The sequence below is a fragment of the Spermophilus citellus genome, assembly GCF_964194105.1.
Source record: "Spermophilus citellus genome assembly, chromosome: 5".
Taxonomy (NCBI): domain Eukaryota; kingdom Metazoa; phylum Chordata; class Mammalia; order Rodentia; family Sciuridae; genus Spermophilus; species Spermophilus citellus.
In genome coordinates this window covers 15,711,787-15,855,965 of record NC_138186.1, presented here as the reverse complement: position 1 = coordinate 15,855,965, position 144,179 = coordinate 15,711,787, and positions in this window count along the sequence as shown.

Below are 144,179 nucleotides of genomic sequence, written 5' to 3'. Positions count from 1 at the left end.
ATGAAGAATCACTGCACTGCCAGAGTCTTAATAGTATCTTTCAATAGTCATGGCAAATGTAGAAACTTCATGAATTTTGAGAGCCTGCTATAAGACAGGATATTCAGCATGTGAATTTTATTACAATTAACTATGGATAATGTTATAAGAATTCAGGATGGATACTGAAGGGAAGAGTTGATTCAAAGCCAGCCTTAGAGAGTGAACAACATATTGATTGATGGATGGATTGATTGATTGAATGGTATTGGGGATTGAACCTAGGGCATAATGCTGGCAAAGAATGTGCATACCACTGAGCTGTACTCTCAGCCCTGTATTTATTTTTGCTTTAAGAACCGTTTCTTTTGTTCATACCAGAAAAGGGAATTCACAAATGTAGAAGCCTCATTTCAAACTAATTTAGGATTTCTCATAAATTGTAACAACAAGCATTTTTAAACATAGACTCTATTGACCATCACAGAGATTTTTAAAAACCTAATGTATCCATAAATTAAAATTGTGACTTATATTTTCACTGTATTTTGACATGTCATGTCACATGTCAAAATCATACAGTTGATATATTACGATAATCAATGTATGTATTCTTTATCAAATATTTATAAAAGTAACGATCTATTCATACTTCTTAATGAAAGACACAAATTCCTTTTTACCTGCTGATGTCTCTACCTTCTATTTTGACTTAGTAGCAACAACATGAAATTGAAAACTTTAAAATGTTTTTATGATTTATAGACTTGATTTTTTTCTGGATAGAGAAGAAAATCAAAGGACTCAAAATCAGCAAAATGATGGAGCATCTTAGACTTTGGGGAAATCTTTATTTGGATATCATTTTAACTCTGCTGCTGATAACTCTCACAGAGGGTCCATATATAACATGAGCGTATTTGCAGTTTTAGTTGTAGTGTTCCTATCACTGGTACAAAAGAAACCTCCAATCCTTACTTTAAAGGATTTTTTTTCTTTAAATTTTTGTTATGTTTTGTTTTTAAGTTTCTCATGTCAACAAAGAATGGGGACTCACAAAGCTCAAAGTTTTCATGTTAAAAGATCTATTTACAAAAATACAAAATAAATGGAAGAAAATGAATTTATGTAGAAACTGCAAATCAGCTGTTTTTGCTTCTGGGCTTAATTGGATTTACCTAGAATTGATATTTGATGTTAGCATGTGCTATATCAACAACACAAGCAATCCTTACCCAACATAAAGAAGCTATGTGGAGACATGAATCCGAGATTAAAAACCTCAACCAAAACCAAAATACTAATTCATTTGACTCAATTTTAGCATAATTGCTTTTTAGTCATGTGTGTGATAAAGTTACCATACCAGCTGGATACTATCTAGCTATATATCGTTTCTCTTCTTTACATTTGCTACAGTGGCAGTGAAGGGAACTAGAGTCCAATAACATGGCCTCAGCAACTGTTGCACATCTCTTGAGCCTGGAAGGCAGCCATAATGGCTATGCAAAGGCATATTGTCTTTGAGGTTTGAGGTTTTCATCTTCACATGAAAGATGGTACACAAGGTCAATTACCTGGCCTTTACCAATTATGTGTAAAAATGAACTTTTCCCTTTAAACTAAGCAATAGAAGCCAGGTATTGGAAGTAATTTCTCCATGTATTGATTTATGTATGTTTTATTCCATTTATTCATGAGAAGTTAATGTTAGACATCTTCAGGTGAATATCAGAAATATTTTATTAAGGAAAACTGGAAAGCAGAAAAAGATTATCTGAACTTAATGAAAAATTTTTTCAAAGGAAATTTTGATGAATAAAACATTCATCACCTGGTATTTATGGGGATTGGTTCCAGGACCCCTAGGGGTACCAAAATCCTTGGATAGTCACGTTTCATATATAGAATGATGTAGCATTTGATGTAACCTTGCATATCCTCTGTTTGCATTAAATCATCCCTAGATTATATGTAGTACTTAATACAATGTAAATGCTATGTAAATACTTGTTGTACTGTGGTGTTCAGGTTATAATGATAAGAAAAAAATTGTACATGCTCCATATAGATGCCATTTTTTCCAGATGTTTTCAATGAACCAATAGTGGCAGAACCCACAGTAGGTGAAGGAGGACCAACATATATGTATATTCTTCAAAGATATTTATCTCATATATATACATCAACATGAAATAAAAAAAATATATAAATATATACACATATATATATCCATATCACACAAAGTTGAAATGCATTCCTTTTTTTTCCTACATAACTCACCTTCTTACATTCTTCCCTAATTGCTTTATCCTGCTTGAAAAACTAACCCATCAGTAGTAGCAAGACTTCTAATCTTCCTTGGCTATGTTTCTTTGCATTTTCCCCTGTTATTATCATCTATAGTGCCAAGTAATACGCATGTTTACAATTCGTTATGATTATGCCTATTTCCCCCCTGCTCTAACATAAGCTTCATGATAGAAAGTATCTTCATTTTTTCTATGGGTACACCCCAATTGTCTACAACAGAGCACTGCACAAATATTGAAGGTGCTTATGAATGAATATATATTTTACAAACATTATATGTATGCACATATTTACTGGTGTGTATTTGTGAATATAGAGATATACTTGGAGACATGAGTATGTGTGTTTATTCATACTGTTAAATTAGAATTTCCACAGTCCATTCCCCAATTTTCCTTCTTTTGGTATGTAAGCCATTCTTCTGCTCTGTGTCATTCAAATGGTCTTAAAAATGTGTAATGCTTAGAAGCTTAATGCAACAGTTCCAGCTTAGCAGCCTAATCATCCAATTGCAGGATTCTAAGGTATATATTTTTTCAAACAATATTCTTGAGAAGAGAGTCATTTTTTTTTTCATTTTCTCAACTTTTAACTTTTCATCATGGTGCTCTGAACTTGGAAGATGAGTATTTCTTACAAATAAAATAAAATAAAGCTACTATTTATTAAATGAAACAATCTGAGTTTATTCAAATCTTCCAATGATATGGTCAGTGTAGCTCAGCAGAATCATCTGGATGGATTTGAATTAAATGCAAACATTATCACTCTGTATCACAATAGGAAATCATTCTACACAATCATGCTGTAAGCTGGCAAATCTGCCATCCTGAAGGCTCTTCCTTGAATCTTGCCATCATCAAAGACAAACCAGTTGGGCTGAAAAAAGTTATCAAGCCATGCAAGTAAATGTAATAGTATTGTGAGATGACATGAAAAAAAATTACATACTTCTACTCAAACATTCAGGTCTCTGCCCCAAATGATCTCCTTAGTGTTTAGAAGAACAGCTCGTATAAAGTGTAGGTGCTCATAGTTGTTAAACCAATGAATGAATGAGAATGAAGAATGGGTGTTTGTTACTCTCACTGGGCACTTTATTGGTCCCCCAGCCCTCTTTTCAAACCCACTTCCAGGAAGATTCTAAAGAACCCAGAACTGAGCTTTTAAACTAATAAATACCTTTTAGAAATAGCATTTTTATCTTTCCTAGGAATGTCTAAGAAGAGAAAGAAATCAGAATTCTGTTGTCATGGTTCTTACAAGTCCTGTGTTAGAGAACTCAATACCTGTGATTTCATAACAAAATGCTAAGCCCTTAGCAATGAGCCAATTTTAAAAGTTACATTGTGTTTGAAACACTAGGCTCTGTGTTCATATGAAAACCAGAAAATAAATATGTCACCTGAGAAAAGGGCTGAATGGGGAAGATTACAAAAGACACGGATCTTTGATGGAGTGCTGGGAAAATATCCAGGTGTCAACTTTAGACATAGTAAGTTCACAGTGTCTGTTAGGGATTCCAGTAGATATGGGTTCAGAATATAGTTGGATACATAAGCCTGGAGTTAGGAAGCTATCATTACATAGTCATTCATTGCCTCTAAAAGGAAGTGAATGCAGACCGAAAGAGGCACTCTTTCTGAGGCACTCCAAAATTAAACAAGGGGCAACAGAAAAACAGAGTTGGTAGCTGTGAGGTCCTGGTCCCCAAATAAAAAAGGGGATTTAATAGGTTTGGATTAAAATGCTGGAATTGAGCTTCATTGTCCCAAGTGATTTTTCATCATTAAATAAGAAGCACATGATAGAAACATTAGAAAACAGGAGAAAAATTAATTCATATTCAAACTTGGTGATACAAAACATTTATCAGGAGACCTAAATCTATTTAAATAATTATTTAAATTTGAATCCTTCCAGTCTTTTCTTTTGTATGCATACTAATAAATATTGAATTGATAATGTATAGGTATTTTTTATCAATCTTGTTCATTTTACATTAATAAATATTATTAATGTTTATTATTAAATATTATTATCGTATGACTGTTTTTAATAAATAAATCATAACCAATAAGGGTTTTTAACTTTATTTCTTAACTGCTTATTTTTCTCAAAATTTTGTCTTTGTTTCCTTATGAAGGATTTGAGTCCCAATTGTGCTAGACAGAGTATGGAGAACAGCATTTTAAAGGAAAATATATATGAATAAACAGTTTTTAAAACCACAAAATTTATAAAGTATTGGTCTTTATTATATATCAGAGATTGTTCTGGATAATTTACATGTATTATCATATTTAATCTTCACTTAAACCATCTTATGGGGCTAGGAATGCGTACAGAGCTAGTAAAATACTTGAAGAGTGTTGAGAGCCACAGCCAAAGGGGCCCCAGCAAACTTCCAGCTGCCAGCTGATTGGCTCCTCTGCGGTGATGCTCATTGGGCTGTTTCCCCTGCCCTTTCAGACCACGGAGCTGCTCATTGGGGGACTCTTTTGGCTCCGCCCACGCGACCCAGCCAATCGGCCTCAAGAGCAGGAGGAGTGAGGGGTTGAGAGGCTGGTGAGAAGCTGGTGGTGGCAGTTGGGCTCTGAGGGAATTCCTGGGGAGCTCCTGTGTTATCCAAAAGAAATCCTGAACAGGACAAGAGGTCATCTCAAGCATTTAGAAATTGGTCTCACCCTGTGAGTGAGACCAAGACCACCGCATAGGCTAGGAATGAGGTGTTGCAGTGACCGAGAGCGTTCTGTTTTTCTGTGCTTAGGGTTATTTACCAGAGGTGGAAAACTAGGCTAAAGAACAGATATTGAAATGGAACTCGGTTATTTAGAAATGTTTCCCGAGAACATTTGGTAAGCTCGGAGTTCCTATGAATGGCTTTAGTTTGATGTTGTTAACTTTAGTTTTCCCATTATTGGTATCAGCTGGCCAAGTTCCCAGTAACTGCCAGTCCCGTTTTCCTGTTATGTTTGATAAGCAGTTTGAGTATGATGTGTCTAGGCATGTGAATATTATTTTTTATTCCATTTCCAAATATCTTTCTGAGGTTTTTCTTCAAATAATAGTTGTTATTTTCATTATTATGGTTACTATTATTGCTATCATTATTACTTACATGTGAGGTCCTGGCTTTTTGCCATTTCATACATGAAAATGAGGTTATTTCTTTCCACATGCATTAATAAATGCAGATTTCCTTTTAGGAAATGTGGTTTTGCTCATTGCCAACTAGCTGCAATACAACTTGAAAGTGTTTGTTAATCCTTTTCTTTTTAACATTTGCAGAGTTCATGATTAATTGTGAAGTTGCAGTTTCTATCTGGTATCATTCTCCTTCTGCCTGAGCAATATTACCGGATATTCAACTCAGCTAACCTGAATCTCTTAGCTCTTGTTTGCATTGGAAAAAATAATCCTTATTTGGCTCTAATTTTTGAAAGATATTTTCACTGGGCATGGAATTTATTGATAGATCTCTTCTTTCCTTCCCTCATTTTTTCCTCCCTCCCTCCCTTCCTTCCTCTCTTCTTCTTAGTCTTAAAATTACCACTCATTCTATGTCCGGACATGCATTACTTCTAGGAAACATCTAATATTTTTTCCTTTTTTTTTCTTTTTGGTACTGAGAATTGAACCCAGAGGCCCTTAATCACTGAGCCACATCCCCAGACCTTTTGTTTGTTTGTTTGTTTTGGGGGTACCAAGGATTGAACTCAGGGACACTCAACCACTGAGCCACATACCCAGCCCTGTTTTGTATTTTATTTAGAGACAGGGTCTCACTGAGTTGCTTAGCAGTTTGTTTTGCTGAGACTGTCTTTGAATTCTGGATCCTCCTGCTTCAGCCTTCCAAGCCACTGGGATTACAAGCATGTGCCACCATATCTGGCTAGCATCTGATTTTTAATGTTTGTCTTTGTTCCCTTATGAAGGATTTCTTTCTATCTGGCTGCCTTCAACCTTTTCTCTTCTTTTATTTTCATAGTTTGGATATTATCTGCCCAGATGTGTTCTTGTTTTGTTTTGTTTTTATTCTGTTTGAGGTCTTTGAATCTCTTAGATGCATGACTTGATATTTTAATTATTCTTGTAAATTCTCAATATTTCTTCCAACATTTTTTTCTGTTCCCTTATCTTTGTCTTGTGGACTCACAATTTTAAGTACCTTCTTCCATTTGGTGTTGTACAGCAGATCTCAGATGCTGCTTCTTTTAATACTTATTTGACTTCTATATTTCAGTCTGAATGGTTTCTAGTGACCTCACTTCACATTTGAGTCTTTCCTCATCTGTGTCCATTTTACTCCTGAGCCTGTTGAAGATTCACCATTTTACTCTTGTTTTGATTGTGTTCTTTTAATTGATAGCATTTCCATTTTACTCTTTCTGGGGGCTGAATTTTTCCATGTGTTCATTCATGGTGTCCGACTTTTCTGCTAGATTCTTTCTTATTTGCTCATCATTGCCTGGTTACTTTTCTAATAGCTGTGGCTCCTCTTTTCTTGTTATGTTCGCCTTCTCTATTTGAAAATGGATTGCTTCTTCTTGACTTTTTGTGTCACTTTGTTTCTATTGAATGTTAGATATTATGGATAGAGAACAAAAGAAACAGAGGAGTGCTACCATGGTGGGGGAGTGCTACCCTGGATACGTGGTGGTGCTTGACCCACCGTGGGCTGGAGGGAATTCTTTGTTACCCTGGCACCACCTCCACCTTAGCTAGGATCTATGTGTCTGGGGCTTCAGGGGTTGTACATCTCTAGTGTTTCTTCCTCTCTTCCTCCATGGCAGCAAACTCTATTATTCATGTGGCTGGTGATTTTTTTTTTTTTTTGGAGAATTTCTCCATTGGTGACTGATGTTGCTGTACATCTTACCAGTGGAACAACTGATGGACTCTTTTTAAAATTTTTTTTTCTCAAATATACTTCTATAGTAAACAACTTTGTAAAATGAAGATCATGTCTACTCCAGAACAAATGTATTTGCTCCCCAGTGTAATAAAGTTAAATTCTTCTGGGAAAAGAGTCCAGTAGATGTGTTTGCAATCCATTAGAAAAGGTTGGATTATCCTCCATTGGGTTCCTCTTCTGTAATGCTATCCCCTGAGTGTACAGACATCTTCTGTCCCTCACTGTGTGACCCTGTGGGCCTTAGGATTCAAGAAACTGGTGAAAGAAAGTGATGATATTCTGACCACACTGACCGTGCTGTTGCTATGAGTACTAAACTGTCTTTTGTCTCTGTTCCTGAATCTCATGTCATTTTTCCAGCATTTGAGAATTTATGTCAAGCTAATTGTTAGCTTCTCAGTAGGGAAAAATCAGATCCTTCATAGTTATTGACAACCTTTAGTTGGGAGCCCTTACCCTGCACTAGTACAACCAGCCTCCATTTGGATCAGGGGAGGATCCTGAGTCTCTTTATGTCTCTTTTCCCAAGATTAAAGGGTTCAAAACTTTCCCAGTAGCAATGGAGGTTTGCTTCTGTCTGAAGAGTCACATTCTACTCCCTCAGACTCTGACTGGCTTTCTTCCTGTTCTTCCTCAATGGGCTAAAAACAAAGGTCTTACCAAATGGGGAGTTCTTACGCTTTTACTCCCCTGAAACACCTCCTTCTCCTGTATTTCTGGGAAGGGATTTCTCTGGTCTCCTCCTTAATCTGTCTTTCTCCCGAGCACCTGGTGGAGAACTATGGATAAACTGTTACTGAGTTCAAAATTTCCTTGTACTTAGGGCCCTGAGCTATTTCAAATTAATACCAGAGCCCACTCTCGACCTTTAGTAGTTCATTAACATTGTGCTCACTTGGTGTGATGGTCACTGCCAACTAAGCTGACCCACTCTCTCTTCCTAAATGTGATGATTATTCCTGGTTGCCTTGAGGAATTAACTCTCTAATGAGTTCAAGAAAAGATGATCTTGCAGATAATGTGTATGGCCTAAATTCATATGTTGATACCTAATCTATAATGTGATGGTGCTGGAGGATGAGGCCTTTGACAGATGACTAGGCCTTAGGGGCAGTGCTGTCTTTAATGGTATTAGTGCCCTTTTAAATCCCAAAGTGTTCACCCTCTCCTGCTTCCACATCCTTTCCACCATGTGAGGACACAGGAGAAGCAGGCCAGAAAGGCCCTCACCAGAAACCAGCCCCGTGGGCAGGTCTTGGTCTTCCAGTATCCATTACTGTGAATGGTGAAATCTCTGTTGCTTGGAGGACACCCCATTTTGTGTATTTTATTACAGGAGCCTGAAGAGCCTAAGAGAGTAATGGAATATTTTCTCCTCATTGGGTTTGGAGTGACGTTCTTTGCTGCTTTCCACTCATCTAGGAGACAAAAAGGGAATACTATCTAATTCACTATTCAAAAGGCATAAGAAATACCATCTAATTCATTGACATGGACTTCCCAGGAGCCACTAAAGAGAAAGCTGGTGCACTAAGCCATGGGGTGAGTGCCCCAAAGTTGTCCAAACCATGGCAGAGTGCTGTTCTTACCATCAAGGCATCCGGATGGAAAGATGCCTGCTTGCTTATCGTATTTGAATTCCAGCTTCCTGCACTCCAACCTTTATTCAAGCTTCAAGTAGAACTCTTAAGTCTAGAAAGCACTGTTCCTTCCTTGTCTATGTCAGATGAAAAACCAAAATCAAATTGTGACTTTGCCCATTGAAGGCACTCAAGGATTGCTTCTTGTTCTTGATTTCCTCCCTTAGCAGGTCAGAGGGCCTGATTCAAACTAGGATTGAATCCCTGAAGCGTATCTGTCTCCTGAAAGTAGTAGAGATTCTTCCAAGGACAATACCTCCCAGCCTTTCAAAATGAATGAATGAATGAATGAATGAATATTTTTGACATGTTTAGCTCCTTCAATGTTTAAAATGAGATTGTAGAATTAAGGAGGCTTCAGAATTCTAAACCGATGACAATCTATGATTGTATTTATTTAGTCTTCAATACAGAAGAAGACTGACCTGATTGAGAGTTGGGAAGAAACTTCAACAAAGCTCTCCACTGGTTGTGAACATGGGTAGAATGAGACTAAAGAAAGTTCAATGAATTGTCTAAGGCTACACAGATGTAAAATGAATAAAATAAAAAGGTAAGACATGGTGTCTTGGTCACAGGAAGGCTCAGGAGAGCAGATAACTGCATATCTTAGTTGGACCATGTTCCCATCCTATGTCTATTTCTGACTCATCTGGAAGATCAAGCAAATTTACTCAACCTTCCCCATCTCAGTCTTACCCTTTCGGGACATAGGGATGAGAGTGACAATATCTGTTTCCAAGAACTTGGGGAGGCTTTATTGTCAAATGAGCTCTCAATAAACATGCAAGTTTCTTCAAACAGTGCAGTTCCTGGTGTCATGTGTGGACTTTAAATAAGGAGCAGTGGGAGAAGCTGACCTATCAGCGTTGCTTCTGCTGTGTCTTGAGTGGCAGTAAGTTACATTGTCTCACAGGTCTCACCAACAGACAAGAAATCCAAGTGTGGGTAATGCTGTTACTTAAAATGAACAATTAAAACAGGTTTGATTAGCCACCTAACCCTGTGCGCAAGTATGTGGGAGGCGCCCTTGTTCCATCCACCTTGGGACATTTGGGATGAAAGCATAGGTGTGGATGCAGATGCATAGGTGTGGATGGAGAAGCAGATTTGGATCAAAGCTGGAGACAAACGCTTGTCACAGAACTCCTTTTGCCCTCCAAGAAATAGCTGTGGTAGCGAACAGTTCCAGATTGGAGTTTCTAGTGTTCATTTTCTAGCCAACGCTATAATTTTTATTTCTGTTTATTGACCAAGAACTGCTTCATTTACTGAACTAACCACCACGTTGTGCAGCAGTCAAGGGGGCCCTGTGGTTGTGCGCGCGGGGCCTGGCCTGCAGTACCCGCTGCTGTCCCATAGATGGCGGCATTTCCCAAACAACGCCTCCACCTTGACTCCAGGGGAAACCGCTCCACAATCTGTTGACAGGATTAGGGACCCCTGTTGTTTTACAGGAAGTAAATAAATCCTGATGGTATTCTGGAAACCTCAGAAGTGTATGAGAGTGGTAAGAAATTGTTTATTCTATGGTAAAGGTATCAAATGAATATTTACAGCATTTAAAACAATTACCTCAGATTGAAGTTGGATTTAGGTTAAAATGCAGCCTGTTTGCATTACCCAGTTTAGAGTATCTGCTAAACTCTTGCACAGTAGGTTTACTTTCTGGGTACAGAATTTCTTGCCAGTATGAGATGACAGTGAATGCTAATGCTGAGAAACGGTGACATTTTTCTCTTTCTGAATCCAGATGAGGTCTGTAGACATTAAACATCATCTACTGTGTGTGCACAAAAATACAAGCCACATGATTCTGTACACTGTAGGAACATAATAAATGATAGAATAAAAGACATAAAAATAGAGGACCCATGGTCATAGAGCAGATATGTTTAGGCAAAAGAATATCTTCAACTTTAAAGCTCATTGAAATTCTCCATTTTACATAATACTTTTCAGAGTGAATATTTAAAAAAAAGCATTTTTGTCATAAATCTAGAACATGGGTGTTCTTGGACAGGATTAAGGACCATTGTCTGGTCTTCATTAAGATTCTTTTTTTATTGGTACATATTAATTATATGTAATTCATTAGTATTCCTAAATATGTTCCTGAGATATTTAAAACAAGGGTGATAATCTGTCAGTGGGATTTATCGAGGGGTCAATTAAATGATTTCATTCTATAGACTTTCCACTGCTTTAGGCTATGCTATATATTTCTCTCTCCCTATTTTTTTCAACTTCCTTTCCCCTATGTTTCAACAAGCTGATTATGTTTTAAAACTACATTTGATTTGTGATCAGGTTGCAGAACTAACTAGACTAGTGATTCTTTGTTTTGAGTTATATTTTCACTAATTTAGGGTCAAGAGTTCCAATTTAAAAAAAATGTCTTGTGAGTGGCAATCTCTAGCAAACTGTCTGACCTTTAGTAGCGCAACTAGTCCATAGAAACTTAATCAGACAGTTGACTATTAATCTACAACATAAGGTCCTATACCATTCTTATTTAATTTTTCCGAAGAATTATTGGATAAATTGATTTTAGTAGCAAAGAAAACTTGTACTCAAGTACTGATACAGTATTAACTCAATTGGGCTTCTCAATCATCTAGGTTACAGTTTACATATTGGTAAAAGGTCAATTATAATTATTTTATATAAGACTGTTAGTTTACTAAATAGTATTAAATATTACTGTTTGTGTAAATTGAATACTGAATGTTTGTTGGAATCATGACTTAGGAAAGGCCTTAGAAACTGGATATAAGTGGCAGATCCTCTTGCCCACAGCCTCCTCTATTATGTCACATGATTGTGTGAATTTGCAGTGCAGTTGATACTACTGGCAATCCATCCATCACATGACCCAGTCCAGATGTTGCCCACCAAGAGTTGAGCTTCAGAGGACTCACCAGGGGCAGTGAGACCACCACACACTTGCTAAGCATGGGTAACATAATCCAATAACATGCAATGACAGCAACAGAAAGGTGGTGAAAGTCTAACCAGAAACTGTTTCTTATTTGTTTGTCTGTTTCTTTAGTTGAAGATAATTACTTCTGATACTCAAAGTGCTGCATAAAGGAATTATTAAAAAGAATCCAATCCCATCTAAAGCCAAAACTGCCACAATGCAAGTTTGAAAATCATAGTAAGCACACACAAGGTCTACCCTCTTGAAAAGTTTGTACTTATAATTATAAGCACAATGTTATATTGCAGATCCCTGGAAACTTTTCATCTTGCTTAACTGAAACTTCATACTCATTTCTGTGGGATGCATTTGGAGTCCCTGCAAAGACTCATCTGTTAACAACTTGGTCCCTAGTCCCTATAGCACTGGTGGGAGGTGGTGGAACCTTTAGGAGATGAGGTCTAGTGGGAAGTTTTAGGTCACTGAAGACATGCCATTGAAGGAGACTGAGGGACAACACTGGTGTCTTTCTTTCTCTCTTCGTTCTGCCCAGAAAGTGAGGGCTTCCTTTACCATACATTCCCACCATGACGTGCTCCCTCACCGCAGGCCCAAAAGCAAGAGGCCAAATGATTATAGACTGAAACCTCCAAACTGTAAACCAAAATAAACCTTTCTGCTTTATAAGTTGATTGTTTCAGATATTTTGTTGCAGAAATGGAAAGCTGACTAATATCTCCATTGAACAACAATTCCCCATGTGCTTCTCATCTTAAGCCTTGGCAAGCCATCATTCTATTTGATGCTTCTATGAATGTGACTATATTTGATACTTTATATAAATGGGATCATACATTAAAATGTCACATTTTGCTCATCATTCAACCACCTATGGATATTTAGATTGTTTCTACATCTTTGCTCCTATGGATAGTGTTCCAATGAAATGAGAATGCAGGTTTCTCTTTGAGATAAATCCTTTAGAACAAGTGCTCTGAAGTGGGATTGGATCATATAATAGTTGTATTTTTGATCTTTAATGGAAGCTCTATGCAGTTTCTAGAGTACTTGACAGTCTTCCTTTCCCTCCAATAATACCCAAGTGTCCCAAGTCTCCAAAATTGCATCAACACTTTCTTTTTTCTTTTTTAATCATGGCCAAACCTACAGATGTGAGGTGACAATCCATTGTGGTTTGGGTTTGTATTTCCCCGATGATCACTGAGGTTGAACATATTTTCACATTCCTGTTAGCTACATGTTATGTCTCCTATGAAGAAAAAAATCTATTCAGGTTCTTTGGACATTTTCTAATTCAGTTGTTCGATTTTATACTATTCAATTGTAGGACAACCCTTTTGAGACTTCAGGTTTGTGTACCTTCCTATTTTCCTTTGTTTGCCTGTATATTTGGTGTCATGTTCAAGAAATCATTGTCAAGACCAATGCTTGGAACTTTCCTCTCAAGTTTTCCAAAGTCAGATCTGTCATTTAACTTTTTAATCCATATGAGTTGATTTTTAAGTCACCATTTTGTTTTAAACTCTCTAATCAATCTTATATATCCAACAAATCCTTATATACCCTTCTAAAAATTACCTGTCAGCTTAAAATGTGATTAAAACATTGTCCTAATAACCACAAATGATCCTGGTTGCTTTTAAAACAGCTCCATCAGCCTTTAGAGTTGCCTTTTTGAAATCACGTGATTTAAAAAAATATATAATATGCCTCAGTAGTTTTGAATGATTTAGTATATTTTCACAAAGTAAGGGGGAAAAAACTCAAGAGATTTACCCTAAGTAAGAATTCCACAGACACATAGTTTCAATATATCATGTAATCTCTAGAAAAGCCAAAAAAAAGCACTATAGTAAAATATGACAATACACACAATTAGCAAATCTTTACCTAAATGTGATTTAATTTTATGCCTTTGTATGAGTATTCAAATGTATTAAAAATCAGAAGAAAGAAAAACCTGTCCCTTTTTGAATTCTGGAAATAAGGCCACAAGCTGACTGACTGTGTGTCCTGTGACTCTTGTCTCCATTAGTTAGATTCCGGGGTCGGCTTTCACGCCTGACATGGGCTTGCTACTCTCTGCTCTAGCGTGCTTCTAGGTCTGCCTGTTGGCTTGGAAACATTTCTGATCCTGTCCTCATTTCTGGCATAAATTAGGCACTTATTATTTCAGGAGGCACTTATTATTTCAGGTACCTAGGTAGATCCCCTCTTTAGTAGCAAACAGAATTTGACATCTAATTTTTTTTCCTATTTAACATCTCTGGCATCTACCCCTCCCTTTCAGTTTCCAGTGTCCCCAAATCATCATCTCACATTAGGATATACTTCATAACTAATGGGGCTCTGTTCCTGGTGTCACTGCGTTTTAATGTCACCAGAAAATTTCCCACCCCACCCCCCAAAAAAGTGTTCATCTACGAGGCATCCATTGCTTATCCTATCAACCCCTGTGCCTGATTTTTAGGGCTGTAATTTAGGCACATCTTGTCTGTCCTGTTGGGTTCTCCATGGCTTCTCTGTGGATTGTGCCACATGCCCCTTTGTAGAAAATGGCATGTGATTCTTGATTCAGTGCCTCTGTTCCTTTTCTCCACACCTTGCCCATTTCTGCTACCTTGGTCCAAATCAGCAGGGTCCACTCTGATTCATTTTCTGTGCTATTCCGGGAACATGGTACCCACCCAGTGACTAGCCCTTCAGAGGCTCAGCAAACCCATAGGCCATTCCACCTGTTACATTTCTCTGATTACTCCAGTCATGGTGGCTCCCGTTTTTTCTGAATTTTTTTTTTCATGCATGTAGCTTGAAATACACTTCTACTTACCTTTTTACATTCATCAGCAGATTGAACAACCAGAATTACTTTTATAGAATTTTAGGCTATGCATCATTTCATAAAACCCGTGATTACTGATAACCTGCCTATCCATGCTTAATTATCTCTATATTAAAGAGTGTGTGTTTAGTACTGTGGAGTTACACACAGAGCAGAAGCACAATTGAGTCAAGTACACCCATAGTTAAATTCAGATCACTGCTGGTGTGATCCCTTTTAATTTAATTTTACATGTCAACTTGACTGGATTAACGGATGCCCAGATCACTGGTGAATTACCTTTGTTGTGTGTGTTTGTGAGGGTATTTCTGGGAAAGACTAGCATTTGAATCAGGAGACTGGAGAAAGAAGGGTCCCCCTCACTACTGTGGGTGGATATCATCCAATCCACCAAGGGTTCCAATAGGACAAAATGCAGAGTAGTGGACTTAGTACCCTGACTGACCTGCAAACTCTGTCTTCTCCTTTCCCCAAGTGGAGGCACTACAAATTCTCAGGCCTGAGGACTGAGTCATGCCACATGAGTTCTATTTCTCTGGAGAAGCTTGATTAATATGGTGAGTTTGTGTTCTTTCTCTACCAACAACAAGTTCTGTGACCTTAACTTTTCTAAGTAAGATATTCATTTATGATTTGGAAAAAAATGTTTTATGTAGTTAGTGTAAAGATTAAATAAAGAATATTAAAGAAGGGAGTAGAATACTATTTGCCACATGGCAAGCAATGGAACATGGCATCATTGATGATGTTATTACTAGTATTTCATTGAAATTCTGCTTGAGCTCTCTGGATGTACTACAGACTGTCAACTGCGTGAGCTTCAGAAAACCTCATGCATTTTGAAACATGCCTCAATCATGCGAGAACAGAAATAGGAAATAGGATATTCAAAATAATTAAGCTTTTCTGTCTTTGAGGAAAGTGTTAGCTTTTTTCTTGGTTTTAGTCTCATCACTCACCAAATGAAAATCAAAGTGCATACATTAGAGGAATAATGTAGAAATTTAATTAGTTTTGACTGATTTTTTAAATAGTGTTTGGACAACACAAAGTATCATAATCAAATACTAAATATTTTAATAAAGGCTTAACTTGAAAAAAGAGTTCACAGTAGTCAGTGGTGTGGCATTCTTTAAAAATGGAGACTTATGGGTTTCTAACTGAGCCTGTACCAAGCTCTAGAATCAGACGGGCTCATGTTTGCATCCAGGGTCTGCTCTGTGACTCTGTGTGACTTCCCTACTGTGGTCTGCATCTGTAAATTGGAGCAGTAACTCCATCCTGCAGAGTATTCTAAAGACTGTATGAATGCATGTCTGTACCCATTAATACTCAGTAAATAACAATGATGCACAATATGTTACTTTGTTCTTGAGTCAATGGTGACATATTTCCCACATGGACTTTGCCATGGATAGAAGCATAGGGAAGGAATCTGAAAGTCATTTAATAAACACTTATTGAATATGGTGTGTGATAGTTCTGTTACTGTAACAAATGCCTGAGATTACCAAACTACAATGAAAAAAGACTTATTTTGGCTCATAGTTTCAGAGGGGGTGGCCCATGGTCCATTGACTCTGTTGCTTCTGATCCTATGGAGAGACAGAATATCATGGGGGAGGAGAAAGAATCAAGCTGGTCACCTATAGGAAGAAACCAGCAAATCACCATCCCCCTTGAGGGGAATCACACCCCAAATGGCCAGGGACCTTGTAGGTCCCACCTCTTGTCCACCACCTCCTAGTAGTGCCAAGCTTGATACCAAGCCACATGAGCTTCTGGGAGACCATCAAGATCCGAACCTCAGTATTACGCATTTAGTACCTGCCAGGCATTCTTTTAGGTACCCCAATAGAGCAAGTAAACTATAACCTCTTCCTCAGAGTGCTTGCATTCCACTAGTTGCAAAAAACGTAAAAGAAATGCATGAAAGATATTATAATTTACATCATGTCAATTCACAAAAAAACTCAAAACCTTAAAAAAAGATAACAAAGAGCAGAAAAAGTTAAATAAAGGTCTAAGGCAGCAATTGCAAATCCATCCTGAAAAGGTGGATGCTGAATTGGCCAGCGAATGTTATAAACATGTGTCCAAGAAGTTTTAAGGCAGAGACATCACTTTCTAGATGTTATATAAACAACAAACATGTTTAGGAAAGTTTTCTCCAAATGAACTTCACTCTGAATTCAATCTGCATGTGGAATGAACGTGGACTGGGTTAAATCAATTGTGCACAAAAAGAGTGGCTGTTTGGATCCCAATATCAGTAGTGCGTCTTTTTTTTTTTTTTTTAGATCCCTAACATGCATCAATGATTTGCACTGCTTTATCCTGCTAGCTAAGTTATAAAAAGAGACCAGTTTCTAAGACTCGACAAAGTGCAACTTTCAGACGTTCAAATCAAGCTGATGTTCCGTAATGTAAAACAAAACCTTTGGCTTTTCCATTTGCTTTTATATATAGGACTTTGATCAGATATTTCACAACCGAGCGCGCGCACGGAGTCCAAGATAGCTTTGTCAGCCTCCGCAGACAGGGTGTCTTCTTGTCACTAAGTGAAAGCTTATGATCAGGGAGGATGAATTTTTTTTCCTAGGTGTCTTTGTGGAGCTCCCTATCTTCGCTTTTCATCTATAATGAAACAGCATTTAAAAGAAGGTGGCATGTGAGATGCGATCATAGGTTCTTTATTTCACCTGCACGGAGAGCTGCCTTGTTCCATTTCACTTTTGCTTTTTATTTTGTTTTGACACAAGTGTCAAAACATTTAACTCTTTCTTTCCTGGAATTTGTCATTTTGGGGTGGGGGTGGGAAAGAGAGCAGTGACCAGGAAAGGAATTCGACTGCCATGATTAAACCCAGATTTGATTATGCAAACTCAGTATTATTTTTGAGATAAGAAACCTTTGCAGAAATAAACAACCTGGGCATTGGACTTCCTTTTTAACAGCGTATTTTAGACACAAACCACACGAGTTGGGCCTCTCGAGTTAGAAATATGAAACATGACAAACCATTAAAAAAAAAACTTGAAACCGAAGAAATTACATACTTCCTGAAGAATTACACAGTTGAGGTCTTCGGGGTAACTTCTGCGTCTTCACAACCCATTTTATGGCTTTAAGGGTTGTAAAAAAAAGAGCTTGGTAAGTGTTTCTTGAGTTAAGGTGTGCAATTCAAAGGAAGCAGAACTGAAACTCACTTGCTTGTATAACATTGTGAGGCGACATAAGGGAAAGGGTTTGGGGGAAGCATCTGTGAGCAATAGCACCCAGGTGATGCCTGGAACAGGATAGAAGAGTCGGCCTGTTGGAAATTGAGTGACAGGGGCCCATGCAATCACCCTGCTGTCTTTCAAATGTAAGGATGCAAGAGAAAGAAATGCTAGTGAATGGTTTGGGGGAGAGGAAATCACAAAGAATATGAGTGCAAATGCCTTTCCTCTGAGCCTAGGTGAGTTCAATAAATCGGATTCCTCTAGTGGAAAATCAGGGAGGGAAGAAAAACAGAAATGCTTTGTCCCCAAGCATTTTGAGCTCATATTTATTATGCAGCCTTGGCTTCTGATTTTGAGAAGAATGACATGAGGGAACACAGATAGAGAAAGCAGTGTTCATTTTGGAGAAAGAGTGAGGGCTGGGCAAATATGTCTGACGATTATGTCCTGCCAATGAGAACTCTGAAGACCAGAGCTACTTGGGAAGTGACGTCAGGTGGCTGTAACAAGAGCAACCTGCTCCCACGTATTCTGGGTCTTTTCATTTTCCCAATTATTTTCACTTGCCACACCCTTAGTGTCTTTGCTATCCACACAGTTAACTGTTTTCTGCTTACTGATGATTCCTTTGTCTCTTCTCACATTCCAAATGCTTTGGTGCATGAGTTCTCAATCTTTGCACTACTGACATCTTGGGTCAGAAAATTCTTTATTGTGTCAGCCTTTCTCATGAGTTTTAGGATGTTCATTCCTCTAATCAAATGATGCCAATAGCATCTCCCACCTGGTGGCCTTATGCACAAAAAAATGTCAAGCAGAAGTTGAGAATTTTCTAGATCATTTTGCAGATTCAAGATCCATCATTGCATGAAAAGTTGGTTATGCATGCTTTTACCTTTTTCTAATGGTGATACTTTGACAAGTAACTTCTGAGACTTTGCTTACTTCCTTTGTAAAAATGATGCAAAGATTTTCCGAAGGGCATTTTTCCACACCTTTTTAATCAGATGGTATATTATTTCCCATCTCGTTTTCATTGCAGTGTGCACAAATGCAAACAGGTTCTTGATTGATATCTGTGAAATATCTTGAAAATTCTTAATATTGATTTACATCCTCCCTTGAAGAAATAATTAATATTGATTAATGTGAGGCACTTAGCTTGATAATAATTGAACCCAACTTACAACAAAATCAACTTGATTGTGGTGCTCAGAATTTTTAATAGTGATTGCCTTTTTAAAAAATTGATGTCTAGAGGAGAGTTGACCTTAGATAAAATGCATTTGACAAGTTCAAATTGGACAAAGTCAAAATATTGAGATGGGTGAGTAGGTTTGAAAAGTGATTGAAACTTCTGGAAGAAGTGGCATAATTGGGGAAATCATTAAGTAGGAAACATTCTTCAAAAATTTGAAAATGGTGTTTCATTTTGTGGTTTGAGTAATAGTGTAAATTATGTTGAAGGATGAAATACTGTGATTTGTACAAATCTAACATGTAAATATCTGAATAAGTCAAAGAAAGGTAAAATTTCTCTTCGTTTAAAGAAAATATTCATCCCATACTCTCCTTGAGTATCAACAAAGGTGTTTCTTTTATGGAAAGGAAGTGTACCTACCATGTCTAGCTCCCTTCTCACATATTCCACTTAGGAAACACACCTTCATAAGTGTCCAGCATACACAAAATGCCAAGCAAGAATGAAGATATTTGTTGTATTTTTATACTGCATGGTAATTCACTTCTGGATGAGGAAAAGAAAATCAATACAGATCTTAACTTATTTACAGTGTACAGAATTTAGAAACCACCTGTTAATAATAGATATTATTAACCAACTTTAACATGAATACAGTTTTAAAGATTTGGTTCCAAGTTCAAGAGGATAGAAAATGGCAGCTCTTATGAAGGGTAGTCTCCTCTTTTTTTCTATGAAAGGGATATATATATATATATATATATATATATATATTTTTTAATACCAGGGATTGAACTCATGGGCACTTAATCACTGAGCCACATCCCCAGCCCTTTTTATTAAGACAGGGTCTCACTAAGTTGCTCAGGGTCTTGCTAAGTTGCTGAGGCTGGCTTTGAACTTGTGATCCTTCTGCCTCAGCCTCCCAAATTGCTGGGATTACAGATATGCACCAAAGCAGCCAATAAGCGGCAAATACTCTTAACACAAATGGATTCTTACCATGAAAACAATAACAATTTAGGCAAGTCAGACACTGATGAGGTTATTTGTAGATGGCACCTAAATACCATGAGTAATCTTAAAGGAAAAATGATTAAGGCATTTCTCCAATGCAAATGGTTTCCTTTGACAACATCCTCTCTTATTCTCCTGTATCCACTTTTAATTAATTCATGTAGTACATTTTCCATACTTTTGAAATGGTTTTGTAGATATTATTTAGTCTTTCATACTTTTGAAATGGTTTTGTCGATATTAGAGTTCAAATCCTAAAATAATTACCTGGAGTTTTTGGGGAAATTAATTTACTTGTATTATTTTATTCTAGAAGGAACAAATCCATTTCAACTGAGGCCTTGTAGACAATAAACAATAATAGGAATTATTAGAGCACTTTCTAGATTATAAAACTAGATGGAAATTTTGAAACAACAGAACATGGGGAAGAAAATTTTGAACACATCAATTTAATTTCACAAAGAGAATATAAAGTAGATGGAGAACTCCAAATAAAATTTTCAATGTATTTGTTTACATGCAAGGTAACAGACTTCCAAGTATAATAAGTACATGAATCAAATTATGAGATAACCAAAGTTGGAGAAAGTATTTCCAAGCCAGAAAACTCATAGGGTAAGTGCAAAATAATTGTGGACTAAATCTATTCAAAGTGTGCAAAGAACACACACAATTCATGAAGTAAAACAAACAAAAGGAAATCAACATGGAAAATCCAACACTAGTAATAAAATGTTTGCAAATCTGTGTAAACAGGATTTTTTTTAACCCACCAGGAAATAAACACTTGTAAAACATGGGAGTAACCACTGCTGAGATTCAACAAAAACACAAATTTATGTACACTGACCTTTCTGGAAGGAATTTTTACTGAAAGTTTAATTTACATAATTTGATATAATAGTTGCAATTCTAGACTATAAGTCAAATATATACTAAAACATAGACAAAATTTCAGTAAATTCTCATTTATAAAGTACAGCAATTAGAAACAGTTTGAAGACCCAATCACAGAACACAATTGAATGAAGTACTACATATTAAATAGGTAGTAGGAAAATGTTCATTACAAAACGTTAAATTAAAAAAAAAACATCTTTTTATAAGTTCACTTCTTAAAAATTGCAACACTTTAAAATTATACTTTCACAGTGTAAAAATGTGTGATCTTTAATTTCATTTTTACACTATTTGATGACTTTCCATTCCTCAAAATATGTACCTATGAATTCAATCATTATTAATAATGGATGTTATTTCAAAAGACAGATCTACAAAGTAGTTATTGCAACCAAGGTTTAGTGTCTAGAAGTTTGGATTCATGGTATGATTTCAGGCCTGCTTAATATCACACGTTTCTCACATCTGCAAATCAACACTGTCAGAGCAACTGCATATTTGCTACAGTCATAAAGACATTGAAGTTGATAAGGCAGCTGCGTAGATGTGAGACTGTAATGATCCGAGTAGCTGAAGTTGATCTTATCGGCTGACTACATGTAAAGGAGTCTCTCAGCAATGTCCTCACGCACATGATATATTGCACATAATCCACTGTTGTGTTGCTATGGCACCAGGGAGATCCTCATAGTTGTAGGTTCCACACTCCGGCTCGTTTGGGCATGTGTCAGGCATCCACAGACAAAAGAATGGAGAGTTTCTGTGCTCACCCATGAAGTTTCCTGGAATCCGTCTTCCAGCTGAACAGATAGTAAAGAAACTGGCAAGCCAACCCCACTTAAACATAGTCATGGGTTATGTTGCATAGACACCACAATCCAATTTGCACAGGATAGAAGTTTAGTAATTCTGGACAACAAAGAAGAACACATTTAAAAATGAAAGAAAAAGAAAGAAAGTGTAAAGAAATTAAACTATCATCCCTAGATGCTGTATTCCTGTTGACTCCCAACAGTAGAAGAGTTACCTTGTCATTTGGCCTCCATTAGTACTGGTGGTCACAGAATCTAGACACCCTTAAGGCAATCAATGATGAGTGCAGAGAGAGGGGCAGGATTTCACTAAAGAACTGCACAAAAGACTAGTTTCAGAATTCAAAGGATGTAATTCTATTCTTGTTAGTGATGAACTGAGTCTTGTGGGGCTATTCTGTCTTAGGGAAAAGCCATTTATTTTCCTATACTTTCCCCCCCTTTATCAGAGAAAGGGAGCTAAAATATTTTTCATCTATCAACCATGCAAAACTGTCTCAAAAAACCTATTAAGTTTATATCTATTTTGTACAAATAAGCAAACTTCTCATTGGTCTTCTCTAGATTTGCCAGTTTCTTCTTGAAAAATGTTTTTCATCATCAGACCAATGGATTACAAAATAACCAGTGTTACATATTTGGTGGGATGTTTCACATAGATTCCATCATATGAGAAATACTGTGAAAGGTTATCAAATTTACAGAAGTATGATACTGATTTTTCTTTGCTTCTTATTAATTCCCCTTTTCTCTCTCTTTCTCCCTCTCCCTCATTTTCTCTCCTCCTTTTCTTTCTCTTTTTCTCCCTCTTTCTCTTTTGCACTAATACCTATGTGGATGGATTAGGATGAGGTTTTTTTTTTTCTTAAATGATAATTATAAGGTTATTTGAAAATTCTTGTGGATGACAGACTCAAAATTCTCTGAATTTTTTTGTCTTTTCCTTTTTAAAACATAATTTTCTTCATCATGGGCACATAGTAGATGTACATATTTGGGGAGTATAGTATGACATTTCAATACATGTATATCAATACATGTAATGATCATATCGGGATAGTTAGAATTTTTGTCACTCAAATGTGTGTGTGTGTGTGTGTCTGTGTGTGTATAAATACATATATTCTTAGTGTGAGGTATACTCAAAATCTTCACTACTATCTTGAAATACACAATTAATGCTTAAGCATACTTATTCTAATGAATCATAGAACATTAGAAGTGATCATTCCTATCCAACTGCGCTGCTGTACCTGTTAACAACCCCTCTCCATCCTTCCCTCTCCAACATCCTTCCCAAGCTCAGTAACCACGATTCAATTCTATTCTCTAATATTCTATTCTATTTTGAAAATGCTCTAGTCTTTCTTGATTATCTAATTTCCTACTTTTAGAGTTCTTTATAGACACAATTTTAACAACTTTAGCAGAAACCCTAGGCCTCTATCCCCTAGTGAAAAAGTTTCCATTAGAAAGGGAAGATGGTGGGTGCATGCAACAGTATAGGCAGCAAGAACTCCCTAAAGGTGAGGGATGGAGGAGAGGTCAGGGGCCCATGGGGACCCTAAGGAATGAGAAAGAATATGATTGCGTGATTTCCGTCAAATGGCTTTCATCTTCTCATTCAAATAGGAGACCACGTCTGGAATGAATAAGGTAGAATAGGTCTTGGTGAAGCAAGCCACCATTTGATGAGTTCCATTAGGAAATATTGAGAGGTGAATAACTGAACGGACAAAAGAGCCCCAAGGAATGCCTAAATCTAGGGAACTTGAAATGGGGAAACCAATCAACCAAATACCAGTTTTCTTATTGATTGACAGTTTGTCTGACTGAGCCCCAAAATCTTCAGACCACTCCCAACTTTAGCATGCCATAGGTAGGCAACTAATCAAAACAATAATGTTTTGCCACATTCCAACTGAACCCCAGCCTCTATCAAAAACTCACTCCTCAGTTCAGTCTTCAAACCCAGATTTAATTTCCATACCTAGTATTTACAAATCCTTCCAAATTTTCAGCTGTTGACCATTAACTTCCTCCTTCTTTCCCCAGGCAAATTTAAAGAAAGTAAGAGGATAATGAGAATATTGACATGATTGATTAGAACATCCCAATTAGATAAGAGAAAAGCCCAGTTACCTATAAACCAGGTTAGGAGGGGAATTGAGAGACTTGAAAGTAATTAGAGAAAACTTCAGCAAAGTTGAGAAATGGTAGTTCTTGGTCAGAGATAGAAAGCTCACTCATTGCATTGGTAGAGTGGAAATACTTTCACACAATGATCAAAATAACTGTGGGCTGTTGGATATTTTAAAAAGCTAAAGTTGTTAAAATTGTGTCTATAAAGAACTCTAAAAGTAGGAAATTAGATAATCAAGAAAGACTAGAGCATTTTCAAAATAGAATAGAATATTAGAGAATAGAATCGAATCGTGGTTACTGAGCTTGGGAAGGATGTTGGAGAGGGAAGGATGGAGAGGGGGTTGTTAACAGGTACAGCAGCGCAGTTGGATAGGAATGATCACTTCTAATGTTCTATGATTCATTAGAATAAGTATGCTTAAGCATTAATTGTGTATTTCAAGATAGTAGTGAAGATTTTGAGTATACCTCACACTAAGAATATATGTATTTATACACACACAGACACACACACACACACACACACACACATTTGAGTGACAAAAATTCTAACTATCCCGATATGATCATTACATGTATTGATATACATGTATTGAAATGTCATACTATACTCCCCAAATATGTACATCTACTATGTGCCCATGATGAAGAAAATTATGTTTTAAAAAGGAAAAGACAAAAAAATTCAGAGAATTTTGAGTCTGTCATCCACAAGAATTTTCTGAATTTAAATACTGATGCCACATTTTATTGTTTCAACCTTGGTTTATTTGCCCATCTCTTTTCCTTCAACATGAACTTTAAAACGAGATTCTTCACATTGCCTTCCTTTTCCTCTTCCTCTCTTTTGCATCCTGGTTGGGAAGTGAGTAACTTTTCTCCCTCCCTCACTTCCACCATGACAGGCTCTTGCCCTGCCAAAGGCTCCAAAGCAACAAACCAAGGACTGACAATTCTACACCTAAGAGCCACCATAAGCCCTTTTCTGTTTAGAAGTTGATCATCCTATTATTGTATTGCAATACCAGAAAGCCCACTGACACAACTGTACATTTGTGTTAATAAATGTAGAATTGCAAATTCAAATAAGCACTGAGAGGACAGGACCTGATATTTTCATAGTGTATAGAAGAAGGACCTAGCTAGCATCACCCAGAGCCAAACATCTCAACTTCAGCATCATTTGATATTTGGGGCTGTGTAGTTCTTTGCTGAGGGGGCTGTTCAGTTCCATCCCTGGCTTCAGTCCATGCCGGTTAATGCCAGGCATATGCTCACACTCTCTGAGAGCCCCTCCCACAGCCATCACTGATGTTTCCAGGAGAGAAGTCCACCTGTGTTTCAGAATGATTGACTAAGAAAATCAGAGAAGTGTCTGTAAAGGAAGCAATATTTGAACTGAAATTTGATTACTTTTAATAAATAAAACAAGAGAAAAGGCAGGACCTTCCCACCCAGAGGTATCCCATCTAGTTTTGTTGTAGAAACACATATTGGAAGAGTTTTGAAACTAGCAGAGGTGTTTGAAATTCACTCCCAACAGTTCCTGGCTGTATGTTGTTTAACTAGTTCCTGAGTCTTTCTGTACTTCATATTCATCTTCAATGAAGTAGGGGTAATAATATCATGATAGGATAATTATTTTTTCTGTTATTTAAATTCTCTCCTCCCCCAGTCCGAAGCCCAGTGAAATTAAAAGGCCCCAATTCATACAGAGGAAAGTGATTTTGATAGAACTGGGGAATAAAAGAGTCTAATTTTTTTAAAAAAATTTAATTCATAAAGATTTTCTGTCAGTCAGCTTTCTATCACTATAGTGAAGTACCTGAGATTATCAACTCATAAATAAACAAAAAAGGTTTATTGTGTGCTGCAGTCCGGCTGCAGCAAAATAACTGGGGGGTGACGAACAACTTGTGTACATGGATACAGCAGGAGTGGGAGCCGTAATTGTCGGACAACAGAGGTATTTATACATTCCACACAGCTTATCTTAATTAGCATAAACTAGATACAGCAGTCAACCAATAAGAAATCTCCACACTTAATGGCTCACTGGCGCCACTTCACAAACCACTCCCCCTGGCAAAATACCAGGTGCTATCCTGACTTGTTTACAGACCTTAACATTAACCACTCCCTCTTGCCAGGCACCATCCACACTTATTTACAGACTCTAACATTTCCCCCTTTTGTTTAATTTAAATAACCATAGTGGTTTTTACACATACACCACAAACAATTTGCTACAAGCAGAAGGGGAGGATACAAAATGTCACAATACCAAGCCAATTGATGGCTCCATGCAAGAAGCCCTTGGAAAAATTATACCAGCAATGACACCATTAGCAAAGATACCAAGTTACAATTTATTGTAGATTACAGTTTGTTGTCTCAGTCCAGGTAAAGCAGTGTCTCAATAGATTAACTCACAGTCCAGGTAAATCACAGTCCAGGTAAGTTCTGCAGGCAGCTAGCTTAAATCACAGTCCAGGTAAGTTCTGCAGGAAGCTAGCTTGATCCGAAGTCTCCTACGGTTCTTAGCCAAAGTTTCGTCTGGTCTTTAGCAACACGGGAAATTCTTCCATCCTTGTCCTCACCAGCACTGGGACGAAGGCAGGAACTCCAGCAATGATATTAAAGAAAATCCTGTAGTATTCCAGCAGGCGCTAAGAAAACAACCTTCTGAACAATTTAGTACATTATCTCAAGGTTTTTTACATTTGAAATAAGCCTTAATAGTGCTCATTACTCATCAGCCTCCAGGTGTGGGAGAACCATTGTAGCTTAGTTATGGGCATTCAAAATGACCAAACATCAGGGACACCGGCTATAGCGTCCCAGGCAGCCCGAGATGGCCCTGGGGAGAGTCCCGGACTCAAACTGCTTCTGGGCACAGGGAGCAAGAGCCTGTGAGACTGTGCCTCGGGTCAGGTTTGGATTTGGGCTCTTGCAGTGGAGCCGGCTGCCGCAGCTTGGAAATTTCTTGCTGCACCATGACCAGCTCGCTCACATGGTGGCCACCGCCAATTCACGCACCCTCTGGTAACGAAAAGTATTCAGTAATAGCCTTTTGCTGCAACTTTTTTCCTGATAATCCTTCCTCCTCTGAACTTCCTTTTTCTTTCTGACTAGAGTTCCTGGGCTTCCATCAACACATGCCCTATCTATTCTTGGTTCCACTGGCGTGCCTCCTTCCCTTAGTCATTTACTTCTCACCCCTTCCATATTCTCATCACAAAGACAATACAATAAATACACTGAGACAAAACAAGACACAAACATACTGTATCAATCTTCTCCATTTTCTCAAAATGGCCATTTTTCCTCTTGCCCTATCTGCCTAGGGATGAGCAGATTTGCTCCTGTCCTATCTAGGGACGGGCAGCTTTTTCTTTTGTCACTTACCCCCCGAGTGTCCCGGGGCTCCCCATAGCGGGCCACCATCTGCCGCAGTCCGGCTGCAGCAAAATAAGGGGGGGGGGTGACGCAACTTGTGTAGATTGATACAGCAGGAGTGGGAGCCGTTTATTGTAGGACAGGAGGGGTATATACACATTCCACACAGCTTATCTTAATTAGCATAAACTAGATACAGCAGTCAACCAATAAGGAATCTCCACACTTAATGGCTCGCTGGCAAACCACTCCCTCTGGCAAAATGCCAGGCACCATCCAGACTTGTTTACAGACCCTAACATTTGCCAGGGGCCATCCTGACTTTTTTACAGACTCTAACAATTGTGGCTCACAGTTTTGGAGGTTCCTGTCCTCTATAGTTTAGCCCATTGCTTTGAGCCTGTGGTGAGGCTCATGGTGTGAGTGAGTCACATCTCATGACTGGGAAGCAAAAAGAACCTCTCCAAGTTTCCACTTCCTCCCAATAATGTCATGCTGGGAACCAAGCCTTTAACACATGAGCCACTGGGGGACATTCAGCACCAAACTATTGCAGTCACTATCCAGATATAAGATGGAAAACTTGTTAAGAGAACTCAAGGAGGTGAATCTGGATCTTTTCTCACCTCCCTAAGTTACAAAAAGTACCTTTGTGGAAAGGGAGTGAGGGTCACTGTTTTTGAAGAGGGAAGTCAATGTAGGGTCCTCATTTACCTTCCAGTATTAGGGATAAGTCTGAGATGATGTCAAATGCTCGGTAATGAGTTTTGTGTTCTTTTGTTTGCTTGCTTCTTTATCTATACTGAACACTTAGTCATTGTAAAGCTCTCAAGATGTGCAGGTGAGCAGGAGAAGGCTGCGCCTCTGACCTTAGAGATCTTACATCATAGTGAAGCCCTAAGAGGATCTGCACATCACTCCCTGGTTTGTCCCCTGGAGATTCAGCCAGCTTTGCTGAAAGGGGCGGTCACTTGGGCCTCCTTAGGGCAGCAAGTCAGACTCAGCAGTGTGCTATGTAGAGAACCAAAATTCAAGGACAGGTACTCCTGAGTTTTTTGCTGCTGCAGAGTGGTGTGGACGTTATCATGGGTTCCAGGCACTGGAATTTTCTCTGTGGGCAAGCCAACACAGCTTCCCACAGCCTGTGTCCAAAGACATATATCCAAACTTCTTTGAAAATCATGGGATAAATGTGACACTGGTTGGATTATTATTAAAGGGAGAAACTGAGAACTGAGTTGCCTACATCTTTTATTTACAGTACTTTTTCAAAGGTACATCAAGCAGGGTATAGTGTGTGGTGTCTGAGCTGAGGTCCATCCACTGAGGGAATCAACCAAAACAGGAGCCTGCATAGACCCCAAGTGCTCTGCAACAGTCAGTGCGTAGACCTCAGCGGAATGGCTTTTTATGGAATCTGGGTAAGCTTCTTTCTCTCTCTCTTGGTTCACCCCAAACCCAAACCAACTTTGCATGAAAGTTCATCAACCCTCTTAAGACAAGGGACAAACAGTTCTTGGTGCTAGATCAAGGTTAAGTTTTGTGCCTTTTAAATCTGCCATGGGAGACATAATAAGACATAAAGATAATACACACGTACCCTTCACTTAACTTTTATTTGTATCCAAAAACCCTGTCACCAAGTGCAAGCCAATAAATAAAAACAAAATTTTCCCCTTAATTCACTATGTTAATATGATAAATTATGACACAATCCATCTTACTTTGGACCCCCAAAAAATGTACACAAATAAGAAACTATGTAACTGGAGTAATCAAAATACATTGTGTAGGCAATGAAATAATTTGCAAATAAATAATTTTTTGCATATAACAATGTAGTGAAGTTTCATAATACTTATTTTTTCTTCTTGCAACATTGCTTTATCAATTTTTTTCATCATTTGGTGGCTTGTGATTATTTTACACTAAAACTGTACTTTGAAAGAAAAAAATATAAAAAGAACACCTTTAGGGCAAAATAAAAGATAAACAAGGGAACACTTTGAAATTCATGAAATTGTGCATGCACACAACATACTCTAGTGTCACAGAACAAGCAAAAGCTCCCCTACTCTCTCCCAGGGTATTTGCAAGCAAAAATTTTAGGTTTGTCCAAACATAATGGGCAATTCAAATTTGTTCCATATAATTTTTCATTCTCTGGCTAGAAGCTTTGTGTACGGTAAATGAGTAAGTATGTTTTTGCCTGAAACTGAATGTCAAAAATACTGCTTATCACGAACATTTATTTAGTAGGTGAAACTGTCATTATTCCAACCACCACCACCACCACAAAAAAAATGTCTGAAAATTGCTATAACTTTTTTGTTAAGATGAAAATGTTAATTGAAAAGTCTGCATTTGACATAAGTCAGTATATCATATGCCTGATATATAGTAGGCATTTGATAAATGGTATTTCTTATTTCTGTTTTCTTTCTTCTGTTATTGAGAGTCCCTGATTCTTTCCTTCCTAATCTACTCTTCCTATTAATGAGACTGCAATAATGTTTATGACCTAATTGATTTGCTTGATTTTGATGACTCTGGAATTCCATTATCTTAATGCCTGGTGCTTCAAATTAACAGTAGCTCCGTGATTTTATTATGTTTCATTGCATCAAAATTGCCCTTGTTCCTATCTACGATATGAAAATCGAAGGCATCAAAAATATTTCATCCAGAAAACAAGGTTATTTATCTTGGAAATATCTTCTGCCTCTTTCCTTTCACATCCCCTGGCCAATTGGGTTATTTAACTTCTCTACACCTTCATTTCATATTTTGAAAACCAGGAATAAATAGTACCTGTCTTATAGGTCATAAGGATTAATGAGCTCATGCATTAAAAAACAGACTGGGGGTTTGGTTCAGTGGTGTAGCTCGGTGGTCGAGTCCTTGCCGAGCATGTGGGAAGCCCCAGGTTTGATCCCAAACAAAGTAACAAAAAATAAACAAACTTAAACTTTAGCAGAGTGTGCAGAAAAGTATGAATCAATAACCATCACTGAGACATTAACGATGTCTCAGATATTCCTCTCCTTTCCATCCTTATTGATGAAACAGAATTTAAAAAGTGAATTCTTCGATAGAATCTATTCTCAATCTACCTTTCAAACATTGAAGGACGACAAAGCCTTCCCACTGAGCCTCTCTCTTTGCCAAAATGGACATCTTTTGGTGTCTGCCTTTTTCTACTTTATTATTGTTTGTTTATATTCCCTTAAAATACCTTACTCTTTCAAAACCTTAGTCAGTTGTTAAGGACAGATTAAATGCCACCTTTGCCAGGGAATTTCTTTGATACTGTAGTAAGAATTAATTATTCTGTCATCAGCACTAAAAGTAAGCTTTGGTATTGCTCTTTGTTCTTTCTTTCTTTCTTTCTTTCTTTCTTTCTTTCTTTCTTTCTTTTTTGATTAGTCTCTGTCACAAAATGCTTCTTTATATTAGTTGAATAAATGTGCTTTACATATTAATTTTTTTTGTACCAGGGAGTGAACCCAAGGGCACTTAACCACTGAGCCACATACCCAGCACTTTTTATATTTTTATTTTGAGACAGGGTCTTGCTAAGTTACTTAGCCTTGGGCTGGCTTTGAACTTTCAATCTTCCTGCCTCAGCCTCCTGAGCTGCTGGGATTACAGGCATGTGCCACCATTCCTGGCTACCTACTAAATTTAAGTTGCTTACAGGAACATTCGATTTTAATCATGTTGTTTTCCTCATAGTATCTATTGTACCAGTATCTTTCTTTGATAAAAGATTTCATTGATATATATTAATGTATATCATAATTATGTTTAATGAATTTATCCATAAGACAAACATTCTAAACTTTTCATTTTCATTATTAAAGTAATATATAAGGATTCTAGAATACTTGCATAGGTATGGAAATTATAAAAATAAAAAAATTGATAATAATAATAATAATAAAGTATCATCATTGTTTCACTACTTGAATAGATAAGGTGCCTCAAAAGGTACAGTTTTAATATTTTCAAATTTATTAATGGTTTGATGGAATCAAAGAATTTTTAATGCATGACTAAAATTTAGATTTCTTTTACAATTATTACTTTGATGAATACAACATCAATTTTAAATATATTGTTCAGCTTTCTTAACTGAACAGGGCTGACATTAATTGATGCAAAAAAAAATTAAGACTCAAAGTATGTTGTCCCTCATAATATTAATGAGCTCACCCAGTATCCAGAAACTGGCTTTTTAATACCATTCTTCAATTTAAAAACGATAAGAATCAATGTAGAAATTGCAGATTCTGAGCTAAGGGATAAGGATTATAAAGATAAAATTGGTGCATCCTGTCCTACAAGAAGATAAGCAATTGTTCAAATAAACCTCAGGGATGGTGTTGGGCCAGCGGGATCTCAAGAGGACATCAGGGCTGACTGAGAGAGCTTCCAAAGCCCGAAGATGGGAAATTCCAACCAACAAAATGAATAGCACAGCATCCGGTTATAACCTAAAGTCAAAAATATCTGTGAGTCCCTACTGAGACTAAATGATTGAATAAATAAATAGAAGAGACAAACCTATCAGGAAAAAGAATTTCAAATCATCTATGTAAATATTCACTCCTTGAGAAAGAGCAGGGAATCCCATAAGTACGAGTTATCACTTTTTCCAAAGGGAGAAGAAGTATGGGAAGATGGGGTTGAGAGGACAAGTGTAATCTTGCCATGGAGAAACCCAGGTTACCTGAGCCAGGAGATCAAGGTCAACATGTCAGTGATCATTCATGTTGATAACATGAGCCTCTCATGCAACGTGGTGAGAATGAAAGTATGGTTTTTCTTCTTTCTAAACCAATAACCTCGTCCAATCATGAGAAAGACGTCAAATACACCCCAATCGAATGGTCTGATCAGGTCCCAAAACAGTCAAGGTCACCCCAAAACAACAAGAGTTTGAGCAACTGTCACACAAGAAGACTCTAAGAAAATGTCATGACTAAGTGTAATGCAGTATTTTGGATGGGGATCTGGAACAAAAACAGGATACAAGGTTATTTAAAAAATCTAAATAAAGTATGGGAACTAGCTAATAATAATATACCAGTATTTCATCAGTTGTAATAAATATGCCCTAAAGATAGAAGATATTTATGGTAAGGGACACAAGGCATAGAATATATTGGAATTCTCTTTACTGTTTTTGTAATTTTTCTGTCAGTATGAAAGTATTCTAAAATTATTTTTTTAAATAAAGGCTATAATAAAATTTTATACAAAAAATTATAATTTTGATTAAATTGACAATTCCTAGAAAACACACTGTTTGCCTCACTAAAACAACAGATGTAATATTCAAAATTCACAAAACTAAATAAAAGTAAATTTCAACAATCATTCAATACTATTATTAAGTCCAATAGCACCAAATGCTTCTGAAATTATTAAAGCTCAGTGAGACATTTTAGACAATTTATATTACTATGCTTACATGCAACATATTAATAATGTAAAAATAGCATCAAATAAGTATGGGCACAATAACTATAAAAATAAATTTATTGGATAGAAATAACAATTCTACTGTTTATTCCTTTAATATTATCTCATAAACTATATATGGTTAGATATCTTCACAATGTAATTTGAAAGCGATTAAAAGATATTTCTAGATGCTTTTGTCCATTATTAAATGTTAGTATTGCCCATTTTAAAATAATTTAAATAAATTAATAATAAATGTAATTTCCCATCAATCATTGCTTATTACAGTAGTGAAACTATAGTCTATGGTCTGTAAAATTTCAAATTTATGTGCCTATTGCCAGTTTGCTTCCTCAGGTTGTCCCAGTCTATTGTCCCATGGATGGAGCAAGACTATGCTATCTCTAGACTCTGCAAATGTTACCTTAAATGGAAAAATGGTTTATACAGAGGTGCTAATTCAGTGACCTTGAGATAGAATGATTAACTTGCATTATCCTCCTGGATCCTAAAAGGAATCACAATATCCTTAGAAGAGGGAGAAGTTGGAAGATTTGACTCCACAAAGCAAAGGAGACAGCAATGTGACCAGGATGCAGAGATGGAGCGAAGTAGCCACAAGCTAACAAAGCCACCAGCCAGCAGGGGGTTAAGGGGACAAAGAGCGATTCTCCCCCCAGAAGATCCAGAGGGATTGTGGTCCTGCCAACATCTTGATTTTAGCCATTTTTACTCTATTAGATTACTAGGATTTTATTTGTATTTACTTTTGATATATTGAGACTATTAACACAGCATTAGGTTTTCTTCCCTCAAAATTCCTGAATTTGAATTTTACTTGTTGTAGTTTTAACTATTTGGAAATTTAACCTAACCATTTTGGGGTCCCATCTCTCTCTTCTTCATTGTGAATTTTCCCCTTCATTTGCTTATGCTCCCCCTTTAAGCTCCTTTTGACATGGTTTATATTTTTACAATTATTTCTTCATTCCACATTTACATTATATTAGTGTGGGATATGAATTGAGGGTAGAATTTTATTTTTCCAAAGACAGTACCAATTATCTCAGAACTCTTATCTTACTTCTTCTTTTTTCTTTATTTTTGAAACCTGTTTTATTAATACTTACTTATGTATATTAATACTCCATTAACAGCTGAGCACTGTGGTGCATGTCTGTAATCCCAGCGGCTCAAGAGGCTGAGGCAGGAGGATCATGAGTTCAAAACCAACCTCTGCAATTTAGCGAGGTCCTAAGCAACTCAGTGAGACCCTGTCTCAAAATAAAATACAAAATTGGGCTGGGGAATGTGGCTCAGTGATTAAGCACCCCTGGATTCAATCCCCAGTACTAAAAAAAAAAAAAAAAAGACTCGATTGACTATTCTGTTCTCTTACATTACTCTGTCCCTCTTCAGTAACTTTTTGAATTGTAACTTTTTGTAATATGTTCATACTTATGAAAATAAGTCTCTTCTCATTACTCTTCCCCCCCCCAAAGGTCTAGAATCTTCTTAACTGTTTATATTTCCAAATCTACTCATATTCTCAGATTCTCAACAAAAATACCATTTTAAAGGCAAATTTCCTGGAATGACATTGAATTACTCATAAATATGCTAAGACTTGACATCTCAGTATTTACTCTTTGCTACCAAGGAATATAATATGTACCAATTTACTCAAATATCCTTTCTTCTGTATCTAGTGATGATATAGATGTGCAGATGTCCAAGGACTAGAGACAGCGAAAAATGAAGAAGAAATAGAACTAAGCAAGTTTGCGACTTTCTGATTTGGATCGGATACTAAGGACAGATGACTACACAATTTCATTTAAAGACTTAATTGACATTTCATAATTAGTTACTTTCTTCCTTCCTGGTTTCTTATCATGTCTGTCCTTCAGTGTCCCATGGGACTTGGTTCCAGGATCCCCTGTGCACATCTGTTTTCATGGATTCCCAGGTTCCTTATGTAATTTGCACATAACTATGCACATCCTGCTGGGGACTTTAAATTATCTCTAGGTATCTTACAAGACAATGCAATGCAAATGCTATCTAGATAGTTGTTTTGTTATTTAAGGGAAAATAACAAGAAAAAAGTCTGTGCATGTTCACCATTTTGGTTTTTTTTTGCTAGAGTTTTCATCCATGGGTTTACTGAATCCACAGATGCAGAAACTAAGGAAAATGGGCTGACTATGTCAGGAAATGCCTGGTTCTGCAGAGGTTATCCAGAGCATTTATTAAGAGAAATAGGCATGGGGCTGGGGATGTGGCTCAAGCGGTAGCGCGCTCGCCTGGCATGCGTGCGGCCCGGGTTCGATCCTCAGCACCACATACCAACAAAGATGTTGTGTCCGCCGAGAACTAAAAAATAATAAATATTAAAAATTCTCTCACTCTCTCTCCTCTCTCACTCTCTCTTTAAAAAAAAAAAAGAGAAATAGGCAAAGACAAACTCTACTCGTTCAGGTAGAAATATTGGGACAAAGGGGGAAAAGCAAAAAGAATGGCTGAATGTCTTCTCACATCCAACTGTGTGGGCACCTAAACGTATCAGAATTACAAGAGGGTGTCTAATGTTTAGTTTTGGGATCCAGGATTAGAGGGAGTTTTGCTCTTAATAGTTGGTGCCGTGGTGAAGGAAAATCATAATTATGACCATGAACTAACTACATGGTGTATCTGGGCGCCTGTTTGAAGGGAGAGAAAAGGGCTGCTCAGCAGACAAAGAGATGAATGTGAGTAGAATGTAGTAAATCGAATCGGGGAGCATTTTGCAAGCTAGAAGGGTTCAGATCAAAATGAGTGCAGTAATGCTTGCACAATTACTCAAAAAAAAAAAAACCAGCTAAAACACCATGTTCTTTTCTGCAACAGGAAGTATAAACACAAGGATCTGGAAATAGGTAATTATAGTAAATTCACCTCGATGATGAAGGGTTAGACCTTATTTTTCTTAAACTCCAAAAGGGAAATGGGGTGGTTGGTACTCAGTTAAAATGGACAGAGCCCTGGCCCTTTGTGGGCCATTCACTGTCATCACCCAGCTTACATTGCTCTGATCTGATGACACTTCCCAAGCTGTGCCCAAGAGTGCAATGCTTATACTTTCTTGCAGCCTAATTATGGAGGTGCCTGGCCCATGCAGTGAAGTAACATAATGGATAATAAAACTCCCCAAGAGTCCCAATACAGTACAGTGCAACAAGTCACATGAGCTAATGAAAACCTGGGGGGCCTCATGAACAGAGACCTCAAAAGCTGATATCTAAGGTAATGAGGAGGCATGTGATGTGGTGCATGGACTCCAAGCAGTGATTCTCAAGGATGAAGTAACTCGGGACGGACTTTCTATGCGACACGACCACTGAATTATTTGCACTGTGTGATTATGCCAGGAAGTGACTTAAGACATCAAAGAATATGCTCTTTGTGGCCATTTTACGTGTTCAGGTAGAAGTATTTGCACATGCAGACACACAGAAAATTGTTCAGTCCCCCCCCCCCAGAAACCAGAAATAGTGGATGAATCTCTCTAATTTATAACTGGAATGTGTATCAGACTTTGGAGATCAAAAGCCGAAGCAAGGCAGGAAGTTTTATTCATCACAACACAAAAAGGACTTCTGTTGTGACACTTGCTAACTGCTACCCAGAGACTAGACGGGAAACTTCCTCACTCTGTAATGCTACTAAGACTGATATAAATCTTCCACTCCAAAGCCCATGCCCAGCATCCCTCAAGGAATTCATGTGGCTTCCTCTGCTCTTTGGATATTGAGTGTAAGTGCTCTATGTAGTACAGCTATTCAGACCTGGGACAAAGCTTTACTGATATTCAAATATCCATCAAAAATACTCTCATTATATTTATCTATTTGTCATCTTACTCTAGCTCTTGCTCTCTCCTTTCTTTCTGTTACACACACTTATTCTCTCACACACACACATGCATACACAGCCCTGTGTGAACATATTCTTGATTTGTAGTAATTATGACTGAATTGCTGAAGGTATATTAGCAAATGATCACAGAGAATTCTACAAGAAACAAGTTAAAAGTATGTGTTAGACAATCATGTTCTCTGATCCACTGTCCTCGTTCATTCTGATGCTGAGGTTCCTATCTTATCCCTTCTCCCACTCGAATCCCAGTCCCCACTAACATTTTGACTCATTCCCCATCTTTATTCTTCTATAGCTATGGGTTGTTCTTGATGGATTTCTATAGCTATGGATTCTTCTTGTCTTATGACCCAAATATACAACCAAAGCATCAGGTACTCAGCAGACTATCCGTCTTTCCATTTAGGATTCACACTTTAATTTGTTTGTTATAAATATCGGTCTCTATGTGCCAGTCACTCTTCCAAATACAGGGGAAATAGATCAAGAGGTCATCTGTTTGCAATAATCTTAGGGAATGCATTGCAAAGAAATAAACCAAACAATTATAACACCATGAGTAATTTTTATAAGATGTGGGTGACCTTGGGGAAAATAACCCAATATACCCCAGTGAGTTATAGAAAGTATTGCACATGAGGAGACATCCAAACCTAGATTTGGCATGAGTAGCGATTTTGCAGGTGGCCCAGAAGGAGGACAGCTTCCAGCAAAGACGTTGAGAAAAGAATATGGTGATAGTCAGAGTGGAATGTGGGGGATGAGGAGGCTGGAAGACAGAGAGAAATTTGAGTTGTATTCTGGAGGACCTACCAGAAGTTTGGAAAACATTGATTTTGGAGGGTATATGATCAGATATGCATCTTGCAGACATTGCTATGAAGGTCACATGGAGGGAAGATTGTAGTAGGTTTGGAAAGACAAAGGATGGATATAGAAATTCTGGGTCAAAATAATATTTTTATTCCAGTTATTAAATCCAGAAGAAAATGCAGAATTAAGGAAGAGAGAATTGAGATGAGACTGGAGGATACATGGAATACTTGTATGAGTCAATTTTAAACCAGAAGGTAAGAGGGAAAACCTAGGAAACTCCTCACATTCCTAACTTGAGTAGCAGTATTGAATGAGAGTGATCCTAGCTGTTACTTTAGGAAATTAAAGGGCAGGATTAGGTCTCAGGTGCTGGATAGAAAATAATTGTGGATTTAAAAATTTGAGTTTGCAGTGTCTGTGCAGAGGATCAGAAGGTAACTGACATTTGTTTCTACCTAAAATTTCAGGATTTAATTCATTCAGGTTTACATCATCAGTTAATGTAGGGACTCAAATCCTGCTCTACCTTTCCCCTAAGTTTGTGATTGGTGCACTATTCCTGAGTCACATGCATATGACTTCTAACAAGTTAAGTGCCCTCTATCAGACTGATAGGGTGCAGTGCCAGTCACATTTATTGTATCCAGTTGCCCTCTGATTTCTGAGAAATGGTTGGCTAAATTGTGTGTTCAGAACATTGTCAACTAAGGAAGGATGACCTAACTGACCCCCAAGGAGAGTGAACCCATGACCTTGGCTTCAAAACTCCATTTCTAACCAGCTGAACACAGAGACCACTGACAGATGTCATATATCATGTGGAAAGACTCATTCAAAGGAAGAAACTGAGACCTGCGTTGTGCATTTCAAGCTATTTTTTTTTTTTTTTTTTTTTACAGATGAAGATAACAGGCGGCAAGCTCCTATCTCAAAAGCACGGAGTATTCCAAAGAAGACTAAAGCAATTTATACCATCTCCAATCAGAAAAGGTGTTTATTAATATAAACCTTAGTATTATTTGCATGTGTGCATGATGAATTTTCTGTAAGAATATAACTAATGTCCAAGAGAATTGATCATGGAGTCTGGGGGAAAGACCACATATTCCTGAATGTTACCAGAAGTTTCTTAATTTATTGCAAAAACTAGATTTGGAATATGTGGAATTCGATCTGGGAGATTTATATTAGTTCTCAGAGCACAGGTAAAAATGACTGAATTGAGCAAACTTATAACAAAATGACTTGGAGCTGCATTCTGGTCCTCTCCCAGCTCTCCCCATGCCTGACTCATTTCTTTAGCTGCTCCTTGGAGAACAAAGCCAGAGTTGGATTCAGCATTTCAACGTGGTCACTTCCCTGTCTCTCATGTGTAAGTAACTCACAAACTCATTCACTTCCCTTATCCTCCTCCTGAGATAGAATTTTGTATTTGGACAAAGGACATTATCTTATGTACTTCTCTTTTCTTTTCATTTATAGTGTCTTTTTATAAGTCTTCTGATGGACTCTAAATCTATGAGTTTGCTTTTATAATAATTTTCTTTCCAAATATCACTCTGCTTCCCCCTTTAGAATGAAAGTTCTATGAAACCAAAAAAAAAAAAAAAAGAGTTTAATTCATCCTGAAAGATACTGTAGCCATCAACAGATTGGGTGGTTGGGATGGTTAATCTGGATTGCCAACTTGATTGGATTGGAGATGTCCTGCATTAAGAGTCTTCTGGGATGGTCTATGAGCGTGTTTCCAGATATGATTGGCATGAGGGACAGCACACAGTGGGGGAAAATACCAGCCCTGACCCTGGACAGCACTACCCACTAGGCTGGGGGCCCAGATGGAACAAAGGCAGAAGGAAGGGGAAGCAGTGGTGGACACAAGCTCCATTCTTCTTGAGCAGATGTGAGGATTGCTGCTGCCATACGTGAGAACATCAGACTCCAGCTCCTTAAGTGGTTTCTCACCAGCAATGCTCTAGGGGATGTCCAGAACTTCAGCCTCAGACTGTGGCTGCATCATGTGTCCATGAGGCTTGGACTGAGTAGCTACTGGTTTCTCTGGCTCTCCAACAGGGAGATGGCCAATGTGGGACTCTCCTGCATCTGACCATGTAAGCCAGTCTAATAAATCCTCTTTTATACTCATACATCTATGCATCCTGGTGGCTATATTCCTTCGAGAACCCTGACTAATTCAGTGGTGATGGTGGTTTTTGTTTTTGCATTTCTTTGGATCGAACCCAAGCCCTCCTGCATGCTAGTCAAATGCTCTACCACTGAGTTGCACCCCAGTACCAGCTTAATGTTTTCTCTGTAATAAATAATTGTATCTGTTCATTTAAAGAACATTGCAATCCCCTCTGAAGTAGGGGAAAGGGCAATGAGATAATCCATTTAACTTTTCTTATCTCATCTGCAAAATAGAAAACAATCCCCATTTATACAAAGCTGTATGAGAAAGACAGGTGAATATACGTGAAGGAGGACCACACACATCTATTATCTAAGCATAGGGCCTTGAAAGCATTATCATCATATAGAAAATAAATGCTGCACTTTGAGTCTTAAATATCCTCAAAGGCCCACGTGTTCAAGGCTTGGAACTCAGGATGGTGCTACTGGGAGGCCGAGGAAACTTTAACGAGGTGGGGCTCAAGAGGGGTCTTCCAGTCATTAGGGATGTACCCTCCAAGAGGATAGTGGGATACCAGTCTTTTTCTTTTTCACATGCTGGTCAGCAGATGAGCCGGCTTTGCTATGGCATGTGCTCCTGCTCTTCCCCTACCAGAGGCCTAAAAGCAATGGGTCCACCTGATCACAGACTTTAATCCTCTAAAACAATGAGCCAAAAAACCTTCTCTCTTCATAAGCTAATTGCAGCTATTTGTTATAGTTATGGAAAGCTGGCTAACACAATGAACAACAAAAGAAACTTCACTTCTTTCTTTACTTCTGACTGAACTTATTTTTACAAATCTTTAAAACCTCCTGTGGTCAGGTATAGTGGTGCACTCCTGTAATCCCAGTGACTTGGGAGGCTGAGGAAAGAGGATCACAAGTTTAAAGCCAGCCTCAGCAACTTAGGGAGGCCCTCAGCAACTTAGCAAAACTCTGACTCAAGATGAAAAAAAAAAAAAAAAAAGATTGGCAATGTGGCTAAGTGTTTAATTGCCCATGGGTTCAATCCCTGGTATGAAACAACAACAACAATAAAAATCCACTCAAGTGATTTCCAAAATATGCTTTAAAAATAATGTGAATTCAGTTGATAAAATAATAGGATCAGAAGATTATTACTTGGTCAACTATTTAAGAACATTTAATCTAATAAATTTTGCTATGTCCTATAGAAACATTCCATAAATGAATCATACACACACACACACACACACACACACACACATACACGCACATATATATACATGCACATATATATATAAGATAATGAACTAATTAAAATAACAAAAGTAATAATAGAAGGGATATCAGTTAAAATGTACCAAGTGGACCAGGGATGGAGGAGAGAAAGGGAAGGTACTGGTTAAGGGGGCTAAGCAAATTTTATTGTGTTCATGTACAAATGTTGTGTAATAAATTAAACTATTATGCAGAATTATAATACACTAATAAAAATAAAAAGATATAATATTTTAATGACTTATAATTTGTAAAATATGGACAATATTCATTCCTAGCATGCACAATGTCTAAAAAATTAAGCACTGGACTTCCACATATGATAGGAAACAGAACTGTATGTGATTTTATCTGGTTAAACTTCAGTTGGACCAGTGTTTCCCTGTATAATCTTTGGTGGTCTCGACATCCTTTCTCTCTTGTCCTTCCAATCCTCTTTGAGGCTTGTAGAATTATTTTCACATTATCTAGCAAAAAGATACCCTAGGTCTTTAGAGTCCTTTCTACACTTCAGTCATTATAAATAGAAAATTTTTAAGGACATTAACAAAATATTTTATAATAGAGTATATCTTGCTATATTGACACATAAAGAAACATATGTGGAACAAATATTTTCTGTCACCTGAGCAATATTTTATTATGTTACCATCATCTTTAAAATGATATAATTATATCATATAAATAATCAATTTTTACTAAATAAGTTAGATGGAGAACAAAGTACTGAAGTTGAATGCCAATTTTTGTTAATAACATACTTTGGAGAGGTTGAGGTGGAAAGCTATTTCAAAGACCTGGGATAAGAAATATTATCACCTAGTCACTCCTGACCTGTTTATATATCATTCTCAAGTCTTTAAGCAAACTGCATAGCTGAAAGGATGCCCATCAGATATACACATTTTATTTGTTTTCCCTATCTTTGATCACAATATTTCCAAAATAGATGACACAGACATTTGATGGACCACTCCTTCTGGTACACAGGCTGTGCTTGGTTATAGGATACAATGTTCACTAACATGGCAATTTGCCCTCTAGTGCATTTATATCTCCTTACAAGGCTATTTTATGTTTTTTTTTTTGTTTTTTGTTTTTTTTTTTTGAGGCCTAGGTCCATATTTAAAGAGCGTCAGTTAAATCAAGTACCAACGTGACTGGTCCTGGCAGTGAGCACCACCTTTGAGAAATACAGCATCCTTGCCTCAGCCCTAAAGGACCCAGTTGTCAGTCCCTTGTTATGGTTTAGATGTGAGGTGCCCCCCAAAATCTCATGTATGAGACAATGCAAGATGTTCAGAAATGAGTTGTGGGAGTCGTAACCTAATTAGTGCATTAATCCCTCTATAGGGATTAACTGGGTGGAAACTGTAGGCTGGCAAGGTGTGGCTGGAGGAGGCAGGTCCCTGGAGCATGCCTTTGGAGAATGTCTCTCGTCCTTGTGGAACAGAGCTCTCTCTGTGTCCTGGTGGCTGCTTCTTTCCCCCACACTCATCTGCCATGATGTTCTGACTCACCTCTGGCCCCAAACTATGGAGTCAGCCGTCTATGGACTAAGACCTCTGAAACTGTGAGTCCCCCAAATAACCTTTTCCTCCTCTAAAATTGTTCTTGCCAGGGATTTTGGTCACGGCAGTGGAAAAGGTGATTAAAACACCCCTCATAAGCATGCAAGATGTCTGGTTTTCCTCAAAAACATTTGAAGTAGTAAGGTATTTTTTTTTTTTTTCAATTGCAAGTGATTGAGATTTGAACTAGACCAAATAAAAAGGAAAAAAGTGGTTTTCAATACCCGGGGAACCTCAAGCTAGCTCCTCAAGAGAGGCGATTCCATGGTTCTAGCACACTCGTTAAGTCACGGTTGGCTCCATTCCACATGCAACAGAACCTCCACCCACAGGCTCACACCCTCCTCTATCTGCAACTCTAGTGGGAAGTGCAGCTTGCTCCCAACATCAATGGATCAAGCCCAGAAATTTACCCCTACGTGGATTACTTTCCTATCAATGAAATCACCTTTGCCATTGGGTCTACCCCATGCTCCATAGGAGGATGGAAAACATCTGAGCATCCAACAACCTTGTGGAGTTGTAGAAGGATTTTTGAAAAGAGTAAGAAAAAAAAATGATTTCAAAATCATTCTGGGCAGCACAACTTCCAAACTTGCCTTATTCGTTGGTAGATAAAAATCCCAGGATAGAACACTTGGTTTACTCAATTGACAGATCATACTTCTTTATATATTTTTATATCTTGTCTACAAAACTCTTAACCAAATTTGTAACAGAACCCCTGTAAAGAGGCCCATGTCATTTGGAGCCATATAAGTCTCCCTTGTACCCACCTCTCTGCATCTCTGGGAATGTCTTGCCCCATACTTCAGACTGTGGGTTCAATCCTCCCACACATAATGGGTTTCTACCAACACTTTCCTCATTCTGATTTCCATTGTCTGGTTGTGTCCTAATGGTGTTCGGATGGTGTCCTAATCTGAACAACACTAGGGAAAATGATTTTCAAAACCACATGATTTTCTTGGAGTAAAACTTTAGCATGGCTTCACTTTGTTGGACTCAGTGGAAATGGATTATAATCCCCATCTCTCATGGTGGGGACACATTGAAGTTTGGCCCTGAGTTGCCCGACCCTACTTTTGCATTTACTTTCTTCTTTGGATACAGTTCTTCTTTTGATCCCAGCATAATCTACAAACAGTGCCTTATGTGAGAAGGTCATTGGGACAGCTTCTACCCATCTCATCATTGGAAAAATTGGGACTCGGGGTCTCCAAAGCACTTGGAGACAGAGCAGCCAGAGATTGCTAGTGTCATCACTAAGAAGTGGACGGGTCCAGGAAAGATGAGTTAGGTGTTGCACACATGGAGTTTTTTGGTCCCTTGAGACATCTGAGCCATACACGGGGCCGAAAATAATTACAAATAAGAATGACTGGCTTTTGTACTTTGTATATGGCTCTTCTTCACAGTTTCAAACTTCACAGCGGCTTATTCAGTAACCCTGCCTGGCAGACACCCCAGAGATTGTTGCCAGAATGTGTCCGTGGATTCCCCATGGGAGGTTTAAAAGCATCTCTTAATTAACTGCACATCAATAGCCCCAAAGAAAGACAGCAACAGTAGGATAATATCAACAGATACAGGCGGAGATAAGGCACTCTGCTGGCTGTAATTACTGCTTTTCTCTAGGTTAAGACAATTATGGCAGCTTCTCAAAGGACAAACATTTCTGGACTTATTTGTCTCCTTTCTTAGGGCATAGCTTAGCCATTTTATATCCCAAAGTCCTGGAGATTTTGAAGGCTTATGTTTTATTTAGAAAAAAAATGTTTTAAGTAAATCCTGTGTGGACGGTCTTACTGAAAATTCTGAACACTATTTTTTTTCCCATGGATATAATTTTCCTTCGTGTAATTACTTTTAACCTTTACAGTGTTAGTATGCGGACAAAAATCCAGCTTACGTATGTGACAATTGTTTGTATAGATGTCACTTTTGCAAGATATTTTTAAAGGGTATTGATTGTTAGATGACAAGTTTGAGTAATTTAAAGATGTCTCTCCCTCGTCTTCAGGCTTGGGGAGTCTACTCTTATTCATAGCTCTTTTCCTCTATGCAATGTGTCCTCTCTGGTTGACCACAAGATTTCCTCTTCATCTTGAATTCTCAGCAATTTGCCTAGGAGGTAAATCTACCCGTGTTTTGCTGTGCATTCAGCCTGTGTTTCTGTAGGTGTCTTGCTTCTATGACATTCTCCTTCATGCTCAGTTAAGTCTCTTTTTAAAAAAAGTTTTAAATATTGCCTTCAGATTTATAATATGCATTATCACGTAATCAAAGCCCACCTTTCAATAACACCATTCTGTTTTGCATATGGTTTAAGTATCTTATGACAGTATTTTTATTTCTATCCTCTGGTCTCTCGTGACATTGCTGTCACTCATTGTACTCAAAGTGTGCAATAATCACCTAATACTTTATTATTTCTTGTTATGGTTTAGATCTTAAATGTTTCCCCATGAATGCTCATGTGTGGAAGTCTTGGTTCTTAGCTTGGTGCTATTGGGAGGTCTTGGAATCTTTAAGAGGTAGAGCTTATTGGTAGATCCACTTGGGTTGGGGCCTGGAAGGAATATTGGGACTTTCCTGTCTTTCTTTGCCTCTTGGCCACCATTAGGTGAAGAGCTTTTTCTCCACCATGTGCTCCTAGCTATGACGCGCTGCCTCATCACAGGCCTCAAAACAAGGGAGCCAACCAACTATGGACGGAAACCTTCAGAACTGTGAGCCAAAACAAACCTTTCCTTTTTAAATATATTATGTCAGATCGTTTGTCACAGTGGCATGCCGCTAATTTCTACTCCTTTACATAATTATTTATCTGTCAAGAACAAGAAAAGTAATTAAAAATCTATATTTCATTTTCATTTCATCTCTCTCTGACCTTGTTCCTTTCTTGGGCTCCTCCAAGTTTATGACCTGTAACATTTTCCTTCTTCCTGAACGACTTAAAATTTCTTTTTTTTTTATTGGTTGTTCAAAACATTACAAAGCTCATGATATATCATCTTTCATAGATTTGCTGCAATTCTTCTGTAGTGTCTCACCCGTGCTTGTTCATGCACATACCTAAGAACTCATCCAGTCTTCTAGTTAGGATAGTTAATTATAGGACTCAAAGACAGCCTCATGGTGGGCAGGGGTGGTTCTCAGTTTTCTGAGTCCATCCTCAGTCACAGGTGAGCTTTTGGAGGCTCAAGATGGACACTCTTCCAGCACTCCTGCCCCTGTTGGTGTCTCTGCATCAAACACTGGTTTCCTGTTCTTAACCTCTAGGCTGAGAGTCTTTTCCAGTTGTCACTGTTCAAGAGCTGACTTGCAGTCAATGTGTGAGTTCATGGGGCGGGAAGGACATTCTCCCTTGGCTTTCTGAGAGTTCTACTGCCATAAACAAATCGAAGCAACCGGCTTTCAACTTACTGCCAAATGTAGAGTTCTGGAAATGCTCGGTTTTAAGAGAGAATGGCATGGGATATGAAGAAAATAGAAACAGACAATTAAAATCTTTCCCAAATGGCTAACCAATTGACTCAATGAGTTAAAACATGCAAATTCACTTTGACTACGTGACGTTGAGTCTGGCCATGTAAGACATCATGTTTCAACTTCACTCCCCTCATTGTCTTAGAATCACTTTCTAAACTTGATTCAAAATTCCCTTACTCTTGAATGTACTGGGTTTCTATAGGAACGGTAAATACATATGTGTTGTTCTAATAAAGCTCATCTCGTACTCAAAAACTTGACAGGATGCTAGACCCCAAACAAGGGTGTTTTATCAGGAGTGAGACTCTGGGTTCCTGTTTGTGACAGTTTATTTTGCTTAGATTTCATCATTTTATAAACGCTGTCTTCTAAACCAGCCTTGAACTATCCATATGACCTCTTCTGTCCACATGCACCATTTTACAATGTTATTGAAGTTACTGTTTTACTGGGAATTATTTTTTGGAAGGACTGAATGACGTCTTACAAGTCGCGAATGTTCTCCTACATTTTCAGTTTTTCATTATTCGCATGTGCTAATTTCCTGCACAATTCTAAACTTTTGCTGGTGTGTTTCTCTTGGTTCTGTTACTTCTTTCTCCCTTTTGGTCACTAAGTTATATTTGGCCCACCAGACAATCATTTGAGACAGAGAAAAATGAGTAAATATGCATTGTTAATTCTTTCCAAGCAGTTCTCAGTACATTGCCTTGAGAAGAACTTTTTGAATTAAAGTTCTATTTATTTCATGGAAAATATTGAAGCAAATGTCAAGTATTTTTACACTTTTCTATGGATTCTTTTCAAAGACCATAATCTCTCATATTTTGTTATGAATGTAGACAATTGATAGTTGGTAGAAGACATACAATATAAGATCATACTTTATTTAGTGGACTTGGTAAGCAGGGTCATATCTTATTAGTTCTGCAGCATGATACAGAGAGAATGACTCTGAAGTTGAGGTCAGAACATCTCATTTCTCTCTTCTGCCACTTTTTGTAAGTCACTGAAAAATTCCTTTTGGTGTGGTGCTTGTTTTTTGTTTGAAAAAAAAATTTATTAATCGTCTCTGTACACCTAAGATAAACAAATGAATTAATGTGTTTGTAACCAATGAAATTAAACTGTAATGTTCTTTATTAAGTGACATAAGACAAGCAAGAAAAGATAAATACTATACATTTTCACTCATATGTGGAAGCTAAATGAACTGATCTCAGAGGAATGGAAAATAGAACAGTGTTTACCACCGGTACACAGGAGAGGAGAGGGGAGATAGACGTTGATTTTTGGATACAAAAAAGGAGAAAAAAACACAAGTGTTCTATAGCACCATGTGGTGGCTATAGTTAGCTATTTCAAAATACCTAGAGAAAATGATTTTGACTGTTCCCAACATAAACAAGAATGATGTTTAAGGTGATGGATATGTAATAAACCCTAAACCCGATTTGATTACTATGCATTGTATATATGTATTGCAATATAACACTGTGCCCCATAAATATGTACCAGTATTATGTGTTAATTAAAAATTTAAAAACTAATGTCCTTATGGCTGGCATAGGTTGCCATTATACATTTAAAGACACTGACATGCAAGAGCACAAAGGATTTAAAGAGAAGCACATTACGGACTGAATAGAACTTCATGGTAGATTTCCCCTCACAGATTGGCCCTCACTCATTACTAACACATGTTTTCTCTATTTAAAAGTTTCTTTTCAATATTTCAATAAATATCAATTGTTATTCTGCTTGCAGTTGGAAAAAAAGAGGTAATTGTTCTTTTTATTATATCGTATAGGCAATAAATATCTTCACTCTGCTTGTGTTGGCTTATGGATGCGAAAATAAAGGAACTTCTCTAAGAAACCGAGACATAAAATTTTGATTCGCCAGTCTTCTGCCTTTAAAATTGTTTAATCCAGACAATAATTTCCATGAGACTGTAGACTCTTCCAATTATAATATTGTCCCCCACTAGCTGTTTTATGTATCAGCTCATTCCTTTAATGGACCACACAGGAACTCCATTCTTTAAAAAAAAAAATTACACAGAAGTTTATATCATTAGGAGGACTAGGAAGACTAATTTTGATCAAAATAAAAATTTCTCATATGCATCTGCTCATAAGTCAAAATAACTTTGAAGACATTTGATGGTCACCCCCACCACAATTCTTGTATTTATTCTTAACAATAGTGCTGTCAAAAGAAATCTTCATGACAACCCTGCATTTAAACTCAGAATATGACATTCAATGGTCTATTAAAAGAGTCTTCCCCAAATTTGATGGGAAATATGTCCTTGAGGATTCGGTAAACATGACAATTGGGATCATCACTTCTGCCTAATTTGGAGTTGTTTGCTTTGAAATTATACTGATATTCCAAGAAAGAACCACAGATTCTGGTCTTCAAGTCTCGGTTTTTGTCTGGTGTTTATTTCAAATATGATAGATATGAATTTCCCTGGGAGATATAGTTTCCTGACGTGAATAATGGCCCATGTTTAATATGATTGGGAGGGGTGCATTGTCTCTTGTGTCTGTGTGAGTTCTGTCATTCTCTGCAGATAGGATACACAGGGTGATGGAGAGAACCTGGACTCCACTGTGGATATCCAAACCCTTTCACTGAGGAGACCCACCCTAGCACTTCCTTGTGGCAGTAGAGCCCCGCAATCCAGGCCTCTCTCCTGAATAAAATCAACCCAGCACAGGAAGTCCTTTAAAAAGTTAAATGTGGTTTCAGAGGCAAAGAGAAGAAGAACAACTACAATTTCTCCTCTGCCATCTCATTTTATCCTACTCTGATATTGTCCACTAGAATAAAACCAAGGAAACATTGTTTCCTATCTTATAGACAGTAGAAAATACTCTGTATAAAATACTTGCATATTTTCTACCTTTTAAAATAATTTTAGTGTACCAACCAGCAGCTCCCAAATGGCTTTTATGCTCTAGATTTTTAGAACTGGGAAGGAAAGAGAATTTGGGAAGAATTTTTTAAATTAAAATTCTATCTACTTTATGAAAAATATTGAAGCAAATGTCAAGTATTTTTACACTTCGATATGAAGCCATCATAGGTGATCCCTACCTAGTCTTAATTTTTGCCTCAGAGCTTCAGAATGGCTGGTTTTATGATTTCCTTCTGGGGTACGTGATCTTTTTTACCAAAATATATCAAACTGGCCAATCCCAATTCTTTTACGTATTGCAAAATTTCTTAGTTAAAACATTACTAAAGATAAATTGAATTCAGCTTCTGTGGCCAACTACAATTTAGTATAGTATTGTCATTAGGACCATGATCTTGCCACATCATGTACAACAGTAAAAATGGGTTCCTAATTAGAATAAGTTATACTCCACACACGTACAATATGTCAAAACACACTCTGCTATCTACTGCCATGTAGACTGAAAAGAACAAACATATAAGTAAAACATAGCCTTGGAGTGATATGAGTTCAAAACCCAACAATTATCAGAGAGTTACTTAGCTATTATGAGCTATTTTTAAAATGTGGTATACAAACCATTACAGATAACATATAGGTAGGCTTTTGTACTGTATGATATAGGAGAAATGATTATACATGAGTGTAGTAAGTGCAGGGAGAGTACATGCACACACACGTGTGTGTGCGTAACCTGGAAATGGTGCCAAGTCTGCAGAAGTGCCCCTTGTGTGTTCTATAATTATTTCTATAAGAAATAATATTTGGGTAATGGTCAACAGACTTTTGATGGAGAGTTGATGGAGAAGCAACATAAAGCATTTTGTTGCTCTTTTGAATATGTCTCCTACTCTGACCCATTTGAAGATCCTCAGAATATATCCCCCACCCTTTATTTGCTGTTTTCTTTGTTTGGTTAATGGAAAATATATATAGTTGACTATGTCTTCATAAAAAATTAATTTAAATGTATGTCCCTGAAAAACAAAAAAATAATAATTCCAATCTCACTCTGTCAACTAAATAGTTTTTAAACTATTATAGCGCAGGTAATGAAAAGAAATGAGCTGTAGATAAAATAGATTCACTTCTTTATGCAGAGATGAAAAAAATTAAATGACATTTGAGAACACATATTTTTTCTTTAAAAAAAAACTGTCATTTGTCCTATCTCTTTGAATGATGTCAAATAAAACCATATTGTTTCCTGAACAGACTTTATATTTCCTTTTTAATTTTTCATGATCACAGACATAGGAAATTTTGTTGAAGACAGAATGATAAACAGTTAAGTGATAGATGTGACAAATTGGATGTATATTAAATTTTGTTACATATTTGATTCTAAAGATGATATCAATTACATGTGTACTCATTGAAGATACAAATTAAATGGTTATATGAAGACAGTTACAGAAATTTTAAGGAACAGTTTACATGGAAAAATCTCCCAGCCCACTCAACCTACTCCCATGGAATTCTTTCATTAATTCATCCATTCAATGAAGGCCATGGAATGCCCATTATATGTTATACCTTAGGCAAACTAAGAAAGTAAAAATAAATCCAGCTTTTGTGGATTTTTACAGGCCATGACTGCAAAAATGAGTCTGGAATAAATGCAGCCATAGCAATATTGTAAATATTATTGAGATAGGAATTAACGGCTTTTGTCAGAAAAGAGACCATTAAGTCAAGTTTTAAGTCTGTCCCGTTAGTAATTTAACACATGGTAGTAGAAGCGACCATCATGTAGAAAATTGGTGAGTCATTTTGGCCTGTCTCTTCTCTCCAGATGTCTCTCACCCTGAGACGGACCATATCAATCCCCAACAATATTTCAGCCCAATTGTTTACAAACAGGCAGTGGGGAAAATGTCCATCCCTCCAATAAAGTGTCCATCTGAAATCTAAAGTACTCCTTTATTTCCACTGTATTAATATGGCACCATGACAAGCAATAACATCCAGCAGGTCATAACTCAGTACCAGTGTGAGAATTGATAGCATCTAGTAGGTACTAGCTGGCTTAGGGTGGTGCCGACTCTTTTCTGACTTTCACTCTCTCCAGGGATCTAGAGCCAAAGAAGATGCCAGGTTCAATATCCACATCATTAGCCATAAATCTCGTGCTCCCAGAAGGAATATCTCCCAGTCACCAGACTTGGAGTTGGCCAACTTCCCTAGCAACAAGCCAGAATTAACATGGAAAAGCAATTTCATCCATCCCTTCACCAAATGTTGCCTCCAGCTCCTGTTGGAACCTACCCTTCTCCCTGCTGGGGTGCGAGTGCCCGAGGGTGAAGAAAATGTTCCAGAAAAGTGTTGAGACTTGGATCCTCTAGTTCCTTGGGGGGCTATGCTGGACCTTTCTGGCTACTAAAGCCACCTCCATCAGGGATCTAGGTAGAGAGTAAGGGCCTTTTCCACCTGGATTCCACTTTTGACTCCCTCACCGAGGAGAGTCATTCTTCCCTCTCTGCCCTGAATGATGACAGCTTAACTGTCTTCCCGGGTCCCCAATGCCATGGCCCCACTTCTGCAAGTACTAAGTCTGACACTTGCTAATGGGTTCCGGTCATCTGAATATGCAATACCACCTCTTCCCATGGCTGCCATCTGGAACATGCGACAGGAGCTCTTTTTCTTGCTATCTTCTTGCATCAATTCTATGTCCATGTAGATAATCCTGCTAAAGGTCATTGGCTTCAGTTGCCTCTACATCAGCCACATGCTGCCATGGGCCACTGTGGCATGAGCGAACTACTTTGGTTTCACTGCGGAAAGTCATTGCAGCTAACATCCCACTCTGACTACATCCATGTACACTCTAAACTTTGAACTTCATAATGATTTTGCTCATTCCTTGACAGGGTCTCTTAATTTCTCCTCTGCCAAGTGTATTCTAGACTTCTTTTGGGTGTCTTCAGCTCAGATGGCACTGTCTACCATTTTTACAACTTGCTTTACCTGTGACCCTGATGAGCTGCTTGCTCCATCCTCTATCAAACACCAGACCTGGGGTGCTAAACAGTTTGCTCTCTTTCTACAAAAACAAAACAAAACAAAACAAAACAAAAAAAAAAACAACTGAGTGACAGAAGAGTCTGAAGAAAAATTTACACTAAACAAATAAACAAACCAAAACTAAAAGGCTAGTGGATGTGAAGTAACAGAGAAAGACCCTACAACTGACATTATATCCAAAAGGGAAGATTTCTTTGCTTTCCAGGACAAAAGTGGCATGCCTCCTCTTATCTAAGATAATATGTTTCTAGGGGATCCAGATAATTCCTTTTCTTTTTGACCTTGTTTCCTCCCTACATTAGTTTTCTATGATTACAAATCACTACCAAATCAAGCATGTTAAAACCAGTTGCATATCATCTAACAGCTTCTGAGGGGTGGGAATTCAGAAGTAGCTTTTTTGGTCGGTGCTGGCTCTGGGTCTCTTGTGAAGTTGTGTGGTCTGCCAAGGGTGAACTGAGGGAGGATCTACTTTGAGTTCACTTGCAAGGTTCTTGGCCAGCCTCACCTCAGAGGCTTCCTGCACGGGTCTCTGCACAGGGTTCAGAAACTTCCTCATGCATGGGAGCTGGCTTTCCCCAGGGGACGAGAAAACAACACAGTGTCTTATAACCTCAGAAATAAGGTAGCATAACTTTTGTCATATTCTATTTATCATGGAAACCAATCCTAGGAAAACAGAGGCAATGACATGAAGGTGTGAGTTCTAGGAGGTAAAGATCTTGCAAACTATCTTGTAGAATGATCATGAACCTAAAGGACTTCAGGTTACTGATTTTACGCCTTCTCTTTTATATTTTTAAATAAAATCAAAAAGTCTTTTGTCAGCACCTAATATCTGAACATGTTCAATTTGACTCCATGAAGAAACGATGTATGCCTTTCCATTGCTGCCCAACTTTGGTCACATAGTTCCAATGAAATGTGATTGCCATGGTTCTTGGGGCACCCAGATGCTTGGGCCTTACAAGGGCAGTGCTCAGTCTCTAGATCTTACTTAATGACTGAGACACATTTCAATTGGGAACTAATTCTTACTGTTTGAAAACCTTCTCATAACCTCTATTATTCTGCATCATCTCGGATTTTTATGATATCTTTTCTCATTCTCTCTGGCTGCAGTTCTTAAAGTTTCACAAAAATTGGTGCTTAACATATTATATTCCCTTATTACATTATGGTCTATTCTTGGGAGATTCCATTTATCTTCATGATGTCCACACAGTGATAATGTTACAGGAATATCAAATCCATGATCATAACTGTTAACAGCCCTTAAGCCCGCTTTTCTATGGACAAACTTTAGAAAGTTCAGTATAAACTTTCTGGCTTACAAGACACGTTACTGGATAGTCATCTTAACTCTGATCCCCATTGAAAGGCATCTTTATATCTTCAAATGAAATTGGGATAAAATTTGATCCAGGTGAGATGATACTGTTATTTATAAGTTTCTGCTTTAATTGCTCATTTGAACTTTATAGTGTATATTTATTATTTGTTTGACTACCCCTGTTTGAGGACAGAAGCTGCTCAGAGGAGCACAATCATGTCTAGACTGGAAAACAAAACAAACAAAAAATGTCATCAGCATCCTCTGTGGATTCATAGGGGCTGAGTACACTGTCACCAAGAGCTTGCAAACTTAACAAGCTGAGCCTCAGCCATAGGACCACATGAGAACATCCTGAATTCAGGGGCAATTATAGGTCATTAAATTTTCCAAAGATGACTGGACCCAACATGAGCACAATAAGCCATGCTAGGATTTCTACACAGGTGGGAGAAGAGGTGCCCACTAATGCCTGTCATTGGATTGCTAGATAATGTCATTAATCTGTAGCTGTGAGGCATAGCCTATAATAAATTGCCATATCTTAGCTATTAAGGAACTGTATAATAAGGCAGGGTTTTTTTGTATTTGTTTATTGTTTGTTCTTCTGGAAATTAGTTATTTTGTTTTCTTGTAGAAAGTGAGTGTCAAATAAGGAAATTGGTTTATGCCAGTTGGCATCCATAAGCTGATTAACTCTTTCCCATCTTTGGAGTGCCATTTGGTACAAGACAAAAACTTAGTACTCTTTGATTGTTTAAATTACTGTGTAGAACAATAAATAATCTCCTTTGGGCCCAGAAGAATGTGTATGCATTTCCTAATGTGCTCAGCTTATATTCAGGGAATATCTTACTTAAGAAGAGAATCCTGGCCAGGATGATTTCATGCTCACAGGAAAGGCAGCCTATGCTTGATGTCTATGTTTGTATCCATCTTACAAATACATAGACAAATTTTAGCGAATGTTATGACAAAATTATAGTCAGGGATTGAACAATGGAAAACAAACCAAAACCACATTTGATAACCTAAATCACATTTTATATTGACATACAGCCAGCATATGGAACCAAAGGATCGGATTAGATTTGGATATCAACTGTGTCAAGATCTTCAGTCTTTAGTTTAAAATCATAGTGTAATATGCTGATTAAAGTGATGGGCTAGTAGAGGCTCCATTGATATCTCCTCCCATCAAAATTAGCATTTAGTTAGTTAAGCAAAAAAAATTACTTAAGGTAGGAAACCACAGAAAACAAACACACATACAAATAACCTAATGTAATATTTTGGCAATTTTTTAAAAATAAGATCTTTCTGTGAATATCAGCCGGTTAATTGAAGTGTCCTCTATTTTCTTGAGGCATTTTGAATGCAAATCACATCCATCCTGCCTCTTTCATGATTTCTAGTTTTTTTGTTTTTTTTTTTTTCCCTTCTCTGGTTGGATCAACAAAAAGCATGATGACACTTGTATAGCAAGTTGAGTGCAAAATGTTTCTTGGGTTTTATCCTTTTTCTTCTAAGTTTTTAACAATGCTTTGCCTAAACTTATGGTGGCACAGGAACTTTCAACTGTTGAGTTTTTAGAAGTATCTAACTTTGCTTTATAAAATAAAATCCCAAACTTCTTTTGACACTCATGTTTCGTCATATCATATAACATGTAATTTAATTACACAATCATAACACTGATACAACTTTCAACTTTTGCAGCAAACATAACCCACACTTGATAAGTAAAAACCATACTGGGGTAGCAGAAGAGGTCAGCTATAAGAGTTATGGGTCCCCTGCAAATGTCTACCAGCATGAGTTGCAGAAAATATGGCAAGACTAGATGAATTCTTTACCAGAAGCTTATCAAGATATTCTGCAGAGTTGACCTATTAGTTGGAATCATGACTTTTGAGTTCTAATTCCACCTGGTCTTGCTGCTCTGATTTTGTTGATTCTGATCTTCACTTGTCATGTGGCTTTGCTCTTCATGACCGTAAAACAGCTGCTATCCCTCCACTATCCCAAATAGGTGGAGAAAAGTAAGTTCCAAAGAGAAAATTTCAGTACTTACATTGGGGAAAAAAGTAACCTTTTCTAAGAAATCACTCAGGGTTCTGATGATAACTCTGTGTCATATAGGTTCTGCTACTTGCAACAAAGCCTGGAAATCAGTTATCCTGCTGAGCACATTGAACAGGAAAATAATGGAGAGACTGTAGACAAGAGAGAAGGGGAGCTCAGATGTTGTATAGAACATTAGCAGGGCCTCTCAGCTGAAATAGCTCAGTGGCCACAGGGGAGACTTCCTGACTTCCCTCCCTCGGTGGTTCCCTAGTACATTCTAACAGACTCAGATATGTTTTCTGCAAGTGATTTTGCCTTTGGTATTTGTATTAGTTTGGTTCCTATTTTCTCCTCTACATAAGTTGGATGGAGAAGCCTTCCTTCTATTTTGCTCACTAATTTGTGCTTAGCACTGGATAGATCGCCTGGTACACAACAACCCCTGGTTATGTTTAATGAAAGAACAAATGAGTAAGTGCTTACTGTTGCATTTCAACCATCTCCAAGAAAGCAAATCCTTTAGTGGTGCTCCGGAGTTTTTTCTATTGCTAAATACCCTAAGAGAATTTTTTTTTGTCTTGAAAATGATTGTTTATCTTACTCTATGAGACCCATGTTTATTCTTCCTTTTTTTAAGTAAATGAGAATATTTGGCCCATATCTTGGTCAGATCAATTTTTCTCTTTCTTTGAATTCCTGAATTGTGCAATTATATTTTATTTCACAAGAAAAATAGCAATATTCTCTTTCTTTAGATATGCTGATTTCAGCACTGCTGCTTTTATAATCCTAGACAAATAACATCAGAATACAAAGGGTCCTGGATTTTTCTTTTCCCAATGTCCTTCCTGTGGAGGTGGAGGAATGAGACCCAGAGAGCTTTACTCAGTTTCTCAAAAGACATGTAACAAATTATTGGCAGAGAAAAAAAAAATAGAGGCCTGATTTTCCAATGCATTTCTGTTTTGTGCTGCAGTCTTTTATGTGACATTTCTTTACAGAAATAAATAAGATACAAAAATGAAAAAAGGCCTCATCACCACATGCAGTCAAAATTATTGTACATTGTCCTTGATTGTTCCATCTACATTGGAATTTGCAAAAGCTGGGTTTGCTCTCATGTTTATAAGCAGAAAATAAGTGTTTGAAGATTGATTCATTAGGGCCCTTTATATATTTAAAAGTATTAAATAATTTCTCTGTTTCATTTATCATTGCTGAATTTTATTATAACTCTTGCCAGTTGGTTGCTAAGAGTTTACATGTTTTTGAATTTCGTAAAAGTGGGCATAAAATACTGTATTAGTTTTCTAGGGCTGTCATAATAAAATACCACAGGCTGGGTGGCCTGATCTTCAGCAATGTAGTTTTACACGGTGCTGAAATCTAGAAGTTCAAGGTCAAGGGTGTCAGCAGGGTGGGTTCCTTTCTGGAACTCATAGGATATGGCCAACTTCTCCCTGAGTCCTTAGGTGGACTTCCCTCTCTGCCTGCATGCCCCTGGTCTTCTCTCTAATCCCTTTTTATAAGAAGATCAGTTAGTTTTGATTAGGACCCACTCCAGTCACCCCATTTTAACTAGGTTACCACTAGAAACCCTGTCTCCAAATACAGTTATATTCTGAGGTAGAAGGTATGAACTTGGGAAGGAGAAAATTCAGCCCCTAACAAATATCCATCATGCAGTTCCTACAAGGGGTCTAAAGAAAGATCCACGTTCTTAAGATAATGTATTTTTGTTCATTATTAAAGAAATGTTGTTGACCTTAGTTTGTAGTATGTTTGTAATGGTTCCAGTTTATAACTCCAATTTCAAGTTAATGCTATTTTAAGCTAACATTGTTAAAGAAAATCCAAACCATCTATTGTAGATTGAGATCCAACTATTGATCCACTATGACTCCCCAACTCTCTAAAGATACATTCTACCCAACAACATGCAATCCAACTATCCCTAAGAACCAAGTATTATGGTTTCAATCTGGAAAGTCCCCCAAGAGCGTACGTCCTCAGTGCAACAACGTGCAGAAGTGAGGCTTCAATGAAGTCATTGGATCATGAAGGCTCCAACCCCATTAGTAGATTTGATCCATTTGATAGATTAGTAATTTGAATTTACTATTGGGATGAGGTAAAAAACTGGAGACAGGTGGGGCCTAGGTAAAATAATACATCACTAGGGTGTAACCATAGAAACTATATCTTGTCCCTGGACATTTACTTTTTCTCCCTCCCTCTCTCTCCTTCCTAGTCGCCATAAGCTGAGCAGATTTCTTCCCTCACACTCCTTCAACCTGAAGTTCTTCCTCAGGCACGAAGCAATGATGCTCGCCAACAATGGACTGATTCTATGAGCTATGATTTTAAAACCAGAAGCCAAAATAAAATCTTTGTTCCTTTAAATTGCTCTTTTTAGTTATTTTCATATTTCTCTATGTACACACACAGAGAGAGATACCTATATCCAAATATGTATAATTTTATCTTACACACACAAAGATTATACATAGAGAAACACCTAGATCCAAACACTGGTCCTTTCAGTTTAGGGGACCTTGCGAAGTTTCGTAAGGTCTCTGAGAATCCTTCTTTATAAAATAGAGATGATGTCTGCCTCAAGAAGTGCTAGGTGGTGACTTCAAGTAAGTGACAGTTGTATAATGAGAGACAAAGAATAAAAGGGTTCCATTATTACTTTAATACCACTTGTCATGTCTAATTTTGTCTATACATTAGTATATTAGACTTTTATTGACAAAAATTCTTATCCCGGGAAGTTTTGAAATTTGAATGTTTTATTTTTATAACCCTAATTTTAATTCTAACTTAATACATTATGTATTATAGCCAGTGATATTCCAGAAGGTAAGTAGCCAAATCAGATATGATAGATGAATTTTATACTCAGTTGAAAGAACAAAGTTAAACTGTAATTGTTTCATGTGAGACTGGACAGTGGAATAGAAGTTCTCTGTTCCTGATCCTATCAAAAGGTTTCTCTGCTGATCATGGCATTATCCCAGCTCCCTTGGAAATGGCTAAGGGATTGAAAAATTGTCAATGTGTTGCTTAATTACCTGCACCTGTCTACATAAGAACATCTTATATGGTAATTATGGATCTGGTGCAAACCATCGTACATGGGGTTTTATTGTGCTTCAATTTCCCTTCATATCTCAATCCAGTCCCAGGGCTACCTTTTGGCTTATGAGCACCCCCATTCAATGCAAAATAAATTGGTTCCACTCAAGAAGATTAGAAATGGTGGGAAATATAATTCCCCCTTATTCTTGGCAACAATGTGCATTATTCTTAACTAGCAGAAAATACAGAGGAGAAAGGAAAATAGACTTTTTTTTCCCCATTCAATAATGTGGAAATTCCTCAGCCAACTGGCCCAACCTTGACTTCAATAACCACCCTGACAGTCCTCCCTGAGTCTGTGATCCTGGGCCTACGAGGCCAGGGTGTAGGGCATCCAGAGGAAAACTATCAACCCCCCTCTTGGCAGTGAAGTCTGTACTTCCAATTGCAGGAAAGAACAAGCAAGCTCAGAATCTCCTGGGCTGTGTGACAGAGGAGGAAAGGGATGGCTCCAAGTGGGTTACAGCCCCGCTTCCTAGCTTCCTCCTGTAGCTCCATCTGCCTCTTTAGAGAGCTCCCGTCTCCCACTGTGTGCAGCTGAGTTGCAAGCACTCCTGGTGGCCCTGGGATGGAGACAAAGATATTTCCTCTGGTTGTCAATCGAGCCGCTCTCCTGAAACGCTCCCAGGAACATTGCCCAAGTGTATCTGCTTCCCATCCCCGGTCCTTGGGAATAAGAGGGAGAGCTTCCTCACACTGCTCACTGATGATCATCTTCGTCTCAAGGCCATGTGGATCTCAACTTGAAATAATGCTGTTGCTATTTTAAAATGTCAGGTCCTTGGAAGATTTTGTCTATTGGAGCATATAACTATCCTTGTAGCCAGAAGAGGAGATCACTACCCAGAGGAAGAGCCAGACTGCTGCGTCTAGATACTTAAAAAGACATTTGGAGGAAGAGAGCATCTGCACATGTTGATGGAAATGGGTTTGGAACTCCTCCTCTGATCAGGAAATAGGTGGACCATAAAGCGTCTGATGTATGACGCTCCCTGCAGCCAACCCACGTTCTGAGACCCCATCATCTTATTACTCCAGAAGGCGCCAACAGGAAAAGGAAGAAGGCGTAAAAGACCCAACACTTTCTAATCACCATAGTTGGGTGAACCCAAAGTAGTCCCTAATTCTACTTTTGCAAAATGACTGGTCATTTATATTTCATATCTCCAACTGGAAACTTTTTGTCCAGTGTTCAAAAGTACACAACACTGTGAAGATAAAAAAGGTTGACTGGGGAGATGTGGTTCAGAGGTTGAGTGTGTGTTTTGCATGCATAAGGCCCTGGTTTCACTCCACAGAGTCAGTACCTAACTAAATAAGCAAATAAATAAATAAATAAGTAAATAAATAAATAAATGTGTTCATGACATTTTGCTTTCTAGAGTTGTTTGTAGGTTCTAAAAGGCAGGGGCAATATGTCGTGCTTCTTGGTATATAAGGTATTTTCTTTCTCATGAAAGACGTCAAAATCTTTTTATTTGATTTTGACGGTGTGGATACATCATGGACAGTAGAAGCTAAAAGCTGGAAGGGATATTTTGATGTTTTATAGTAACCTTATTTTAAAATGATCAACCTTAAATTCTACAGATTATAAATAGGAGATTTTAAATCGTTATTTTCTTTTTTTTTTTTAAAGAGAGAGTGAGAGAGAGAGAGGGAGAGATAGAGAATTTTAATATTTATTTTCTAGTTCTCGGCGAACACAACATCTTTGTTGGTATGTGGTGCTGAGGATCGAACCCGGGCCGCACGCATGCCAGGCGAGCGCGCTACCGCTTGAGCCACATCCCCAGCCCCTTAAATGGTTATTTTCTAGATCTCAGAGGGGTTCTCCAGATTCTTCTATGAAAACAGAATGATAATAAGAACAGAAGGCTGCTATAAAGCCACATAGCTTCATGGACGCAGCCACTGGCTGAATCCACGTGGCTTGGTGGACAGGCACTGGCCTGGAGTCAGGTCCTCAACACTGTGGTCACATCTCAGTCATGTGTAGACCTGAGAAGCACAGGGACCCTCCAGGGAGTCAGCCGACTGGGTGTGGGGAGCACACAGGACCGAAGTGAATCCTTGCAGTTTCATCACCACCAGGAAGACTTGAGGAAGTATGCATGATGCTCCAGTCTAACCCCAACTGATTAAAATGTGGGGTTTTCCCTTTTGCATTTACAAGGTAGAGAATACAACTGTGGGCATGCTCACATTATCTGTTGAATATGTGTACATATTTATACACATGGACCTGTCTATGTGAATATATATGAAATTAATATAACTTAAAAGAACAAGAACATTAATTCAAATAAAATTGAAAGTATAGCTGAAGAATGCAAAATAATAAAAATGAAAGAGTAATAATTTGGGCTGGATTATGTGAAGGGAATCCTGAAAGCCCCTCTGTGTGACCATTTGCATCTTCAAAACAGTGAAGTCTTCCCAGGTTCTGTCGAATCCAACTGAGTGTGCACTGTCCCCAGATTTCCACAATGGCTCAAGGGCTTGAGCAGCCAGACACACCACTTACTTTGAATTACTCTGCTTTTCTGTCTACCTCACTGTGTAAGATCATCTAACACGACTTGTCTCAATGTTTCCTCACAGGTCAATTTCAAATTTCCGGGAAAGGATCCTTGGGTTTTATTCAGGGGTAAATGTCAATCATAATACCCCTCAATTAAAAAGGACATAAGACATGAAAATAATGCACTCTAGTTCTCTAATTTGTAGAATCACACTAGTAATACATCATCATATTTACATTAATTGTTGATTTCTCTTTTGCTCTTGATGTGTAGGAAAGTGTTGTTTTTAAATGTATGTGGTTGGTGGCCATCTGTTAATATTTATTTAGTTTCTGTCACTCACAGAAATATAATAATGCAGAAGCTAGTTTGTTATGTGCCATAGTCTCTTAAAGAGGTAGAGGAAATAAATACATTACTGAGCTCAGGCATGTTAGCAGAGACCCATCCAACATTTCATTATCTTAAAAAATAGAGCCGTACATCATTGTGTGGTGATACAGATAAGTGTGACTGTTTAAAAGAATAATTCTGAAGAAATATTACAGTACAAATGCAACCAGAGTGAGAAAGCTGAGGTTGCTCAGTATGTATCATAATATTAGATTATAGCTCTGCATTCAGAGTAATAAGATTCAGTTTCCAGGAAGGGGATGAAAAATTATATACCATTTTATTTGTTTATTATTCAAACAAGTTAGTGATTGATATCATTTTCAGGGAAGTAGGAGTAAGCAAAAAAAAAATCTTTCTAAGGATAGAAAACATAAGATATGGGACTTGAAACATGAAAACATCCGAAATAACATATTGGTCCAAAAGATGGAGATGGACCAGAGTTGGTCTCACCTATAGGAACAGAAGGTGAGAATTAGGTCTCAAGTGTGTTTGTTAGAGTTGGCTTTCTGGAAAGAGCAGACAGCCAGGGCAAGGAAAGAGAAGAGTGAGATTTTGAGCTTTTGAAAGAATAGTAGGGTAACTCTGGGGAGAGGCACAGTAGTCATCAGCCATAGACGCAGCATGGCCCCATAGGTAAAGGCACTTTGCCTCTGGTGGAGGCGTACCTGAAGGGGCCTGCAGTGGGACCACACGTCCTCCCTTGAAGGGGAACCAGGCAGCAGTCAATCCCCAAGCCCACCACGCCCACCATGCCCACCAGCTTTTGCTCCCCTCCTCATCTGTCTACCAAAAGCAGCCATTGCTTTAAGTACCCTAATCCCCAGTACGAGGTCTGTGCTGAAGAACGCCATCCTAGTGAACGTATCAGAACCAGAGCTGGGTCAAGTTGTGTGCATCCCTCATCCTGTTTGGACTGGAAAAAAATTCATTTTGGAGAATGACATTATCTTTCTTTAAAATATGCCTTAGCAACTCTCCTAGGGTATGTGGTTATAATCTATAGTATTAGTTGCTAATCTGAAAAGAGAAACCAACATATAGCCACTTAATTTGAATCTTTAGCTGAATATTAATATTTATGCAAATATTTGTGAATGAAATCAGTGCTAGGCTAGAGTTTTTTTAGTATATGTTTTTTTTCCTTATAGCAACTATTGATAAAACCATCAGTTATTTAAAATGTATACAGTTATGTTTTTCTCTATCACATACCTCTCAAAATTTGAAAAAAATAATTAGTCTTATAACGCTTTGGCATTATTAAACTATAATTTCACAGATATGGAAAATTAAAATTTTTAATGTAGACCTTTATAGTCCTTTGGATGATAATGACTAAAATATTAGACTTTTTTGTTTTGGTTTGTTTTGTTTTTGGTACTGTGTATTGAACCCAGGGGAATTTTACCAATTTACTACATCCCCAATCCTTTTTATTTTATGACAGGGATTGGTAAATTTGTTTAGGGCCTCCCTAAATTGCTGAGACTGGCCTAGAATTTGCAACCCTCCTGCCTCAGCCTCCCAAATTGCTGAACTTTTGGGTGTGTGCCACTGCATCCAGCTGATATTTTGCTTTTATAGAGAAATTATATGTGCTTCTAGAATGTTTTCTTGTAAGTAATCATTTAAAATGTTTGAATTTAGTCCCTTTTCTGATATTCCTTTTCTCATAATTAGGTCTTGACATGACCCTCTCTAAGTTGTTCTTTTATGGGAGTAGAAACAAAGAATGGAAAGTGAAAAAAAAAAAGTGAAATGAAAGCCAGACAACTTTTCGCATCTAATCCAAACAAGGTCCCTGAATTAAGAATTCTCCACATAAATGACCATTATGGTTTTGCTCTCAAAACCATAAACACTTATAAGACTTCACCTAAGTGAAGCTTAGCTTTCCCTAAGGAAAGCTCTTTGGAGGAAACTTATTTGTTTTAGGTTAGTTGAAACCAATTATGTCACAGATATAAAAGCCAAATGGCAGGTTCGATTTTTGCACCATGTTGTTATTTGCATCCAAACCCACACACTGGCCCTGGGGAAAGGGTATGTGCCTGTTTCTTGGCTATTTGACACGACTCTCCTTTGAGAGCTAAGATTAAGCAGGTGTCGAACATTATGCCTGATGATGTCATTCATGCCTATGTCACACTCCATACTCTAAGGTGAGAAAGGGAGTCCTGTTTTATTCATTTGTGCGACTTACTGAGAATCATTGTTCCTTTGTAACACTTTAATATTTCCACATAAGAGAGGTAAATTTTTAGGATTCATGTTTTCCTTGACATGAGAAACTTTCTACCAGGCAATCTTTGAAATGCACATGGGCATAAACCTTAAGAAGATAATCAGTGAATTAGATTAAGGAGAATGGAGGGAAGAGAGGGGGATAGGAAAAGGAAAGACAGTGGAATGTATCTGACATAATTTTCCAATGTCCATATATGAATACAGCACAGTGAACTTCACCATTGTGTACATTCATAAGAATGGGGTCTTACTTAGAATAAGATATATTCCATGCTTGTCTGATTATATTGAACTGCAATCTACTGTCATATATTATCAATTATGAAATTTAAAAAAAATTTAAAAAGAGAATTTGGGCTTTCAACTTATTTCCATAATAATAAGAGGAGGCCACTTCATAATACACATGTCATTAAATAAATTTATATAAAAAAATACAGCAACAGATTTCTCTTTATGTACAATCCCAAGGATTTTGCACTAATTGTGTGTCCTAACCATGGAATCATTAAAAGTAATTAAAAAGTGAAGTAGTATACTTTAAATTGGCATCTTTACCTATTTTTTACTATTAAAGAGGAAGGAAAACTTTTGATTATCTAGATATAGCTGCATAAAGTGTTTTTCTTGATCTTTGAAAAAAGAATGATAAAATCATTAACCATTACATAATTTCTCTGTAGTGTTCATTCATCCTCTTGACAGGTATTTGTGGACACTTAGTACAATGTGGGTACTATTCTCAGGGCTGGTGGTGCATTAATGAGTAGACAGGTGCAGTCTGTCTGCAAGAGGCTTGTACTCTACGGTGGGACACAAAGAAAGAGGCCAATAAGCACACAAAATTCACATGAACAAGTTCATATAAAATATAATTTAAGTCATGATAAATGCTGTATTAATTTTGTAGGCAAAGAGACACCAAAAGTATGTCATCTAAAACAAACCACAGGGCTGGGGATGTGGCTCAAGCGGTAGCGCGCTTGCCTGGCATGCGTGCGGCCCGGGTTCGATCCTCAGCACCACATACCAACAAAGATGTTGTGTCCGCCAAGAACTAAAAAATAAATATTAAAAAAAATTCTCTCTCTCTCTCTCTCTCTCTCTCTCTCTCTCTCCCCCCCCCTTCACTCTCTCTAAAAAAAAAATAAAATAAAAAAAAATAAAATAAATAAATAAAACAAACCACAGTAATTGCGTATTTCAAGAATTTAGCAAGCACAATGCATTCCAAAGGAAAGGGCCTTGAAACGATGTCAGACATTACACGGGCATGAGCATTGTCAGCATAACAAGACAGATACCAGTGGAGAAGGAATCATAATGTCATGAGTAATTATTTTCTTTATGTTGATAGTATGACTTCTGAAATGAACTCCTTCCTTTTGAAATGACTGAAGACAGAAACATCCTCCTCAGAAATGTATTTGAGTATGATAGTCACCCAAAGAAAGATCATATAAGTCACTGTATCTCACAATTAAATTTCATTATTGAGGAATGGCCAGACTGCTGCAGTGAGTTTCATTTAACTAGAGCCTCACTGGCTCATTTGCCCAGAAACAGCCCTGGTATGTAATAGTGTGCCAAGGGAATTAATAACTGATGGATGATCAGACCTGCTCAAAGTGCTGGTAATCATTTGCTACTTAAACCGCCACATTTTGGCATATAAACAGCCCTTGCTGGTGCCAAATCTGTAATTACTTTACTTAACAGTGATGACACGTGTGTCTGTTCTGCAAGATCCTGTACTGATGCTTCTGTTGTTGGCAAAAAACCACCCAGTACTTGAGATAATAACCTCATTTCTGCATCTGTCTCTCTGCAGGATGGCTCTTTTAATTCCCTTGTTCTTTTTTATTTTGTTTTGTTCTTTGAAAGTTAAAAGAAATTTGAACATTACTCTTTGGAGAGGGGTAGGTTCTTTGAACAACCTTATAATCAAATGCAACTTTCAAACATTGTTTATGTCAGGCTGGGGGTGTTGGTCAGTGGAAGAGCATGTGGGTAGTATGCATGAGACCCTGATTTTGATCTCCAACACTACCAGAGTGAGAGAAAGAGATAGAAAGGGAGAGAAATTGTTCATATCTTCATATGTGTATTTCTGTGACCAGGTGTTATGTGGACAGAAACCAGGACAGGTTCTCCTAGTAACTCTATCTCTTGGGAATATTAGTAAGCACCAATGGCAGGTGACTACAATAAAGCAACCAGCAAAAGGTGGAGCTCTCATGTACTGATAAAAAAAATCTCCCACTAGGATGAAAATGCCTAAATTACAACTAGGGAGTTACACAGGCTGTTGAGAGAATAAGTCTAAATGTATAGAATCTGAAATGGAAGTTTTCCGTCAAAGAGGACAGACATTTACATAAATTTGCCTAAAAACTGTGAGAAAATATTTTCCCAACTGGTGGAACGGTTTCATTCTAAAGTGTTTTTTTTCTAAGTCATCCTTGGAATGGAGTAAAAATACTTTCATGGAAATTAACATGACCACTCTAATACCTATTTACTATTGATGATATGACATAAATGTTTTTTTCTCAATAATTGATTTTAAAACTGTCTGTGTCTCTATATTTGAAGTGAATTGCTTTTACTATTTTAAATAGTTTTCTTAGAGTTGTGAACTTTTATCTCTGCCAAAGTTAATCTCTGACTTTTAGAAGAGATGTTTAGGCCATTTATATTTAATTTTTAAAAATCAATGGAAATGGATTTTAGATGTAACATTAAGTATTTTTAAAAATGGTCCTATCATTCTTTGTTCCCTGTTTCATTTTTTAGTGCCTTATTTTTAAATAATCATCTTATGAATCATTTTTCTATTATTGTATAAATACCACATACCTGTTATGTCTGGGTGCTTGCTCCAGGGTTTCAACATGCATCTTTAATTTATTACAATCTGTTTTCAAATCATTTTTGCCATGTTATATATTGTGCAAAAATGAATAATAGCATGCATTACTTTTGTTTCCTTCTTAATCTTATGCCATTGTTTTCTTGAGTGACACATATACATGTGTAATATCACTTAATACAGTTTTTGTCTTTGCTTCAAGTAATCGCTAATTTTTAAAGAGAATAAACATGAGAAGTATAATTAGAATTACCCAAATATTTGTCATTTTCTGAATTCTTCATTCCTTTAATTAGATACAAGTTACAAATTGGATCATTTTTCCTCTCTTGGTAGAAATCTCCTTAACATTTATTTTAGTACGGATCTACTGCTGATTAATTTTCTTCATTATTTGTGTGTGTGTTGACAATTCTTTACTTCAGTCATATTTTTTGAAAGAAATATTCTCTCTGTATAGACTTTTTGGTAAACAATTGTTTTGAGGTTTGTTTTATAACTGTATCATTACTTAGAGAGGCCTTTCATTGTTTTAAGATTTTAATTTGATGAGAAGTCTGCTGTTCATGTAACCTTTGTTACTCTATTGTAGTAGATATTTTTTTCTTTATCATTGGTTTTCAGAATTTGACATCTCTTGGTGAGATTTTTCTTTAGGTTTGTCTTTTTGGAGTTCTTTCTGGTTATATTGATTTGCAGTTTCCATAAAATCTGGAAAATTTTATTTCTTTAATTTTTTAAAATATATCCTCTCTACTTCATCCTTCTTACTAGGAGGTCCAAAACATGAATGTTAGACTGCTATCTCACAATCCAATGATGTCTTGTTTATTTTTATTTTTAAAATTTACTCTCTCTCTTCTTCACTTTTGATAGTTTCTTTGATCTTTGAGGTTTTTTTTGCAATGTACAATCTGTTGTTAGCCCTTTCTAGTATATTTTTAATTGCAAATAGTATATTTTCAATGCTTTGTGAAAACTTAAAAAATGTCTTATACTTATGTCTTCATGATGGTCGTATCTTTCTGTATTAATTCTTGAGTATATAGTGCATATTTAGGATTGCTATATCATTGCTCTTTTCTTCACATTTTAACACATCTATTATTTTTCTAGTTCTGTTTTATTGGTTGATTTTCCTCCTGTTTATTTGAAAGCCAGTTAGTTTTATGTTAAGTGCCAAAAATTATATAAATCTGTTCTTGCATAAAGAGGAATTACTTGGAATCTGTCAGATTTTTCTAATAATTTTCTGTCAAGATTTGTTATTGTGCTTCAGTATAATTTTTAATGTATGACTAAGTTTTAATACTAAGGTGAAAAATCTATAGGAAAAAACTGAGGTTGCCTCTTATATTTAATTATGCCTCTATTTTGGCCAGTAGAAACATTAAAAACTTCCAGTCCTTTCTTGAGTGTCATTTTCTAATGGTTCTTTTTACATCCTTGGTAGTTTTGCATAGAATCTCCTTATTCAAGCTTCATGCTCACTATGCAGTAAGAGTTAAGAGAATCCCTCTGAGAGGTACCTTCAGAAATCTGTGTGCAGAATCATTTTTTCCAGTATTTTATCATACAAATGTTATTTAACCCTGTTTCCCTAAATTCTCATCTCTCTCTCTCAATTTGCTGACCTCTGTTTCTGTCCTCTCTTCTTGCATTGAAAACTGTAACCTGTACCACATCAGTATACTTGGACAATTGTAGGTTTCACCTGTGATTCTTTCCTTAAGGATGATCATTCTGTGATACCTACAGTCTGATTTTTGAAAATAGTTGTTTTATTTATTGAATTCCTATTTGTGGGAAAAAGATGAAACTCATCTTATTTCTTTATAATTGCTCTAAAAGATAGTGTACTGCAATTAAGTGAGGTTCATTCCAGGGAAGGAAGTTTGGTTCAACATAAACGTAATTCATCATATCAATAAGTTGAAAGACAAGAATCATACGACCATCTCAATAGATGCAGAAAACGCATTTGACAAAATATAACACCCTTTCATATTCAAAACACTAGAACACCTAGGGATAGTAGGAATATCCCTCAACATTCTAAAAGCTATCTGTGCTAAACTTAAGACCAACATCATTCCAAATGGAGAAAAATTAAAAACATTTTCTCTAAAAATTGGAGCAAGAAAAGGATGTTCTCTTTTACCACTTTTATTCTACATTGTCTTGGAAACTCTAGTTAGAGCAATTGGATGAAAGAAATCAAAAGGATATTAATAACAAAAGAAGAACTCAAATTATTACTATTTGCCAATGACATGATTCTATATTTAGAAGATCCAAAAATTCCACCTGAAAACTTCTAAAACAAATAAATGATTTCAACAAAGTATCAGGATATAAAATCAAGACCCATAAATCAAAGACATTCCTATACATCAGTGTGAATCCACTGAAAGAAAAATTAGGAAAACTATCCCATTCATAATTGCTTCAAAAAAATAGGAATCAACCTAACAAAAGAGGTGACAGATCTCTACAATGAAAACTACAGAACACTAAATAAAAAAATGAAAAAGACCTTAGAAGATGGAGAGATCTCCCAGATCTCCCATGCTCTTGGATAGGCAGAATTAATATCATCAATATGGCCATACTACCAAAAGTATTATAAAATTTAATGCAATTCCTATTAAAATCCCAGTGACATTCTTTATACAGATAGAAAAAGCAATCATTAAATTCATTTTAAAAAAATAAGAGACCAAGAATAGCCAAAGCAACCCTTAGCAAGAAAAGTAAAATAGGAGGCATCATAATATCAGACCTTAAACTCCACTACAGAGCCATAGTAACAAAAATGGCATGGTATTGGTACCAAAACAGACATGTAGACTAATGGTACAGAATAGAAGACACAGAGACAACCCCACATAAATACAGTTATCTCGTACTGGACAAAGGCACCAAAAACTTTCACTGGAGAAAAGATAGCCTTTTCAAGAACTGGTACTGGGAAAATTGGAAATTTATATGGCACAAATGAAATCAAACCACTACCTCTTACCTTGCACAAAATTCAACTCAAAGTGGATCAAAGACTAAGGCACTAGAATACAGACCCTCCACATAACAGAAGAAAAAGTAGGACCAATTTTCACCATGTAGGCTTATGAACTGGCTTCCTTAACAAGACTCCTAAAGTACAAGAAGTAAAATCAACAATCAGTAAATGGGATGGATTCAAACTAAAAAGTTTCTCAGAAAAGGAAACAATAAATAATGTGAAGAGAGAGCCTACAGAGTGGGAGATAATCTTTTCCATCTGCAACTCAGTTGAGTATTAATTTCTAGGATATATAAAAAACTCGACACAAAAAAACACCTCAAATAACCCAATCAATAAACAGAATTCACAGAAGAAGAAATACAATTAATCAACAAATATATAAATAAAAACCTCTAGCAATTAGAGAAATGCAAGTCAAAATTACTCTCAGATTTCATCTTACTCCAGTCAGAATGGCAATTATCAAAAATGTATGAGACAATAAATGTTGATAGGATGTGGAGAGGAAAGATACTCTCATACATTGCTGGTGGGACTGAAAATTGATATTACCATTATGGAAAGCAGTATGGAGATTCCTAAGAAATTTTGGAATGGAACCACTATTTGACCAAACTATCCCACTCCTCAGTTTATACCCAAATGACCTAAAATCTGCATACTACAGTGACATAGCAACATCAATGTTTACAGTAGGTCAACTCACAAGACCTAAGCTATGGAATAAACCTCGATGCCCTGCAACAGATGAATGGATAAAGAAAATGTGGTACATGTTCATAATGAAATGCTACTCAGCCTCAAAGAAGAATGAAATTATGGAATTTGCAGGTAAGTGGATGGAGCTAGAGAATATCATGCTAAGCAAAATAAGACAATCCCCCCAAACCAAAGGCTGAATGTTTTCTCTGATATGCAGATGCTAACTCACAATGGTGGGGGGCTAGGGGAAAATAGAGGTGCTTTGGATTAGGCAAAGGGGAGTTAAGGGAGGGGTGAGGGTATAGGAGTAGGAAGAAGAATAAAATGTATTGGACATGATTACCCTATGTAAACATATGATTACCTGACTGGTGTGATTCTACATCATGCACAACCAGAAGAATGAGACGTTATACTACATTTATGTATGATGTGTCAAAATATATTTTACTTTGATGTATAAATAATTAGAACAAATAAAAATAAATAAAAATGGAATTTAAAAAACATTTGACATCCTTTTTCTCAATGAAATCACTGTTATTCCTATACTTACAAGGGCTTTACAAAGGGAACCACATCAGTAAAATTAGAGATGTAAAAGGAGATATCACCACAGATCCTTCTGAAATCCAGAGGATCATTAGAAAACTTAAACTTCAACAAGCTAGAAAACCTAGAAGATACTGACGATTTTTAAAATATGTATGATCTACCCAAATTAAACCATGAGGATATAGAAAACCAATACACACCAATATCAAGCAATGAGATTGAAGCAACAATTAAAAGCCTTCCAACAAAGAAAAGCCCAGGACCAGATGAATTCTCAGCTGAGTTCTATCAGATCTTTGAAGAAGAACTAATGTCAATCCTCATCATATTGCTCCATAAAATGTAAAGGAAAAGAACATTGCCAGATTCATTCTATACAGCCAGTATCACTCCAATAAAAATTCAAATAAAGATACATAAAGGAAAGAAAAACTCAGATCAATATTCCCGATGTACAAAGATTAAAAAATCCTTAAAAAACATTGGCAAACAATATTCACAAACATATTTAGAAGATAGTATGACATGGTCAGGTGGATTTCATCCCAGGGATGCAACATTAGTTCAGCACACAGAAATCAATAAATGTAATTCATCATATAAAGTTAAGGACAATAGATGAAGAAAAAAAAATTTATAAAATTCAACATTCATTTATGTTAGAAAAATTGGGAGAAATTAGGGATAGAAGGAATGTACCTCAATATTGTAAAGGCTATATACAATAAACCCAAGTCCAACATCATATTAGTCAAAGAGAAACTGAAACCATTCTCCCTAAATCAGGAACAAGACAAAGATGTTCACTCTCACTGTTCTGATTGACCATAGTCCTTGAAACCCTAGCAAGAGCAATCAAACAAGGAAAGGAAATTAGAGGGATAAAAGTAGTAAAAGCAGAAATCTATGTGTTTGCTGATGGCATGATTCTATATCTAGAAGATCTAAAAAACTCCACCAGAACTTTCCAGAGCTCATAAACAAATCCAGCAAAGTAGCAGGATACAAGGTCAGCATATATAAATCTATAACTTTCCTATACTCCAATAATGCATCCGCTATGAAGGGAAGGAAATCTACCCCTTTACTACATTAACCTGAAAAATACACCTTGGGAATAAATCTAACCAAGGAGGTGAAAGACTTTTACAATGAAAACTACAGAACAGTGGAAAAGGACGTTGAAGATGACCTTAGAAGATGGAAAGAGCCCGTCTATTTGGATAGGGAGAACTGACATTATCAAAATGGCCATATTACAAAATTCAATAACAGCTTCAATGTAATCCCCATCAAAATACCAAAGACGGTCTTCAGAGAAATAGAAAAAACAACAGTCCATAGTCCTCAAATTCTTTTGGAGAATAAAAACTCAAAATAGCCTAAGAAATCCCGAGCAAGATGCTGGAGGCATCATAATATTTGATCTCAAAAGTTCATATATATATGTGTGTGTGTGTGTGTGTGTGTGTGTGTGTGTGTATTTTTCTTTTTTAAGAAAATGTGGTATATGTACATTTTGGAGTATTTAGCTATAGAGAAGACTGACATTATGACATTTGCTGCTAAATGGATGGAACTGGAGACTATCATGCTAAGTGAAATAAGCCAGTCCCCAAAAGTCAAAGGTGGAATTTTTTTTTCTCTGATATGTGAAAACTAATCCAAAATAAAGGAAGGGATGCAAAAAACAGAAGAAAAATCATCAGAAACAGATAAAGGGGATTGAAGGGGAGGGAGGAAAATTGGGATAAAGTAAGAAAAAAGTGGAATGAATCTGACCTAACTTTCCTGTCTACATATATGAATTTACCACAGTGAATTTCACCATTGTGTACATCCACAAGACACTACTTAAAAACAAACAAAACCAGACTAACTAAATGGCAGAAAGATTAGTAAAGTAGAAGAGAGCGAGGGAAAAGGGAAGTATTATGGACTGAATTGGAGCAAATTATATTTCATGCTTTTATAATTATGTCAAAATGAATCCTAATGTTATGTATGTATAACTAAAAAGAACCAATAAAAGGGCATGGATGGTGAAGACACATGATCCAATTGGATGCAATACAGGCAATATGCAGAAATTTGAAAGAGGAATGTATATTTTTAAAAACAGAAATAGCTAGATTTTTTTAGGAGTAGTTGTGTTGAATCTGGAGTAGAATGATAACCAGCCATTTCCTTATTCTTTATTCTAAATCCATCTTTCAAAACGCACAATTTGACATTGCTTATATAAACCAAACTGAATTGTTTCCTAGTGGTTTCATGAATGAAAGTAACTATGATCCCAACCAGGTTTAGTTTCTTAATGACAGAGTTTGCGTGATGTCTGACAAGTTTCCTTTTCACCCCATACTGAGTTTAGCAGAGTGAAAAACTGATCACAGTTTCTGAAAATAGTCAATATGTTATCAGAGTCCCAGGCTTGAAGCCTGATTCTGGAGAGTCCACAAATCAGGTCAGGCTGTGACCCCAAAAGACAAACAGAAAAAGTAACAGTGAGATGCAGGAAAGGAACTTTAGTTAGTGTCACTACACCTGGAAGACAAGGGAACCCCTCTCCCTGGTTCTGTCTTGAAGGGCCTGACCATGACTTGGAGGTTTTATAAAAAGAGGGATGAGAGCAATGATAGGCATCCCCATAGCCTGAGGGACCATACAGCTGCCAAAGTGGGTGATCTAAGTCCAGTGTGTCCTGTGTATCCATATCTCCGGGTGGGCCAGTCAAGGCCCTGTCCCAGTAAGAAAGTTGCTATTGCCTGGGGTGGGGGGTGGAGGTGACTTCCAGTGCTCATCTGATGTTAATCGGATCAGACCTTGTTCCTGGAATCCAAGGTAACTCAGAGCAAAGGGGGCACATGCTATATGGAGGCAGAGGTGCCAAATCTTTAATTCTATGATTAGCCACCCATTGGACATTTGCAGGAAATAGTAAAGAGTTTTAAATCCTTAATACAAATAGATTGTTGATAAAAGCTTCTGGAGAGATTGTGGACCAGACTGTGTCCTATTATTGTTTTAATTTTACTTTTATTGTTTGTTTTGAGATACCTCTGGGATAAAACTTAGTTCAATTTTAAAAAGGACATTTTGCTGGGAGTTTCAGAGTTTAGACAAGGACAAATAAGCTTCCTTCACCCTAAAATTGCGGGACAGCTTTCCTTTGATTCCTGTTTGTTTTATTGAAGGCAGTAAGTACGATCATGCTCTCTGAGATAGAGAAGAAATACTGATGATCTTTCATGACACCTTTATCTTTGATACTTTTCTTTCTAGTGTGACACCGTGCACTAAACAAAGATGAAATATTGCAGGCATAGATACTAGAACATACAAAATATCTGAAAAGCTCTTCAGGCATGTGTGTTATGGTAAGTTCCTTTAAGATTTTCTTCAATACATTCTTTTCATTTATTTCTCTGATCTTATTAAATCTAATTCATGAATTCAACATGTTCCAAAGCCTGGTTTATAATTGAGGCAAATAAATGATTCCTACATTTGACATGTTTATGGGAATCCAGTGATTTTTTTGCTATGTCTGCCTTAGTTTATTTGGTTTTGTCTTATAGCTTCAAGGCTAAAGTCTCAGGAATTTCTTCTTTATAGTTAAATATGTTCTTTTTTATATTGTAAAGTAAAATTGCTTTTGGACTCAACTTGACTTGGAATTCAGAATGAGTATTGGCAGAGGTTTTACCCATGCTGGGAAACTCGGTAGGGAAAGACAAAATGGAATGATGTGTCCCTGTTATCCCTGTAAATTTTGGAAATGATTAAATTCACTAGCAAGGTAGTACCTAATTGCACTTCTTCCTTTGTCTGAATACACTCCCTGCCAGGTCAGGTCATCTGTTTTCGGCTGCCAATTTTCTGTGTTTTTCAGGGAGTCGTGGGAAACTCTCCACCCTCTTCTTGGAAAGAGCTCTGAGCTACTTAGAACAAAGGAACAAGGTAACTACCCTTGATGTTTTCATTCTCCTGTGTGCACATGCTAAACCTCCACTTTAAATGCGTTTATACTCCTTCCTGGAAAAGTGAGTCACCAGTGTCTGCAACTTCCACATGTAGGTTATTTATTTCCCTAACCGTGTTCTCCCACCTGACTTACACTGCAATGGAAAGATCATGTCTAAGCGGCTTAGCTAGAAATTTCATCCAGTTCCAAGTCTGTATTTCTTTTCTTAGGTGTAACTCCTACTTCTGTGTTTTTCTTGTTTATCTTGCCTGGGATCTGACCAGGGCGTAGAAGGCAGACGCTTCCATGAGAGGCTGCATTCTGTCTTGGATTTGGGATTGCTATATGCCTTGGTACAAAAATCAAATGATCCCATAGGCCAAGGCCTCTTTTATAGAGAAGAAAACATTTTATTATGTATTTGTAGATTCTTAATAAAAGATAACTTGCTAAAATATTTAGGAGACAGTAACTGCAAAATGTTAGACAAAGTCCTTAACAAAATAACCCCCAAGAATAAAGTGATCCTTTATAGCTGTTTTTTTTTTTTGCAGGAAATAACTCTGATTCAGAACTTTTGCTTTAGTTTTGGCTCTTTACATCCTATTCAAAAAAAATATGTTTTTGAATTAAGATAGTTGTCAATTTTTTTTTTTTTTTTAATGAAGCCACTTAAAATGGAGTCTAGTTAAAATCAGTCATCACATTCAGAAATTTCAGCTGAACCCTCACGCTGGGCTGCAGATATACTTAGCCACCCCCTACCCCTTGAAATATTATTAACTTATTCTGACCTTCTGTTCAAGAGATGCCTTCCTCCAAACTGTGCAGACTGAGATCCCACCCAATCCCTTCCTTACAAGACATCTTAACTACTGCCACTCAAATTCCTAAGAGGGAGGCCACTTCCAATGCCCTTGCAGTTTAAAACAACAAACCCAGCCTCCATTTTGTAAAACCTGAGAGCCCCTTTTCAAGACTGCTTGAATCTGTGTTTTCCTGCACTTCGATTTTAATTAGCACCAAATAATTTGCTTTATTCTCAACTAGGTCAACTTTATTCTAGGTAAACATAATCCAAATTAGTATTGTTTAATTTTGATTTTGCTAGATTTGGTGACCATTTTGATGGTGTGACAGAACTGGATTGAGTTTGAGGAAGGAATAAATTTTAGTTTAAGAAAAATGCTACCATGTGAGTCTATCAACAAACTAGAATTCATAATAAATGGATACAAAAGTACCTAGAAATGAACTTAAAATTAAAAAATCATTAGTTAATTGATTTATTTTTTTTCAAACTGCTATTTACTAGTCAGTCTGAAAGATTTTGAAGCTGTAGAGTTAAACATAAAACATTTCATGCCTTTATAAGGTTAATGTTCTAGTTAAAGAAGTGAAATACGAAGACAAATCTGTTCAATTCATTTATCCATATATATGAGATGAAAGGTAGTGACAGGGACAATGAGAAATAAATCAGGGTGCAGGGACACAGGGTACAAGAGAAGATACAGAGGCTATTTCAGGAGGAGTGAGAGGCCAGTCAATGCAGTGAGGAAGACACCCATGTTAATATCTAAGGGAAGAACTCCCCAGGCAGAGGCCTGAGGAGTGTGGTTCACTAACTGGACGATGTTCCCAGGATTTTCTGAGATACAGCAAGGGGGCCTTTGGGGTTGGAGCCCTGTGAGCATGGAGCCCTTTGGTAAGAGAGGCAGGAGGAGTGGAAATCAGGGGTCCTAGTCCATTTTCTGTTGCTATAACAAAAATAGCAGAAACTAGGTTATCAACAAACAATATAAGTTTATTTGTCTAATGGTCCTGGAGGCCTGTGATGAGGACCTTCATGCTGTGTCATAAAATGACAGAAGAGCAGACAGGCAGGCAGGGGACAAAGAGACAGTAGGTGGAACTCATTCTCTTTATCGGGAACCCACTCCCTGAATATGGCATGAAATCCATTCACCTAATCATCTCTTAAAGGTTCCATGTGCCACTTCACAGTGTCAACTGAGTTCCATCTTGAGTTTCATAGGGGACATTCAACCATAGCAGCAGTGACCTCAAGGAGAGCTGTGTCATGCACTGACCTTCTATAAACTCACTGTGGGTGGAGACTTGGGAGCAGAAGAGTGAGGAGACTTACTTGTTTTAAAAGAATCAAGGAGACTGTGAGTTAGAAAACAGACGTACACATGGGGACAGGAGCAGATAGATGCAGGAAGCCATACTAGGAAGCTACTGCTCTTGATCAGGACAAGATGTAGAAGATGCTGCTAATAAAATAACCTCAGATTGCTACAGTGTGTGTTTTACTAAGATTCAGAGTCTGGGGTCATAACTCACAATAAAACATGTTAAATTGACCACAGTAAAATATACATGGATATTTGCATTCAATGGGATAAATAAGGGACATAAATAGCGTCATGTCAGTTGGGGTTGATTTATCATCAAATGAGTGACAGTACTTTGGAATTACAAAGGTTTTTAGGCTTTATAATTTCAGATCTGGCATCAAGAACCTTGATAATAACTGTAACATCTATTTATATACAGTCCTTGTAAATACGGTACATAAATTACTAACACCAGAAGAACAGTTTTTCATCAGAAAAGATTGTCTTAATGTGTATTCAACGATTAATCAAAAGATTAATCTAGTTTTTTTTTTAATTGGTAGTTTCTTATTGCATAGTAGAAGGGACAACCCATCTCACCTGTGGAAGGTGTGTCTGGCTAGGAGCTCTCGGAGGAAAGCCAGGAGGGTTAATACCCACCTGTGCTGCCTGAGGAGCTGGGTATGTCCTGGGGCTGAGAAGCTGGAGAAACTCCTTTTGTTTATAAATTGCGCTTGTGCTCCTCCCAGAATGAAAGAGAGAGGTTTTTGGATGTTGGCTTCTGATGGCAGAGTTGGGAGGTGGAATGAGTAGTCTGTTTATACAAAAATAAGCCCACTACCCACTCAATTTCATTACTCAAGTTCCACCCAGCCAAAGTAAACCAGCAAACCAAACAAAACCTCTGCTCTGAACACACAGAATGTAAATACAGTTCTGTGTTTGGATTTTTAAACTGTCATTTGGTGGCATCAGAATTCTGCATCCAGAAGCCGCTTAGAACCCTCTTTCCCCCCATTCTGTGATTTCATTCCGTGACTTAAAAGTTCAAACTCAATCCAGTGATTGAAGCTCATTAGTGATGCTCATTTTTGGATGCGTCTGAGCACTGTGTGTTTTATATTTCACTCACACTCCACAGCTGAAAATACATTGAAGTTCACTTATATATGGTTACTTGTAAAAGCAGCCTTCAGGAATCTACCCTTTCAAAATGATTTTATAAACACCCTCTTTGGGTCCAGAATAAATCCTGGCTAATGCTATGGAACTGTTTCTATGTATGTGTAGGTGCGTTTCACACGTTAGTCTGACTTTCTAAAACAGAACTTTTCTAAACATCTTTTTAAAATTTGTTTTAATCACAAAAATTTTAATAAGGCATCTAAAATATTTCAAGTTGGTTTCTCTCTGTATGTGTGTAAAAACATGTTAATTGCATGTATATATAATACAATGTAATATAATATAATATATATGACATGCTATTGGCATGGAAAATAATTTATTGCCTATACAATTATCATCCAAAATAAACATATTTGTACCTTAATTCTATATTTCACTGTCCTCTCTGTTTTGTCTATGGACAAAAATTGTAATAGGGCTGTTACTTTTTCAGAATCACTACCGTAAATTTAAGCTGGAGCCAAACTTCATAGAGATTAGGGTGTAAAAAAAAAATCAAATTCTCTTTGAAGAAAGCAGAGAACACTAAAAGAGGACATACACAATGTTCAATTATCAATAGAAAAGGATAATTTGGATGGAGTTATGAAGTTATTTGGCATTTTATTTTCCATGTCAGACAACAATGGACTTCAGAAAGAGAAAAAACAAAGCAGTAAGAGAAGAAAACTGTTACCCAGGTTATAATGCTGCTTTTATTTTCTGTCTTTAAATCGCTGTGAGGGAAGACTTTAAGATTGTGGAATTTTGTGTTTTCACAATAGTTACTGAAGATTTATCCAAGGGATTTCTGCAGCCCTATTGTGGTTTGAATCAGGAATGTTCCCCTAAGGCTCATGTACTGACGGCTTGGTCTCCAGTGCCACCGTGTTCAGAGGTGGGGTTTCGATCTCATCAGGGGATTGATCCACTGATAGCTGATGACTACTGGGAGGTGGTAGAACCTTTTGGCAGGTGGATCATGGTGGGAGGAAGTATGTCACCAGGGGCAAGACCTTGGTGCCTATTTCTTGTCCCTGGTGCCTCTCCTTCTCAGCTTCTAGGCTGGCATGAACTGAGCAACTTCTCCACCATGTCCTTCCACCGTGATATTCTATCTTGCCTCAAGCCCAGAGCAGTGCAGCTGGGCTGACCACGGACTCCTCTTAAATCATGAGCCCTAATAAATCTTTCTTCTTCTAAGTTCTTCTTGTCAGGGATCTGAGGCATAGGAATAGATAGCTGACTGACCCAAACCCAAACCCAACCCTTTCTTTGGAACTATTATATCAACTAGTATAGAAGAAATTTCATTGTCTGGGTGTGCATACCACACTACCTTGAAAAACAGTTTTCTATAGACAATCTTGACCCTATGAGTGTGGCAGTCAGATTTTTGTGGCTGAGTCATTTCACCTGGGTGGACTAAATAACAGAAATTTATTTCTGCACAGTTTGGAAGCTGAGTATCTGAGACCAAGGTGACACAGGGTTGGTTTCTCCTGAGGCTCCTTGGATATAGATGGTTGTCTTCTCTGCGTGTTCTCACACAGTCTTCCTTCTGTGTGTGTCTGTGTCTTCATCTCTTCTTGTAAGAACACTATTGGGTTAAGACCCACCTCAGTGATCTCATTTTAACTTAAGTATCATGTGTGCACACATGCACGCATTCCTGGGGATTGAACCCAGGGCCTTATGCAGGCTAGAAAATTGATTTACAACTGAGCTCTATCTCTTGCCCCTTAATCACCTCTTTAAAGACCTTACGTCTTAAGATCACATTCTGAGGTATTAGGAGCTAACTATGTGGCTTTTGTTAGTACACATTTCTATCAATAACACTGGTTACAACAAAATGTGCTTGAAAACTTTGTGAATTGTCATTCCAATTTTTTAAACATACTGTCATGAGTTTCTATGAGAATGGAATCCGTGTGTGTGTGTGTGTGTGTGTGTGTGTGTGTGTGTGTCCTATCGGCCTGAGGTAGTGTGCTTTGTAAGAATGGGTACAGGAATGATTATATGTGGGCTGTTGACACTCTTAAAAGCCTTAGAAGAAGCTGAAGAGTGAACTGTTGAGCACAATCTAACATTTTCAAAGCTGAGACCCCTTTGCAGTAGAAATTCTGTGAAGAGAGTATGAGCAGGTGGTACTTGAAGGGGTAGGACTCTTCTCTGTCTATCCCCTTCTCAGAGGGATTGTCACAGAACAAGAATCAATGGTATGCACATAGTTCTTCCTCTTTTTTTCTTTTTTTTTTAAGTTGATGACTGATCAGTCAAATCAAATTCATCATTTGCAAGAAAAAAAAATTGAGGTCCAGAGAAGATAGCAGTTGTGCTACTCTACATCCCAGGAAACAGAAACCAGAGGCTGAGTTCCAAGACTCCAGTGTGTCTCTTCCCTCCACCTGCTGCTCTCTGTGTTCTTCATGCCTTTGATGTTCTGAGGGTGTGGTCATCAAACTCCTTATGCAGTGGACATCTGCTGCTGTTTTCCTACCTGCCATCCCCATCCCTTCTGCTGACATTAGACCTTTCTTTGCACGGAGGCTTTCACCCTCTACATCCAGGGGCCTTGAGATGCTCACCAAAGAGATGGACACACTATCAAAGAGTCACCCTCAGAGGACTCTGGGGCAAATTAACACTGATGCCAGGAAAGAGAAGTGTCCCCTTTTGGAGATCATGGCTTGGAGGATTGTGTGAAAGCAGAGACATCCTGATTGTGGAAGAAGGAGCAATAAGAACTGGGGAAGAGAAGAAAGGAGGGAAAGGAACAAGAGAAGGAGGGAAAGGACAGGAGATCAACATGCCATGGTGCTATTTGAGCCTGGATCCAGCAGGACCTGAAGGACATACCGTTCCTTCTGTAACTTTCAGTTAATGAAACAGTGCATTTCCTTAAAATGGCCACACACACTTCTATTTTTTTTTATAGTTTACTGCCATTTGCAAAAGAAGTATCACTACTGTGAAAATTCTTCTCTGAATAAAGTCAATCTCAGACACATTCTGTAAGGTCAGGCACATACTTCATAAGTATAGCAAATGCCTTCTGAGTCTGAATCCCAGTTCTTGAATAAACAGCTGGTCCGGAACGGAACAGTTGATAGCTTCCAGTTCACATGGAGCCAAAGGGATGATGGGCCAGCACATACGCAGTAGAGTGCTTCTTGAAATACCTGGTTAGAAAAATTGCATTTGATAAGTTGCTTGATTTCTTTGGGGATTATTATTGGACGTCGACTTTTATTAGCATTATTATAAAAATGCAACATCAATCAACACTGAACAATTTCTCAGGTTAGAAAAGGGCTTACTTGGCTTACTTTAATAACAGATTGCAGTTTTAAAACATTTAGGATGACTATAGCCTTTTGACTCTATTTCCTCAGTGATATTTTTGGAGGGGTAGAACAGAAAAACATGTCTGGTTAGCTCAGATTCAAATCTGATCTAGCCACCCTGTCTTCTCCACACCCCACTCCACTCATGATTTTAGAGTTAGGAGGGTGGAATAAGAATTATTATAGGTTCTATAGGCTCCTATTGATATGGATCTCACATTTATTCTCATGCTCTATTAAACATAGGGGAAGCCAAGGTGGTAATTGGCTGTACTGCAGAGGACGGGGGAAGAATTCCATGCCCAACGTTTGTTTGCACAGTGAAAGGCACCCATCACACAGTCTAAAGGAAACCATGTAGCTTCTGCAGGGCAAGATCCCATAGCCAGCATTTTCTATGGTGAGAAAATCTGCCACTGGTGAAGTTGTATGTAACCAGAGTCACAGTTTATGTTCTTCTCTGTTTAGGGAAAACATACATATAGTTTCATTGACAAGCAATGAATTGGTTCTTGATGAATTTATGACTTATCGATTCAGGATGCCTTCATCCAACATCCATCATGTCACTCACAGTGAGGCTGATGTATCTTCCACAGTTCCCCTAGACTCTGTGTACCGAAACTCCATTTTTATGGAAGTGCATTTAGGAGCTCCTCTGATCCAAGAGACTCTATGAGAAGCATACAAAAAATAAAATGTGGAATCTAAATCTATATTCACTTACCTAAAGCAGGTGCTTGTTTTGGTTTTAGTACGTTGTGCTTGATTTTCTTTTTGAAAGATAGTCATATTTTTGATCACATAAAGTACGCTAGTGATGGTATTTTTCTCTCTTTTGATTTTTCAGCATTCAAAGCAAAGTGTTCATTTTCCCATTGAGAGATAGCCCCTATGCTTGGTGGGAAGCTACTCGAAGAGGGAAATAATTCAAGGTCAATGAAGAAAAAAGTCAAAAAAATACAGAATACTTACAGTGTCAAAATGATGTATTTACTGACATAGGAAACAGTCACCTCTTGAAGAGAAGACTATTATTAGATAAAAGACTCTCTAGAACTGAAGCACTGAGAATGGAAATAGGTTGGTTAACTTCTTTCTTTAGGTGAGACAAATAATATTCCTATGTCACATTGTTTACAATTTAACCCCTATAAAATCTGAAAAGTTATATGGTTTACTCTAAATACTGTACCCCTTTTAAAATGTTCTTAGTGATTATTAAACAACTATGAGACTTCAGGGTTTTTTTTTTTTTGTATTTAGAGGATAAGCTGCATTTCAGTGCATTTGCTTAATAAAACATCATACAATCAACAGGATGATTTTTATTCCTTAACATTTATCCCTAGGGAAGGCACTTACCCTAAGAACTATTTTGCCTGATGACAAGTAGCAATCGCACTTACTTTGATAGTGTCCATTGCATTGCTTTGCCTAATTTGCATCTCTCTACTAAATGGTTTAATTAATTTTGCATTGTGCTTACTGACTAGTTTTAATGAGCAGTTAAATCAGTTCAGTTAAGGAAAAAAATGAAGGTGTTTACATGAATGCAAATCACAATGAGTTCTCAGGGCACAATTCAAAAACGAGTTGCATGCTATTGACAATGAATTTCTTCAGGCTTGGGTACAAAGAAAAAAAGAAGTGTTCCTATACTCTATAGCTATACTTCTTCCCTCAAAATATGAACATCTATGAGTCACTAACTGGTCTTATCCCTGGACTCCCTCCCATGAGATGTGTAAGAAGGAAAGTTGTGTGCCTAGCCCAGAAGGAAAGCCCTCCAGGAACTCAAAGAAGTGTCTTCTGTCCTTCACTTGAGTAACTGCTTAAGAGGGTTCTGGTTGCTCTCTGGTATCCTCAGCAAGCTGACTTGGGCAACTGCAATGCAGAAGTGTTGAGAATTTACCCAGGATGTTTAGATGATGACCCGACAACAAACACCACCCTGATGTGACCCCTTGGTGAGTTTAATGTTTAAGGAAAATAAATGAGATGATTCCAGTTTTCAATCCTTGCTTCATTTCTAATATCTAAATTCTTTCTCCATTGATTTGGCTTCCATATAAGATTCAGCTACAAATGATTACACTTTTCTTTATCTAGATGTCACCAACCGGTTATTTATAATCAGTTATTTTTAATTGTTAAACAATAATATTACAATGAATAGGCCCTTTGACTCAATTGGAAGGTGGTTTCCTAAATACACACACACACACACACACACACACACACACACAAACACACAAAACATATCTGGAGGAAAAAAAAATTTGAAGAAGAAAAGTATGTTTTCTTTTCTTTTTTGTTTTTCTTAAAATTCAAAATGTCTACAATTTCAGGAAAACCAGGTCAGCAGGCTCCGATAGCTATATAGTGTATATATAAAAGAAAAGGTAAACAAATTCGGTATAATGTCAGCTTAAAGAATGTATAATAAAAATATAAATGATTCAGTAAAATCCTAAAATATACCCTTTTCTTAAAGGTAAACTAGAGCCTTCATTGTTTGGATGATGACTTTAGTTCTTTGAAACTTTTATGTGTGTTGACAAATCACTTGTTGGAGTGTTTAAGAGGGCTTTTTCGTGGCATCTCCAACTACAAACTTGCTGTGGTCTTTCTGTCACTGTGAAACTAGGTAGTTGGACTCTCTTGCCAGTCTTTAAGAATCCCATGATAGAAGAGAGATCATTGGAGGAGACAGAAGTAGATTGCGGGGCAGGGAGGAAGGACAGAAAAAGAGGGGAACTGTGGAATGAAACTGACCAAACTGTACTGTGTACATATATGAATATACCACAGTGAATTTCACCTTCGGGTATGTCTATAATGCCCCTTTGAAAAAAAGTAAATAAATAGAAGGAGAATCAGTAGAATAGAGGAAAGGGAAGAGAGGTGTTGGGGTTGCCACTGAGAAAGAGAAAGTACTGGAGACTGAATTGGAGAAAGTAAATTATGCTCCATGCTTGTACAATTATGTCAAAGTGAATTCCAATAATATGTATAATTATAAGGCACTAATTAAAAAAAAGAAAAGAAAAGGAGTTTGAGGCCAAAAAAAAAAAGATACCCATATAAGGAGAAAATAGTACCTAAATCTCTTATTTATTTGAAAAAAAGAGAGCATTTTTTATAATATACTCATAAAAATATTTTGCAATATGAGCTGAGAAATTCAGCATCACACATCACAATTGAGTTACTCAACTATTACTAGAGAACAACCACAGAGCAAGTATTAAATCTCAGGGGCAAGGTCAAGGCTGGGATTAATTGTGTTATGAAAAAAGTAGGACCTGAAACCAGAGTAGGAACAAATTCCACTAATGGTCCTATTGATGGATACACCTGGATTTGGTTGTGGATCCAGGAAACCTTACAAACCAGTTTCATATGCATCAACCAGACAGAAAGTGAAATATTTGGGGTAGAAAATAATACATCAATACACACGGTAACGCATAGAAAACTCCTTGGGTACTGTATTAAAATGATATCATGCTATTCAATATCATGCCACTGGACTCTGTTTAATTCCACTTTCTTCCTTTTAATTGAACAAATTTCCCCTATTATGTTCCAAGAGATACTTTGATCTTCATTTATTATTACAATTATTCATTTTATTTTTCACAAGGCACCAAAATATTTTGCAAAAGATATCTGAAAAGTTGTATTAGTCTATATATAGCATACTCATTTTTGGAATATTACAGAGAGGTACTACTGTATTTTGCAAACCAATTCTGTTTATGTAGTTTCAAAGAAGATTTTGATAATTTGTGAGATTTTCAATGAGATATTTCAATAACCTTTAAAAGCAGTGATAGTAATTTCAATGATGTTGAATAATGAAAAGTATTTCCAGCTGAATCCTATATCTACCTGGACAAAACAAAAACTGTACATTTCAGTTACTATTATGCATAGTTCACAAATGTATTTACTAAATATATTGGTAGCTTCTGGAAGATATTTTAAATGGCTATAGAATTCTCGTTTAATGATTCTTTTGTTTCAGCAGTTGGATAAAATGTTCTGTTATTCCACGGTCCATATATGTCTCTGAGAGTCTGTTAAATTATTTTTCCCAACTTTTTTTCTCTTTGTTGTTCAAATTGGGAAATTCCTATTGATCTATCTTTAAATTATCTCATGCTTTCCTTCATACTTTTCATTCTTTTGTTGGGTCAATCTAAATTTTTATTTTGGTTATTGTATTTTTTAGTTTTAAAATGTCCATTTGATTCTTCCTGTGTCTTCTATTTCTTTGCTGAGTATATATTTTTTTCATTTGTTCATGCATGTTCATAATTGCTCTCAGAAGCAATTTTTGGTTAGCTGCTTTAAAGCCCTGGCTAGGTAATCCCAACATCTTTGTCATCTTAGAATTGGCCTCTGTTAATTGTCTTTCTTCATTCAGTTTCAGATCATTCTGCCTCTTACTATGATGGGTGATTTTCAACTGCAACCACTGTGCTGCTCTGTATATGCTAAGGTCTCTAGGTGTTTGGTTTCCTTCCTCTATCTTGCAGTTTCTATGCCTGCTTGTTTTATATATAAAAACCTATATTTCTAGTTATATTTGGAGTGTCTTTTCAGTTAGCATTGCTATGCCTACTTATATTATCAATTTTATTATTTTGCCATGTTTGCTTTCATCTCTAAGTTTTGCTCTATTTGATAGAAATAGAAGCACCACAGACTTTCCATTCTTACTCTTTGTATGGTGTAGCTTCTCATTTTTCATTTTTTTTGTCTTTCAACAAATCTGTGTGTTTGAATTTAACATCATCATTTACAGCAGAATAAAGTGTAAGAAAGAGATTGCTTTTTGCTCCTATTTGACATGCTCTGCTTTTTAACAGGAATCCCTCTTTCCTTTACATTTGTTAATGTAGATATGGTTGAATTTAATAACATCATTTTGCTATTTGGTTTGACATAGTCCTTTTATGTTTCATTTTTGATTTATTTATTGTTAATCAAATGATTTTATCATTCTTTTTAGTTCCTCTATTAACTTTTCTTAATTTTTAAACTAATTATTCTAGATATATAATACTCATTCTTCATTTTGCAGTCTCAGCAGAATTTCTCTTTAAGGTTTTTTTTTCCCCAAATATCTCACGTCTATCCCAAGAAACTACATCGACTGATTGACCTGGGCCATCTAGGTTTGTGTAAGTATACTCAATGTTGTTTGCATAATGACAAAATTGTTTAATGATGCATTTCTCAGAATGTGCCCCCATCATTAAGCAGAGCATGCTTGTAGAGTGAAAGTTTAAAGATAAAAAGAGGAGAAGGGGGCCAGGGGAGCTGTGGGTATGCATCCCTCCCTCAGGAGCCTCTGTGTATCAACTGGTGACAGCACCTCCATTTTGTTCCATGCTTCTCTCATGTTTTCTGCCCCAGATGATGTTTTTTAGTAGAAAGGTATTTGCAGTTCTTGACATTTTGCAGACATGCCAGAAAGATTAATTGCAATAATTTCTCCCACAGCTGGTATTACCCATATATAAAATATTTCTAGATCAGCATATGTATCCCAGCTAACGCCACTTGAACTGCTATATGAAGAGCCAATTCATTAGATGACCACAAATAATGAAGGGCATACGGAGGGGTGTGAATTTGCATCTCTAACAGAGAGTGGATGAGAATTCTATCTTTAGTAACAAAGAAGATGAATGAGTAAAAGTGTGATAGATACAAATAGCAGGGTTCATTACACAATAAGAGGATATTATCAGACATATGATGAAGATAAATTCTCCTGCATGTCGGGGGCTTCCTATTATTACCTCTAATCTATCATCTTGTTAATGTTATTTCTATGGAAACATTAAAAGAAATTAAGCTACTAAAACCTGAGAACAGATCTGACAGCTTCATGTAACAAAAGAAAAAAATATCGTATTTTGCTGAAATATTTGCCATATTGTCACAAGTCATCTCAGTGACTGGTAGCTAGTGTTTAATCCAGCAATGCAGAGGAAGGCAGATGAGTGAACAAATCCCTATGTATAAAGAATTTATCTTTGTTGTTATTCAATAAAGCATTTGATATATTAATTCGTGGGAATTCAATTGATTTATTAATTCATGGCTTATATACAATTTGGGTTTCTCTTGTTCTGGCAGGTACACCTCATTGAGTGTAAAGAGACTCTTCAGGATTTTACTAATTTGCCTATGAATGTTAGTATCAATTGCTTATGTTTAAGCAGGCTTTAATAATTTGAATGGCCTCTACACACTGATGCTGCCTGCTTGGAAGAAGAATAGTTGGATGTGGTTATGTAAAGCCTGTTTGATCTTCTCTTCACTCCTGTCTTAGGATTTCCAGTGACATCTCCTTAGATGTCTGTGTGTGTGCATGGGCATGGGAGCCAGAGAGAGAGTGACAATGATGATCTCAAAATGCTCCTTACTTATACTTACTTAAAAGAAAAAAAGTACAATGATGGAGGAAAGCAGGGGTTTTACTGCCTTCCTCTTTTCTTTATCGTTTTGAAATTATTGAGAATTTGAAACTAATTACCTTTGAAGTCATAATCATGAGATAAAGGAAATGAGAATCAAAATGTAACCTTATCAGCCCTGCTGTGAGTGGATCATGGGCTGGGAGGGACCAAAGTTCTCTTTATCTCTACTCTACTGTGATGGATGGGGTGAGGTTCTGCTCCTCTTCCAACAGGACTGGGATAACTTTTACTCTTTGGACATTTGCAACAAACTTTGTGATGTTCAATGAAAGATGTTGAGACGTGTGACAAGAACTGATATTAGCTTTGTATTCCTGGAGGGAAAGCCGTTGAGTTTTCTAATATAAAGAAGAAATCATGACAAGAACTTTACAAAATGGCTAGATTTTTTTTCTTTTTTGGAATAAGAATTTCACTTGAAGCAACAGATTTCAACCAAATCAATTATTTGGAGACTGAGCTGCTGTGGACAGTTATTCAATGGGACAAAAGAGCCTCTTAAACTGATAACTGGTGGAATTTTTAATGGGATTGATGCTATTTCCATGTGTACCAAACATTCCTTGTCAAACTCCAGATGAAGAAATGAAAAAAAAAATGTGTTAATCTTACCCATGAATACATGTTCTAAATCTATAAATTATTTTAGATTTAGAAATTAAGGGGGACAGAATGGAAAAGACAGTGTAAAAATTCTGACATAACTTTGCTGTGTACATGTATGAATATACCACGGTGAATCTCACCATCATGTACATCCACAAGACTGTGGTCCTAAAATTAGAATAAGATATATTCCATGTTTGCACAAATATGACACTATAGATTCTAGTGTCATGTATAACTAAAAAAAGAACAAAAAAACCATTAAAAAATAAATGATCTGTCCAAGGCTATTCAGTAATATATCCTGAAAACCTTAATGATTTCTAAATAGGTTATAATCACAACTATAGAACAAAAATGGCAACAGAGTCCATGTTTTCTGAAAAATTTTAAAAAGCAATCTAACAATGCAGTGAGTTAACAAATCTCTCTCTATATATTTTATCATTATTCCTGTGCATTAGCAGTTATGCTAACAGTTTGAATTTGGAATCTTAAAGTTCCATGTGTGCAAGGCTTGGTGCATCATGGAAGGCACCTTTAAAGATGGCAGAATCTTCCAAAGGCAGGGCCTACTTAGAGGGACTAGGTCTCTGCTTATGTGCTCCCCTCCTCTCTCTCCCCACCTCCATCCTCTACTTCTTTGACACTATGATGTGAACAGCTTTATTCTAGCACATGCTCCTGCCATGGTGTCCTGCCTCACCACAGGCCCAGAATCTATGCAGCCAAGTGACCATGGACTCAAATTGCTGAACTTTTATGTTTAACATTGTTTATCTCAGTAACTTTGTCACAGCAACAAAGAACTGGGCCACTGTAAAATCTAAATATCTCAGCAATTTTCTTATCTCCCACTATCCACTATTCTATGTAGATAGATTTTTGATGTCTTTGACTTAAAGTCTGATAGTATTTTATGAACTCTTACCTTCTCCTTGGACTTTGAAACAGTTCACAAGGGCATCATTATCCAAAGTACATGTATGAAGACTCAAATTGAATATCCACATACTTTTATATAAACAGAGATATAAAAATTGTGGTATATATGTGTAATAAGAATTGTAATGCAAAAAAACCCCAAAGTACACATATAAAGGCATTAATTGGTATAAACATACTCTATATACAAAGATGAAAAGTTGTACTCTATATGTGTAATAAGAATTGGAATGCATTCTGCTGTCATGTATTAAAAAATAAAATCAATAAAACTGAAAAAAGAAAAAAAACAGAGATTATCATATTATGCTCAGAAAAGTTATTCAATCAATGGTCACTTTACTCATGGCTTATGAACAGTGGTCACAGATTGCAATGGTGGACACTGGATTACATTAGGAATGTGGAAAGGATGAGGATATTTGTGGTATTTATTGAGTATATTTATAGGTACTAGTCACTGACATGTTTATTTTTTTAAAAAATATATAATAATGAGAAAAGAATTTAGTTTACAATTTGGCCTTTAATATTAAAAAGCCATGTAGTTGGATAGATATCATGTCTCTGAGCTTTTGATTTTTATATAAAAATGAAGACTGCTTCAGTTTATCTTAAGGCTATTTCCAAACTTCATATTTCCATTGAAGGCAACATTTCTCTCAATTCTACAATTATTCTTTCATGGTCATATAGAACTGTGACCGTCCATGTGCTTCTGTGTCAACTACCAGTAAGAGCATTGTCTACAGAAAGCACACAGCTCTGTAAGCAGCTGGAGATACTGTTCTCTGCCACAGTTTGGAAAAGATTCCCCCAAAGGCCCATGCCTTAGAGATTTAGTTCACAGCCTGTGGCACTATTAGGAGGTAGTGTAATTTAGAGATGGGGCCTAGTGGGAGGTCTTCAAGTTATTGAGGGCATGTCCTTGAAGGGGATAGTGGGAACTTGGTCTCTCTTGTTTTTGATTCCTAGCCACCACACAGACAGAAGCTTTCTCCACCATGCAGTCCACTCTATAATGTGTCACTCTACCACATATGCTACAGGAATGGGGCCAACTGATCATGAACTGGAACCTCCAAAAATGTGAGCTAATATAAACCTTTTCTCTTCCTAAGTTGGTTATATCAGGTATTATGTTACAATAATGGAAAACTGACTTACACATTCTCTGAAAAAGATTTGAAGCAACACTCCATCACCTAACACTACTACCCCACAACCACTCTTTCCTTAGGCCTTTCCGTATGATCCAAGTTATCAGTTGTGTCATTTAATAGTTTAATGTAATCTCACATGCATAAAATCATCATGGAAGAAACTTTGGCCTTTGATTCTTGGAAAACTGAAATACAATTACATTGAATTCATAAAATTATTGTCATCTTTAATGAAGTAACCAATGCTCTTTTTACTGAGTTATGGCATTTAGGTAACAGATTCCTTTGAAGGTGTCACTGTGAAGAGGCATAGTAGTTTGTTGGGAGCCAGGACTTTAGTATTAGGCACATTTTTGAAACCATGAAAAACTATTTTAAGCTCTTTTTCTCAAACTTCAAAACGAGATAACCATATTATCTCAACTTGCTATGAAACCAAGTTACACATGTAAAATTCATGGGAGGCTAGCTATAAATAGCTAATTTATAAGTAGCATACATTAAGGTTTGTTGTTTTAACTATTACGTTCATTAATAAGAATATTAGCCTCACTCAATATCACTTTTTATAATAACCTAGATGGTATAACAATAATAAAAGTACTTTCCAACGAAAAGAGGGAACAAACAGAAGAACCCCACATCTGGGGGAAACACCCCACTTAACACAGGGAAACGGCCATTCATATAATTAGTTGTAGCTTCTTCTTTGGAGCTCTTTCCATATTGGATTTAGCTTTTCAACCAACCAATTCTCAAAGCAATTTCTCATGAAGTAGTCATCTGGCACGAGCCTGCAGGAGGTAGTCTAATAGAGATCTTGGGGCATGGCCTCTGCAGAGAGCCCTGGCCTCCCTCCAGTTGAGCATCAGGAATACCCTGGAGGCTGCTGTCCCACAGATGCGCCCCCTAGTGGAAGCTCGCTTAAGATCACTTTCCAGGAGCACCTTCCAGTTAGACTCTACAGAAAGTGAACGTGCCCTCTGATGTCACAATGTGCCAAAAAAACCTACGTTGTGCAAACGAGATCTGGGATCCACACCACAGAGGTGCGTGACCTAAAGTCACATTCCTAGCTTGTGGCCAGGGCCTGGGCTACATCACATGAGGCGCTGCCCACTGTCCCCCCCCCACCACCCCACCCCCACCCCCCACCCCCCACCCCCACCCCCCCCCCCCAGTGGTCTAGGAAGTTGGAAAGAAAGACACCAACCCCTCCTCTGGACAACAGGGCTTCAATAGGCTAGCCTTTCATGAAGCAAATTCCTAAATGTTGACCAAATTCTTTGAGACGGAGACTGCTAATGGCCCAACAGGCATGTGATGCACTTGCTGTTACAGGAACACTGATAGAAAGATCCCCAGGCGGCTGTTCCCAGAGCCTTCACAGGCAGGCGCTGGGGGCGGGGCCGAAACTTGTCTTCAGTGGTTTCTTTCATGTCCCAAGAAGGATGGTCATGTGTTTTAGTTTAGCTGATACATTCCAATAAAATGATTTTCAAAGAGAAAAGACAAATAATAGGCGCTCTACATATGGTGGCTGTGGATGTCACATGGAGCTGATTTTCTCATACACAATCTATTTGTTATTCCGCAAGCTGGTTATAATTCATTTAAGGTCCCTTTTTTATTCAATTTTACCTAATAAACTAATGAAATGGCCCAGTGAAGTCTTTATGGTCAGTATGATTTGGGAGAGTGATTTAAACCTACATTTCCTTTAGGATATCAATGATATACCATTACCCTACCACCAGCATTTTTCTTCTCAAAGAGCTCATGGAATAGAACCTGAAGTCTGGCTAACATCATTTTATAGGCTACATAAATACATACACATATATATATATATATATATATATATATGTGTGTGTGTGTGTGTGTGTGTGTGTGTGTATCATTCTATATATTTATATTATAAATATATATGTATTTACATATATATTTAAATCATTCTTAATATTAAGATTCTCATGGAAAGAAATCAGCTTTAATTTATTTTCTTTGGTATAAATATATTTAGTAGCAAATGGGTTTTTTTATTCCTCAATATGCCAATGGCAATTATCTGCTCCCTTCTTTTTCCCACTTGAAAAATGCTTGAAGAATATTAATTGCAAGCCAGATGCAGTAGCACATGCCTGTGATCCTAGCAACTCAGGAGGCTGAGGCAGGAGGATTACAAGTTCATGTCCAGCCTCAGCAACTTAGGGAGGCCCTCTTTCAAAACAAATAAGTAAATAGGACTTATGATGTAAAATACACCTGGATTTGATCCCCAGTACCTATTAAGTGTATTTTAAATCTTTTAAAATAAGATTCTTCTTTATTTATTACAACTGCATTTTATCTTAGATTAATGGCAGGGATGAATAGGAAGCCTTCTTTGTTGAAGAATATGCATTGGATCGAGGCATCTCTACTGAACAGAGTGAGCAGGAGCTTCAAGAGTGACACACCTGTAAGAGTAGGATGTGAAGAGACCCCACCTGTTATGCAGAAATTGTGTGCAAAAGAACAAAATAGCTTGCGACTTCTGTTTTCTCATTGCTGGTGGGACAAGGTCTCAATGTGGTTTTGATAGCCACTTTACTCACATCACCTGTACTCTGTCTCCCCAAAGAGAGGTGACTTGGCATTCCTCCCCATCAATGATGTGACCAACATCCAAATGAAGAAACCAAGGATTTATCCTGACACATGGAAGTACATTTGAGAAACCTAATGCAGTTCTCAACCAGAACAGGTTCAGCATGAAGATAACTCAGGAATTTTAGCAAGCTGTGATATCTTTAATCTCACACATGTACAGCAAAAGTCAACAGAGAAGAGTGAAACAGGAGATACTTATACTGACAGCCAAAGGGAGACACTTCCACTGTCACGTGAGCGAGGGACCTGATACAAATTTCTACTTGATACCAAATGCACTCCAGATAATCCAGCGTGGTGGTCTTACAATGCTTGCCAAAAATTTACATTAAATGATAGGGTCTCTCTGTTTTATTGACAATATTTATGGAAATGACTGCTTTTTATCTGGGATTAATGGCAGTGTTGCATGTGAAATGTGTTAACATAATTTTACTGAGGAGTCTTTCCCACTTTTGCTGCTCTCTTTCCGAACTGTCATTCTCTAACAGTAACTAGGAGAACAATTTAATTTATGAATTCAGAATTCTAGATGAAGGCTAAAACTATCTGAAGAATGGATTTAAAATATCAGTCCTTGCTGAGGGCCATTGCCAAATAGGAATGACGCATCGATATTTCCTTGCCAGCGTACCCCATGTTAAATGGACTTGCCTTGGAAATTTGCTGTGACCTTGCATGCGTGTTTGAGAAAGGTGACCCTGCTCAATGACCAGGGTGGATCCAGGATTAGGGTGTGTCCTGCAGTTTGAGGAAGTATCCCGCTCCTTGGGTTAAGGGCGTTCCCAGTTTAAGACCTTGGGTTTTAGGGAAGTTCGATGTTGAGGATTATTGCTGCTGGAAATAGGGCGTTCCTGCTACCTGAGCTCCCTTTGAGTTCTCGTGAGATTCAGAGAGCATTTTTGGGAAAGAGAGCCTCGTGGAGTAGGTGAATTGGGTGGTAGCAGAACTGGGATTGCCCCAGAGCGTGTGTGGAGGCCGGTGTGAGTTCGGGAATAAAGATTGCTGTTTGAATCTACAAAGCTGTGTGGTGGCTCGTGATTCTGTGCCAAGCCGAGACATTGGCAAGTCCTATTCATCATGAGCCAAAATCGTGGTATACAAAGAGCAGTAAAATTGGCCTTTTTAAGTTCATTTGGGCAGATTTTTTTTTTTTTTTTTTAGTAACACAAGCAAGATGGTCCTGTCTCTACAAGACTGGAGGCTGAAGTGAAAGTATTATCAGGCATAGTATGTGACCTCAACCTTGGTGAACACCTTTCAAATGCGCACATACCACAACTGAATAAAGTAATCACTTTAGAGGAGTTGGAAGATCCAAACTCTGTTATTGACTCTTCCATGAACTTCCATATAATCTATAATAAATCAGTTAAAAAATATTTGTTTATTGATTAACAGAATGAAAACCAAATGGGAATATGTATATGAAGCTACTTTGAAAAATCAGAACCTGTGATACAAATAAAAGGCTTTGTATGGGAATATAAATCAACAGACCTCAGGGCGATGAAATTTTGCTGAAATGGCTACTTATTAAATAAGAGAAAACATTTTATTTCTAAGAGGACTCTATTTTTCTTATCTTCAGTTTCCTTGGATCATTAAAGACAGAGTTGATAGAGGAGTTTTTATATAGTTACTTGTGTAAGATTATTTTCATCGTATTTATTAACTCTTTTTGGAATCGTGGGTGGGTCTGGAGTCTTCCTGTTTAAATCTGGTCCAAACCTTCATCAGTAAAATGGAAATAATACTGAGATTCACTGGCTTCACTGGCTTCCTTTCTGTACCTACCCCTTGATACAGAAATTTTTTTTTTAAGAAAAAAAGGGTCAGATTGATAAAGGCATTTTTGTTCATTTTGTCGCCAGGAGTCTGCTACTTCGTTTTTGTTATCTGGTGCAATGAATTTTTCAAAATTTAGTCTTTGACACACGTTGTTGCTTATGTTAGGCATCTTGTTTGCAATACTGAAATTGGTTAGCGGTTTTTTTTTTTTTTTTTACATTTTTTTTTCTTCCTTAATCTCTGGGGAGCCTTCTTTCTTAGCAAAAACAATTCTGGGGCAAAACAATTATTTTGTTTTCTGGCAAAACTAGGGGGGAAAAATCTAGGTTTGGTAGTATTGTGAAACTGTGAAAGATTCTGTGGTTAGACTTTGAAGTTTAAGTAAGACTTTGTGAAGAAGTGAGGCAGTTTTCATGGCTAAAAATGATCATCTCCTGTCTGAGTAAGGAGATGTTCTTTTGTGTAGACTTATTTTGAGGGATAAAAGAGAGGCTTGTTTTGCCAAATTCATGAAAAGACACAACTCCTGATGAAGATTTAAAAATAAATAGGCCACAGCTGTGAGGAAATACAGGGTACTTAAGTTTCCTGGGGTAGAACTGTGTGTTACTAAATGTCCCGTGTTAAGTGAGGAAGAAGTCTAAGAAGTTCGACTTTGCTCTGTCACTAACTAGTGAACCACGTCTTTCAATGAGACTCCTACTAAAGAGATTATTCATTTCTGGGAAGCTACATGAATTCATTCAGGCCAAATAGTGTGTCCAGTTGTAAGTTTCTTTGGAATTTTGTCTTTGGTATTAATCAGTATCTTAATCAATATCCAATAAGTCAATATGTAATAAGTATTTGATTCCTGGAAATGTGCTAATTGACCTGCCACTGGCTTCAGCAAGTTCAAATCTGGCTTGAATCCTCCACTGACTTTTGAGTGGGTCTCACTTTGAACATGGAGTGGGTCTAACTTCACAAGCTCATCCATGGGGTCTCTGTCTCCATCACATTCTCAATGTCAGCCTCGCTTAACATGCAGACAGGATCCTAGAGGTGGAAATGTGGTCCCTCATCCTTACCCCAGAAACCCTTGAGAGCTTTAATGGCTACAATATAACCAGATCACTGCAGACAACTCTGAATTTTTAGGAACATTTTTACTCTTAGACATCAAGGTATTCTGAGAATGAATGGGTCCAATTCTCCCTTTCTAGAGTGAGTGGCCTGTCATCCTTCATCCAGCAGATCCGGCTGGGCTTTGAGAAATAAGGCACTTTAGTATTGAGAGCATTTTCACTTTAGCTTATGTTTTCTTGGGAAATTGCTTAACTTCTTTTAGCCCCAAAGTTACCTATAACATGCTTTGCAGACTAAATTAAGAAAAATATCAAAATATTACTTTAATGATTTTAACATGATCTACTTGATCTTAGCTAAAAGGCCAAGAAATGATAACATTTAGAATGTAGCTGTTATGATCATAAACACTCTTCAAACATGTGTTACTGATAATGTTATGTATAGAAAGCCCTGAATGGGAAGTCATCCTAGGTTGAGAAGACTTTTTTGGGGGGGAGGGACAGGTGGTTATTGGGGATTCAACTTAGGGGCACTAGACCACTGAACCATATCCCCAACCCTTTTTGTATTTTATTTAGAGATAGGATCTCACTGAACTGCTTAGGGCCTTGCCAAGTTGCTGAGGCTGGCTTTGAACTCATGATCTTCTAGCCTCAGCCTCCCAAGCCACTGGGATTACAGGTGTGCGCCACCATGTCCAATGAGAAGAGTTTCATTTTAAGGGGATATTTAGCTGAAACTGGCCAAAATTTTTCTAAAAATACTCTAAATAGAAAAGACTAAAAGGAGTTCTTACATATTTTGATAAAAATTTAATATGAAAAAATAATACAGTATGAAAGTAGTGTCTTATTCTATCCCATTTAACTGAGATTAATATCTAAACATACGTAAGAATTCATCTTTTTTTTTCTAATTTCTCAAAGTTCTTTAAAGTATTCTAGGTGTTTTATGCAAACATGGGCAACCTTTGTGAAACAAATCAATCAGGCCCCAAACTCCCTTTATGGACTAGAATTATCCAGTTTAGCTCTGTGAATACATCAGATTGGTGAAAAATTCAACTTTTTCTTTCCACTTTGCCCTAAGCAATCACAGTCTCCCCAAAGTTTTTTTTTTCCTGGCCTCTTTACAACATACTTCTATAAATAGACTCATTTCTCCTTCCTCAAAACAATTACCCTTTCAGTTAAATCAGTATCAAAATCTTCACCTTAACTGAGTTGAATACACACATAGCATGTCAACCTATCTCTTAAAATTGATCTACAATTCTCTTAAAGTATTTTGTTTCTCACACATATCCTCTCTCTAGAGAATATTGTACAAATCTTAATTTTCCCTTTTTTTTCCTTTCACAAACAAGACATTTAAATGGTTCACATTTGAATATAACAACTCCTCTGGTGAAATAGTTATCTTTTACAAGAGGAAAGCAAAGTAGAACTGTGCATAGGTTGGTAATTTCATCTGAATATTTTTTTTTATGCTTGTGGGGGATAGGACCCTTTGGTTGACCAGAAGATAATATTAAAATATGAACTCCACCTCAGCTCAAATGATTGCTTTATAAATCATTGCCATGTTTGCACTGCAACTGGGGGAAATTTAAACTTCCAACACGTGTTTGGGAAAATTCAAAGGACTAGGCACATCTCTGTCTGTTCCTAGTCTGGTTGACAAAATGTTTGTGTGCTACAGAGGGTTGAGGTTTTCCATTCTCTGTATTCCTGATCCGTAGACCCAGGGCACAGCGAGGAAAGAATGCTGTTAGAATATTAGAGGTGTGCAAAAACTTGAAGCACTGTGTACTCACATCTGAGTTTTGCCTCTCACAGAAAGGCCCATCATTTCTGGATTTACTACAGAATCTCACAGTGTATAAAAGGCCCCCTATAGAAAGAAGGTTATCTTGCCAGGATGTTATAAGGCTATAAAGAAATGTGCCAACCTATTTGTGCCAAGCTACCTAACGGGAGCTCACCTCCTACTGACTCCAGCGTAGAACCCTCACAGATTTCAGGATGAACTAGCACTGGCTCACTTATCTCCTAAGCTATTCTTCCAAAAATCACTGAAATGTGCCATCAGGTACACGTGAGTTACAATCACAGCTAACTTGCCAGGTAAGATTTTTGCCCCTGAAGGGGATATTAAGCATCTTGTGAATTTATAACTCCAAGGCACAATCAGTCCCAAATTAAGGGGATAGTGGATCTTCTCTGAATTCCTCTGGCCATCTCCCTGGGATCATTTTGTTTTCCTCCCCCTTCAGAACCTTTCTCCTCTTAGGTACTTAATAAAATTGGCTCCCTAGACAGCTTCAGTTACCTGGACATTCTGGGAAGGATAGCACATTGGGAGTTTATCAAACCCAACAGCCAATATATTGAAGCCTCAGAGACAGGATTGCAGAAGGGGTGAAGTCAGAAGACTCCACTTGAAGGGGTAAAGCAATAACAAGTCAATAAGTGCAATGTCAGCCCCATCCTCTCAGACTGTCCCCCCCCCGGCCCAAGATGCCCATTCAGTTACCAACTGTGAAGTCAATTAGCTTGTTCTGTATTCCATGTGAACATCTCAAAACATCACTTAAGAAGAGTAATTTCTGGAGTATAATCAAATATCAGCATTACATTGCACCGTTGTTTTTATCTCTATGGAAGTTTGGAGTCTCTAAGGAATTATTCAGAATCCCTCCAAGCCTCAGTATGTTCATAGATGCAGTACATTTAGGGAAAAAAAAAAAAAACTTTGATTAATATTTTAGTGGCTTGAAATAAAATTTGAGAAAAACATGCAATACAAATAAACCCCTTACAGCATAAGAATTTCATTCCTTTATAAATATTTGTGAACACAAATATTTTTGAAAAATTATCTTGCAGAATAAAAAAAACTATTTTTAATTTTATTCTTAATGTCCTAGTGATTTGTTCAAAGAAAAATATGCACGCGAAAAATATATACTTTATATAGAGTCCTGCTTATCACTTCTATTTCCATTTTTCTCCCCAAAGGTAACCACTATTACTGATTTGGCATACAGCTATTCCTTAGAATCCACAGGGGATTCCTTCTGGAATTTCTGCAGATACCAAAATCTGTGGATGCTCACTCACATCCCTTATATAAAAAGGCATGATATTTGCATATAAACTACACACATCCCTGGAATACTTTAAATCATCTCCAGATTACTCATAACACGAATATAATGCAAATTCCACACCAATAGTTGTTATAGTGTATTGTTCATGGAATAAGGACAAGAATAATAAAGTCTGCTGTGTTCAATATAGACACAATTTTATTTTCAAATATTTTCCATCTGTGAATGGTTGAGTCTACAGATGGAGAACTCATGGATATAGAGGATTGACCATCTCTCATATTTTTGAGTACATGTTACAACAAGTAAGGTTAACAATTGTCATTCGGTTTTTCTCTTAGAACATGGGATTAGTTCAGGACATTCGACATAAATCCTTAACTAAGTATTTGGTATTTTCAAACATAAAACTTGTCTTCTTCAAATGAAGTGAGGATGTCTTTGTTTTTTTTTTTTTTTTTTTTCAAATCATAAACCTAAAGAAAGTAGAGAAGTGAAGGACCGGAAGGGTCAAGGCCAGTTATTAGTTGGAGCAATTTACATTTTTAATAACTTCCAAGGGTCAGGCAGTGCCATCTTTTAACTGCATATCTATCAACTCCTCAGTGTCTGTTTCTTACTCTATTTGCATAAGCAATTGACAGCTCATTAAGAGCTCATTAGGAAAAGACCCTGTGATGGGGGGGAATAGAAAAAAAAATTGGAAGAGTTCTTAGAAGGAATTTCATTTGTAAGCGTCCTCAGCGTCTCAACAAGAATACAAAACACATCTATGATATCTTCTAATGAAGGTGATAAGCGATATAGACTTCAAAAATATAAACAGATAGCAATACAACCCTTTATTGTATCTGAGCCTGTTTGGCTTGATAGCAAAGGATGATATGGTGATAGAACCCATAACTCCATATTTTATCATAAAAGAAAAAGCTGAAAAACTCCACATTCTCAAACTGAGTTTTTCTTTCTTATACATACATGCATACACATAGATATAATACAAATGTGTAACATAATAATATAATACATATATATATATATATATATATATAAAATTATATATTCTCTAAAGTTTTGGGTGGCTGTAAATTGGAGAAGCCAGATAATCTGATTGTTGAGGAATAATCTATAGGCAAAAAGAAATTGACTACCTTCTTCCTGGTAAACTGTGTCCAGCATACAAAATTAGTTCTTTTTTTTACTTGCTAATACTCTCTTGACCCAAACAAAACAGAAAAAAATCAGATCTCCTCTGTATAATGTTTGCCTGATACTTCTAAATCTCTAGCTACCAAAAAAAACCTATTGTCAAGCAAAAGGCAAATGCACACAGCCCTGCTGGCTATTCTCTGCCTTTTGTACTGCATTAAAAAAAAAAAAAAAAAAAAAAAAAAAAAAAAAAAAACCATGAATGAAAAGCGCTTTTAAACACTCAGGAGTCAATACAAAGGAAGCAGTGGGAACACACTTATCCCTGTTTTATTCATTTTCAGGCGGGGCTGTACTTTTCCTTGACCAGATGTTGTAGAGTTTCAAAGTCAGATCGGTTCCTCCCCTCGCTGTCAGATGAAAAATGCAGAATTTGTCAGCTCGAGGAACGACAGCTACTCCTCTCTTTCTTTTGCATGTTTGCATTGTATGAGCCAGATCTATGAGAGAGAGAAAGCAAAGAATCATTTCTATGAGGACCATCTTCTCCATCCATGTTGTTTTATTGCCTTTTAGGAGGGGGTGTAAAAAAAAAAAGTAGCAGTCGAAGTCTGTATTTGGGCCATTTGTACATTCTTTATTGGGATAGGTTTAAATGCCCAATTTGATCCCAATGGCACATCCTTTGTAACATAAAATAAAACATGATGCTCAAGAAAAGAAACGACATGGACATCCAGTGCCTTTCAGAGCAGTTGATGAAGCTTCCAGCTCTGCCGCTCTGTGTGGCAGTTTCCCTTCCCTTTCTTTCTTTCACTGTGACAAGCAGCCATTGTCCCCTTGGTGAGATCTGCAATATTACTTTGACCCCAGCCCATCAATCTGCCTCAATTGGATAATGATCTGTAATCACTTTCTTTCAGGGGAGTCTATAAATTTGCCAAGGCCCCATTCTTCTCTGAAGGACTCCTTATGTTCACCCCCATTTGTGCAAATGCGCTCTCTTTTACAGGGCTAAATAGCCATGCACATGGCCCACTCTGGGAGGAGGCACCCGGTGGTTTTCGGCTGATTTTCCATGCTCCAGTCTCTTAAAGGAGACTAAGTCTCACACGCAGGCACGCAGTGGGGGGTGGCCCAATCCAGGCCACATCACAGGCAGCCGCTTTTCTCATTAAGACTGACCCATCATTAGGTCACTTGGTGCCACCCTTGAAATCAATGAGCTTAATGTTTAGTGCAAAGAAAGAGAAAAGAAAAGAAAAGAAAAGAAAAGAAAAGGAAAGAAAGAAAGAAAGAAAGAAAGAAAGAAAGAAAGAAAGAAAGAAAGAAAGAAAGAAAGAAAGAAAGAAAAAGATTTATAAGGAAAGGAGTGGGGAGGTGGAAGAGGAATGGGAAATGATTGGACGTACAGAAAAAAATCAACACTCATGAGCCAGCAAAGGAGTGAAAACCTCAAATATCCTATGTTTGATTTCTCTTGAACAAGCTCACTCAGCCATGTTTGTTTTCCATCAACATAAAAATTCTTAGACCTGATTTTCCCCCGTGGTTTCCTGGGTTCTCATTAAATAGGATGGGAAGCTTAAGTGGGGATAAAGCTCACCAGGTGGTCAAAGTCCAGGAGTACCTGGTGACAATGAAACCTTATAACCATTGGTTTAATATTATACGGACCCCAAAGAGCTTCCTAACCACAGCCAAATGGAAATAAACAGAAATTCTGAGAAATAACACGCACAGAGAATGTAATTGGAAGTTTCCATATTAAAGTGGCCACAGAAGGGTTCTGGTTATCACATCTGCCATACAGAGAGAGCCATCTTTGCACTGGGTAAGGTGTTAAAATGAATGCATGTGAATAAAAATAAGCGCTGGAGAGCAGAGAAGCTGGATTAGCAGAAAGATTCTGTCCTTTGTACAATATACATTAGTAACCACAATTTTCTGGGCAATGAATGTCACTGCCAATCTCTGTCAGATTAGTTTTTTTGTTTTATAGCACAGGATAGATGCCTTTGTTATTAGGCTTAGGCAGGACAGAGCAAGCCCACAATAAATAGGGTCACAGACTGTCAAGGGGACGGCAAAGAAGAAAGCAAATGACTAAGAAAATTCATTTTTAGAATTACCTATCATCCCGTAGGGGGAAAAATATATGACTTAATTCTTACCTTCCTGTACTGTTCATTATGACTTTTTAACCACTTAAAAACTGATTTATAACACATGTAAATTGTTATATGCAATTAAGTTGATTTGTTAAATTAAATCGTCAGTAGATTAATTCAATCATTACTTGGTTTATTGACTTTATATATGTGGGTGTATGTATACACACATACAAAGAAAGTACCTAAAGTGCAAATAGGAATTCCTAGGTTTTAGGGAATAATTATGAAATAAGCACTCCTTAACCACACTCGTTAAGAAACTGACATTTGTGACTAAAGTATTGAAGTCTGGGTTAAAAAAAAAACAAAAAACAGTGAACTCTTTTTTGGCAGTAGGATCCTGTCATGAGTTATGATTTATTTGGGGCCTAATGAAATCCTTTTTGGTTACACAGCAAACATGACAATTTCTAAAAAGAAGCATCTCGGGACCGGGTTGTGACTCAGTGGCAGAGCACTTGCCTAGCACGTGTGAGGCACTGGTTTCGATCCTCAGCACCACATAAAAATAAGTAAATAAAATAAATTAAAAAGGTATTGGGTCCATCTACAACTAAAAAAAAAAATTAAAAAGGAAGCATCTAATGATGAAGTGGTTCAGTGACTTATTTAGGGTATCGTACTAGTAGGCATAAATTAAGACCTCATCCCAGGACACCTATTTTGGTGAGGTTTATTCCATCTTCCCAAGGGTCTCCAGTGAGGAATAGAATGCTTCTGTAATGCAAAAACATTGCATTCTTATAAATAATTCTCTGTTCCTATATTTTCCCACTTTACACTAAAGGAAAACTAACTCCTTCAATATTTCAATTGAATTCATTAGGTTCATATACACTGGAATATTAATTATTTTAAGTATGGAGAAAATATTTTGATTGGCTTATAAAATAGTCCTGTATAACAAAAATTCAGACAATTTCAAGTATGGAAGCCAGAGACATACATAGGAAATTTTGCAGTTATGTGTCACATCACTCTTCATATTATAAAATGTGTCATGAATGTGTAATTTTAAGTCAGTTTTTTCAAAAGTGATTCTCTAGCTAGAGGTGATTATGAAATCTCAAGAATACATTTTGTAGGTCTTTTACTAAAAATGTAAACTATTTCCTAGTGAGTATCATGCATTCATTAGGAAAGTATAAGATCAGTATAAGTTAAAAAAAAAGCTTCTAAGAATTTATTGATAAAGAACTGTTCATCATGACTTACAATGTTGATTTTTAAATTTTCTTTCTTGCTTACTTTGTTTGAAAAGATGATTGCTAATTTCATCATAGCTTCTGCATAACCATCACAAAATATTGTATAGAATGTCCCCAGAACAAAGGCTATTGCTTGTACTGACAGGGCAGTTGGGAATTTATATGTTGTTAGAGAAATGGGTAAACTGAGTCAGAGTGACATTCTTTGGAAGTATCTCTCTAGGATGATTTTTAAGTAGGGATCAAATTATTCTGACTCAGGTAGAGCATAGCACAGGTTTGCTCACTCACATGATCCTGGTTACCCTTTTACATCAGTTATCACATCTTGGTATTTGCTTAATATTTTCAAAACTTTCAGGTATGATACTTTATAGTTTGTGATCAAAGCTAATTTTACTTCTTTTCAATTATATATTATCACAGGTGTATTAGTCCATTTTCTGTTATAGTAATGATATAAATGAGTTTGGTTGCTTAGAAAAGAGATTTATTAAGTTCTTTTTCTCGTTGGAATGCAAGCAATGTAGTGAAGCTACACTAGATACAGTGCATATTTTGCTTATTCTTTTCATGAAAAGAATTGCCTTTGGTTGTTTTCCTATGTAAGATTCTGACTTTAGGACCACTGTCCGTATGTTGTATAATAGTAAAGAAATTGCTGCCAATTCCTAATTTGTTCAGTGTTTTGATCAGGAGAAGTCACTGAATTTCTTTTGATAGCTGAAGAATATTATACGATTTTTTTCTCATAAACTGATTAAAATGATGAATTACATTAATGGATTTCCTAATAAAAAAATTATCTCTTCATTCCTGAGATATATGTTGTGTTATTTAATGCATTGTTAGACTTCTTAGTAACGTTTTATTCATTTTTTGTATCAACATTCATTAAGTAAGATTGCTTTTTATTTTCCTTCTTATATGTTTACTGGATTGAGTTAGCAATCATATAATAACTCTGCTTAAAACCAAGTTTCCTTCCTTTTATATGTACTAGAGGATTATTTGGTGTTTGAGTATTTGAGGCCAGGGGCTATTTTTGTGGAGTAGTTCTTTGAAAAAGTTTTGCTTTGCCCATGTACAAATGGATGTATTTATGCATTGTATTTCTGAAAGGGCCAATTTTGATAAATTAATTTTTTCTTAGAAATCATCTATTTTTTTCAAATTTATTCATTTATACTGTTAATTATAACTGTTTTCAAATTTTTTTTCTTCAATATCTATTTTCCATTTATAATGTCTTCTTTTATGTATTTGTTGTTCTTTTTTATTGGTTTTGGTTTGGCAGATGATTTGTCATTTAAAAAGTTAAAAAAATCAAGCATTTTAACTGATTTATTTGCTCTGTTTTATACTTTGTTAAATCTGCCTGTGTCTGTATAATTTCCCCAGGACTGTCTGCATTTTATAGCATGATCCTTTTTGTGAAGCTTTTTTCATTGGGGAATCTATATTACTTACTTTTATTGTCTAATTTTTCAGTTTAAGTAATTTTAATTTTTTCTCTGATCACTACTTTATTTTCTATAGGTCCGTACGTGCCATTTACATCATGGATAATTTGAAGAATTCTGTTATGTTGGTTTGTTTTAACAACTTTCTTTCAAGATTTATTGAATAGAGACATGTTTTATGTTGCTATTCGATTTGGCTTTTAAAATTATTAGGTAGAAGACTATTTTTTTGGTTGTTTTTATAAAAGTTTTTTTAACTTAAGCGTAGATAATGTTTGAATTATTCATAAAATTTAAGATTTTTCTTTGTGTCATAATAAGTAGTAAACTTTGAATGTCCTGTGTGCAAAGGAAAATAAATCATATTTTTTATTATTGGGGTATCACATTTTAGTTAGGGTCACTAAATGGTTTTTATCTTCAGTTATTTGCTTTTTTTAGGTTAATCTAAATTGGAAACCAGTATGCTGAACATGCTAAGAATTTCTCTTTGATTTTCCTTAGTTTCTGCTTTAGGAATGTGTCATTTCATGCATATATATTTATATTTTTACATCCTCGTATAAATTAATGAATCAATTACATTAAAGTAAGAATTTCAGTTCAAAAGCATACCATCTGCAAAGGCAACAGAAAAGAGTTTTCTTTCTTTTTTTTTTTAAGGGCAGTTTCAAAATTAACAAAGAACACATAAATTGTACAAAGGATTCCTATAAATCAACAAGAAAAATGAAGGAAAGGTTAATGGGAAATGGGCAAAATATATGAACAGGAAGAAAAAGAAACAGGGAACCAATAAGCACCTTAAGATACATGCAAAAAGCCAGCCATTAGACTTAGGCTTATTAAAACAGTGAGAGCACCTGGGCCTATAGAGATGGCAGCAACTACCGGGCAGGAGAATGATAGTGTTGGAAGGATGTGAGGGTAACAAAACCCTCACACATACAGGTGTGAACAAGATTGTGAGCTGCAGGTTTTCTTCTCTCTTTTGCTTCCTGGTAGCTAAACAGCTTGCTCTACCATATGATTTCTGCCATGGAATGCTATCTTGCCATAAGCCAAAAAGCAGCAGGACCAATTCACCATTAACCAAAACTTCTGAAAGTGTGCACCAACATAAACCTTTCTACTTTATAAGTTGCTTATGTCAGGTATTCTGTCAAAGTGATGGAAAGCTAATAAAGGCTCCTATTTAGGGCATTTACAAAATATTTCTGTCTATAAAAGTGAAATATTTTCAGAAACATTAAAATTACATGTAAAATTATTCAGAAATGAATTTTTCTTTACTTATATAACTGCAACATGTCATATGAACCCCTGATGCAGCAATTTGAATCTGCTAAAGCTGGGATTTGGCTCCTTACTGAAAAAAATATGTTTGGTAGATAAAATGAATAACTCTTCCTTAGATAATCAGGGATCTGGCGAGATTTCTGACTTATCACCAAAGGGTTGTATTATTGAGGTTGCAAGGTGTTTCAGAATTTTACATGTTTTAATGTTTGTGATCCACATACATTAGCAGTAGCTGATTGTGAACTTGTTTTGGTGAAGTTCTTATTGCAGGACTTGGCTGGAAGCCAACCTCAGCTCTTAGAAGCCACCTCCATTCTTGATATGTGGGTCTCCTAACATGGTCATTTACTTCTTCAAATCCAGCAAGGGAGAAAATTCTCAAAGCACATATTTTAGCAAGATGGGGGCTTACATATTGTAATGTGATCATGGAAGTGACATACCATAACCTTTGCCATATTCCCTTGGTATAAGCAAGTCACAGCTTCTGTCCACACACAAGAAAGGGAGATACAACAAGGTATGAATACCAGACAACAAGAATCATGAGAGTCAGTCTGTGTGCCATGACTCTGAATTCTGTAATAAGAATTAGAAATAGTATATATCTTATCACTCATCCAAATTAATTTTCATGAGTGGGTAATATGTGAAGATTCAAGTTTTACTGAAATGGGTTTTATAAGGATAATTTGTAAAAGATGAACTAGGTTATGTAATTTTTAAATTATTTTGTAAAATTTAAGTCCATTTAGAAAGTACTAGTGGTTTTTAAAAGAACATTTTGACATTTAAGCATAATGCCTATAGAAAAAAAGTATGCAAATCACAGGCTCAAGTTTTACAGATTTTCACAAACTGAATACAGCCATATCATCATTACCCTGATCGAGATTTTTTTGCCCATATTTCTACAATGTGTCTTTTTCTTATTGACTTATAGAAGTTATTTATATATTCTGGATATTAACTTCTCACACTTCACAAGTAAAAGTTGGAAAATGCCTGGAAGGCAAAGTTGTAAGCAAAGGAGATTAGATCATCTAACTGCTGGTAAAAGAAATCATTATAAATTAGCTCATGAAATATTGAAGGATTCATTTTACAAATACAACCAGGTATCAGAAAGTGTAGGAACTAGAAGTAATAGTGGCAAACATTTATTGATCTTCATACTATCATAATGTCATTCATTTGACCCAGCTTCCATCCATCAGTATCAACTCATCTCACATAAATACTGTAAGAAAGACCAATCTGGGTCCAATTTCGGTAAAGTGTTGTTCAACTAATTTTTTCCAATAACCTATATCTAAGGGGTAGAATAAATACATGGATATTGCTGCTGCAGGCTACTTTTTATAAAACAGAGGTGCTTCTCAGTATGGATAGTTCTTAGCCTAGTTAGACTCACTAAAATATGTCCACTTTGCAATGTGTGGTAGCAGAATTTTCTCATTGGAGAAAAGGGAAATGAACATTTGCAGACAAAGAAACCTGTGTTTGAGCCTCAGCTTCACATGCACTTGCTTTAGAACTTTTATTCAAGTGACTAAAATTCCACACAGAAGATTTCTCATCTTTGAATCCCAATCTCACACAATTGTCCTATGGGTAAAATGAGATAAAAAATAAAATATTATAAAGGAAAACCTAATTATACTCTAAATGTCCACCAAACTATCAGAAAACCTTATAACTTTGGACCGTGGTTTAGGAAACAAAGAGAAAATGTTTATAGTAGTTTTAACTCTTTAGAATATATAGATGTTACTGCTTTTGTTTAGAGCCCAAGGCATAATCCTTTATGAATAACCCAAGTACTTTGAACATAATTGCATTAAGAAACTTGCATACCATAAAGTAGTATGAATATTGTCCACCACTGGGACAGGAAGCAGCCAAATCCTTTTAACACATTCCTGTCATTCCCTTCATTTAATCATCCTCAGTCTCCTTGGATCAGGAAGAGAGTCTCCCTGCGGAGGCAGTACTAGAAATGCAATATGTTCTTAGGCCATTCTAGCATCTGTCACACTCCTTGGTACTGCAAATGAAGACGACTCTCTTCCCACTCCTCCTCCATCTGCTGAGTCTCATATGACCTCAGTAATCCCAAGCAACTCCTACACCAGGATTCTTTCAAGCTTGGACACCAGAAAAACCACAACAGAGACTTGGAAGCTAGATAAAATAGTTTCATAGGCAAACTTTCATGAATTATGATTTAAGAATAGATAATAATGAATGCTGGTGAGCAGGTGAAAAAAAGGAACACTTATACACTGTTGGTAAGAATGTAAAACAGTATAGACTCTATGAAAAAACTGTATGGTGATTCCTCAAAAAAAATAAATAAAAAATCCAAGTATACCATTCCTGTTTGTGTACCCAACAGAATCAAATCAGTACACTATAGAAATATCTGCATGCCCATGTTTATCATGGTATTACATACAACAGCCAAGTTGTGGAATCAGCCTAGGTGTCCATCAACAGATGAATGGATAATGAACATGCATTCACAATGGAGTAGAATTATATATATATATATATTCATACTACTTTATTTTGAACCAAGGACATCATGAACAGTTTTATACCAATATATTATGAATTTAGAAGAAATTTAAAGATTCCCAGGAGAGAAGCATGTCTCCAAAAGAAAAAATAAATAATCTGAAAAATAATAATTGAAAAATTTTACAAGTAATCGAAGCTGGGATTAAAGACCTTCCCTTCTCACAGAGCAAAATCCAACAGTTGATTCTAAAAATAATCAAAAGTGTCACTTCTCAAAGCATTAAATGAGACCAGTATAATATTGATATAAAAACCCAACAGATTATAATAAAGAAAAATCACAAGTCAATCACTCTGATGATCTTATATAAGGAATCTTAAAAAAAATAATAAAAAAGAAAAAGATACATTAAAATAACAGTACATGATTGCCGATTTTAGGCTATTTTTTTTCTAGAAAGATGTTTGGCCCAACATTTGAAAATCATTGTAATTTATAGCATTAATAGAAAAAAAGGAAAAATTCATACAGTTATTATAATAGAGGCAGGAAATTTTGTTGAATGGACTATTATTCGTGGTCCCAACATTTGGAAACTAGAGATACAAATTTTTCTCTTTTGATGAATGTGTAAAGAATAAACTTGCATGAAAAATACTGTGCAATAGTGAAATACTGAAATTTTTCTGGAGATCAGAAACATGTCAAAGACATACTTAGTATTAAAAAAAAGCAAGGAAAATGAAAGGGAAAGGAATAGAAAGGAAGAAATAAAGATCATCCGATGGTACCTGTGCAATCTACAAATAAACTGGCATATTTTAACAGTAGATTTAGCAAGATCAGATAATGAAAGCTCAAGGTAGACAATCAGTAATATTTCTACCTACCAACATAAATGGAAAACAAAAATTTAAAAGTACAATTACTGACAATGTGGAAAAACATTAAGTATTTATGATAAAAGGAATAAATATTTGAAGAACTTTATCCTGGAATACTTCAAAAAATATTAAAAGCATCAAAGAAGACCTCAATAAATGAAGGATGGCTAGGCTTTTGGTGTTAGCGGACAGGTGGGAATAAGTTAAAATGTTTGTTCTAAAATCACAAAGAAATGAAAAGAGTAAAGAATAACTAGGGCCATCTTTAATCTCTGGAGGCATGAGAAATACAAACTTGTCTTAAATTAATGGAAACAGAGGAGCATTGCTGGAAAGTTAGACAAATAGACCATGGAACACAACAGAAGGCTCAGAAACAGACAGACACACCCGTGTGTCCCTAGGTTCAGTGAAGCTGCAGAGTGGGATGGAAATTATCTTGGCTCTAAACACTGTTGAATCAATTATACATCTTATGGAAAATGAGGAATTTTCAGCATTCCTCTCACACCAAGCACAAGAACAACTTCCATGTAACTTCTAGATTTAGGTTTGTTAGAAATGCAAGCTAAAGGCAAACTATAGAGAGGGAGAATTTTTTTCTTTTTTTTTTTTACATTTTTTATAGGTGCATTATAGTTGTACATAATGGTGGGATTTGTTGGTATATATTCTTACTTGCACACAATTTAACAATAAATTTTGGCCAATATCAATTCTAACATAGCACTTCCCCTCCCTCTCAATCTCTGTCAACTTGGTCCCTTTCTTCTACTGATCTGAGGGAGAATATATTTTAAATGCTTATGCTCAATAAAAGATTTATTCTGACCATATTAAAAACTCCTACAAGCCAATAGGGGAAAGACACTCAACCCAACAGAACAATAAGCAAAATATTTGGTGAGGTACTTTACATTAAAATATTTTCAAAAACTGCCTATAAATATAATTTAAGTCTTAAATTTTATTAGCAAGGAGATATGAACTCAAAATTCAATGTAATTCTACCACACACACATCAGAAGGCGAAGAAGAGAAATGAAATATTATCAATATTGGTGAGTTTGTGAAGCAACAGAGATTCTCATGAATTGAAAAGAGAAGGATAGAATGGTTCCCCAAGTGGTGATAAAACCCAACAGTGGAACTGGATGTGTGTGTTTATGTGTGCGCACGTACACTACTGTTACCACAACTCCTTCCAAATAACGCCAGCTTTACTGTTGCCCATAATGGATAACTCCAAGGCCAACAACATTACAAAAGTCATCATGAAGCATTTTCCTGACCTTGAGGTTAATAGCATTGTGTAGGCATGGTGCATAGTGTGTGTGCATGCAGTGTATTGTGGTATGTAGTGCATGGGTATGGTGTGTGTCTGGGTGTGTTATGTGTAGTGCAGTGTGTGTGTGTGTGTGTGTGTGTGTGTGTGTGTCTGTGGTGAGTGCATACGTAGTGTGTTGGAGATAAGCAAGGTTATAGAACCAAGGGAAATAGAAAGAAATTTGTTAGAGTACCATTTTGCCTGATGGTGAATCTTAATTCTAAGTGAACAAAAAAGAATATGAATTTAATAATCTAAATTTCCCGTATGAATTGAGGGTATATGATCCAAAACTATGCAAGTAATAAAATTGGATCTTGAAGTGTTAAAAAAAAGCAAGAATGGTTGAAGTCAGCTAATACATTTTATATTTACCTTTAATTATGGTTCTTTGCTCCTTGTTTTATAAAACCATTGGTATTTTGTGACATTTTAAACAATATGCATAGGAAAGAACCAAAGTATCTTTAAATCCCAGATTCCCTCCACATTTCTGTTGTGATAAGAGCAAGTTATGTAGTCTTCTTTTTGATGAAAAAAGTGAGTCCTAGAAAAATTTAGCCTTAGGTTTGTGAAGAAAGAACAGAGTAAATTCAATTTCTAATTCTTATTTTGCTACACTTTGGATTTATATAATTATAGAGGGTATTTAATTTTCAAAAATTAGAGTCATAAGCTTGGGATAAGTGATGAGTATAATAGCAGGGATGTATTTTCAAAATAGTTTCATAGATCAGTTGAAATGGCATTTTGGTTTTGAAATGTATAGTAATACCTTTTCTTATGTTGGAAAACTTCGAAGAATAAAAAAAAATTAGAATACAGAATAGTACAAAACCGCATAAGTTCAGTCTGGCTTGGTCAAAGATGCCTAGGAAAAGAACTCACCACTTGCAATATCTAGGCAATGCAGTGGGTTACTTTTCAAACCATGACTTACCTCCATTTAAGTAAGTTACATTAAACTTCATAACACAAATAGCTCTTTCAAATGCTGTGTCCCTAACAAACGGTTTTTATTGTTCAAATTACTTTATCAGAAAACTAAGAAAAGAAGTGCTAAATCTGAGTTTTGACTGTAAATGCTCACATCTATGGCAAGGCTCGGGGGCAGTTTTTTCCAATGTACTCAGCTGTTTCTTGCTCCATAATTTCAGTTTCACATCACAAATCTCTACATTTGTCTGGAAGCTGTCAATCTTTGACCCAAAGTAACATTAGGATGTTTTCTTTTTACTACCTAATTATTACTATGTTAGACAATGAATTTACTGCATAGTGGTTTGGTGTAATTGATTAGGTTGCCCCATGTCGGCAAAAGCACAGATTAGGGACAGTGTAGTCGCGGCTGAGACAAAGGCCTGTCTCCAGTCTCTGGGAGGCCAGGGTCTGCCAGTGCTTCTGTGTGGGCAAGACAGACCCTCTTGTGGTGGGTGGTCCATTGGGAGGTAATTGGAGATCTGCAATATGTCCACTACAATCAACAAAAGGGTACAATAGTTGCTCTGTAGGGAATCCGGGAAGAAGAATTTGTTTAAATAAGATTGCAATGTTGTCAGAGTGGGAAAGCCATTCTTAAGTGTTCTGTGCATTGTCTAAGGACATGCAAATTGGGAATCATTTAGTCTCAGGCCAAAGCACTGGTAAAATAAAGTTTCACTTAAACAGTGGAATATAAAATGAAATCACATACTTTGGTACTGTTAGCACATTAGTGGCAGTTAGCAAACTATTCCATGAGGTACATCAACATGTAAGTACTTACAAATGTGAAGTTTTGTTCTCATGCAATAAACTCAACACAAAAGACAGACGATAAAACTGGTATTAAGTACTTATTTTGTATTTCAATGTCAGGTCTGAGTCATAAGTGTAAAAGCCATCCATGAGATGGAGCAGATAGAGAATAAAATTGTTAGTGGTAATTTCTAAAGTTTTATTATAAAGCAAGCATTGTGCGTGCATCTCTGTTGGTTAGTCCTGGATATGTTTTAACAACAACATGGCGCTATAGATGTGAAAATTATTGGAGGCCACTGGGCTCCAACCTCAAAAGAAATTAATTCAGGGTTGAACTAAATTATGTCTGGAAGAAGTAACTAGGTAAATGGTGGCCCAGGGCAAAGCACTCTAAGTCATTAGATCAGCGGCCCTCCCTGTTGCCCAGTGACTCTGCACTTGGATGTTAGGAAGACCATAAAGGGCACTAGAAGACATGATGGGCAGGAACAAAAGTTAGTTCTTTTCTAACACAGTAAGCCAATACCTCAACCTAAACTCCTTTCATTTTATATTCTTTTCTTTCCAGTTCTAGAGTCTGCAGAGTGTGTACAGTTTCATGAGGGAGCTGGACCATTTCCCATGGTGTTTGTTACTTAAGCCTGCAATGAAAAATGGAACTATAAGAACAAATTCGGACAGAGCAAAAGGAATGTTTCAATATTCCCTCTGATTTCTGTGGATATTCCAAGGCTTGTTTTGAAAAATATACCTAGAGAAAAACATTCTCTCTTTCATATCGAAGTAAGGCAGTGAAAATAAGGAAGTGTAAACTCATGCCAGCCTATTGGGTCCTGGACTATTTTTCTGGATGCAATTACATGATCAAGTTGCTTTCCCTAAGCCAACACGTTGACCCCCACCCAAAATAAAATAACGAGGAGAAACAAATAGCTGTTCAAATATATATGTAAAAAAGCTTGCTGGGCGTGTTGGCACACGCTTGTAATCCCAGCAGTTTGGGATTGAGACAGGAGGATAGCGGGTTCAAAGGCAGCCTCAGCAAAAGCCAGGTGCTAAGCAACTCAGTGACATCCTGTCTCTAAATAAAATACAAATTAGGATTGGAGATGGTGCTCAGTGGTAGAGTGCCCTTGAGTTCAATCTCTGGTGGCCCCCCCCCAAAAAAAAAAGCTTATTATGGAAAAGTTCACAGATAAGAAAAGCAGCTGTCATTCAAGTACTCAGTAGAAAATTTGTTTAGAATAACTTTGTCTATCCACCTTTTGTTTCAGAGAAAGAACAAGTGAGGCAGGAAGATCTACGTAGCCCTCACCCATGACCCGCCTCGGCATCCTTCTTCCAGGACAGAGTGTCCCCTAAGAAGAACAGAGCAGCTGCCCTAAATGGTGAACCAATACCCACTGTTCCTGGAAACTGGGAGTTTCTGGGCAACTTGACTTGCCATTTAAGGTTTGAAGGGACGATTCTCCTCACACGTGATTGGATTGAAAATTGATTTTTTTAGATTTGTTGCAAAAACTTTTCTATTGGGGACCAGGAGATGCATTCTGTTAAAAGTGAATAAAAGGAAAATCTCTCTAAATACAACCTTTCATGTTGAGCTCAATTGCCTTTACATATCCCCAGCCCTTTTTGGTATTTCATTTTATAATAAGTGTTACATGTGATCTATTATTACTAGGAAACAACAGATAAGGCTACCTATTTAGGTAAGCCAATGACGGTGTTTTTTTTCTGATAGGAAACCACTGAGATATTAATGAATATGGAAGATGAAAGAAAATATGATAGAGTATTTAGACTTGAAATAGATTTGGTTCTCCGTACTGGTAAGTGAACCCAGGGCCTCATGCAGGCTAGGTAAGCACTCTACCAATGAGCCACCGCCCCAGTTTCTTTGACTTTTTTATGCTGATGAAGGGTCTCATTAAGTTGCCAAGGCTGGCCTTGAACTTGCAATCCTCTTGCCTCTGCTTCCCAAGTAACTGGGATTATAAGCATATGCCACGGCACCTGGCTTCAAATAGAATTTTAAGTTCAAGTTATTCAAATTCCACATCACAAATGAAGTAATAAAAAGAATAACTGTAAGATTATGGTTAAATTCAAACATTCCACTTAGCTTCCATTTGATAAAAATGACATTGACAACAGGATATTTGAAATATACTGTGTCTCTAAATCCCTATACATATTTGTTATAAAATGATACTAATTATAGGTTTAGTTCATGGAATAGGAATAACATTCATGTCACAATTTATTAGCCTCTATTCCATGTTTTTTTCCCCCTACTTTCTCTCTGTGCTGGGTATTGAACCCAGGGCCTTGCTCATGCAAGGCAAGCACTAGATCATTGAGCTCCATCCTCAGAAACTCTATTCCATTTATGTTCTTTGTGAAAAATAACCCTACTGAGTCTTCTGTCTGCAGTTTGGGGATGCTAGATTTAATTTCATTCTGTAACTCTGTACAGTAATTTCCCTGCAATGCGCTTTAGAGTTCGTGTGATAAGCAGTTGTTGTGTGATGCATGTGAATGATTTGCTACCCTTAAAAAGAGAGCACTTCCTACAGAGGCCCATGTGCCTTGGGAAGATAACGTTTTCCAGGGACAGACTTTCAAAATGCAAAGCTCTAGGCAAAGTTGCCTTGGAGTCCCCTTGAGATCTTGGGGAGGGAGATAACTCACATGAGGGAAGGATGCCCCTTCCACCAGGCAAGATGCCAAGCATGGACAAGAGGGGAACACAGCCTCTCCCGTGGTCTGACACAGAGCTGTTGGAGCAGGGGGCTCCAGACAGCCATCAGTGTCCTGGGTCCAAATCTATCAAGGTCCCTGATCTTTCGGTAAATATGATTATGCTGTTCTGACTCTGTGGCTTGGAGACATGCATCTCTGCAAGAGCCAAGTGGCTTGAGAACAAGAACTTAAAAGCAGAGACAGTCTATGTTGCATCTTTCACTCTGTCTAAGGATGTCTGTGGGACAATAGGGAGCAGGAAGTCAAGCACCGGAGTCGCATTTGATGTGGCCTTCTGCTGCTGATTACTGCTGTGGGAGCACTGCTCTCCCATTGTGACTCACCAGTGCCCTTTGATTAAACACAGACAGGGATTTAGTTACCACAACATGCACTGGCCTTGCTGCACTTCCTCCCAGTCTCACTTCCTGCTTGGGAAATGAATTCCCACACTCCATCTTCATTGTATCAGGCCCATGAGAAGACAGAGGTGGGCTCTTGTACTTCAGATACACTTGGGAAGATCAGAAATGGAACTGGTAGCTCTTTAGCCTAAGACTGCAGTCTTTTCAGCGCTTAGATTTGACCCACATAACCCACCAGAGACACTGGAAAGAGACACAGAAACACAGCAGGCCTACAGAGATCACAACTTCACCTCATGAATGACTTAACTTCCATTCTTTTTTTTTTTCTTCCTCTTCTTCTTCTTTTAGGTACTGGGAATTGAACCCAGGAGCACTTACCCACTGAGCCACATCCCAGTCCTTTTTAATTTTTTTTTTTGGAATTTATTTAGAGACAGAGTCTTGCTGAGTTGCTTAGGGCCTTGCTAAGTTGCTGAGGCTGGCTTTGAACTCATGATCCTCCTGCCTCAGCCTCCCTGAGCCACTGGGTTTACAGGTGTGCACCAGCATTGTGTCTGACTCTACCAGATTCATTGTATTCAGGTATAGCTGGCTATTCAGTGTGGTTCACGGGGATGGAGCCACAGGTGCCTTTCTCAAACAGATAAGGTGCTCAATGAATCTGGATTACAGGATTGAATGAATTCTTATGGAACTGTGTCTCACCAATTTTTTTTAGAAGGATGAGGCTTCATTGTATTTATTAAAAATGTGATTACAAATGTTAGTTCAAGAATATTTGCTTTAGGCATGCCTTCTCCCACAGAATCACAGAATTGAGAACAGTGTATACCTGTTCAATTTCCTGCCAAATTACAACATCTCTTCTGGAATAGATGATATTCAGCAATGTCTCTTAATGGTTACAAAGTTCCTTATTTTATGGAACTTAAGTCTATTTCCTTAGGATTTCTACTCATTGCTCCTGGTTCTGTTTCCTGATGAAGTACCAACTACACACAGAAAAATAATAGCAAATAAGGTCTAACTCTTCAGCAGATTAGAGAAGGTTGTAAAGGAGAGAGAGAGAAAAAAATCTCCTTTACAACCTCTTAGTTCTTTTGTGGGCTCCTAGGTGCTGGATCTAGGTTCTGAATTAACAAGACAGGTTGTTAACTGGAGAAAAGCATAAGAATTGTATTAATTTAACATGTACATGAGAAGCTTCACATGACAGTGAATTCACAAGGAGTACTAAAGCATGATGTTTTTTTAGTCCTTTTTTAAACAAGGAACACTACATTGTGAAAGAATGACAAAATAAATATATCTCAGGACTAGGATAGTAAATTCTAGGAAGAGGGATTTATAATAACTAGTGGAAAATAAGGGTTGTTTCAAAAGATTATTCAGGTTCATGGAAGCCCCAGTTACCAGTCTCTAGTGACCAAAACTCCAGCCTTGGTATGTGAAGGACATCCTCCCCAAATGAATCATTCTGGCTTGCTGTGTGTAGAAAAAGGGAAATGGCCCTTTCTGAAGTTACACTTCCTCAAGTGGTTTCAGCTTAAAGTACAGACCTGCCAACATGGCGTATTCTGAGATGGCATGTCCCACCAGGGACTCAAGCAGGATCATTCCTCTGGCAGGTGAGTATTTTCTCCTTGAGACACACAGGATGCCATAGTCATTCCACAACCCTGGCCTCACCCCTACCAGGACACCAGGTAGAGAGGAGGTGCTCAGATTCTGTGCCACTCGCTAACCATTGACCTCCAGCTACAGAACTGATACTATTTCACAAACCACAGCCCCTTAAGAGATTTTGGGAATTTGTAGATAAAATATTAAGATGTCTATGGCTTTTTATTCAGCTTTTGCAATTTTTTTCCTATTATTGTGACAAACAGAATATTGACTTCTTCAGCCAACTCTTGTCTTTCCCATTTTTCCTTTGGTATATGCTGTGCTCAAGCCCTGATTTTTCCATTCAGTTATATAAACACAAAGCAAGGTCATCCGGCTCTCGGAAACGTGGGGGGTCTTTATCTGTTAAGTGGAAAACTGTCTAATTGATAGCATTCATGAAAGAATTTTGTAAGGTCAAATAACAAACAGTACTAACTACCACATCTACCTAGCATCTTGTGATATTCATTCAAATCGTTCCTATTCTAGTAGAGCTGAAATGTTCCCACTGTGGGTAGTTGCTGATGAGCAGAAGTGCATCCGGTATTATATTTATATACATCTCTGTTGAATTGAACTCAATGCAATCAAAAATCTATTGAACACTACTATGTGTCAGGAACACAGAGCACAATAAGAACTCCACTTTACTAAGTTCTTTCTCTGCTTCAAGCCCTCTGCTCAGTTTCATCACTGTATATACTTTGATTCTCACTACTATGGGCAGATCTAGGTATTATCCAAGACATCTAATGAGTAGCATGGTCCTGTAATTTTAAAGAAGTGGAAATTAAGGGTGTGAGGTATTTAACAAACTTGTCTTACCTAGCAAGCTACAAATCTTCCAGGGCTGGTTCACAAGACTGATTTATGTGCTATTCCTTTTAATCGAGACCGGTCTTTTTTAAATACTTATTTCTTATATATAGATGGACACAATATCTTTATTTTATTTTTATGTGGTTCTGAGGATCGATCCCAGTGCCACATGCCTGGTAGGTAAGTGATCTATCTGCACTTGAGCCACAAACCCAGGGCACTGGAGACAGGTCTTTTCTATTTCTATGGTTTTAAGCTCTTATTCTCTGACTGGGTCTGCTCTAGAGCATAGAAACATAGTTTTCACAAGTTAGTGCACCCAGAAAACTTTGAGTCAAGTGGCCCAAACCACCAGATTCCTGATTAGACATCTTTAGTGCTTCTTTTTATTGCCATGAAAGGTTAAGACATGTGATGTCTTCTGAAATCTGTTATTGGCACGAGCCCAGCAGTTCCACAAAGAAGCCTCCTACACCAGCAATGCAGTCATCTTTCTACAGAGGATCTGCCAAAGACCTCAAGAATGTTCCTAGGATTCTACGAATTCTTCCTTTGCGCAGATGATCTGAAAGGGGTTTTTCCCAGGTCAAATTGGGCTTTACAAGAAGATCCAGGGTATGACTTTATTTCCATGTCTTAAATCCACCACCATGTGTTGAGAATATAGGCACATTGGTCAGTCTATTGCAAATCCAGGGGTGCCCAAAATACATTCGTGAACAATAAATCTACTTCATATTGTCTCACATTCACATTCGCATCTCAAGTATTAGGCTGACATTGTTCACTGCAAATGAAAAAGGCTTATTTATATAGGGAGGAAAATGGGAGTAGAAGGGAAGATTTTAGGGGGTTGGAAATCATTTTAAAACAAGAGCTGAAAAATGTTTAATTTGGATGATATATGCTATAGGCACAGGTATAATTTGGTCATTGAGAATCGGGCATTGGTCTGTGCTTAAGAAATGCGGAGAGGGTGGAGGAGGTATCTCAGAAGTAGAGTGCATGACTAGCAAGGACAAGGCCCTGGGTTGAATTCCAAACACTGGAAAAAAGACAAGGGAGAGAAGAGAGAAAAGAGGGAGGAAGGGAAGGAAGGGGCAAAGAGAAAAAGGGTAATATGAATGCCTACTCATCCAAACTCTGATCCGTATAACATTGTATGTACATCCGAATGCAATAGGAGTCTGTCTGTCTCAGGTTTCTACCAATGCCTGGGCTCCATTATCTGGTTACCTTTTGTACTCTATCATACCTAGTCTAGTAGGGAAACAGCCTGCCGCCTGCTCAAATGATACCAACCTGAATAGTCCATCCCCCTTGAAATGTAATGGGACCCTCACAGCTGTTCCATGTTTCCGAAGCCAATATAAGGATGAAAACATATCTAAGGGTTAAGATATTGCAAGTATCATTCAACATCTTCCAAAGCCAGAAAACAAGGGTTTATGGGATAAGATGAAGCAATCCACAAATCACCATTTTTATTTCAATATCAAGCCAGCTTTCTCTGTATATTTTTTCCTAGATGCTTCCTTAGGAGTAGCTGCCTCTTTCAAATCCGCCAATCACCTCCTAATTAAGCTCTTTTAATCATAATGCTAAAGGAACTCAGTAGAGGCAAAACGAGAACCACATCTTGAGCAATTGGATACCGGATGGAAAAATGAAGGCGTATTGTACGGCAGCATTATGGTCTTCCAAGTGTCCCTTGCTTACTGTATGTTGTGACAAAGTAAAATCTATTTCAGCTGTTATGTGGCAATGCTGTTATTTATGAAACATAAAAAGATACTGAAATACAAAAGGGCTTGAAAGGACCAGGGTAAGATCAGATAAAAAAATGAGAAAGAAACAGGCATCCTGGGATGGTAACTACTCTGCCATGTACTGACAGGGAGGTTGTATATTTTTAGAATATACTGAAAGGAATGGTGCTTTTACTTAGTTTTTTATGGTTTACCACGAGATGCAATTTTCTGGCCTTATATGCAGTTGTAACAAAAGTCAGGGACGTTTTATGATAGCTGCCACAGTTCATAAATGATGGGATACACTAAAATATTTATAGAACTGTAAAATCTTGATTTCTCTCTGGTTTAGCAGATGGGGCCCTAAAACCAGTTCCCAGATTGTCACATTTCTTCACCCTTTGATGACAAAGAAGCCCGTTATCAGTTTTCTTCTCTGGAGAACAAGTTCACTAGTGTGAGCAAGGTCACACTCTCAGTCGATTATCTGGATCTGAGTAATGCCAATTAAGGGAAATCCGAACAGAAATGATAATTACTTTAGACATACTTCTTGGCATGTGGCTCTGGGTTAATTTAGATAAGATACCCTCTGATGGACTTTTTATTCATTCCCTTGTCTTCATTTCTGGGAAAATTCACTTCCAATGCTATAATAACCTACAGAGATAAGTATCACAGGAATATTAAGACTAGTCTATTTGAGTGGCTGAGAGAATTTCTGCTAGGATCCACAGTTTGTTTGTGTGTATGTCTCTCTCTTTGAAAGTGTGATCTAGGATGAAATTGTTGTTCTTTCTTTGGTTACCAAACTCCAACACCTTTTACAATCAAAGGGAACAACCCTGAGGTGGTGAGATAAGACATCTACACCGATGAACTGCTAATGGTCTGTGATTTCAGGAGTTCAATCAATGAAACAAATATGTATAAATAGATTCACAGTGGTAGTTACTTAAGAAGCATTGTAAGACAGGAAACTCAAATCAAATCGAATTTTAGGCAAAGAAATGAGATAGGAAGATAATGATGACAGATAAGATAGGTAATATAAATAGATGACTAGATAAGATAGGCAGGTGGATGGGATAAATAGATAATATATAACTTAGACAGGACAGATAGACTAAAATATATTTGCTTAAATATAGTTTGTAGATTGTTTTCAAATTTTTTTTTATTTTCTCTTGAGCAATGTTATCAAAATTATGTAGATAAAATCCCTAATTGGAATCAGTACACTGGTGGTTGTCCTTTGTTCCCAGAGAATGATAGTAAATCTCCCCTAATGCCTTGATTTCTCACAAAATAAAGTATATAACTCAAAAAAGAAGCATATTAGAAATAAATGAAATTTATTTCACTTACTATGTTTCCATAGAAGAAAATAGTGAGATGGTTCATCTTACCTGTGGTGTCCAGCATTAATGAGGAGCATTGAGACTCTCAGATCTACTGGGTCAGAAGCTCAGAGAAGCAGAGAGGGAGGAACCTGCAGTCTAATATTCTTCCAGGGAGAGGAAGATGATTAACTGAGTCTGTGGATGGATCAAGGACCTATATCACCCCTCTGAGCTTGAGGATGTGGTGGACTAAGACATTAATTACCTGCTTATACACTGAATATTTTATTTTTAGTCTAGATTTTTAGAATCTTCCAAGATACAATATTGCATAACACACATAATGAATATAAAATTTTGATTCAGTATTATCATTTGAGCAGAGCTGAAAAATGTGGAAGTACTCATTATTTCTTCTGGTAAGAAATTACTTTGGATATAACAATTTTTTTTTTCTTAGAATCAGAAAGCTCAAATGCCACACAATTCTGAAGGATATGTGGGAATTAGAGGTGGGAGAATTTTTAATGTGCTGAAGATATTTCAGGACCACTTTGCAGAACCAAGCACTTTGCCCAAAACTATATAAGAAGGTCAAGGAGAAGACCACTGTGATGTTAAATATGTTCTTGGTGAACTTACACAAAGTGAGTGTGTGCAAATACTTGAAAGAAGAATTAATATTCCACAATATGGAAAAAGATTGAATTTTTATACAGTTTAAAATAAATATATGATTCAAATCAAGATCTCCCCTTGGTTTACATATTAAAGTTCCTGTGAGATCTGTGAGACCATAATCTAATTGAGTTCAAGCTTTATGGTATCATGACCTGTATTTTAATTCCAGGTGTAATTCCAACAACTACCTGGACCAAATCAATCAATTATTTGGTGTCTCTGAACTAAATTTGCAAAAGTAAAATTAGCAGCTTTCTTAAATGCTTCAACAAATTATTGTCAATTCCAAATGCAATAATATAAATGAAAGTGCTTTGTAAACATAAAAGTAATTCATAAAGTGATTTCTATAACTTTTATAGAAAATTTGAGCATTGCCATAAAGATCCCCAACCCAATATTCTGCTTGGTTAGCCTGGCATCTAAAAACAAGATGGATCTCTGTGGATTTAGGTTTCTTCCAGAATCCAAGTTAAATGCAGTATCTTACCTGGGAAAAGTGCTGCTAGTATTTCTCAAATGTGGATGTATTAAACAGAATGTTTTTGCGAAAACAGGAAGAAAGTATTATTCTTATGTGATAAGTCATGAGGAACACACAAGTGACTGCCTGGAAGACTTTCTATTTGATAGCACTTGGTAAGCTCTAAGCAATGAAGTCACAGAGGAAGACGTGGGAGGGATGGTGCACTCCTTAGATAAGCATATGTTCCCTGGAGCAGGAAATATGGGAGCACAAGAGAGAAGAGCTAAGAGAAAGGGGGTCGGCTAGGCAAGGTGCTGTCATCTATGGAAATTTCTTTTTTTTAGTCTGAATAAAGTCAATATAGTCAATACTGAGATGGAATGGCATATCCTATGTACTGAATGTTTGTGATTCCCCCAAAATTCATATGTTGAAACCTAATCACCAATGTATGGTGTTCAAGTGTGGGTCCCTTAAAATATGGTTAGGACATGATAGTGGAGTCTTCAGAAATAGGGTAAGTGCCCTTGTAAAAGAGGTCTTGTCTCTTCTGTCCTATGAGGTCACCATGAGTAGGCAGCATCTAGGAACCAGCAAGTGAACTTTTACCAGATGTCAAATCTACTGATGCATTCATCTTGGCTTCTAGGACTGTGAGTGAGCAATAAACTGCTGTCATTTATGACTGCCCAGTTTGTAATTACCTTGTAAGAGCAACTTAAATGGACTAAGGCACGATAAGAAAATCTGAAGATGTATGCAATTTACATCTTATGTCATAATTTCTTTATCTTATCAGTAAGGTCTAATGCCTATGGATCTGCTAATAGGAGACAGGTAACATTTTAGTAATTATTTGGAAGACTTTATGGGAAGAAGTGAAAAATGTGAATTATATACAAAACCAAAACCAAAGCACAGGTATCTACCATCTAAAATCAACAGCATAGGAAGAACAGTGGAAATAATAGAATGAACAATGTCATATGGCTAAGGAAGCATTTTAAGAAGAATTAAAAAAAAGAAGGTACAGAGCACCTTGGTTCACTCCATAGTTAGGCTATTGTGAATTTTGCTATTGCAAGCATTGATGTGACTATTTCCCTATAGTATGCTGATTTGGGGTCTTTTTTATATATATATACCAAAGAGTAGGAGAGCTGGATCCTATGAGTGTACATGGATACACCACAGTGAATCTCACCCTCATGTATATCCACAAAACACTAACTAAAAAAAAAAGTAAATAACAGAAAGATCAGTAGAACAGAGGGAGAGAGGAGGAGGGGATGGAAAGAGTAAAGAGGAAATACTGGGGACTGAATTAGAGCAAATTATTCTCACACTCATAATAATGTCAAAATGAATCTTAATGTAATGTATAACTAAAAGGAACCATTAAAAAAGGGAAGATATTTGTTAACTTCTGTTTCTTTTCCTTTATCCAGTGGAACTGGGCATTGACATGAATTTGGAAAACCCCAAGCACTTAACCAACAAGAACTCTGTGTCCTGTAGCATAAGTAAATGAGAAAAGGATAACTTCCAAGAACGTTTATTTGGTGCTGTTCAATCCCAGAAAGAGGTTAGGCTAAAAGTTCATTAGCAGGATGATGAGCTCCAAAGGGTTTTAAAGCTGTGTTTCATTGTGAAGTGTGCTTGTTAGAAACCCACAGAGGATAAATCCGTCATCCTAAATGATGTTGCAGTGTTCACAGGGTGCAGAGTTTTGGTCTGCTATCCTGATTGGGAAGACATCAAAAACATTGTTCAGTTGATTCTAGAGTGGGCTTGCAAAATGATGTTTCCAAATGAAGATTAACATACTAAACTTGATAGCTGAGGATCTTAAATGTGTCAGTCAACTTTTTGTTGCTGTGTCGGACAAGAACAGCTTAGAGGAGGAAAAGTTTATTTGGGGCTGATGGTTTCAAAAGGTCAGTCCTTGGTCAGTGGATTCTATTGCCCTTGCTCTAGGCCAAAGTGAAGTAGAAATGTCATGGCAGAAGAGCATGGTAGAGGAAAGATGTCCAGCTCCCAAAAGCCAGGTAGCAGAGAGAGAGAGAAATAAAGAGCCTGGTCAAAATATAATCCCACAGAGCATGCTCTGAGTGACCTACTTTCTCCAGCCATTCCCCACTTGCCTACAGTTATTACTGAATAATCCATTCAAATCATTAATCCATCGAAAGGATTAATCCACTGATGAGGTTACAGCTCTCATCATCTCATCAGTTCACCTCTGAACATTCTTTCATTGCCTAACACAGAAGCTTCTCAGGGGATACCCCATATCCAAAGTGTAACCTTAAGTATCTATGTGTCTAATGACTCAGTAAATTCATGGAGAACAAGAGTCGATGGTATTGCCTGGTTTCTCCCAAGAATTGCTACCAGTAAAATTAAGTGGAAGTTACATATCATTGTTCTGATGTTTTTCCAAATTACAGTCACAACTCAAACTTGAATTATAGCACTCACATCCTTCAGGGTGACTATGAGCACATAGGTAAATAGAGGTTGAGTTAAAATCCCAGTTGCATCACTGATTAGTCATGAAGCCTCAGAAGCAGCAGTTAACCTATCAGTTTTTCTGATTTCGTCGGCACAATGGAAGAAAGAAGATAAGTACCTGTCTGATGGGGGCACCCATAGGGCTGACAAATTTGGCATGCTTTAAAATTAAATACGCTATCATATAAATATTAACACAGTTGTGTACAGGGTAGAACTGAAGGGAAGCAGAACACATTTGAATTTGGGTGCACCCTTAATTACTGTAACATCTGCCATGCTTTGCAGAAACTACCCTGGAGATATACCTGAACAAGAAACTCACCTATGAGGAAATGCAAGCAGATTACTGAATAGGACGTTGGAAAGACAGAATAACAAACAATTTCTTTAAGTTACAAGCTCTTTATCATATTAGTATCTTTAATAAAAAAAAATTTCTCCACGAGATTTAAATGTGCTATTAGCTAGGTTTTTTTTTTTTTTTTAACAATGGAATGTTGTCTTCTGCAAATCCTAGGAAGATGCATCTCTGTATTAAAGAATATTGGAAACCAAGAGATGATATTCAATATTCTTATTTCTATATTTTATGCTTTATGGAAGCATATCTTTTGCTTAACTTTTTAAAAGTTTCTTGTATTGTTTATAGACTCGGTGGGCAGAATTCCAAGATAGGCCCAAAGATTTTCACCTGCTAGTTGATATGTTGTGTGTTATTTCCTGCCCTTCAGGGAATATGACGATTTAGTTACCCTACATGAGCAAGGGCCAGGCATTGCCACTCTCGTGATGACACTATGTAAGACTTAGTCATATCCATCTAGGGAGAAAGTCTTTTGGCCTTGAAGGAACAAAAATATGGCCATGTGTCTCTTCTGAGAGCTAAAAATGGCCCCCAGGCTGATTATTGTCCAGCGAGTAGGAACTTCAGACCTGAAACTATAAGGGGCTAAAGTCTTCTAGGCATCTGAATGAGCTTGGAAGAGGATCCTGAGCCTCAGGGAGAGGGCAGCACTAGCACACACTTTGACTTCAGTCTGAAGAAGGCCCCAGGAGAAGACCAGCTTATGCCATGCTCAGCAGCTCACCTTGGAAATTGTGAGATAAACTTGAGTTGTTCTAAGCCACTAAGTGTGTGCTGATTGGCCAAGCAGAAATAGAAAACTAACACTGGCACTAAGTATTTATCAAGAGAATCTACCTTTCTTTTACCAGATATGAAATCACTATGATTGGGGGATGGGGAGATGAGGAACTGATTTTTTTTTTTTGAATCTTCCAAAACAATAGTGATGGGTTGCTAAGGACAAAGACCAGAACCAAGAGAGAACAGAAAATACAACTTCTCATTATAATAGCATTTAAAGGAAAAAAAAAATGTATCTGAGCAAGCTACTTGGTTCCCAAGTGTGTTCAGCAATGTCCTACGAGTGCTATAGAACACTGCCAGAATGAATGTCCTGATATATTGACTCGTTTTGATTGCATACAGATAGCTCCCCCTTTATAATGGTTCCACTTATTTTTTTTTTTTAATTTATGCCTGGGACAGTAACGTACCTTCTACAGACACCAAACTTTGAATTTGGATCTTTTCCCAGATGAGCAATAAGTGCTAGGATCTTCTCCTTCCACGCTGGGTGGAAGCCTGGGCCTTACTTCCCAGTCAACCAAAAGATCATGAAGAGAAACAACCAATATTCTACGTGTCTTGTTCTGTTGCTGAGCTCAAATGTTCCATAGGTTGGGAGCATTAAATACATTTTTGACATTCAACCTATATGGATTTATCAGGATGGAGCCCCATGAGAAGTCAAGGGGCATCTGTACATAAGGGTCAGAATTATGAAAACAGACCCTATAAAAACAAGGAGTTCTAGTTAATTTTTCTACCATTTGTGTATGGTGTAACAAAAATACACTTATATGTGTTGATTTTTTTCTGAATAGTATATCTGAAGCTTTCTTTTACCAGTTGGTGACACATTTGGAAATATTATTAGAGTATTTTAAACATTTTAGTTTGTATAGTTAGTATGATAATCACAATTGTCATAATTATTACCCTCTGTTTTTTGAGCATTTAGGCAGCTTACATGATTGAACATCTTTATACATGTGCAATTTGAATGTTTTTAAATTTTTCCTCATGATAAATTGTGCAACGTGGGTTTATTATAACATTCAACACAAGCCATACAGGTTATCCTATAAGAAACACTTCAAAAAGGTTGAGTTACCTATAAAACCACCTAACCAACTCGTCAAATATTTTTAGAGCCCTGTCAGTAAATAAAAAATAGCCTACCTTTCAGAAAGTGTAATTGCTCATTTAAAAGCATGCCACCACTACCTAATCAAACATGATACTTAATACACAACATTGCTATGTGCTTGTATCTATGCATAGATAGAGCAGAGATGTCCCATGTTCACTGTTATAACTAATGGTTCTCAGCATAGTAATAAAACTACACTCAAGAGTCTTTAATAATAATAAAGTCATATGAACATCCATATTTTTACATGTGCACATGTACATTTACATGTGTAAACAGATGGATGATATATAGGGAGCCCATGAATATTGCTAAAAATGTCAGAGGATAGAATGAAGAGAAATGATCAAAAAGTGTGAATTTACTGAATCATATTTACCAAATATATATTTAACATGTATTTAAATACATATTCATGCAAGATATTGAGTTTGATGATGAATCAGTAACAGACTCTTCAAATATCCATGCATCTTAAAATTCTTTTTCTCTTTTGATGATTGGATTTGAGGAATAAAAATTAATACATAGATACCACATATCTTCTCTGCACAACAGAGAAGGTATAGAAATATGTGAATTTTTTAATTTACTTGCACTCATGTTTTTCTCTATGGGAGATTACACCTGTCAGATTGTTCTTTTGTCCAAGTAGTTTCTTTCATTGTTATGTAATAAATGCACCTTTCTTATTCTTACTGAAAATAAGGAAATCATTAGAACTCCCATTAACTTCTAGAAGATTGTGGATGAAACTTGTAAATTCACATCTACCTTTCCAACATTTCTTGTTGAAAGAGGAGACTAAATTTAAGAATTCTCGGAGCATGGGGATTGGATTGTCCCTGTCACTCTGGGTGGACTCGGGGTTCAGGTAGGTGTGTTATGGCATGACTGCACCTTGATGTACCATGGACAGAGCTGTGCTCATCACGAAGACAGGCAATGCTTCACATACTGGAGGCAGCCTCCTGTTCTTCCTTAGGATGGAATTGAACACAATGCATAGTCACAAAGAAAGCACACAAGAAATTTTAGAAGAAGATGAAAAGGAGAAACAGATTTGCAGAAGTATCAGAATCATGGGGACTTGTGTTGCTTTTAGGGATACATTTTCTTTTTTCCTGTCTAAGCCTAGCAACATCATTTCTTAAGATGTGGACTCTAAAGCAGAAGAGATCATTTTTCTTTGGTTTCCACTTCACCCCTGCCAAGTACTTAAGGCATGAGACATTTAGGATTACACAAATGGACACAATGCTGGTGTCAACTCTGCTGGTGTCAATTGTATACTTTTTTTGAGCCACAATGGGATGAGAAGGAATTAGATACATGGACATGGGACATGAAACTTCTTCTCTGCCCTCTTCTCACTCCAGCATGCTTCCAGGGGTTGATGGTAATTTCTACCCAGGAAGCTGTGATAAATAGTGCCAGTTAGTTTTTATTTCAATCATATATGAACAATTCAGTACACCCCATGGAAACCACCCCACTCTCAAACTTTCTTAGAGAACTTAGAGAACTGTGCATAGCTGGTAAATCAACTCGATTGCTACTCAGTTCCAGAGGGCATGCAATGATTTATATTTATATGCCAAATTTCTCTTTCTTTTCACCCCAGCAAGAGCTGGGACATGATTTATAAGAATGCAAAAGTTCTAGCACAGATGTTACACAGCCTCAGCATGGCACAGTGTGACTGACTCTTCCTCATGTGTATCTTTCTCCCCTACAGGTAGCATGAGATACAGGCAATTTGCCACCAGATTCCAGATTGTCTTAATACAGGGCATGAACTGATCCTTGTGACGATAAATGTGTTTGGCATTTATTTTCTTAGCAGGTCAATACTGAATGCCACCCATATAGGAGAAGGAGATTGAGTTTCTTTTTATTTCCTTCTGTTGAATCCCTAATGGACTCCCGAATCCTAAAAACATTCTTTTCAGGAACAAATGGCAAGTTCATTATATTCGCTCCCTCTTCTCAACCCTTTTCTCACTGAGCTATTACCTCCTGGGACAAAAAACAAGTCTAAAAACAAGTTGAAAGATTAAAGTGATACAGAAGAGAAAATTTTAAAAATGGATCTCACTTTATTCCATTCATTTACATATTTCATAATCAACTTAAAGAAAAGATACATATCAAGTTTTGTTAGACTTACCACTTAAGGATAGTTATAAATTTTTTTGCTTTGAAAAACCTTGAGTAACACTGTGCTTTGTGTTGTGTGCTTTTATCAGAAAATAATCTCTGGAGATCCTGCTACTCTATTGTCAAGGTGAAAATGGTCATAGAATTCATGTTGCTTCCCAAGGTGCCATGATTGTTATTATTTCTTATTAAATGAACAAGATGACAATCACGGATAGGCAAAGTTTTATTCTCTTTAGGGCTCTACCTCTTTTAACTTCATATGGACAATATAATCAAATCTGTACAAAGTATCTGCACTAAATAATAGGGCAATCCAGTATGGGAAATGCATTACATTCAACAATTCAACAAAGTGCTATTCTATACCATTGTGGGATTGAAGCTTTTGTTATAAATTAGAAAATCCCTTTAAAGTCATAGCAAAGTGGTTCTCAAAATTTAATCTGGTTGAGGATAACCTGGGATGTTTATTAGAAATATACATTTGGCTGAGAGTGTGGCTTAGTGTTATAGCACATATTTAGCACTCACGAGACCCTGGTTTCCATCTCTAGTGCCAAAAATATTGACATTCATTTACATCATCATAGTTCATTATGTTTGGCAAAAATCTGGGTAACTCTGATGAGGCAGTCTATGGAATCGTCATCACAAGAAACAGCTGTGAATCCTCCAAAGCAAGGGTTTTTCCCCCCTTGTAAGTTAATAAAATATATGTTGACTCTCACTAACAAACTGTAGTCAATTTTAGTGACATTATGACTCCAACTTAATTTTCAAATATATTCAAGCAGAATGGATTAATCTTCTGAATGACTGTGCTAGTCAGTTTCCCATGACTGTAACAAAATACCAGAGGTAATCAACTTATAAAGAGAAAAGACTTATTTTAGCTCATAGTTTTGGAGGCTTTAGTCCATGATTGATTGACTTTCTTGCTTTTGGACTTGTTCAAGAGAGCACATGATGACAGGCACATGTGGGGGAATAAAGCTGCTTAACTCATGGCTGGTGTGCAAAAATTAGAAATAGGAAGGGTCTGGTCACACTCTCCACTTTGATGACATATCTCCAAATGACCTAAAAAACTCCCACTGAGCCCCAGCTCTTAAAAGTTGCCCCATGGGCTTGAGACCAAGCCTACAACTAATCCTCTGGGGAATCTTTCATGTCCAAACTGTAACAATGAATTAAGCCTTCCCAATTGCAATATTTCTTATAATGATTTTTGGAATATTTTTGTGTTTCTTCTTTTTTGCTAAATGTTCATGTTTTTCTTGTTTATTTTTTAAAATGTGCTTTATTTTTAATAATGATTTTTGGAATATGAATAAAAATTTTAAAACTTTAGTAACAATATAGTTCTGTTTATTTTTATCTAGGAATCCATAGTGGATTTCAAGAGCCAACTTTATGCACCACTGTCTATTAGATTTTTAAGCATCTTTCATTCATTGTAGCTTTCATTATTCCCAAAGTGATCTATGCCTCAAAAAAAAATGTTAAAAACTTCACAGAAAGTTGAAGAAAGAGTTGTAGAAATGCAAAACCCCATCTACTAGCCTGTTGTTAAAATAATGACTTGCCATCTTGGGACTGATGTTAATTCTCCTTAAAGGGAATTAATAGGGTGTGGTAGGAGAGCATCATTTCTTTGTTCTCTTCCTAGCCTGGTGAGATAGGGTGTTACAAAGTGGTTGCTTAGTAACTGGCCCAGTATGACCATTTTTCCTCTCCCCATGCAGACATAGTTAATTGCCAGATTTTGAGTTATTACAGTAATTTTCTATTTCAGTGACCTTATTGATATAAGAGAGAATTACAGAATTTCTGAAGTCAAATTTTCTGGTCCAGTGTAGCATATGATAATAACACTGTATTCTGGTTTTATGTAACCTTCTCATTTGAACTAAGGAAAAAAAAAGTCTCAAGAAAGATGTGTTGACTTGGTTAAGATCATTAAGATAATACGCAGTCAAGCCCAGGAGGCTTAAAACCAGATCCGTCTTTCAAAATCTATGGTACGCTTTCCCATCAAAACTCAACTCTAGGGGCCGCAGACATAGCTCAGTTGGTAGTGGGCTTGCCTCACATGCACAAAGCCCTCGGTTCAATCTCCAGCAACACACACACACACACACACACACAGGAAAAAAAAACCTCAACTATATTTGAATTTTGTTTTATCATCATTAATTCATTTTCTTGATAACAAGGACTAAAATAGCATGCTCACTCCCCCAGATTTCTGATTATTTCAAATTAGTAAATGATGCTTAGAACTAAATTTGGAATAAGGGTTTCTCTTTTGTTTTTCAAAATCCTGATTTGTGGAACTGTAGACAATCTAAAAATTTCTCAGATGTTCATCTCTGAGTAGAACAAAAACTAAGAAATGTCCAAAGAGTTGAATTTTTGTACGTGACTTGACATTGCACTTATGCTGGGTTTTCATCTATACTAGGAAACTTTTGTCCATAATCTTGTCTGACAAGATAGTCTTCAGGATAGTTTCACATGAAACTTTGTAAGTTATTATTATTATTTTAGGCAGGGTCTTGCTTTGCTGCCCAGGCTGCTCATGAACCCCTGGGCTTATGTCATCCTCCTGCCTTGGTCTCCCAAGTTACTGAGATTACAAGTGTGTGCCACCACACTGGGCCTTAGCTTTTGGTCTTTGTCTCATTCTTCGTTTTTTATATACTTTTAATTTTTTAAATTTTATTTTGACTTATGAATAATACTGGTATATATTTAGGGAATACAATGTGATGTTTTGATTTTTTATATTGTGGAATGATTAAATCAATATAATTAAATACATCACCTCATATTCAGCTATTTTTGTGTGGTGAAATCATTGAAAAGCCTATCCTTTTAGTAATTTTGAACTAGGTAATACACTAGTGTGTATTATGACCACCATTCTGTTCAATAGATCACTGAAGTTTATTTTTCATAAAGTTTCTAGCTAGAACTTTGTATTCTTTGACAAGCATCCCCCACTCCCCATCACACCACCCCCCCTGAGCCCCTAGTAGCCATCATCCTGTTCTCTACTTTCATGGATTTGATTGCTTTAGATTCCACATATAAATGAGATCATGTGATATCCATCTTTCTGTGTCAGGCTCATTTTATTTGCAATAATGTCTTCCATACTCATCCATGGTGTTGTAAATACCAAAATTTCCTTCTTCTTAAAGATTGAATGGCATTCTATTGGGTACAATGTCCTACATGTTTTTTACCCATTCATCTAATGATGGACACCTACACTGCTTCTATAGACACAAGCAAACATTTAAAAAAACAATAGGATTGCATTGAACTAGAAGTTTCCACACAGCACAGAAACAACAGAATAAAGGAACAGTCCACAGATTGGGGGGAAATATTTGTGTCAACCAAATATCTCATAAGGGGCTAATATTCAAAATACTTAAGGAACTCAAATAACTCAATATTTTAAAAAGTGATAGCTAAATCAAAAACAAAATGAACACATGACCTAAAAAGATACTTCTCAAAAGTGGCTGTATATCTCAATTGATGTATGAAATAAATACTCATCATTACAAACTATCATGGGAATGAAAATTAAGACACAATAAGATACCACTTCAGACATGTCACAGAGGATATTAAAAATGAAAGGTAACAAGTGTTGGTGAGGGTGTGGTGAAAAGGGGACATTGGTACACCATTTGGGGGAATGCAAATTAATACAGTCATTAAGAAAAACAATATGGAGTTTCCTTAGAAATCTATAAATAGAATTATCATCTCACCCAGCAGTCAACACCTCTGGGATTTAGTTTAAGAAAATGGGAATCAGAGTGCTGAAGAGGTACCTGTCTTCCCAGGTCATGGTAACATTAGTCCCACTGCCTGCCCACTTGCCTCTGGTAGAATGATTTTCCATATATGGTTATAATTTCTTGGCATGGGTGTTCTATTTTCAGGTATTTTTAACTCTGTTTTTCTCAAACAAGGCATTTCTTCCATTATAAGCCATACTTCTTCCTCATCCTATTTCATCTGTTAAATTCTGGAGCTTTCTTTAATTGTCTCCTCTTTCCACTGAAATCTAAGCCCAGTTGTTTGTTCTCTATGTGTTTATGTAGATGCTTTCTCTACCTTTAGGTGTTAATCTCTAGTCTACTCTTCCCTGGGAACTTTTTGAGACTCCTCTTCACATTTGCCTTAAGTTTTTCTTTTTTTTTTTTCAAAAATATTTCCTTTGTGTGTACTTAAAATTTCCCCGTAACCACTTTGGCTGTGTAATAACATGGTGGGGAAAGGCCGAAGGGCAGGCAGGCTTGTGTGGAAGAGAGGACACGTGACCAACAGCCTTGCAAGAGGAAGCCACGGATTCAGTCCAGCGCTGGGGACAAGGACTCCTCCATTCCTGAGAGATGAGATCCACCTGAACCTGGTCATCAGGGCTCCGTGCGCATGCGCTGAGCACCTCATTCCATCCCATCTCCCAACCCTGCTGCTTCCCGGATTAAACCTCAGCATGAGATTCAGTGGGGACAAGCCTTCCTACTCATATCTGAAAACTCCTAGAAGATATCATTCACTTCTGAGCAAATAAATATCCAGCCAGGAAGTTCCTGGAAATACTCCTTTTTCTTTTCTTATTTTTTCCTCTTTTTTCTCCCTACCCTTTCTTCTTCTTTTCTTTTCTTTTCTCTCTCTCCTTTCCTTCCTTCCTCCCTTCCTTCCTTTCGTGGTACCAGGAATTGAACTTGGGGCACTTAATCAGTCATTTTTATTTCTAATTTTGAGACAGGGTCTCAGTAAGTTGCTTAGGACCTGTCAAAGTTTCTGAGGCTGGCCTTGAACGCACAATCCTCCTGTCTCAGCCTCCTGAATTGCTTGGGTTACAGGGATGTGGCACCAAACCTGGACTGAAAACTCTCTCTTTTTTTTTTTTTTTTTTTTGATGGTTGTTCTGCTCCCTGAGAAACTTGGTTTCCATCTTTAAGTGACAGACATTACCATAGATCAGCACATCAACACCAGAAACTTTAATCCAGTGTCCCCTAATTGGAAGACCAGGGAAGTTCTTGCCCTACATACTATTGCTACCATTCGTCAAGGGAAATTCTGGGCTCAGGGGCTATAGCACAGGAGGGAATGATTGTGCAAAGTCCCGGGTGGCATTTTTCCTGTTGTCTTTGTATAATGTCACAGTCCTGCTTCACCTCCTGGATCCAGCCTTACAGGGAGAGGAGATGTCCTTAGCAGCCGGAGCTACAAAGGAGGCTGCAGAGCTGAGACTCTCTCAACTTTCTGTGGTCTAAGCAAAATCCTGAGAATACTATTGTACTGTTTCCAAAGCTTCTCACCAGAGGGAGCCAGCCAAACCTGCAGTGACAAGGGGTGGCAGTGCCAACAGCCTGCAGTGTCCTCTCCGCACCACTTGGGCTACTTGACAGTGCAGGTGGGGACCAGGGACAACCTTGGATCTGTTTGCTTTCAACCAAAGGTAAAAGTCTCAGGACGGGATGTGTGTACACACATCGGAGCACACGGTCTGTGTGTGAAGACACCAACTCTACATGCCAGGAAAAACTATGGACAGAGGCCAAGGCCAAGGTCATGTTCCTTGCTGTTCTCCAAGCATAATTCCTCAAGTAGAAGCTTATTCTCACAGAATTTTCTCATGGAGGAGTGTTAGAAATAGTGAGTAGTAGGGGAAAGAAAAATGAGGATTATGTTAATATTGTCATGTAGAAACAGTCTTTCGGGCCAGGAGGGGTGATGCATGCCTGTAATTCCAGTGGAATAGGAGGCTGAGACAGGAGGATCTCCAGTTCAAAGCCAGCCTCAGCAAAAGCAAGGTGCTAAGCAACTCAGTGAGGCCCTGTCTCTAAATAAAATACAAAATAGAGCTGGGCTGTGGCTCAGTGGCCTAGTGCCCTGAGTTCAATTCCCCTTTACCCACCCCCCACAAAAGAAGAAACTTTTTTTTGTAATATTTTACTTTCCCCCCAAATTATATTCCAAACTCTAATTATTCCATGCCAATAGTTATCTATGACTACACATTTTCTGCTGATGAAGTTAAAAGTAACATCATTTTGAGATGCATAGTCATGTTTTTATTTTAAGTAGGATCAAGTTCTATCGATATGAAAGAAGAACTTTTTATTAAATGTGTACTACAGGGTAAGTGGCAGTACCATCATCCCTCTTCTTTTCCCTTTCTAAAACACCTGTGTCTGGGCTTCTGCAAAGCACCATGTTAAGCCAGGGCTTTGGTAATTATGTGATTCTTGTGGTTTTGGTCCTCCTTCTCCTCATCTCTTACCTCTTCCTGGTCCCAGTCCTGCCAACTTTTATCACCTGCATGGTTCAGTTCCACTCCCAGATCTAACACAGAGACAGTTACTTCCTTTTTTCTTTGAATGCAGTCACTTCCGTGCAAGCATGATTGAAGCTCATTCAACATCTGCCAGTCAGCTGCCCTGGGTCAGAAGCTCACTTGTTCCAGCCCAGGTTATGCTAACCATCCAATAAGCACCTGAGTCTGTTCCACTCCGATAGCTAGCATAAAATCGAAGTAAAATTCTTCCCATAGATCAGAGGCAGATTTAAAACAAAGACATATAGGTTCTGCAACATGTTTTTATTATTCACATTTTTTTTCTGTTGTTACAATCAATTCACCAATCTATTCTTTTCATGGTAACCTTTGGCCTTGAAATGTTCATATAGCTTGTCTTGTAGGCACTGTTTTGTATCAAAATTGGATCATCGTGCCTAAAAATATTTTCAAAAACAAAATTCTGTTAACTCTCTCCTACTTAAAAATTTTCACAACAGATTCTGGAAGACTGGTTTCCTTGTGCAATAAACCTTGGGGCTTCGTGAAAAGCGTCTCATTAAATTGTGGTTGCCATGGCTGCTTTGGGCCATGAACCCAGTTTCACATTTCACAAAGAACCCCGCCCCTTTCCACTCTCTATCTCTGCAAAGGCTACTTTTCTATTTTCCACACTTGACACATACTGTTCTTTCCTGTTTCCAACCATTGCAAGATGGCTGAGCCGGAACCTTCTTTGTAAAGTCTTTCTGGGTTGCTATTTCCTCTGGATGCCTGCATTTCTGTGGAGTTGGCTGTCTGTGTTAATATTCATCACATGTAACTTGACATTGTTTTCTATTGTGAAATTAATTAGTCAGAATTTCATATATTCCATCTCTCTCACTAAATTTTAATTTCCCTGAAGAACTACTCCTTTTGATACTGTGACTGATACTGTGATGTACATACAGTACCAAAATGGCAAGATAGTATCCATTTGTATGAAATCATTGTATTGAAGTCTGGCTTAAAACCATCTTTTTAAAATTTTTTTTAAGTTTTTTTAAAATTTTTATTTGGTGTTGAGGATCAAACCCAGTGCCTCACACGTGTCAGATGAGTGCGCTACCACTGAGCCACAACCCAGCCCCGCTTAAAACCATTTTAATGGAGTATTTGAGCAAAAATACACTACTGTGATATTCATGCACTTTAAAGAGTATTTAATACACATGTGTAGAACATAGACTGTCATGGTAACCTGTGCAAAACACCCAAAAAGGGAATATTCCTCATAGGATTGGGACGTGCTTAACGAACAAGCATAGGTGTATTGAATGCTATCAATCCAATCCAAGGCTCCACAAAATGAATCTCAATAAGACAGAAGAGAGGAGGAGAGATAGAGAAGAGATGGTCAATGGGCTGGAAGGAGCTGCAGCTGTTTCTTTTCATTCATTCACTGTAAATATTGGTCCAGCTTGCAAATTGACAAACAGCCCTGCTGTAAATTAAAATGACTGCTCACATCCTGGCACAAGTAACAGGGGTTTGGATGTCAGGCAAAGCAGGTAGTGACGTCATACCCTGCATGAGCTTTTGCTTTGCTTTCTCCAAGTGCTCCTAATTTATTTACTCCATATATTTAAGTACATATTTTAAGTGAGCCAACTCTCTTACCCAGAATGTAATCAATGCTTGTTGTAGACTGATGCTTTTTATTGTTTGTTGTAAGGTTTGTTTTGTTTGGGGTTTGGGTTTGGGTTTGCACAGACAGTAGTGTTTTTGTAGAACTGCAAGGAAAGATCAGAGTTTTAATGCTGTCATTGTTCTTCTATTTGCATATTTAGTTACTTGCATCACATTTTATTTGTATATTATCTGGTGAAGAATTCTGACTAATTAATTTCACCTGAAATTATATGCAGCGGTATGAAAAACGACACTTGGCCATTTGTAGAGACCAGCTGTGTATTAGGAATATCTGATCCCCATCTGCAGGATTCAAAAGAGTGAGAGAAAACAGCTGATTGTAAAAAAGTCGCTTTTCCTTGTGCCCTGAAGGTATTACTATTGGCACATAGCCTTTATTACTCAGTCTCGATTCCAAGCATTAACTCAGAAGTTTACTCTGAGCATCATTCAGTGGGACAACTCAACTTTCCATGATTTTAGTTTTAATTTGTAGTAATGCTAATGTGATTGGGTTCCGCCCATCCGCATGCCCTCTCTGCCTCCAATTCCTGCCTGAATCACACACAGCCAACTTCATTTGGACCACAAATCGTTTTGGCCTAGCTGGCAGCAGAAACCAATAAACAAAAATCTGGGAGAGTGGGAATATCATGTTAAAAGATAACCCCCAGGAACAAACATGGCCCCTTCGAAATGCAACCAGATCCCGTAGCAGGACCCTAATACACACACACACACACACACACACACACACACACACACACTCTCTCTCTCTCTCTCATTTTCCTTTCCTGTGTCTTTGCTATGTATTTCTGTTTGGATTCTTTGTCTGCCCTGACAACAGATGGTGTTTTAATAAAGTCCAGTAGGAATATTACTGTGAGTAAACAATGCTGCACATGCCAATTCCATAATTGCTGGGTACTGATTCAGCCTCTTACCTGCTGCCTCCAAATTGGGAGAGAACCAACTGCGCCTGCACCTACCGGCAGCAGCCCTGCTCGCCCGCAGCTGTGGCGTGCTTCCGCAGCTAGGCTCACCGCGGAAGGTAAATTGCAGCTCCTGTCATGCTTCTTGGCACCAGGGCTGGCAAACGCTGCCATCTGGCTTGTCATCAAACATGGTCACTGAATCTCTCAGAGATGCAATGGCTTTAAAAAAAAAAATCTTGCTATTTAAAAGAAAAAATAATCAACGCACATAAAACGTATTATCTTTCTCTTTACAGGCACAGTCTATTCTAAAATAACAGTTTGAGCTTCTTTGAGCAATAGCTTGCAGAATGTTGCTCCCCCCCCCATCACTGACTCCCATGCTCAAAGGGATTTATAGTCTAAACCTATTACATGCTAATGCAAATTTTAAATTCATTAGATCTGGCCAAGAAATGCATGTTTGTCTCATGGAGGAAGGGCAAAAAGTTCAGTTCAGCCCCAAAGAGACAACTCAGTGTTCACTAACTTTGTAAGAAGGCCAGCAGCCTGTGATGTTTGCCCCAGGATCATGGTTTAAGTGACATCCAGTTTCTTCAAAGACTGCTATTTTCAATAAGAGTATTCTAAACACTTTTGCTTGTGCCTGCAATTATAAAAACAAACAAAAACGCAAAAAAAAAAAAAAAAAACCCAGCAGAAATGGCCAAGTTGCTTTGACAGTAGAGGAAGGTTAATGTCTGCTGGCTGACATACTCAGAGAAAAGCCTCCTGTTTCCTGCTTTATCTGTTGAAGTCAGTGAAATACACTAAACTGATGGTCATTGGACTATTAATGATTAGGGCAACTTCGCTTTTTTCAATTGAGGTTGCTAACTCCCCGAATAGACTATTTTATGCTTGAAATATTAGTAGTCGGTCATTTGCCCCTCCACAGATTCTTAGATAAAATGGTTCAAAATTTTAATTTTTAAGAATTTAAATCCCATCCCAAAGCAGACAAAATAGTCTACTCAAAACTCTTCTACACATTACCCATTCTTTTTTTTTTTCTTTTTAATCAAACGAGGGTGTTTAACCACTGAGGCACATCTCTAGCCCTTTTTACTTTTTATTTTGAGACAGAGTTTCACTTTGAACTTACAATCCTCCCAACTCAGCTTGCTGAGCCACTGGGATTATAGGCATGTGCAACCATACCCAGCACAATACCCATTTTAATAATCTTTAATCCACAGCTAACAGAGATAGTTCTATCAATACTGTGTCCACTTTCCCCTGGTTTATATGAAGCAAAACTTATATATCCTGTGAATCTAACTGCAAATAATTCAATGTCATTTTAAAACTTAAGGAAAATCTGCAAAAGTAGTACAAGGAACTTCTAGCAACTCTTAACCAAAATCTGCCATTGTTATGTTTGGTTTAACCAAAGAGAATAAACAATGCATAATTGATCAGAATCATTTGAGAGCATATTCATTTATATAATATCCTAAATCTAGTGACTTAAAACAACCAAAAATTTAGTATCTTCTCATTAGGGGTCTTGCAAGTTCACAATGAGATTTCTCAGGGTCAACATGAATAATGTGGCTGATCTTCCCCAGAGTCCCAAAAGTATCTGTTGTTTTTCTTTCCCAGTTTCTAGAGAATCCCTTTTCCTCTGGTTTCTCTTCCTCTAGTGCCCTGGACTTTATAGCCCTTTCTGTCCTCACTTTCAGGGATTCTGTCTCCCTGAGCTCTGCTCAGTCTTCCACTCCCTTCAATGACTGGCACCCCATTCTTCCTCTTTCAGCTTATAAAAGGCTTGCAATTACCCTGGGACCACCATGATTACCTGGGCTTATCTCCTCCTTTCAGCATTCTCAATCCCATCTGCAAAGTTCCTTCTGTCCTACAAGGAAACAGGTTTGCTTGTTCTACGACTCAGGCATCATCTGAGGACCATTATTCTGTCTCTATGGAGGGAGAGGGAGGTGTTGCATACCCTATCTCCAATGTTTCCGGCATGTTCCTAAGGATGAGGACTGTCTCTTAGGTGATCACACCAAAACAGCCAAAATTAGAAAATGATTTAATCCCCACTCTGTAATCTAATTTCATTGATTAGATTCTTTTTTCTCATTTTTCTTTTTAGAACTGAGGAGTCATTTGCAGGGTGATTCTTTGAGGTTGTGTACGTGTAGAGACTTTCATCCAACCCTCCCTTACTAGTCTTGGCATCCTTCCACTCTTTTTCCACTCCTTCATTTCTTCTATATTGGTGAAAATTTTATTGTAAACAAGATATTTTCCTTTTCTTCTATTAAGTGATTTAATTGTATATTGGAAATCTGTATAAATTTATGTATCCTCGTTCCATTTTATAGATATAATTAATGATGTACTGGGGCGAGCTCAATTACCCATGAGGACCAGTTTAAAGCATCTCTTTCCAAATCAGTGGCATAATGTGGGTAACTTGAAATCACTCATAATGGGAATATTTACACTGTAGAAATCAGCAAATGCTGCCAATAAAGGCTTTTTTTCCCTCTTTACAGAGAGCCAGCTTACTAGCATACCACTGACTGTAATCCATTACTATCTATATTCATTTTAATGCTCAAATTGCAATTTGACCCCAGGAGCCCCATCAGGCTGTAACCTATATACTTTATAAGACAGGTCTTCCTTCTGGATTTCCTGGCTCTATCTGGTGTTGTAGGAACATCTTGTACTTTCCTTATACTAGCCCTAAAATCAGTTATTATTCCAGGGAAATCTGTTTCCTTGTAGTGGAGAATCATGTTTAGAAATCAAGATGTGTGCTGGGTCTGGGTCCATGATGTCAATATGACGTTGCTTCTTCAGCAAACAGAACATGTGGATGTGCCCGCATCTATTTCTATATCTGTAGTCAAAACAGTAGGTTTATTCCGTTGCCTACAAAACCCACACCACAGGGCAGAATTTAGTCTTTCTCCTTTTGATACTTATAGATTTTTTTTTCTCTGACAGTGAGAGACTTATCTCCTATTATCCTCAATAAGGTTAATAGTGTGTTCAGTCCTAAACTATACAGAAATTATGCAAGGTAATTTCAGAATTGCTAGTTCCTCTCACTGTGGAAAGCATCCCAATCCCTAAAATTTATTATTAATCTGTAGTTCTTTTGTTCTTTTTTTTAAAAAAAGAAAAGTTAATGTGAGATAAAATGCATATAGTTTAAATTCAAAATTTGATGAGTTTTGACAAAGGCATCAACCCACACACCAAACTTGTATAAAGTTCAAGAACATTTGTATCTTACAAGAATATCTATCCCTTTGTGTCCATTTTTCAATTAATCTCCAATTTAGAGATCTCCGTTTCTGTTTTTTAATGCTAAAACTTAGTTACTTAGTTTGGTCTGGTATTGAACTTCATGAAATTAGTTAACCACTGAGCTTAACAACTGAACTTAATCCACTCTTTTTATTTTTCACTGTGAGACAAGGTCTCAAAAATTGTTTAGGGCCTCTCTTTCTAGGTTGCTGAGGCCAGCTTCAAATTTATGATCCTCCTGCCTCAACCTTCAGTCTCTAAGATTTCAGGCATATACAACTGTGCTAGTTTGAACTTCTTGAAATAAAATCTTGGATTAGATCATATATTGTGACCTGCTTTACTCAACATAATATCTCTGAGATTTAGCCTTTCTTTTTTGTGCGGTAAGTTATTCATTTTTATTGTTGAGCAGTACTCCTTAAGTTAACATGCCACAATTTGTGTGTGTGGGTGTGTGTGTGTGTGCACGCACATGCGTGCGTATGTTTTCACTTATCTTGAGTAAGTGCCTATAGGTAGAATTACTTGTTCATAATGTTGGACTAGCTTTAGTTTTAGATGTGAAAATGTTTTCGAAAGGAACAGTACCATACTTTTTCTCTTAACCAGCATGTAATAATAAGGACTGAATTTAATCTCTGATTTTAATAAGTTAAAGTAGACAGTTATTTTTGTTTTGTTTCTTGGTACCAGGGATTCAACCCAGGTATCTGAACTATATCCCCAGCCCTTCTAATTCTGAGACAGGGTCTCATTAAATTGCCAAGGCTGGCTTTGAACTTGCAATCTTCCTGCCTCCAGAGTCTCTGAGATTATAGGCAAGCACCATTGCTCCTGGCAGACAAAGTTTATGAAACAAGAAATTTAAACATTGGAAAACTGGCAATATAGGAGGACGATGCTTGAAAGAAAGAGTAAAAAAAAAAATGGCTTCATGCAGAGGATATCAATGACATCAATAAATATGAACACAACAGGGAAACAGAAGAATGAGCTCAGAGAATCAATCAACTTCAGATTGATCAGGAGGAGAACTTAGGAGAAGGGGAACAGATTCAAGAGAAAGCACTAGAGAGGATGCGGGGCACAGAGACAAACCTCCAAAGACCGAGAGAGATTCTGAGAGTCTTTGCTGAGTATTGACCTACATATACATCAGAAAAACTACCAACGGGGTGTGTTGGTGCATGACTATAATCCCAGTGGTTGGGGAGGCTGAGGCAGGAGGACCACAAGTTTAAAGCCAGTCTCAGCAACTTACTGAGGGCCTATCTCAAAAAAGAAAGAAAGAAAGAAAGAAAGACTGAGAATGTTGCTCAGTGGTTAAGTGCTCCTGGGTTTTTTCCCTGCTACCAAAAACAAAAACAAACAAAATAACTACCCAAAACAAAGCAAAGATCCACCAATTATCAAAGGGAGAAAGCTTAAAAGCCCCTGGGACTCACACAGAACTGTAAGAAGTTTGTGTCCCCAGCAGTCAGAGTGAAAGACTTCATGATGTGTGGGGCTTCAGGTAGGAGTCTCAGAAGATTATCACATACTAGTGAGGCTTGTTATCCTGTTTAAAGACTTCTCTAAATATACTTTAATGATGCTTAAAATCAAGCTTTGAAACAATAACTCAAAATAATATAATTATCCACTGAAACAAAATCAATTATTTAAAAATTACTCAGCATTGCAAATAAGTAGGAAAAAAAAAAAAAACGTGACCTGAGAAGTAGAGACAAATCTGTCAATAGAAACTTACCTAGAATTGGCAGTGATCATCCATTCACCAGACAAGAACCTAAAATGTCTTATGAATGGTTCATCCTATCAACATGCCTATGATCAAAGAAAAATGGAAAATGCAAGAGTGATTCAACTAGAACTTCCAGAAACAACGAATAAGGGGGAGGGAAAGAGAGGGAGAAGAGGAATAGCATGGATAGTGGAAGGAGACGGTCATCATTATACAAAATATATGTATAAAGATGTGAATTTGGTGTCGACATACCTTATATACAA